Source organism: Phyllostomus discolor, chromosome 4 (assembly GCF_004126475.2).
Source record: "Phyllostomus discolor isolate MPI-MPIP mPhyDis1 chromosome 4, mPhyDis1.pri.v3, whole genome shotgun sequence".
NCBI classification, from domain to species: Eukaryota; Metazoa; Chordata; class Mammalia; order Chiroptera; family Phyllostomidae; genus Phyllostomus; species Phyllostomus discolor.
The window spans coordinates 114558136-114695150 of record NC_040906.2 but is presented as its reverse complement, the minus strand read 5'-3'; the positions used below and the strand labels follow the sequence as shown (position 1 = coordinate 114695150).

At 54.2% G+C, this 137015-nt stretch overlaps 1 protein-coding gene across 6 annotated transcripts; it reads right to left on the bottom strand.

Moving 5' to 3' along the window:
* Positions 1–17883: 17883 nt before the first annotated feature.
* On the bottom strand, positions 17884–69745 carry FOXP4 (forkhead box P4). 6 transcript variants are annotated; one of them, XM_036024089.1, is made up of 18 exons: positions 69265–69745; positions 51865–52096; positions 38828–38923; positions 32475–32597; positions 31839–31925; positions 30098–30245; positions 29742–29952; positions 29373–29477; positions 28561–28648; positions 27453–27536; positions 27153–27360; positions 26997–27073; positions 26182–26283; positions 22530–22651; positions 21881–21979; positions 20973–21039; positions 20235–20404; positions 17884–19798 (listed from the first exon to the last, which is right to left on the bottom strand). In XM_036024089.1, the coding sequence occupies exons 2-18, from the start codon at positions 52078–52080 to the stop codon at positions 19651–19653; spliced, it is 2151 nt and encodes a 716-aa protein (XP_035879982.1). In that variant the 5' UTR covers positions 52081–52096; positions 69265–69745; the 3' UTR covers positions 17884–19650. The 6 variants fall into 6 exon arrangements, with proteins under 6 accessions (XP_035879982.1, XP_028364172.1, XP_035879983.1 ...); XM_028508371.2 differs by having other exon boundaries at positions 29742–29955; positions 69265–69744; XM_036024090.1 differs by having other exon boundaries at positions 27153–27324; positions 29742–29955; positions 69265–69743.
* Positions 69746–137015: the final 67270 nt, after the last annotated feature.

Sequence of the window (137015 nt, the reverse complement as noted above, 5' to 3'; positions counted from 1 at the left end):
CAAGCCAGACTTGTGCCATTCTCCAGGTACAGCTGATCTAATGCCATATGCTGGGTGTGCTGTTTCCAGCGACAGCCTCCGACAGTCTCTCGAATCCTTGGGCCAAGATGCTTCTCCCACCAGGGGGCAAAGGTCATTTCCCCCGCCCTTGCTCTGCGCTGGTCTTGGGACTTGATCTGACCGGAGAATGCACAGACGGATGTTGTGCCAGTCCTGTAGGAGGGTGCAGACAAAGGGTCCCCAAAAGAAGGATTTGTAATGGAGTTCAGAACTCAAGGTGTCCAGGAAATATTAGAAAAATATATAGAATGTCCTCACCCTCCACCCCAGGGGAAGGGACAAATGAAGCAGGGCCATTGAGAGCTATTTTGCATAGCAACAGCCTTGCAGCTACCCTCTGGCATGGTCATTTGGCATATCTATAACCTTTAACTGTTTGCATGGATATGTTAAATAGCTGTGATCATCTCTGAGCCAGGGGAATGGAAGTAACTTCCCCACCCAGATGTAACTGGGGGGCAGGTCCCCTGAGTTACAGCGCCTGCATGGGAGCTCAGAGAAGATTGGCTCCATGACATGGGGCCACACCTGCCCAGACTCATGATGGCAGTCCAGTAAAGCTGGAAGGATATGAGTTCTGGCATGTGAAGCCCAGTGTTGGAGGAGTCAGAAATGGTGCTGTAGAGGAAGATTGGCCACGGGGATTTAAAACCCAAACTTGGTGGCCATTGAGAAGAGAACCATGCAGCTGTGGCAGTGCAGGGAGGACAGCAGCCACTGAGGAAAGAACCATGCGGCTTTAGCAGAGTGGGGACTCCCACAGCCGCGTAGACACCGTCCGCGATGCAGCCTCCTGCGGCTCCTCTACCGCCTGGCTCCGAGCCCCAGCCAGCTCTATAGCCGAGGCCGAGAGAAGGGGCCACTAGTAAGTGACTCAGGAGCATCGGGTCACTGCCCGGCCGCCGGAGCCACCGCCAGGCCTCCGCATGCTGCGCCTGCGCTCTCACCGCTCGGGCTCAGCCAACCTTGCAGCCAACTGCTCTGGCCAGGACACGATGAGCTCCGCACTAGCCCCCTCGGCGCTGCTGCCGCCGCTGCCGTCGCTCTCCCAGAAAGGCGGATTCCCCCCCACCCCCACCCCGCCGCCCTGAGAAGAATCACCATGCAGCTTTAGCTGGAGATCCTGGCAACACAACCAATGGTGCTGGGAACTAAGGAAGGCCTGCCAGCTGAGCACAAATTACTAGGAAATACTGAGAGCTGCCTAAGCCATGGACTTCTATTTCTTTTCCTGAGATACGGTACCCCAGACTGGGCAAAAGGGGGAAGGAAGGACTATGTGTGTTTCAAGGGACTTTGGGATTTTAATAAAGTCATTAAGTCATTACTTTTAGCCTGTATAACTTGAATAAATAACTCTTTTCTTTTTCACCAATCTCTAGCATGGAAAGCTATAATTCTCTGGCTTAGGGAAAGGTGAACCTAGTACAGGGGGACCCCAGGAGAAACGGGGATTAATTCCGTAGCATTGTGGGACCCTCTTCCCTGGTGGCCAATCGGGGAGGATCATGGGAAACCACATGCACAGTAGCTTTAAAGTAATGCAACTACTTGTATATACTCAGTAAAAGCCCACCAAAACTAGCCAGGAAGAATCTGCCCTATAAGAATAGAGTCCCTCCAGCCCATAAGATCAATCTCTGCTTGGAGTTGGCCTTCTTCCATGTTCTCTTCTATGAACTCTGGGTGTTCGGTTCAATTCTTTGTCCAGATCACTAAGAACCTGGTTACCTGTGCCCACCTGTGACAGTCCCAGTCTGGGCGCTAACAGATGCGTCTGCCTGGACTGCCTCTGAGCCCCGGGCTACCTTGCAAGAAGCCTGCCCTGCTGGAGACGGAGGTCCAGCGGGTGCTCACCCACTCCTGCCACCCCAGGTGAACTGCCTGGTGAATGCAGCCAAATGAGTGACCCCGGCCACCACCTCAAGGAACAGAGGATGCTCAGCTGAGCCCCCAGAATTGGGAGACATGCTAAGTAACTATTGTTTTAAATTAGTAAGTTTTGGAGTGGTTTTTTATACAGCCATAGACAATTGAGACATGTGCCAAGCACTGCTAGGAGCCTTATACCTGTTTTTCATTTAATCCTCACAGCATCCCTGGGAGGAGGTTACTCTTAGCTCCATTTTATAGGTGAGAAAACCCAAGCTCAAGGGTGACATCGACTTGCCTGCAGTCTCACAGCTAGAAAGTGGTGGAGCCTGGACTTAGACCCAAGTCCGTCTGACTCTGAGAAGGGCAGGACAAGGGGATAGCTAGGGGATCAGGGTCGGGCTGTGCTCTCGTGACAAGAGGGAGGGGGGTGCTGCCCACCTCCTGCCCCCAGAGGACCATCCTTGTGCCACAGCAGGAGCCAGGCAGGCCGAGCAGGGCAAGTGCAAGATGGACCAGGAGACCAGGTCCTGCACTGAGGGGAAACACTGGGAGGAAAGGCCTTCATGACCTCGAGCTCTTTGACCCAGGGAGACCCTAGCCCCGCACCCAGCCCGGACACCACCAGACTTCATATGGTCCTACCTAGATATTATATCCAGAAAGATCTCCTGGCTGCTCCACCTCACCAACTTGGGGACCCACGTGGCCAGCCTCCGGATGCTCATGGCCACATGGTGGTGGCCCCCGGGCTGCCACACTGGGCATTTCCCTGGCACAGAGCTAGAGTCCGTGAGCTGAGGGCTCACGGCAGACTCCCTTGGGGAGAACATCGCCTGTTTTCTTTCTTGTGGACTCACGGCTCCCTCCTGCATCTCCGTATCAGGCTCTCACATCCTGCTGGACACTCTGCTCGAGTCCAGGCTCAGCCAGAAATCCACCTCCTTCTTGGATGCTGGGTGCTTTCCCTGATGGATGGGAGCCCTGGCCAGGCAGCTCAGTTGGTTGGAGCGTCGTCCCGATCCTCCAGCCCCCGTCAGGGCACATGCAGGAATCGGCCAGCGAGGATGGCAGGGGAAGGGCAAGGTAGCTCGTATTTCCTCAGGCATGTGGAGCAGGGTGTCCTCACCAAGCCCACACTGGGACTCGGGGGCCTAAAGGTACCGACCTGGGCAGGGCCCCCCTAGCCATCTGTCAGCATGAGTTTGCTGATTCTCATGCGGGCATTCCTTCGGAGGCCTGGGAAGAGAAGGGACGATTCTGGCGCTGTGGGTTGCTTGGGACAGAGGGAGGATGAGAACGATGACGTGAAGGTAGAGAAGTGTGTGGAGTGTCGCCTCCACCTCTGGTCCACCTTTCTTCTCTGGAGACCTGTGAGAGTCGGAAGCCATATTCCTCAAAACTCACTGGCAATAGGGACCCAGGTGCAAATTAGTTTCCTCTGAAGGTCGATATCTCCACGGCTGGTATTTGGAAGGCAACAGTGGGTGCCTGTTCTGGCTGCTCTGCTCACAGTAAGGTGGTGGAGGTGTGCCGTGTTCTGGTAGCAGCGTCCCAGGGGTCGCTCTGCAGGCCCTGGCTGTGGAGAGGCTGGTGTGGTGGTGGCAGCTGCTTCCTGGCCCCCAGGTGGCAGCCATAGGGCGTGTTCTTGAACTCTGAGCTCCAGTGGGGCCACAGAGTAACCCCCTGGCAGGTCCCATGGGGCCACCACCTCTCCTGGGAGACCCTATTGTCTCTGCGTGGAGCGTGTCACACAGTTCTAGTAGGAGCCACACCTACCTCTCCAACACCTTCTTCTACTGAATGGCCTGCCTTGCCTCTTCTTCTTCCTTCGGCTCCATTTTTAAATCCTCTCCCCAAGAGAGCTGCTCAGCTCCCGCAACTGTCACTTCTGTGCGGATAAGAAGGCGGCCCCTGGTGCTGTGGGAGCAACGGACAGAGAATCCCGAGGTTGACGGCATGGCCCCAGGGCTGCCACTCACCATCCAAGCATGGGGAACATGTTCCTTCTTCTCTGTGGCTTCAGTTTTCTAACTCCCAAAATGATAGTGTTGGAGTGGAAGTTCCCTCCCAGCTTAAAGCTAGAGTGATTCATTCCACAAACACGTCGTAACTGAGTGCCTGTAGCCTGACAGGCTGAGCTAGGTGCTGGGGCCGCAAGGGGAGTGAGGCCCAGGCCCTGTCCTAGGCAGACAGGCAGGTGGGTAAGCACAGACTTATGACACAGAGGGCTACCTCCTGTAGTCGAAAGAATCAAGAATCGATGCGTCCCACCAGCCTTGTTGAGGAGAGCAGCAGTCTCCTGGCCTCCTGGCTGGGCTTCCCGTCCCCCCGGCACAAGCCACTCATGATTCTTTTAGACGTTCCTTCCAATTTTAGCACCACATCTGCAGACAAGAGACTTGCCTCACTACTGGTTTTGGTTTTTCAGCTTTATGTGCCACCAACTAAGTTCTCGCCCTGTAAGATGTAGGCTAAATTCTCTTTCACCTGCCCTCCCATCACCACTCGCCCCAGCAGCACCCTCCCACCTCCCCAGGCCCCCAATGGCATCACACCGCCCCCTTAGTCAGATGGGAATTCAGTGGGGATTCCATTATCAGGACTAAGTGTTACTTATAGCTAAACCATGTCATATATTATTATTATTACCTTTCTTTCAATATTTTGTTCTTTCTGGAGTTAATTTTTATTTGCTTAGTTTTCTGTTTACCCATTAGTGATTCAAGCCCAAATCTTCCACAGCGGCTTAGATATCACTGCAACATGTTCAAATCGTAGGCATCTATGCATTCCATCTTCTTGAAGAAACCTCTCTCAGGGCCCTCGACTCCTTCCGGCAGACCCGGTTGCTGTGCCTGGGGCAGTTTCCTAGCCTCTCCCTCAGGTCCATCTGCTTCCTTTTTCTTACTTTGGGGAAACACATCTTCACTGTGCAAAATGGTAAATGTGGCAGTTTTCAGAAAATTTCCATGTCTTGACATGTTTTCATCCTACATGTAATTCATAGTTTGGCAGGGTATGAGATTTTAGGTTGGAAATGATTGTCTCATAGAATTTCAAAGGCAATGCACCATCATCGCCTGTGACAGTGCTGTTGAACAAACAAGGCTGTTCTGAATTATGATTTTTGAGTATATTTTATTGATTATGCTGTTACAGTTGTCCAATTTCCCCCTTCACTTCCCTCCACCCTGCACACCCCCTCCCACCCACATTCCCCCCTTTAGTTCATGTCCATGTGTCATAAGTTCTTTAGCTTCTTCATTTCCCATATTGTTCTTGCCCTCCCCCTGTCTATTTTCTACCTACAATCTATGCTACTTATTCTCTGTACCTTTTCCCCCTCTCTCCTCCTCCCACTCACCTGTTGATAACCCTCCACGTGATCTCCATTTCTGTGATTCTGTTCCTGTTCTAGTTGTTTGCTTAGTTTCTTTTTGTTTTAGGTGTGGTTGTTAATAATTGTGATTTTGCTGTCATTTTACTATACATGTTTTTTTATCTTCTTCTTTAGATAAGTCCCTTTAACGTTTCATATAATAAGGGCTTAGTGATGATGAACTCCTTTAACTTGACTTTATCTGGGAAGTACTTTATCTTCCCTTCCATTCTAAATGAAAGCTTTGCTGGATAGAGCAATCTTGGATATAGATCCTTGCTTTTCATGACTTGGAATACTTCTTCCCAGCCCTTTCTTGCCTGCAAGGTCTCTTTTGAGAAATCAGCTGACATCCTAATGGGAACTCCTTTGTAGGTGGCCCCTTATCTCTTGCTGCTGCTAGAATTCTCTCCTTCATTTTTACCTTGGGTAATGTAATTATGATGTGCCTTGGCATGTTCCTCCTTGGGTCCAACTCCTTTGGGAATCTCTGAGCTTCCTGGAAGTCTATTTCCTTTGCCAGATTGGGGAAGTTCTCCTTTATTATTTGTTCAAATAACTTTTCTACTTGTAACTCTTCCTGTGCTTCTGGTACCCCTATAATTCAGATGTTGGAACATTTAAAGATGTCCTGGAGGTACCTAGGCCTCTCCTAATTTTTTTGAATTCTTATTTCTTTATTCTTTTCTGATTGGATGTCTGTTTCTTCTTTCTGGTCCACACCGTTGATCTGAGTCCCAGTTTCCTTCCCATCACTATTGGTTCCCTGTACATTTTCCTTTATTTCACCTAGCATAGCCTTCAGTTTTTCATCTAATCTGTGACCAAATTCAACCAATTCTGTGAGCATCCTGATTACCAGTGTTTTGAACTGTGCATCTGATAGGTTGGCTAACTCTTCACTGCTTAGTTATTTTTTTTCTGGAGCTTTGATCTGTTCTTTTGTTTCAGCCATTTTTTTGGTCTTGTTCCTGTTATGTAGTGAGGGGTGGAGCCTCAAGTGTTCACACGGGAGGGGTAACCCATGTTGCTGTAGTTGTGACCCTGAATGTGGGTGAGGGGTCCTAGAGGGAACAATGGCGCTTGCTCAGCTCTCTGCCAGGTTTCAGTCACTTCCCCTGCTTCTCACAAGCAAATTGGGCCCTTCTGGTGCTGATTCCTGGGTGGGTGGGTTTGTGTATCTTCTAGGATCCTATGGGTCTCTCCAACACACTCTCCTGTGAGGCTGAGAGTTTCTCCTGGCCCCTCAGCCCCACAGGTGTTTTCAATCAGTGGTTTGAGGCCTTATTTCCCCGCGTTGGGACCCTGGGTTGCGAGGTCTGTCTTGGTCCCCAGTTGTTCCTCCTGGTTTATCTGCACATGAATGTGGGACTGCCCAGTCCGCCAACCACTGCCACAGTCTTGCTGACCAGCTGCCACCTTGCCTGCCCCCATCCTCCACCGCTGCTTTGCTGTGAGTCCTCTCTGTCCCGCTCCCCAACTCCGCCCCTCCTACTGGTCTGGATGAATGTTTCTTCTTTAACTCCTTGGTTGTCGGACTTCCATACAGTTCAACTTTCTGTCAGTTCTGGTTGTTTTTTGTTTTTGAATTGTTGTCCTTCTTTTGGTTGTGCGAGGAGGGACAGTGAGTCTACCTATTCCTTCCCTGTTGGCCGGAAGTCAAAAGTGCCTGAGTTATGATCTTTTAATGTGACTTGTTTTTCTCTCCAGAGATTTGTAGGATTTTCCCTTTGTCTCTGGTGCTCTAAAATTTCAGGATGGTGTGTTTTGGTGAAGGTACATTTTCATACACTCTTGGGCCCTATTCAGGTTGGAAACTCATGTCCATCAGTCCTGGAAAATGCTCTTGATTTATGTTTTTAGGAGTTTTTTCCTCTGTTTTTTCTGTTTCTTTCTATGTCTCCTGTTATTTAGACGTTAGTCCTCCTAAACTGCTCCTCTAGTTTCATTGTCTTCTCTGTTTTTCTTTATTGTTGTTTTGTTTGCTGTTATTTTGGGAAGATATGTTTAACTTCCAGGCTTTTTGTTTAATTTTTCATTTCTGCTGTATTTTTCCTAAGACCTTATTTTGTTCTCTGAATATTCACTTTTGTAGCATCTTATTCTTATTTCATGGATGCAATAGCATATTTGTGAATAAATGATTTTTTAAAGATTTTATTTATTTATTTTTAGACAGAGGGGAATTCAGGGAGAAAGAGAGGGAGAGAAACATCAATGTGTGGTTGCCTCTTATGCACCCACCACTGGGGACCTGGCCTGCAACCCAGGCATGTGTCCTGACTGATTTTTTAAAAAATTTTCATCACCCTAGCCAGGTGGCTCAGTTGGTTGGAGCATTGCTCCATACACCAAAAGGTTGCAGGTTCAATCCCCAGTCAGGTCACATACCTAGGTTGTGGGTTCGATCCCCGGTTGGAGCGCATGTCAGAGGCAACCAATTACTGTTTCTCTCTAACGTCGATGTCACTGTGTCTCTCTCTCTCCCCTTTTCTCTTCCTCTAAAATCAATTTAGGGAAAACATATCTTTGGGTGAGGATTAAAATAAGTAAGTTTTCTTTATCTGCGTGGCAGTGTCTTTCTCCAAGTTGCTCTTTCCATTTGTTTTGCTCTGTTTTTCACGTCGGACGCTTTCTGCACGTGTCTGTTGATCCCTGGGTTTCTGGGGAGGAGTGGGACTCCGAGAGCTCTGCACCTGTGGCAGGCCGTTGCTGCCCTGGCCTCTAGACGAAGTCTCTCACTTGATCCCCCTGTCCTGCCCTCGCCTCAGCTATGCCAGTGTTCCCCAGCCCTAAAGGGACTGCCTGCGCAGAGTGGGGAGGGGATCTGCAGGGTCCCGCCCTAAACTGACATTTAGCGGGTTCATTTTTTTTAAATTTTTATTTATTTATTTATTTATTTTAGAGAGGGAAGGGAGGGAGAAAGAGAGAGAGAGAGAAACATCAATGTGCAGTTGCTGGGGGTCATGGCCTGCAACCCAGGCATGTACCCCAACTGGGAATCGAACCTGCGACACTTTGGTTTGCAGCCCGCGCTCAATCCAATAAGCTACTCCAACCAGGGCTCGGTTCATTTTTTTAAAAGGTTTTATTTATTTATTTTTAGAGAGAGGAGAAGAGAAGGAGAAAGAGAGGGAGAAAAATGTCAATGTGTGGTTGCCTCTTTTGTGCCCCCTACTGGGGACCTGGCCTGCAGCCCAGGCATGTACTCTGATTGGGAATCAAACCAGTGACTCTTTGGTTCACAGGCCAGGACTCAGTCCACTGAATCACACCAGCCAGGGCTGGTTCATTTTTTTTTAAAGGCTTTATTTTACTGAGAGCAGTTTTAGGTTCACAGCAAAATTGAGCAGAAAGTACAGAGTTTTCATATGCCCCCTGCCCCCAACCTAAAGCTTCTCCCGCTGACAACATCCCCCACAAGAATGGCACCTTTGTTGCGATCAGTGAACGTGCATTGACACATCATTGTCACCCAAAGTCCGTAGTTTACATTAAGGTTCACCCTGGGTGTTGTATATTCTATAGGTTTGGACAGAAGTATAAAGATAATGTATCTACCATTGTGACATCATACAGGTAGTTTCACTGCCCTAAAACCTCTCCAGGCTCAGTCTATTCTTCCCTCCCTCACCCCAGCCCCTGGCAAACACTTACTTTTTTTTTTTTTTTTTAAAGATTTTATTTATTTATTTTTAGAGAGGGAAGGGGGGGAGAGAGAGAGAGAGAGAGAGAGAGAAACATCAATGTGCGGTTGCTGGGGGTTATGGCCTGCAACCCAGGAATGTACCATGGCTGGGAATCGAACCTGGGACACTTTGGTTCCCAGCCCGCACTCAATCCACTGAGCTACGCCAGCCAGGGCTTACTTTTTATTTTTAAAAATTTACCCTTACCCCCACTTCTAGAGGTAACCCAGCCAGCCAGCCCCTGATCCCTGCGCCTGGGGTGGGGCTGTCCGCCATGTAGGCTGGGTTGCCTCTCAGCTTTCCTCATTGCTGGCTCAGGACTCAGATTTCTCTGCCCATCCTCTCTCCAGCTTCCGAAACTTGTTGCTGTTGCCTTCTGCTTTGCTCTGTTTCTATGAGTTGATACCTTAAAAAAAAAAAAAGTCCCTCTTCTGTGGGTTAGCAGAGCTTCAGAAGGACATTATGAAAAATGCGCGATCTCAACCCACCATCTTTAATTAGAAGTCTCTCCAGTTGGATTTTCTGTTACCTCAGATTCACCCTGACCCAGACCAATTCCCTCCTCTTCCATGACAAAACAAGCTCCTTCTCTGTAAGTACTGACTTCTGCCTGGGGCCCTGGTACTCTGTTAAAACCTTCTGTTAAGGGTTAAAACCATGGGGTCCCCTTTGCACCTTTACTTCCTTTGCCTCCTGTTTGTGGAACCTGTCTTTTTCTTTCTTTCTTTCTCCCTTCCTTCCTTCCTTCCTTCCTTCCTTCCTTCCTTCCTTCCTTCCTTCCTTCCTTCCTTCCTTTTCCTCTTTCTTTCTTTCTTTCTTTCTTTCTTTCTTTCTTTCTTTCTTTCTCTCTCTCTTTCTCTCTCTCTCGTCCTTCCTTCCTTTCTTTTCTTTCTTCCTATCTTTTCTTCCTTCCTGCTTCCCTCCCTGCCCCTCCCTCCCTCCCTCCCTCCATCCCTTCCTTCTTTCCTTCCTTCCCTCCCTCCCTCCCTCCATTCTTTCTTTAGTTCTTTCTTCCGTTCTTTCTTTCATTCTTCCTGGCATTTCTCCCATTTCCCTTTCTCTCTCTTCACAGCCACCACCCAGATCCCTTCTCAGACCCAGGCCTGAATGAGTGACCTGTTAGGCATTCTCAAGCTTTCCCTTTCACGTCTAACCTGCCAATGTCTTATAAAAAAGAAAAAAAAAAAAACAGTCATGGTTGTGTCATTCACTGCTGAAAAATATTTTGTCTAGAGTAAAATGTCCAAAATTATGAATTGTCAGGCAAGTTTCCAGAGTGTGACCCCAGTCCAGCTCTCCGGGCCACACACTCCTGTCACAGCTCCTGGCCATGGTCCCTGCGGACACACTGGGCCCCGCCTGTCCATTCCCTCCGCCTCCACACCCTCTTCTAGGCTCCCAACCATTGATCGAATGTCGTGCTATCATGTTCCTGCTTACATACCTGTCTCTCGTGGGGTTCTTGGAGGGGAGGGACTGTGTCTTATCCACTCCTACCTTCAGGGCTGAGCTTGGTGACTTGTATGTAGTAAGTTCTCAATAAATGTTGGGTGTATGAATGACTGACTTTACAGTTATATACTTGACCCTTGAACAATGTCAGCTTGAGCTGTCTGGGTCTGGACTTTTAAAAAAATTATGCAGTCGGACCTCCATATCCTCAGGTTTACATTCACAGATTCAACCAACTGCAGATGCAAAGGGCCAACTGTATACATTGTTTTATGTCATTTTATATAAGGAAGGGACCTCAACATGTTTGGATTTTGTATTTGCAAGGGGTCCTGGAACCCAACCCCCCAAAGATACAGAAGGATGACTGTAGTTAGGTTTTGGGGGGAGTCAGGTTCATATGCAGATTTTCAACTGCTTAGGAGGGTGGCGTCCCTAACCCCTGCATTGTTAAAGGGTCGACTGTACTTCATTCTTTGTGGATGTCCATTCCTTTCTACGCAGCTATCTTCCTTGTCACTATATGAACAACTGTAATAGGAAGATGGTTTTAACAATTAGAAGTCCTTGGAAGTGTCATAAGAAGGACCTTGTCTACATCAAGGATTGTTTACAGCAAAAGGAAGAGGAGCATGTTCTTTTGCATGTTGCCTTATCTTGATTCATTGGTTATTTTACTTTTTTACACATCAGTGTTCTTTCCCCAAGTGTCCCGTACGCCCCCTGGAGGCAGGGCTTGTGCCTAGCAGTTACTTTCAGCATTCCCCACAGCACCCGGCACTAGCCTGGGTGTACAGTTAGGTGCTTAATAAAGATTTGTAGCTTCACCACATACACTCTGGGTCAGGGGGAGGTAAATGGGCTAGTTTGGGTGATTCTCTGGGATGGAAGCAAAATCAGGAACCCCAGCTGGGCCCGGGGTCAGGCCTGGGTGATGGTATTGAAGGTGTGACAGCGAGGACCAGGGGGCTGTGGCAGAGGGCATCCAGGACGGCCAATCACAGGCAAGCATTCATCAAGAAGAGGGAAGCAGGAAACCCTAGCTGGCGTAGCTCAGTGGATTAAGTGCCGGCTGCGAACCAAAATATCCACCAAAGTGTCGCAGATTCGATTCCCAGTCAGGGTACATGCCTGGGTTGCTGGACATGACCCCCAGCAAGCACACATTGATGTTTCTCTCTCTCTCTTTCTCCCTCCCTTCCCTCTCTAAAAATAAATAAAATCTTAAAAAAAAAAAAAAAAAAGAAGAGGGAAGCAGGAAGCAGGAGGAGCATGAGAAAGGAGTTAGATTGGGGGAGAAAGTCATGTGTGTGAACTGGAGTGGCCACTGGGAGGGGGTGGCAAGTGCCATGGGTTAGGGGTGAAGGTGGGGGCAGGTCCTGCAGGGCGAAGGCCTTAGGGCCACTTCTGTACTCTGCGGGATGACCAGCCCTATCCTCCCTCCCACTTCTCCTGCCCCCTCTTCGCCTCATGTTCTTCGTAGTGGTGCCCGTGTCAGAACCACCTGCCTGCATTTTGTGAGTCTTGCCTCCTGCTCTCTGAAGCCCTCTGCTCCTGGATGGGATTCCCACCCCTTCTTTCCTCTCCCCACTCCACCAGATGTGAGTTCCATGACTGCTGCCAGGCTCCCCCTCCCAGAGGGGTTCCTGACCCCTCTCCCTGAACAGCCAAGGACTGAGTCCTGGGGTTGATAATGAGGAAGAAGAGGGTGTCAGGAATGCCTAGTCTGATGGAGGAAGGGCATGCTCACACACATACCTAGGGGTCTGTAGCTTGAGCCTCTTCAGCCCTTTCCCCACCCCCTCCAAATACACTAAAAATACACAAAATCATCCTAGCTGAGAAAATTAATAATTAAACCTTCCCTTGACATTCTGTGGCTATCTCCCTATGCCCCTCCATTTCTGGGGTCCTTTCTCTCCCTTTGCTACTAAATCATACCTGTGCTCCCACCTCCACCTCACACACTGGCTCCCCGACTCACCCCTCTTGTGCTCTCACTCTCCCCGGAAACTGCCCCGTCCCAGGGCGCCAGTGCTCTCCTGTGTCAAGTCCACGCAGGCGGTGGTTGCGGTAGAGTCTGCCAGGCCTTGAATTCCATAAACGTTGCAGCCCCTCTCACTGAAGACCCCCAGCCTCGGCCTCAAGACCACCCCGTCTCCTGGTTCTCCTTTCTCCTTGCCCACCGACCGTCTCCGCCTTCCTTCACGACCATGCCTCTCGCCCCGCCTGGGCCCTCCACAGCCAAGCTGCTGCCTTGCCAGCGTCACCTCCCAGAGCTGTGGCCTCTCTGGCCCTCCTGGCCGTCCTCCTGACGTCCTGCCCAGCCCCACCCTGCCCCTTTCGGCTGCGGCCCCACTGGCCAGGCTCTCCCACTTAGTCTTATCTTCCTTGCAAGGCTTCGCACCCAGGGGTGTCCAGCCTTTCAGCGTCTCTGGGCCACACTAGAGGAAGAAGTCTCTTGGGTCACACATTAAATACACAAACACTAATGAAAACTGATGAACAAAAAAGCGCTTTTAAGTGAATTCACGATTTTGTGCTGGGCCGCATTCATAATTGTCCAGGGCCACAGGCGGCCCACGGCCATGGGGTAGACACCCCTGCCGGTGAGCCTGACCTTCTCTAAGACACCTGCTGGGGACACTTCTGAAGGCCACAGCATGTGGTGTTGAACCACTGACTGGCCCATGCCAGCCTCTATGTAACAAGACTGTCCCCCTCTACGTGTACACTCTCAAGGACTTAGGCCACACCTTCTAATCTTCACCAGCATCACCACTCAGTGGCTACCCCCAGGTCAGGTGCTCCCTTCATGCTTCATAACCATTGCTGCTCCCTGTCATCTGAGTAGGCAGGGGTTCTCATCACCGCTTATGCACAAGCAAGGAAACTGCACCACACCACACTTGCCCAGGGCGTGGCCGGGTGCCAGAGGGTGTGAGTGTGGGCTGGTGATGATGGGGGGCAGGCTTCTGCAGCCCATCCGCCTCCCCGCCCTGCCTCCCCCACCTCCATTCAGTCCTTGTGTTGTGCCACACCGACCTCCTCCAAGCTCCACCTCAGCCCCTCCACGGGCCTAGAACATCTCCCCTGCCCCCTCCCCCCACCCAGGTTTCCCCGCCCCAGCTCCCCTAGCCTGTCTTCCCGGGGGCCTCCAAGTGCACCAGGGTCCCCTTCACTGCTCTGGTAATTGACATCCAAGATCACATTTTATTAACAGCTATTATGTGCTGGGGGCTTAAGATGTGCCAGACACTTTTTTATATTATTAATTTTCTTAACAAGGCAGTGACAATCACCCCACTCTAACCTACGGACAGGGAAACCCAGGCCCAGAGAAGTCAAGAAGCTTTCCCAAGGCCACAGAGCCAGCAAGTAGCAGTGGCGGGATTTGAACCCTCATTGGCTGAGTGAGTCCTGTGGGGCCTGAGTTGACTCCCTGCAGCACTGGGCACTCAGCAGGACTCCATCTGGTTCGCAGCCAGGGAACCAGCTCTCTGAGATCATAGTCTCTGGGGCCTACCCACCCTGCACTCGGCCCACTCCTGAGCCCCGGAAGCGGATCTGAAGTCCAGATCTGGGAGCAAGAGGGGCACTGAGCCCTAGCGGGGAAGAAGCCTTCTCGTCCGGATCAGGAGCTCCAGGGGACTCGTGCCCAGCACACCTCTGCACTATCCTGTTAATCTGGCCCGTTTTACAAAGATGGCCAGCCAGCCCCTCCTGCCTAGGACAAGAAGGCCTTTCAGCCTTGGCTTCCACCATGACCACCTTCTCAGGAGGGGCTGTTTTTCTAAACTTTTGATCCTGAGGTAGAGACAGACTGCAGGTGTGGAGGGAACCTGGGCCTGTGACGGGATGTCACTGTGACCACCACGTGCTGCATGTCCCTGTCCTTGGTGGTCCTCTGGGCATAAGCATGTCTGTGTAGTGGCCTGTGTGCACCCTAGTGTGTCTGCTCACACTCAGGTGTGCTTGAGTGTACGCACACACTCGTGTGCAGTGGCTGTGAATTCCCCGCCTCACACAAGGGCTGCTTTGTCTTCACTGCTCTGACTCCCTTTTCCATCAGAAGGCCCCTGTTTGGTTATTTTTATGGGGTGTTTCAGCCTTTTTCTCCGGTCTGTCTGTCCCTCAGTGACTATTCCAAGCCCCAACTTACCTCACTCTGCCCAGACAAGAAGGCAGCTGTGGAATGCTGAAGCCAGTGCCTCATTCCTGGCTCTGAGGCCCTCTGTCCCTCAGTTTCCCCATAAAGAGTCTCCAAATAAAGATGGGGGGTGAGGTGGAAAACCAAAGTACGCCTTGGCTGGTGTGACTCCGTGGATCAAGCACCAGCCTGCAGACCAAAACATTGTCCCGGTTTGATTCTTGGCCAGGGCACATGCCTGGGTGCGGGCCAAGTACCCAGTTTGAGGGTGGGAGAGAGACGATTGATGTTTCTCTCCCTCTCTTTCTTCCTCCTTTCCCCTCCCTCTAAAAAGAAATAAAATCTTTTTTTTTAAAGACCAAAGTAAATAGTATAACTAAAAAGCTAAGCCACCAAAGCCTCCCTTTTTTCTTTCTCCACTGGAAACCCAGGGTTTCTCATTCTTAATGCTTCATCTGTCGGCTTCTTTGATTCCCCGTCTCTACTTCCTCTTCTGTAAAATGGGATAATAATAGTATCTAAGTCAGAGTTGTGAGAATTATATCAACTATGAAGCTTCTAGTCCGGTGTTTGGTACCTCATAAAAGCTCGTTAAATTTGTTTCCCTTACAAATCTTTATGGCGCCCTTTGTTGTGCCCGGCGTGCTCCAGAGCTGCCTTCCCTCCAGATCCTGTCTCATGTTCCTCCCCATCTCCTGGTTCTGTTTAGGGTGTGTAACAGGTCACTACAAGTTGGAGGGGCCTGGGAAGCAACCCCCCTCATCCCCACGATAGAAAAGACTGTTTCTGCCCTGGGATAGAGGCTGCTCTCTGGGATATGGGGTTGCAGGAATGCTGTTCTCAGGGGAAGTTGAGCCCCTCTTCCCACCCCTCCCTACCCCTATCCACCCCACGGGCAAGTTTGCCCGAGGAGCAGCATAAGGTCTGCTTTGTCTAAAGCGCCCTCTGCTGGCCATTAGCAAAAGGCCTTGGGAAGGGGTGGCCACCAGTTAATGGTAGGAGGAAGAGGTTTCAGAAAGTGAGGGGAAGGGGGAATTCTGCCCAATGCAGAGCCCAGAGTGCTAACTCCTTGCCCTAAAAATGTCTGGCTTGGAGCACCTCTCATTTTTTTTTTCCAAACTGAAAACAAGTTCTGAAGATAGCTTTTCTCTCCCTATCCAGGCAGAAATGCTAAGAGCAGGACAAGCTGCCAGCCACAGCTAATGACCTGTCCCAATAGCTGCGGATAACAGCAGGCAGGAGAGGCTAGACAACATGCAGAACTTCCTGGCAGCAAAGCATATTTTCGGGAGTTAGGGAGGGAAAGTTCTTATTTAGAAGGTAATAAGGTGGTGTGGGGGAAGGGTATCCCTCATAGCATCTATCAGATAAGAAAATTAATTGTCTGTAAGCCCAATACACTCAGAAGGTGGTGGTCCACAGCAGTGCCATTTCTTATATTGCAAGACCCTCTCCTTTGCCAAAGCCCCAAATAGATCTTCACTTCATGTCCAAATACACTGACCAGGCATTTGCCATGTCTCTGTGGGTAGAATAAAATAAAAATCAAAACAAAAAGTCTAGTTGAAGCAGAAGAAACTGCAGTTAGATGGCTGGGAGAATTGTCCCAAATGAGGCTGAGACTGGTCTCCTCCCTGCAGCAGTGTCCAACCCTTGGCACATGGGCCGCCTGTGGCCCAGGATGGCTATGAATGTGGCCCAACACAAAACCAGAAATTTACTTAAAACATTGAGGCTTTTTTTGTGATTACATGTCACAATGTATTTAACGTGTGGCCCAAGACAGTTCTTCCAGTGTGGCCCAGAGACACTGAAAGGTTGGACTCCCTGCTTAGTCTCTGGGGGCAGCCTGCAGAACAGACCTTTCTCTTCCAGGGTGGGTAAGGGAGCCGGGAGCCTGACCGCCAATACTTCTGGGTGCTTGGGAGCTTTCTAGGGGGCTGGTGGGTCCTGGTGGGAAGTGGTGGCAGTGAAATCGTAATTTTTATTGAATTGTAGAGTGCCACTGTCCAGGTTACATGCAACTAAGTTGTATGTCCAGGGCCTGGAAGCCTCCACGGAGGGCAGGGAGGGGCAGAGAGGGTGGAGTGAGACGGAGAAGACGGGAGTGTGAGAGGGACCGAAGGGAACAGTTGGTGGTGGGAAGGGCAAGGCAGGTCTGGGACAGAGAAGTCGAAGACCCAAGGTTCCAGATCCCACCTCTGCTTGCAAGGCCCACTTCGCCCCAAATTTGGCTTTTGGAAAGCTCCAGCAGTTGGGTGATTCGTGGGAAGGGCAAACGCTTCCATTTATGCTTCCTCGGCACCCTTCCCTCTCCCTCCCCACTTCCCCCAAGCACAGCTGACCCTTGAGGTATACAAGTTTGAACTCCCCTTACACGTGGTTGTTTTTCAACATTCAGTTGGCCCTCATGCACTTGAATTCGACCAAACTCATATGCAGAGGGCCGACTGTATGCACTGTGGTATTGTCCTACATCACTACATACGAGGGACTCGAGCATCTGTGGGCTGGGAAGCCCCCTGGAACTGATGGGGCCTTTGAGGGATGATGGAAGTTTGGGGGGAGTCAAAAGTTGTCTGTTTAACGGCACAGAGGTCAGAGCCACTAACCCCATGTCTTTTGAGGGTTAACTGCAACACTCCTCCCTGAGCCCTAAGGCCTGGGGTCCCTGCCCTAAGAGGGACTCCACCTCTGGTTTCAATAGCTCAGATTCTTCCTTTTCTTCTCTCCCCCAGCCGTCCAGGTCCCCTGTACAAGGCCGGGAATCCGACGCCGAGCCCGCCAGTACTGACACTGCACACGTGGGCATCACCAACAGCCCCACCCCAGCAGCTTGATGCCCCCCCTCAGCCCGCACTCACGCCCCTATGCAGGTAGCCCCCATGAAGACACAGGTGACGGGCCCAGGTAATAGTGTCCTGCAGCTGGACTCCTGGCTGCCAACACCCTGACAGGAGGTGGTATGTCAAACCTGGGAACTGGGGCAAGTGGTGACTTCAGGAGAAAGAAACGATGAGCCATCTGGCTTGAGAAGAAACACCCCAGAATTCCCAGAGGACACGTGGCAGCGGGGACAGCAGAAGCAGGGGAGTGGAGTGTCGGCTGGAAGCCTGGGGCTGACCGGTGCCTGGCGCACAAGCCCACTCACCCACTCGCAGAAAGCGCTCCGACAGGAGCCCCCACTGTCCAGCTGGTGCCTCCTGCCCCCAGCTCCCCAGAGCAGAGAAGCTTCCCACTTGACTGCTCTCCCCCCTCACCTGGTGACACACACAGGGCCCGGTGTATAGAGGACGTTTAATATTTCTGTGCTGGTCAAACAAAACACAGGTGGGGAGTACACAGGGGAGGGGGCGAGGGCCCCCTGCCTCTTGGGAGGGGTGGCTTGTGAAGGGATGTATGTGGGGGTTTCTTGGGAAATAGTCCAAGGAGTCTTCTCGGCAAAGGGGCCTAGCCCAGGGTGTCACAAGCGTCCAACACACCCAGTCCGTGGCCTCAAGTCGGGATCCCCCATAGGGGGTCTGTGGAGAGTGTCACTTTTTTCCAGCTCCTTTGCTGGAAACCACACTCCCAGCGTGATGGGGGACTTGGTCCTAGAGAGGGGTCTGGAGAACCCCAGGAAGCAGCCCAGGGTTGGGACTAGGGCTCATATGCCCGCTGCCCATGGGGTGGAGGGGCTGAGGGCGGCCCACCCCCGTCCCCTGCCCTCTTCCCTTCTCCCCGCTGGGCAAGAGCAGAGGGGAGGTGAGCAGGGTCCCCAGCCCCGACTGAGTCCCAGGGTCCTCAGGGTTGGGTGGAGAAGGGGTGAAGGGCGAGGGTCTTGGCCACCAACAGACACTGTAAACTTTGGTTTAAAACAATAACTTAAGTGGAGGGAAGGCTTCCAGCCTGGGGCCAGGGTCGGGAGCGAAAGGACCAGGGCGTGTAGGAGGCGACAAAGGAAAAAGCGAACAAAAAGTTTTGGTTTTTGCTTCCGGCATAAGAAAGGTCTTTGGTCATCTGTTTAACTGGGGGGACAGGAAAGGGGTGCTGAGGGTGGGTGAGGGAGGACTGTAATAGGGGACCTACCTATAGGCTGGGGGCGGGAGTGACCTGGTGGGTCACAGCAGCCACCAAATTAATCCCACCGGCCCCTCAAGCCTGGTGTTAGCCTGGCCTTTCCCCAAGACAGAGGCAGGATGCTTCCGGCAGCCCAGGCACTGCCTCTGCCCCAACGCTGGCCTCACGGGTGGTGGGGCTCCCCTCAGTGGCCCCACCTCCAGAAGTCTGCCTGGCACGGCCCTCTCGGGAGGAGGCCGCACGGGGCCTCTTCCTCTGCTCCCTGGACTGTGGGGCAGCTGCAGGGGCATCCAGCAAATGGGTAGAGGCCAAGTTCAGCCTGGGTCCCATCTCAGGTGGGGAGAAGGGGCTAGAGCCGGGGGGCCCCCGCTCCCATGGACCCCACACGGCACACTGGTGCCACCCCAGTTGTGGCTTTTGAGGGGGCAGAGCCGAGGGGGGCTGGCTCTTCTGGGGATGGGTGGAAACTTCAGTTCCTCCACCCAGGCCAGGGTGGGAGTAGGAGTTTAAGGGTGGAGAACTTTTTCTTCACAGTATGGAAAAGAAGGTGAGAGGGAGCACAGATTAGGGGAGTGGGGGGCCTCTGGCTAGAAAAAACACCGCCAGAGCCAGGTGCGAGGGGCCCTGGGTCTGAGAGGGGTGGCTTGGCCCCGCCTGCGGGTCTCCACTGCACTGCGGGGGCCCTGTAGGGAGAGCTGGTGGGGGCGGAGGGCCCTGCTGCTGCTGGTGGCGGGGAGGGTTTGAAGAGGGGTCTGGGCCCTCCGTGTCCTCTGCTGGTCCCAGACCAGGGGTTCGGGTTCCCCTTGGGGGCGGGACCGTCCCTGCCCCAAGCGTCTGTCAGTCAGGTCACATTGGGAGTTGCTGGCCAGCCCCCCCCATCTGAGTCCCGGAAGTGCCTTGAGGTTTGGACGGGGCTGTGGAGTGGGGGTAGGTGGGGCCCGGGTTCCAGGAGGGGTCTCACCCCTGCCCTGCTGCCCCTGAGGCCCTTAGGAGAGTTCCTCTCCAGGCAGCTCCTCCTCCAGGTCCCTGTCTTCTGCGGGCCCTGCAGTGCTGGGGTTGGGGGGCCCCAGGGCGGGCCCGGGCCGTCTGTCTTCCTCCGCCTCCGCAGGCTCCTCTTTCACCTGCACCTGGTGGCTGTGACAGAAGGGATCATGTGGGCACCTTGGTGGCCTTCCCCTGCTCCCCTTGAAAACTCATTCAGAGTTCTGGGGCACAGAGGAGTGTCCACAACTCCCCTCCCCAGGACCTTATCATCCCTGAGCCACGGGGGCCTACTGTCTTAGGCCTGATGGACCTCCCCCAGGGCTCCAGTCAGAGGAGAGGGGAGAGGGGAGAGGAGAGAGCAGAGAGCCGAGAGCCGGGAAAGAGGATGTAGAGAGAAGGGGGCGGGTGGATAATGGAAGGAGGAGAGAGGAGTGGAAGGAGAGAAGGACCCACAAGAAAGGAGAGGGGCCCTTGTCCTGGGAGCAGAGGTGTGGTGGGGGGTGGCGAGAGGCAACCCCACCTGCAGCGGGAGAGGCTCCCTCCCTGACATCTGTGGGCACTGGGGCAGGGGTCAGCGCGTGCTCACCTGTACTGGGGCGGGGAGAGGCGAGGTGGGCTGCTGCTGCCATTGCTGGGGAGCGGCTCCCCTGGGGCACCCACGTCGTCGTGGCTGAGGGGCAGGAGGCTGCTGGTGGAGCCGGGGTTCAGCATGCCAGGGCTGTTGAGGATGGGGAAGCTGCTCTCGGCCAGGGCAGCCTGGAGGGCACAGGGCAGGCCCTGTCAGTGGGCTGTACCTAGCCAGGTTTTGCCCCTTCCCCACCCCCACACAGCCTCCCACGCGTCTGTGTGTGTGTGTGTGCACCGGCCCCACCGGGGAATCTATCTGGCAGCTCCCCCAGCCCAGACTCAGCCTTTAGAATACAACACCTCCCACAGCCAGACCTCTGACCCTGACCTACTCCCTTCCAGCTCTCCTGGGAATCTGCACCTCCCTCAGCCCCTCTCCAGGAGACAGAGGACCTTCAGACTGCCAGGCTGGGGAAGGAGACCCGGGGGCCTATGCCACCTCTCTGCTTGCCGCCCTGCTCTGCCAGACCTAGTCTTGAAAGCAGAAGTCCTCCCCCCTGCAGCTGAGGTGGGGCAGAGGGGCAGGGTTCTGGCCACCCAGAGTAATGTTCTCCCTTCTTTTCTTGCCCCTCCCCTCTTCCTAAAGATGGAGAGGGTGGGGGAGGGTCTCTCTCCAGACCAGGGTGTGTTGAAGAAAATCAAGGGGGCAGGAGGGTGCAGGGGAACGGCTGGTAGGCTCTGGGAAGGACCTGATCACCTGGTAGCTGGCATTAAGTGCTCCGTAACTGAGGCTGGAGATCATGTTCTTCACCAGGGTGGGGCTCCTGGAGGAGAGAGAGAAGGCAGCGTGTGGTTCATTCATTCACGTACTACTCGTTCACCTTGACCCTGACTAAGGGCCGGCCTGCTCTGTGCCAGGGACCATCTCCACCCCATTCATTATCCTGGGGCGGGGGTGGTCACAGCAGGGCTGGCCACTGACTGCGGCGCCTGTGTGCGCCCCACCTGGCTCAGTCCCCACGCTGGCCTGGCACAGCAGGTGCCGGCAGCCTGTGCACAGGTGAGGTGCTGGGCTTCAGTGGCTCTGGAATGTCTCAGAGCCGGACAGTGGGAGCAGGGGCCCCTCCCGTGTCTGTCCTCACATCCCAGTGCCCCAGCACCTCCGCTCCCCAGTGCAGATTTTCCGGTGTCTGGCAAGGTCCAAGCTACAGCCTTGACAGTCCCGTTTTTGTCATATTCACGCCCTCTCAGGCCTACACTTTGGGGCAGCTAGTAAGTCATGCTCAGGCAGTGACCGTGTGGCTCCTCCTCACCAAAGGCTTCTCTGAGCAGGAAGGCAGTTGGGAGCTGGGTCAGGGAAAGCAATAGCTCAGCACTGTGCCTCTTCAGCAGTGATCACCCCCAGTTTATAGGGGGTCTCAGAGGTCACACAGCTGGTGAGGAGGAATCTGAACCCAGATCTCCTGATTCTAAGTTGGTAGGGGACATGAAGACACCAGCTGTGACGGGCACGCGGGGGCACTCGGAAGAGGATGGCTTTCTTTCCTCTCCCAGGCCCCAACCCTGCTCCAGCCCCCACAGCTGCTGGGGGCGGAGAGGCTCTTGCCCGGGGAGAAGGCATCTTTAAGGGGAGCAGGCACCCACAGAGATATCCCTCTGACTTGCCTCAGACCTCTCTCTCCTTCCCCCGGGGCCTCAGGGTCAAGAGCACAGGTAAAGGGTGGCCCGTGTGGGGTGGCTGGAGCAGGGAGAAGGCCTCTGGTGCTGGAAGAGAAGCCCAAAGAGGAGGTTTGGACCCTCCCCCAGGTCCCTCAGTCGCCACTGAAAACACCATGCGGCTGAACAGATGACAGAAGACAGAAGGTCAGAGACTCAGCTCTGCCATTAATCTGCTGTGTGACCTCCCTCCAGCCCCTTGTCCTCTCTGAGCCTCCTCTCTGGTAAAGTGAAGAGTTGGGGCCCAGGGATCTCAGATGCTGGCTCCTCCTGTGATAAGATAAGGGCGAGTGGCTCTGGGGATGGCAGACCAACGGCCACAGTGACTAGCACGTGCCATGGACCCTTGGGGCCTAGCTCCTTCTAGTGAGATAGGCCCCTCGGCTCCTTCGCTCAGTAAGAAGGGCGGGCAGAACAAGACACAAACGTCCTCTTTCTAATCATGTCATTTCCAGATTCCAGCCTCCGCTGAGCCCCTGCACCCCTTTTCTCCCCACCTCACCCCCAAGTGGGGAGCATTTGGTGCACCAGGGAGGCCAGGTGGTGACCAGGCCCACGCCCTGGTGGATACACCCCGCCCAGGTCCTGGTCCACATACCCTGTCATCTTTGGTGGTCTCCGCTTCTGATACTCCCGCTCGTCCACAGTCCACACGGCGCCCTTGACGTTCTCCACACGCACAAAGCACTTGTGCAGGCTGAGGTTGTGCCGCACGGCGTTCTGGGGGTGCAGTGACGAGGGGCAGGTGCTCAGAGGCAGGCTGGGCCCCGCCTCTGCTTAGGTGAGCACAACTCGTTCCACCTTCCCCGGCCCAGGGGCTGGCCGGGAGGGCCAGGCAAGGAGACCTGGCCAAGGGAAGGGGGGAGGGGCGGGGCGGAGGAGGACCTCCTCCCTGCCCTTGAAGTCTGGCGCTCCCAGCCTTTTCACTACCGACAGTCCATTTCATTATCTGCCCCTCTTCTTCCCGCCAAATTCTGGAAAACTCTACCAACTAAACGATAGGTAGTTAGTAACACTTTGTGCATTATCATTCATCAGACATGTAGCAGCTGTTACTCAGGCTTCTGACTGTCAGAAGGTCACACTCAGGCCTTGGCACTGCAATGAGTCTGGGACACCTTATCTCAGGTGCCCAGAGAATTTCCACTAAGCTTCTCAAGTTTGGGGAATAACTCAGGACCTCTCCTGGCAGCCCCTCCCCACGCTGGGAGCAGGGGAGCCGCGGCTTGGAGCTGTGCCGCAGAGCGGAAAGCTCACTGACAGCACGGGGCACACAGAAGACGCCCAAGACAGACTTGCTGAAATAAACCAGAGAACGCGGCGCGTGGGCGCAGCAGCTACACGGCAGGAGGAGGAGAGAGAAGAGGGAAAGTCACCTTGCCGCTCCCACCTCCTTCTGGCAGGGTGTCTTCTGGAATTGAGGTTATCTGGTTTGTAGGACACTCGGGTGAAGGTGGGGGTGCTTGGCCCAATTCCCTGCCCTCCCCCCACACCCTGGGAGCCTAAGCTAGGGCCCCAAGCCACCCACTCCCCCCACTCCCCTCAGCCCCCCACATGTCCCTCAGTCCTGTCCCTACATTCTTCTCAGCTTCATCCCCCCAGCCGTCCCTGTCCCTGTCACCTGTCCTCCGTCACCCTCCCTGGCCCCCATCTTGTCTCCTCTTTACATTTCTAAATGGGGAAGAACGCGGGCAGGGCGGGCAGCCCTTGCCCCTGGAGATCCCCTCTCCCTCTCCTCCTTCCAACTCTTGCCACTTGCAACTGGCCCGATTTCATTACCAATTTTAATTTGCCTCTAATTAAATCCTGTGTATTTTTCCGACTCGCTTGCTAATCCACGAGGGAGGCGGGTGGCTGGAGTGGAATCTCTTGGAGCGATAATTACAAAGGGCCTAATCACGCCGGGGCTCCTGCCTCGGAATAAATTTGCCCGCATTACGGGGCTCCGATCCTCCGCTTTGCAAATGAGAATGACCCCAATTTCCGAGGATGGCCTCACCGGGGCTTTTTTCCCTCATTTCGAAGCCTGATTCGTGATGAGAGACTAATTCGTTACGCTGAAACATTAACGGCAATTTCAGGGGTCTGGCGGGGGCTGCGTAAACAAAAGGACAGGCCCACAACATCGGCCCTGGAAGGGACGGACACAGGGGGAGGGCTGGGGAGGACCATCCGCTTGGCAGATGGCAGCTCTGTCCCGGATGAACGGCAGCTGGCCTGGCCGGCGTTGGCTCCCGACCCCTCTCCCCTGGCCTGAAGTGGACAGCATCTCAGGCTGGGGGCCAGAGGGGCGAACGAAGGAGCAGGGCAGAAAGGAAATGGCAACAGTTAAGAAGAGGGACCTCAAGGAAGATAGATAGGTGGGTGGAAAGTGAAGGTGGGAGAGAAAGAGTTGGGTGTAGACAGGGTGCATTTCCCAGGTAACGTGAAGGAAGGTGAGAAACCCCCGAAGGTCAGTGTGGACCACAAGCTGAGACAGCCCGTGTGCCCCAGTGGCGGAGGCAGCAGCAGGGCACTGCCAGCTGGGAGGGCCACCCGCCCAGCCATTCGGCCAGCTTCCTGTGGGGACTGAGGCAGGGAGGGGAGGGGGAGGGGAGGGGGAGGGGAGGACTCCAAAGCAAGAGACACACCACTGAGGTGATCAAGGCTGGGCAACCAGGTGAAGGTGGTGTGAAAGGCCAAGGGCATCGGGCTATGGGGCTTTGAGACAGTCATCAGGTGTTTAAGGAAGTCGCCTAAATGAGTTTCCCTGATTTCAAGGAGGGAGAGTAAAAATTGCAGTGAAGTGGTACAGTTAAGAGAGAACAGGAAAAGGAGGGTGGGTGGGTGAGTGGTACGCTGCCTGCAAGAACGACATTGTCTGATGGAAGCGAGGCTCTCCACTGTCACCCCTAAAGGCAAAGGATTAACACGCAATGTGTAAAGTAAACATTAGGCAGTAATCGTAATGATTCACGTAGGAACGCTACCATTTACAAAACCTAATTTCCAACTGGCCTGGAGGTTGGAGACTGCACTAGGAGGGCCTAGGGAAGGCCTCGCTGGCTCACAGGGCAGAACTCTGGTTGGCCGGAAATGACATCACTTGCAGCCAATCAGAGTAGCTGTCCCAGCCTCAGAGCTTCTCACCCAAGCTCTGGAAATTAGGCCTGGGGATATGGAAGATCATGGAGCAGTCTCTCCTGCTGTACTTAGCACACTCCCAAAGCACAGAAGGCTGGGCCCTGTACAGACTCTACACAGTCCTGGGCACTGGTGGGGAGGGGGCCCTAAGTGACACTTGTAGAAACCTTGCAGGATGGGGGGAGGGGAGGGAGTAGTCTGACTGCAGTTTCTGCACTGGCCAGCAGGGGGACCCAAGAACCAGGGATCCAAGTGCAGTTCTGAGGTAGGGACTCCTCAGGTGTCTGAACTTCCCCATAGTGCCCAACACTTCCCTCTCCTTACCGCACCCCCCACCCCTCCCAATTTAGATATGACTTTCCCACTCTGCTGCAAAGACCCTAATCTTCTCACCCATCGGACACACGCACACAGGCGTACAGACACACAGACCATCTTGGCTGTAGAGAAACAAATGGCTTAGCAGCTCAGCCCACATCTCAGTGTCCTATTTTTCTAGGGTCCCTCCCTTGCTTGCCTCTGGTCCCTCAGGAAAACTCTTATGGGCTGAAGGTGTTGAAATGACTAATTGGATGGAGACAATTATCTTCCTGCAGCCGACGGCAGATTGGGGAGAGCGTGTGAGTGCCTGTATTTGAGCCCCAGTGTATCTAGTCCGTGGGTCTCCGCACCTCCTGAGGCCTGCACCCCCATGCCCACTCCATCCTCAGCTTCGGAGCACGTGCCTTCAAAGCAAGGCAGCCAGGTCTTGCAGGTCTCCTGTGAGTGCAACCCAGGCCTCCCTGCCAGGCTCAGGCACTGCCGACTCCTGAGGGCCCTACTCCACAGGGCTGGACTCTTTGGGGCCCATGGGGAAGCTCTCTCCAGAGAACAGGAGGATTTCTTCCCAGAAAGAAGGCAACACAAGGCTAGAAGGGAGGGAGTCTTTAAGAGGCAGTTAAAGAACATTCCATGGCCCCTGAAGAGGTAGGGGTGGAGGAGCACATTCCCCGCCCGAGCTCTGGTGGGACCATTTTGGTAAGATCGTCTCGTGGAGGGGACGGTTCAGTGTGCTCAGTTTCAAAGAGATGTGCTTGCTGTCCAAGGGTGACTGGGGCCCTGGGCGGGGCGAGAGGGGCACGCCTCACCTTCCAGGTGGCAGTGTTTCTCCGGAAATAGGCGAACATCCTGGTGAACCAGTTATAAATCTCATTCAGGGTCAGCTGCCTGTCGGGGGTTTCCAGAATGGCCTGTGGGCAAGGAAGAAGCAAAGGGACCCTCAGTCTGGGCCTCAAAGGGTCCCAGGCTTGTGTACTCTCCCCCAGGGTCCCTCTCTTCTGCCTGGCCACTAACTCGCCCTGAGGGCAGAGGAGACTGACTGCAGAAACCTGGGGGTAAGGACTGGTGATACTCAGGGGTCCGACCGGGGCAGGCTGGCTGCAGCCCAGCCACAAGGGCGCACAAGCCTCAGGGGCTATGCACCTGTGCGAGGGGCACACGAACTTCTCTGGAGGGAAAAGGGCTCCGAGGGAGTGGGAACAAAAGCGGGATTCTTGGGAGAGATATCTAGGGGGTGGGGGCTGTCTGGAATTTATCCCGATTTTGGCAAAGGGCACCTCCTGAGATGGGTGTGTGTATGTGGGGGCGGGGGGGGGGGAATTGAGTAAGAGTGACCGTAAGTCTATCAGAAAACAGTCTCATGGGAGTGTGTGCACACAGAAATGAGAGAATGAATACAGTGGGTATGAGTAACAAAAAAAAGTGTGTGCTCCCAGAGAAAGGGTCACATGACCAGCAGAAGCTGAGACCTACATCTGAGACCTGCAGCTGAGAAGGGTGAGCAGGAGGGGACAGCCCTGAGAAGGGAGGCTGCGTCCCCTGGCCCAGGATCCTCCTGGGGGCTGGAACCCTGAGGCGGCCTGTGTGCCATTTCCCACCCACGCCGGCTGCCTTCCATGCTCACCTGGCGGATGAGGGAGGCATAGGTGAAGGGGGGCCTGACATCGGCGTTCTTGTAGAACTCGTGATTCTGGGCCAGCTCTGGGGGAGACAGGCAGAGGGTAATGTAGCCACTGGGGAGGCCCAGCTTGGGGGAAAATGCCCCTCCTACAGCCCTTACCTGAGGAGATGGGGGAGCAGAACTTGTCGCTGCTCCGCCGCCGGGCGGGGCCCCCGCTATGCAGGGAGGCAGAACCCAGGCCTGGAGGCCTTAGGGGGGTGACAGGAGCAGCAGCTGAGGTGGGGGGGTGCACGAGGCCATCTGGGAAGGAGTCTGCTGCAGAGACCGTCACCTTGGAGAATGAGGAGGAGCCGGGGGCCGGGTTCAGCTGTGAGCAATGGGGAAGGTGCTGAGACCGGCCAGGGAGCTGTGGGGGGGGGGGGGGGCTGTGGGGGGACTGCAGGGAAGGGGGACACGCACCGGCTGGCTGAAGGGCTTGGGCTCGGAGGGCCGCATGTGCAGATGGGCCATCATGGCTTGCAGCCGCTCGCTCTCCTTGGCAAGCTGTGGAGAGGTGGAGAGGCTGGGGGTGAGCAGGCGCTCTGCCCGCAGGCAGACACATCCTTCTCCTCTGCATCCACCAGACTTCCCAGGAAACCCCTACTCCCATCACCACTCGCCTCCAAGCCTCAGCATCCCGGCTCCCTCTGGCCCCTGCCCCTCTGGCCCCTCACACCCGCAAGGCCCCAGACAGGGGCCGCCTGCTCCACGAAGCCTTCCTCGCTTCTCTTCCAGACTGCGTGTCCCAGACTCCAGTTCATCAACAGTCGGGGGCCCTCTTCCTAACAGCACACGCCTTTCCTCCCTAACAAGGGCAGAGGCTGTGGCTGAACAACACCCAAGTCCAGTGGCACTTGTGTGTGAGAGGGTCCTCATGCACTGAATGGAGACACAGGAATGGATGAATGATTCATTCACCCCCATTCATAAATTCAATAGATCTTTTACAACTAGCATCCCACGGCAGGGGCCTCTGCTAGGTGCCAGAGGGAAATGGGTAAATATTGATTGGCTGCCTGACCGTCTGTCCTGAGCAGCCCCGAGTGCCCTTGTGTTACAGAACTCAGACTCTGGAGCCAGACTGCCTAGGTTCTCCTCCCGGCTGTGCCACCTGCCAGCCGGGCGATCAGAGGCAAATTACTTCACCCCTCTCTCTTCCTGTTTTCTGTAACGTGGGGGTAATAACAGTAACCACCACACAAAGTTGTTTAGAGGATTCCCTGAGCTACATAGGTAAAGTATTCAGGACAGGACAAAAGAAGTTAGTGTGTCAGCTATAAATATTACTTTTGTTTCTATTAGCGTGAGTCTCTTTTCTGGACCTCCTGGCAGAAACAGCCCTGACCCTGGTTTACCTTCCAGAGTTCAGCTAACCATGGTAATGAGGACTTGGGAAATAAAAGATGCTGGCTCTGACCCTATGACCCTTCCATAAGACTCCCCCAAACCCCCTCCTGGAAAGTCAGTGCTGTGGGTGGGGCAGGGGCTGGTGCCCCCTGTCCGTGTCCCTCTGCAGCTTCGGCCACACCTGGATCTCCAGCTGCTGCACCACCTGCATCTGCACCCGGCACTGGGCCGTGCTCCGGTCGTCCAGGGCGTGCTCTGTGTTGAGGTGTCTTCAGGGGGAAGTGGGGGCGGAGAAGAAAAAGTTGGCCCTGGGTTTCCTTCCATCACCACCCTCCCGCCCACCCTCTAAGCCGGCCCACAGCCTGGAAAGCAGGCAGACCGAGTGATACAAAGAAGGGGAAGGGATGGGGAAAATGGGGCAAAGGAGGAAGCTGCCTTCTCCTCACCCTCCTTTGATGTCTTTGCTAAAATCCCAGCTACAGAGAGATCTAATTGCAAATGAACTAATTAAGTAAACCTCTGACGAAGCGTGAAAACAATTTGTTTGACCCTGATGCTGCAAGGGTCTGGGAGACAGCGGAGTTAATCAGTCAGTGACAGAGCCTGGCACGGCTGTGGCAGCTGGTCGCCTGCTGCCAGCCGCCTGTCTGCCTCCCACCCTGCCTGTCCACCGGCCAGGCCTGTCACTAGGCCATCACTCATGGGGCTTGTGGCTGGGGGGAGGACAGGAGTGGGAGTCCTCTCCTTGTCCTCAACACTCCGACCCTGGGCTGTGCAGCCTGGGGATGGGGCAGGGAGGTGGGCAGAGGTGATGGGAGATAATCAGGGCAGAGAAGGAACTAGGGCCCCTGGAGGAGCACAGCTAGTAGCTAAAGGCCTGAGAAGGGACAAGCTAGGTGACAGGCAGGGGGAGGGTGGTGAGGGACCCTGTGGAAAGGCTTCTCCGGGTAGGGGGGTAGCCGGGGGCAAAAGGAGAGACGGGGTGACACCTACTTGATAAACTGGCCCAGGTCTTCACACAGGGTCTCACAGCCAGGCCACTTGCACTCTCCGTGTCCATAGAGGGGGTGGGAGCTGGGGGTCTCCTCATGGGAGGAGCTAGGAAAAGGGACAGAGGTGGTGGTCAGGGACCCTGAAGACACCAGCAGCCCAGCCCCAGTTCCCCTGCTGGTGACGTTTCTGTCCCTAACACAGGTTTCCCAGAGACCTGGCACAATTCTGTGTGCCCAGGAGAGAGAGATACATGTCCAGGTCCCTGAACTCCACCCCCCGCCCAGCCCCCACTGTGGATTCCACCCACAGGGGCCCAAGCAGGCCCCCAGGCAGGTCTGCAGCACCCCCTTCTCAGCCTGGGCCCCGTACCTGTCTCTCCGAGGTGTGAGCACAGTGGGCTGTCCATTGGGCAAAGTGTGGTGGGAGAGCGGGGGTGAGACTTTGGGGGGGGCAGCAAACGAGGTAGCGGTGGTGGCCGTGCCAGTGAGGTCCAGCCCCTCCTGCTTGACACTGTCCTCGGCGGGCTGCCCAGGGGCACCCTCGCCCTTCCATAGCTGGGGCAGGTCTGTGGGGCACACAGCTGCTGTGGGAGAGAGAGGGGAGAGGCTGGCAGGGCTCCAGGAACACAGGGACCTTCCCATCTCACCCCTGAGAGCAGGGAGTACCAGCCCTTGGATGCAGTGAGGGCTGTGGGGCTGGGCTTAGGGGGTGGGTAAGTCACTCACCTTGCGGGAGCGTCTGGAGGGGCCCTGAAGCTTGGTTGGGCTGCAGGCTGACCAGCCCCTGTCTCTGCAGGTTGAGCAGGTGCTGTTGCTGCAGCTGTTGCATTTGCAGGAGCTGCTGCTGGAAGGCCAGCTGCTTGTTCCCCAGTGCCTGGTGGGAAGCCCGAGGGGGTGGGCAGAGAGGGGTGCCATCAGCCTCAGGTGCACCATCTGGTGCCCACCCTGCGGCCACCCCCTCCCAGGGCCTCTCAGCCCCCGGAGCTGTGGGTGCAGTGTCCGAAGCCGCAGCTTCTCTGCTCCCGGCCCAGCTTCCATAGGGCTGCATGCCTCCTCGCAGTAAACACACGCACACACGCACTCACGCACGCACGCGCGCGCGCGCAAACACACAGCCAGACCCAGACGCGCAGCACGACGCCTCCCTGCTCCTGCCTCCCTCCTCCTGCCGCTTAGCGCCTGCTCCAGCTCCCCGAACCGCAGCTGTGCACGCCGGGTGGGGGGGGGCGCTCTCATCACAATGATCGATGAGCCTGTCAGACTCCAGGGGCCACTCCTGCCTGGAGGCACCCTTCCCACATGCCCGGGGTGCCCCCCTTCTGCCTGAGGAGGGGGCCTTCTCCCCTCCAGCTCCTCTCTTGCTTCTTAGATACAGAGAATCACAAAGTCTGATGGGACTTTGAAAGATCAGCATCAGCTGGTCATTAGGACCCAGGATTCCTACTGCTGGGGGGCACTCTCACACACACACTTGTTCACACCCTCACCCTAGCTTGCTCTAGCTTTCCCGCTCTCTAGGTCTGCCTGGCAACACCCCCCGCGCCCCCCCCACACCCCCCCACCCAAGATTCAGCTCTTCACACAGGCACTGACAAGCCAGCAGGCTGCAAGTCTTTTCCCGGCCTGTGCTGGGTGCTTGGAGGCAGGGATGTCTCTGCCTGCCTGCCTGCCTGCCTGCCAGCCTGCCCGCCCGCCTGCCCGCCCTGGGGCTGGGGGCTGGCTAGCCAGTAGAGACAGCCTAGAGATAATGCAGAGAAGGCAGCAATTACTAGACCTTGAGGGGGAGGCTGAAGCCTTGGGGAATGACTGGGTGTCAGCAGGGCAGCCTTCCGGGTGGAGGCAACTCAGAAGCTGGTTGTGGTTTGCACAGCAGGAGGGAGGCACATGTCTGGGATGGGGGTGGGGGAGTGGGGGGAACAGCAGGGCCTGGTACGGAAGCTCAGGAGGCACTGTTGCCCAGATGGGGCAGCAGATGTAGGCTGGGAGTTAGGTCTCTGGAGAGGGCGGGGCTGGATATTATAAGAAGGGACAGAAGTTGGGGCTGGGCTAGAGGGTGGGGGCAAGTGGTTTGCTGAGTAACTGAAAGATTCTCAAGACCAGAGGGGAGGACTGAAGTGCGGGCTCACTAAAAGACAAGTGGGCAGGAAGAGGGCATGACAGTGAGGCAGGTGGTCATGAGTGTGGGCCATGTGACACCATGCACACGTGTCTATACGCATGTGCAGAGGCAACACAGAGCTGTCTTCCTGCTCTTGTTAACCCAACAACATAAGGCAAGGAGAGGACTGACTGCGGATGAGGGGAGATAGAGAAATGTGAGCCCCTTACCCCATCTCACCCACGCTCCCGATCCCTCTCCCAGGCTTTCCCACTATGCCCACCAAGCAGTTCTCTGGACTCCCAGCCTCCCACCAGGAGAGGGCTGGGACGGCGGGTGAAGGTGCAGGGCCCTGCCTGGGCCCCTTACCTCTTTGGGTGGCTGCTTCCCAGCCTGCTGTTGGGTGAGGAGCTGCAAGTGGAGCTGCTCTTGCTGCTTCTTGTAATATTCCTGCAGCTGCAGGGGGGAGGGGGAGGGAAGGGTGGGAGTGGGTCACCACGGACAGAGGGCCATTGACCCCAGAGCAACCCCAGCTCTGCGGTGACCCAGCTCCTAGAGGCAGGAGTGGGGAGCCTCACTGGGGCAGAGGGACACACAGCCGGGCAGGGAGATTTCTGCTGAGAGAGGCTCAGTGAGTGGAGCGGAAAAGGCAAGCTTCATCCCACACCGCCCTGCCATCCCTGACTCCTGGGTGGGTCCCCTGAACAGGTCAAGGTGCTAGGAGTCAGGATGTTCCGGTACTTTGCCCTTCCCTGGGGTTCCGGAGACAGAGGTGGGCCTAGCACCAGAAAGGGAATGCAGAGGGGAGGGGGTGCTGCCGGGGCTGTGGGAGAGGCCTAACTTCTGCCGTCCCCCCACTGCCCTGGAGGAATGCAGATCAGTCTGGCCTGAGCAGTCTCTCCGGTTTCTGCCACTCAGTGGTGTTGGTAGTAAGCAGGGTGGAGGTGGGAGGCCAGTGCCCATCCCCCACCCCCCACTTCTCAGCTGCCCTGAGGCCAGACTCACCTGCTGGAGCATGAGTGCTTGCTGCTGCTGGAGCAAGGCCTGCAGCTGCGGGGGTGACAGGATCTGTTGCATCTGTTGAGGGGTAAGCATCTGTGGCGACATCATGGCCACCGACACGGGCACCTGTGGGATTGGACCCTGTTAGCCTGCTCACCTCGACCCCACCCAAGGGTGGGTGTGCACCCAAGGCCCCTCCACAGGAGGGCAGAGGGGCTCCACAGTGAGTCTGCCTGGGTTCCAATCTGGCTCTGCCACCAACCAGCTGGGTATCTTTGGACAAGTGATTTGCTCCCTGTTTTCTTGTTTTTGAAATGAAAGCAGAAAGGGCACCTACCTTTTGGTAGGTTTTCAAGAGGACTAACGAGTTGATACCCAGAATAAAGCATGGCACACAGCAAGTGCTCATGAAGGCTGCCTAGATTTGGGACAGGTGACCTCAGGTGCAGGAGGATTAGACTCTGGTGACACTGGTTGGTAGAACCCATGTGATGGGAGGGCAGCCGCCAGCCATTCCCAACTCTTGCTCTGTCTCTTTTGGGACATACGAGGCGGGCCTGACCCAAAGGGCAGCCTGCGGCCACGGGGGTGGGGGTGAGGTGGATTCGACCGGTGGCCCACACGGCAGGAGCCCTGGACTCTGGCTCTGCTCACAGACACGTTGTGTGCTCCCACACAGCTGTCTAGAGGACGCAGAGCCAGACATCCATGGGTGGGGGGGTGGGGGGGGTGGGTGTAGTTATGTCTTCAGCAGCATGGGAAGAACCCCGGGCAAGGAGTTGGGAGGCAGGCTTCTACTCCTAGTTTTGCACTGAACCTGCTGTGTGACAGTCACTTGCCCTCTCTGGGGTGTCAGTTTTCTCAAATGTCAGACAGGGATTGGACGATAACAGATGACTCCTTCCAGCTGGAACATGCAGCTTTCTTAAAGTAGAGCAGCTTACTGTCCCTGCCCGGGGTCAGGCCTCTCCAGGAGGCCCAGAGAATCTAGCTACAGGCAAAGGGTGCAGGCAAAAGCAGTAACAGCATTCTTTTCCCAGCCCTACCTCTCCCGGAAACCCTGAGGCCTGTGAAGTCACAGCCAGGGAGGGCCAAATTGCAACACTGTCTTGATGCCATTTTAGCAGGACCAGTGGCCTAATGGGGCTATCTGCCACCCCCATCGCGCTGAAAGTGCGCAAGACTCTTCTCTAATCTCTTCACTCCCAGGCCCTAGCAGAGTGCCCAGCATACAGCAGGCACTAAATGTTTGCTCCCCTGGGCTGAAATACCTTCCCCAGCAGATGCAGGCCCCTCTGCCAGCCCCAGGGTGGGGAGGGAGGGGTACAGGGTGGCCCAGTCAGGGAAGAGTGTCCTGCAGGGACTTGTCTTGAGCAACTTGTTTCAGGTTAGGTCCCCAGGGGACTCATGGCCCCTCTCACCTCCCCCCAGTCCCATGGGTGGGGCAAAGGAGGAGGAGTTGGTTCCTTCTGGGATCCCAGGCAGAGGCGGGACTCAGCCTCAGGCCACCAATTAGGGAATCCCCAAGCAGTGGAGGAGCCAGGCAGGTGAATCCTCCAGGGACATGGAAGTTCCACTGCCCCCAGCTCCTCTTGCTCCTTGACTAGTGGCTGAGCCTGCCCCTGGGCTTTCCCCCAGCCTCTCTGCACACTCCCCTGGAGGGGCACCACCTGGCTCTTCAGCCCCGGACACCCCATGGGAAGGAAGGCTCCCAGGGGGGCAGTCAGTGGCAGGGTCGTGATTCAAGCCCAGGTCTGTGTACTTCATGGCTCCTGGTGTTTCCACATCCCATGCTGCCTGCCCCACCCTGGAGCAGGTCTTGAGAAGCATTACGGAAAGTGTGTATAGAGAAACTGAACCATCCAGGGAGCTTGAGGGAGGGAGATCCCAAAGGCCAATCTCCATCTTTACACTGCAGCACAGGAGATTCCGGAAAGCCAGCCTGCAGGGGTGTGCTGGTCCACACTCTCAAAGGGGCCTAGGGGAGGGGGCAGAGGGTGGCCCAGACCCGCCCCCCTTGCAGAGTCAGCCCGTGTAACCCCTGGGGCAGCTGGGCTGCTCACCCCACCTTCCCTCCTTCCATGGGGCACCCAGCACGGTACCACTGAGCTCAGAGCCCTAGATTTCAGAGTCAGGTGACTTAGGTTCTTGTCTCTGACACTGACTATTCCTTGAAATCACCAAGCCTCACTTTCTGTGTCCTCTAATTGGGATCTGGAACACCTGCCAGCCCTGCCTCACAGGACTACACGAGAGCCTGTGGTTGGCTGCGGATTACGCGCCAGGCACTTGGCTAAGCCCTTAATGAGCATGATTTCCCTGAGTCTTCGTTGCAACCCCAGGAGGAGGGTGTCATCATCGTTACCATTTTACAGGTGAGAAAACGGAGGCCTAGAAGTTAAACCGCCTGCCCTGCCTGAAAGGCACAAGGGGAGAAGGGGTAAGTGAAAGTGACTTCTATGGTATTAAATGCTGGACAACTGTAAAGACACCTACTTTTTAAAAACATTCTGAATGTTTGTCCCCCCCCCCCCTTTTCTTGTCTCTGCCTTTCCCTCTCTCTTCTCTGCTATTGCACCTTAGGTACTCAAGGGCCCGAGAGGGCACTGGGGGGCAAGGTCGCTTAGGACAAGAGCAATGGGCCTCCCGTTCTCGTCACAGCAAGAGCTGCACCAGGGATGGGCTCGGCCCACAGCAGGGGAGACTGAGACCAGCCAACGGGCTCTTTCCAGGCACTAGGAGTGAGTCACTGTGAGTGGCATGCAAGAAAGGATGTGGCATTTCCTTCCTTGGGGCTTTCCTGCACGAGGCAGGGCAATGGAAGAGATGACCTTGGAACGGCCAGCCTCAGCCGTTCCTGCCACGTGGCAGAGCTGCTGGCTGGACAGGCGGCTGCAGGAAAGATGGAGACAGATTATCTTCCGTGTTCTTGTCTCTGAGGTGGTCCAGAGGGGTCAAGAAAGGTCAGCAAGGTGGCTGCCACATACTGATCCCCTGGGGTGGCTGACCCATCCACCTCTTCTCATGCCCCTTGGGGTCCTGAGCACTGAGTTGGAGCTCCCCTGGTGTCCCCACTGACCACTCCCCAGGCCAGGATGTGTCAGGATGGGCACTGTGGGTGAGCCGGCTCAGCAGAGCTGGTGAGTCACCCCCTGGAGAGTGGCCAGGGCAGCGACATGCTTACTGAAGCTCTGGCAGAGTGCGCTCTGGGCTCACCACTGACAGCGGCCTGCAGCTCCCCCGCCCCAAGCCCCCACTCAGGCCCGGATCCCTCCATCCACCATGGTCGCAGTGCGCTAGGCTGGGTGGCATGGCGGGGAGGCAGCTTATTTGGGAGCTGAGGGTTGGGACGGATACAATTTGGTGCCAATCAAGGACCCAAACTCAACCTCTGGAGTATGGGGCCAGGGGTCCCGGGGTGACTCTGGGGACTAGGCCAGAGCTTAGTTTAGGCTCAGTCCCCCTGTGTATCACCAGAAGGAAGTCTTCAGACTAATTCTGGGCTGAGCCTGCAATGAGAAAAGATTGTGGTGGGACGCTAAGAAGAACTTCTAGAAATGCCAGAAGGATAAGCCCCAGGGGGCTGCAAAGAGGAGGCAGGCAGGCAGAGCTAAGGGCCTGGCCTCAGACGAGCCTCTGCCCAGACTCCCAGCGAGTGACCTGTGCTGCTTCCCTGCCCAGCGTCCAGGCCTGGGCACGACCCTGGCAATCTCGTTAAAGCTGGGGACCTAATGAGGTTTTAGAAGCTCATCTGAAGCTGGCTCCAGGAGAGGGCTAGTGACCGTGGCTGGGAGGAAACTGTGGGCAGGAAACCCGCCTCGAGCTGGGGGTGGGCAGTGTCCTGTGGGGCCACTGGGCAAGGGCTGCTACCAGCCTCCCTTCACTCCCCCTTTCCCTCAGACGCCGCATCAACAAAATGCACCTTCCTACTCGCTCTCCCCTATTGCCCCACCAGACGGGAGCTCATCTCCTGGGGTAGTGAAAGCTATTTCTAGGTCCTGTACCCCTGTTCCTGGTGGAACAGAAGCCCCATCTCCTTAGAGACTGTGAACTTGAAAGGTAAGGAAGGCATCAAGGTTGGAGGAGAAGAAGGACCAACAGTCAGGGCTCCAGGCTCCCGGGGAAGCTCAGACATGGGCCCCGAAACTGCCACCTCCAGAGAATCACCCAGCAAGGGCTCTGTCCCCACGGACTGTTAGTGTTTGCCATATGTCACAGGACAGGCAGTGAAATGTGAGTTCTGGGGCTAGCTTTTTGGGTTCAAATCCTGGCTCTGCCACTTATTAGCTATGTGACTTTGGACAAGTTACTTAATCTCTCTGGGCCTCAGTTTCCTCATCTGTAAGATGAGGCCAATAACAGCATCTACCTCATAGGACTGAGGGTAAATAAGATGATACTTATAAAGCACTCAGTGTCTGCCCTCAGGTGAGCACTCTGTAAATGTCAGCGGTCAGTCTAGGAAGTACTGAGTAAGTAATTGTTGAGTGAACGGATGAATGAATCACTAGGAGTGAGGGGACAAGATGAGAGGAGGCCTGAGAATCATTTTATCTGTCCCTCTGACCAAAACCTCTGCCTCTCATTCAAGGTCACCCAGGGGCTTCTCTCAATCTAGAGAAGGGGTCTCCCAAGGAAAATTCCAAAGCCTCCCTTCCTTTCTCATTACTCAGCTCTCCTACCCCTCACACCGGCTACAAGGCACTTCCTGTGCCTGACCCTCAGTCCCCCCAACTCCCATCAAACTCCTCTTTCTCACCTTGGGTCGGCTGGCCCTTTCTGGCTTGGGGAATATTCCTGTTCCCCAGCCCGCCTCTCCCTGTTCTTAGATGGGGTACTAGGCTGGGCCCAGGGTGGGGCGAATTAAGAACAGTAGCCTGGCCCTGGCCGGGTAGCTCAGTTGGTTAGAAAGTCATCAGGATATGCTGAGGTTGTGAGTTCAATTCCCAGTCAGGGCACATACAAGAAGCGACCAATGAATGCACAAATAAGCGGAAAACAAATCTATGTTTTTCTCTCTCAAATCAATAAACTGAAAAGAACAGTAGCCTGAAGGACACTTTTGACACAGGGAGTTTGTATGTGTGTGGTTGGGGGGGGGGGGGTCCCCTAACTCAGAGACCTAGTCCTGACACCACAAAGGGAGAACTTTCTCTTCTTCCCAATATTGGCTTTCCAGATCATGTCCTCCCCTCCCCAACCCAGGCCGGCACCCCTCTTTGCCCAACTCCTCCTCTCCCTTAAGGGCTGTCTCATTAGATTCAAGACTCAGAACAGGGCCGCAGCTAAGGCGCCACAAGTGTTGGGCACCTTGAACTTGTTCAAAGCACTTTCTGAACATAAGCTTGTTCCACATAAAACTCAGTCCTGGGTCCTTCTCCGGGCACCCTGGCCCCCATCCCCCATCCTGCCTGCCTCCCTACTTCCCCCTTCCCTCAGCACCCCGCCCCCCAGACTCCAGAGCTCCGTGCTCAGGATCGTGTTCAGCGCTCCTCCCTTAGATAAACTTCCTTTCAAAGCCCCGCTTAATCCTCTCCCCAATTCCAAGCCTCCCACCGCTCCCACCGCAGCAACTGCTGCTGCTGCTGCTGCTGCTGCTGCTGCTGCTGCGGCGAGGGGAAGGGGCAGGGGGTGAGGAAGCCTGGCTGGCGCTGTGGGGGAGGAGACTGGGCTGCCCCAGTTGTGACCCACCCCGACTCAGACGGCGATTCTCCCAAGTTCTTTGTGACACAAAAGGTAAACAGAAGGCCTGGCTCACCCCGGCCCACCCCCCACAGATCTCCCTTCCCCCAGCCAGCCAGATGGGCTGGCAGGCTGGGGGAAGGGAGGGGAAAAAAGGGCAGATTGTGCAAAGGAAAACAAAAGAGACACAGAGACATCAAGAGACAGGAAACACGGGGAGACAGAGAGAACTGGTGGGTGACAGAAGAGGGGGGAGATACGGCGACCTCGGCAACTGAGAGAGCCTGGGAAGGGAGCCCAGAGGGACAGGCTGAGTGACCACCCCAGGATGGAGAAACAGAAACCTGACAAGTAGCCCTGAGGCCAAGGGAGAGGAAGCCTGTGGAGAGGGACAGGGACCAAGACACCCGAGTGCAGGTTCAAACGCAGAGACAGAGGCCAAGCCGAGGAAGGCCTGGGGGAGCGGGGGGGCGGGGGGACTGAGAAAGTGCAAGTGTCTTCACCCTGCCCCAGCATTTCACTCTGGATGGTGGCTGGACAGAGCAGTTCTCCAACTGGCCCTTCCTCTCCTTTGTTTTGCCAAGCCCGCCCTCTGACCCGGCCCCAGCCCAGCCCAGCCCAGCCCAGCCCAGCCGGTCCAGCCCAGCCCGGAGGGGTGGTGCCCTCCTCCTCACCTGGACTGCAGAGGCCGCCTGCTTGCTGTCATTGTTCCCGGGGGAGCTCAGGCCCGAGGCCTGCTGTAGCAGGAACTGCCGGGCTACCTGGAGAGCCTGCAAGACAGGGTGAGTCAGAGTGCCTGCCCCGGCTGCTGGGGGCTGCGAGTCAGTGCAGCCGGTGCGGTGGGTGCGGAGCCGGGGTTCAGGCAGAGTTTGGGAACGTAAAGGGGGGAGGTCTTGGGGGTGAGTGAAAGGCTCGTGGGGTTCACTTGGGCCTGGGGTAAATATAAAGACAGGAGTCACTGAGGAATCAGAGCCTATAGGGGCTCACTCTGGGAGCTGGTGAGGTAGGTTTGCTGCCCTCGTGAGGGCAGCAAATGGAAGGGTCCCTGGCCCAACAAGGGGGCGGACTCAGGGCATTAAACATAGGAGCTATTGTTGAGCATCTACTATGTGTCAGGCACTTTATAGGTGTCTGGGAGGAAAAACTATTCTCTTTCCTTCAAGTGCTTCTGGCTGGATTAACAATCTGATAAAGTAACACAAGGCAGGTTAGCAGGAGAAAAACATTAAACTTTAGTGACACACACTCCCTATATACACGGGAGATACCCAGGAGCAGAGTAACTGGCCATCACCTTAAAGACTCCCTTCATCTAGAGACAAAAGATGCCACGTGGGGTGCAGGGGGCGGAGTCAGTTCTGAGAGGTCACCAGGAAAAGCACAGTGAACAGCGGAAGGGAAGTTGCTGTGCCTGCTCCCCCAACAGCCAGCCAGGCCTGGTGGCCAGGGAGACACACTTACAGAGGGAGGGGTCCCTCGAAAATGTAAACGTCCTTTCCAAAGGGTACCTTCTACTTGGTTCTCAGAGCTTCTCCCAGGTCTGCTGTTTCTTAAAATTAACCAGCCTAAAATAATCGACATCCCAAAGTCACATATTTTGGAGTGGCAAACTCTGCTCCCCTTCACAGGCAGGATCTCATCTAATTCTCTCCCGTGAGGCAGGTATTAGGAGCCCTATAATGAAGATGAGGAAACAGTCTCCAGGTTAAGCACTTTCCAAGATCATGCAGCTGGGGCGTGTCAGAGCCGGGCTGGAGCCTGGAGAGCATGGCTGCACGGCCCACTGCCTGGGGGTCCGGGGCTGTGGGGGCAGCACTCACTCGGAGTCAGAGCACATGGCGGGGGGGGCGGGGGGGGGGGTGGATGGAGGCTCAAGTCTGGGCACAGAGGAGCTTTCTGAGTCCAGGGAGTCGAGGTACAGGGCCCCACGTGGCACTGGGGGAAGTCAGTCAGGTCCTGACAGGGGCGTGTGAGGTACCCGTGAGTTACACTGACTGTGGTGGTCGGCGGTCGGCTCTTGGAGGCCATGGTGGTGGGAATGGACTCAGGTCAGCAGACACTCAGGAGTGGGAAGTGTACGGCATTTGCAGGAGCAGCAGCTCAGGCCAGACAGTGGGCCTAGGACGAGGGTGGACGCACTGGAGAGGTCAGCTAGGAGAGCGAGGGGTCAGGGAGGCTGGAAGTTCTTCATAAGGTCAGCTAGGCCCTGCATCCCCCACTCCTGGGTCAGTGGGGACCTGTCCCAAATCCACAGTCTGGGAGCATACAACCTGTCCGCCTCCAGGTTTCTCCGAGACCCGGAGTGCCAGAGCAGCTGTGCCCAGGCCTCACACTTGGGGCCCTGGCAGCAGGCAGGCCTGGGTTTGAATCCCAGTGCGACTGCCGGTGGTATGACCTTGGACAAGTTGTTCCATTTCTGTTTCGGTCTCCTGATCTTCAAAACTGGGACACTACCCATCTGCAAAATACTAGGGGAATTAAAGGACCGATGCTTTCACTTTGTTGGCACTGGCAAAGCGTCTGTTCCTTCTTGTGAATCTCCCTCAGTTCTCTCCTTCACCTCCTTCGGCCTCTCCCAACACAGCACGGTGCCCGGGGTACCTACTCAATGGCACGCGACCACCTCTGTCCACACACACTCCTGTTCATCCTCATGTGGACTTCTATTCTCCGACCCCACCACCAGCACCGTCAGACAAGACCCTGCAATGCAGAATCCGGACGCTCTCACCCACACTGGCCTCTCAGCAAGCACCTCCGGAGCACCTGCTGTGTGCCGCGAGCGTGTGTGTACACGACCCCTTCAAGGAGCTGCACCTCCCGAGGCTGAAATCCAGTTTACCTCAGGACGGCATCTAAATATGCATTGGTGTGTCTATGGGAATGTATCTCCCAGCAAAGCTGGGGTTCAGACAGGCGTGCTCCTTAGCCATCCCCCCCCCCCACCTCTTCCCTTGGACCTCACGCCAGGATGACTGGTCTGGGGTTTCTTTTCAAGATTCCCTTCAGAAAGTGTAAGCCTGACCTTCCTCGGTCAAAAGGTTCTTGGAGACTGGGAAACGGGGTGCAGGCAGGGTGGGGAGAGACAGGGCAGTAGCCAGGGGGTCACCAGGAAGGAGCCCCTGCTTCTGTCTGCCTTGCTAATTTTAGTGACCCCTCCAGGTCTAATGATGCAGGCTGGACAAACGCTCTTTGTCCTCCAAAGGTGGAGGAGGGTACAGGGGTCAGGAGACAAAGGGGGGGGAGAATGGCTCCGAGGAGCTGCTCAGTGCAGGCAAGCAGGAGGGGACACCAGTCAGTGCGGGGACAGGAAGCACCCACCCCCTGGTAGGGAGAGGTGGGCAGCAGGGAGGTTCCCAGGGGCATTTTCGGGGAGCCCCACACAGTCTCTTGGTGGGGGGAGTGGCTGGGGAGTTGGATTTACTCCCCGATAACTCGCTTACTTTGTGGTCTCCCAGAGCATGGAATTACAAGACTCGCAGGAAAAAAATGACCTGGGCTTGCAGTCTCATTCCTGGGAGACATCTCTGTGACAGGTCACTCACTCCCATTCCTGCCCACGCCGCCGCCCGCCCCCCACCCCGCCGGGCCTCCCCTTCATGCCAATCAAACAGCCAGCTACAACCTAGGCCTGGCCAAGGCCGTCCACTTCCCTGACTTCTCACTTATCCCCACTCAGTCTCTCCTCACACTGACTGAGCGCCTGCTGTGTGCCAGGGACCGTGCTAAATGCTGAGGACACGGAAAAACAGCACATACCCTGCCCTGCCCTGGGCTCACCACATGGGTTCTATGACAGCTGCCCGTCAGAGGCTGGAGCGGAGGTGGGCACCGGGTACAGAGCCCAGCGTGGGGCCCCCTCTGCCTGGGAAGTCTGGGAAGGCCTCCAGAGGAGTGGCGGCACTAACTGGGCCCCGGAGGGTGTTCCAGGCAGGGACCTGCACACCCCAGAGGAGACAAAGGGCCCGGCGGGTTGGGGGACCTGGCCGTTCCAGGGCAGAAAGGAGAGTTGTGCTGGGAGCAGCGGTGGGAGAGGCTGACGGGCCCTCAGGCCCGCAGGGTCCACACCCCAGGCACTTCACTCATACGTCCTTCCCTTCCTTCGCTCCCACGTGTTCCTGACCGCCCACAACGCACAGGCCCTGTGCGTGGAGATGGCGAGGTGATGATGAACTGCACAGGTAATTTTGTGTGATTTGCCCTGACCCAATTTAGGGTGCTTTGAGTACCACCTAAAAATCACCCTGAAGGGGCCAGGGGCGGGGTGCCCTGAGCTCAGGACCCAAGCTGCCCTCCTTGGATGGCCTAGACACATCTCCTGCGGCTCACTGCTGCTCCACTCTCCGCTCCTGCCACTGCCCTCACTGCACACCCCAGCCCTGCCCGGGAGGCCCTCCCCAGATGGTCACCCAGCAAATCACACAGGACTGCGATTTCGCCAAGCCTCACCAAGTCAGGTCCACCACTCCGGTGCCCCGAGTCTGTGTCCGCCTCCACTGGCTACCAGCACTGGGTCGGATAGCTCACTGCACGCCCCGCCTCCCAGCGGTGAGGGAGATGAAGCCCCACCCCCACCCCCGCCTGGCAGATCCAGACCCACTTTCTCCGATGATGCCAACTGGGTTGCACCTTCCTTGAAACACAGATGTCAAATGTGTCTGTGACCCCCAGCTACTGGCACACAGCAGACACTGGAGAAGTCACTCAGTCCCGGCTGAGCGTGGGAGGCAGGCACAGGCTGACACAGTTTAGGAGCTAGCATCTGGAGCCGGCCTGGTGGTTTTCAAAGCACTTCTACGAACATTTATTTAGCTGAAGCTTCATAACCCTGAGCAAGGCAGGGCAGGTATCATTGTCTCCATTGCACAGGTAAGGAAAATGAAACCAAAGGTCCCACGGCCAGGAGGTAGAACCCACACACTTCTGGCTGCCCAGTGTCCCTCACCCCGGAGGGGCCGCTGTGATGCTGTGGGCAGTCTGGTGAGGCCTGGGGCTCTGGCCCTTCCTCCAGCCAGCCTAGTGTTTTGGCCGTCTGGGTGTGAAGGGGAGGTGAAGCTGCTTGAAATGGGGAGAGAAGACCAAGAAAGGAATCTCTAGGAGAAAGGTGGGCTCCATTTCTCTTCCCTGGGGGCCACAGACACCCAAACACAGTCTTGGGTGGGGCAAAAGCATTTAGAACCCCACACAAGGGAGAGGCCATCACGGAAAACCTGGGAAGGAGGAAGAGGGGGCTCGGGGCAGAAACTGGGAGCCATATGGCTTCTTAAACCTCATTCTCTTCCTCCCTCCACCCCACTGGTGTGGAGGCAAAATGCCTGCCTCTGTGGTTTTGAAAGTAAGGACTAGTTTTCCTCTAAGGGAAGCAGGCTGGGTCTGTTCAGTGGATGGACCCTGGTCAACAAGACGTGGATCCAAATCCTGGCTCTACCATATACTGTGTGGCCTCGGGTAAGTCACTTGACCTCTCTGAGCCCTAGTTTCTTCCTCTGCAAAATAGAAATAACCCTGTAGTTAGCTCCGCCGAGTTGCTGTGAAGAGTATATGAGACAATGTACATGGAATACTTAGCACAGTGCCTGGCACCAAGAGGGTCCTAATGGACATTAACTACTGTCACTTAATTTAGGTTTTGCCTTCCCAGGCAGCTCCTGGTCATTTGTCCTGTAGCATCCAGAAGGACTTGCTAACCCAACCCTCTCCCAGCCTACACCCACCCTCCAGTCCCTCTCAAGCCTAAGAACTTGGTCTCGGTCTCTTGCTAATGAAGCTGAACTCTCCTCCCCCCACCATCGCACATTCAGAAGTCATTAGCAGGATCTCCACAATTAGGAACAAATGGCTTATGACGGATGGCATCCTGGGAGGGCCGCTGGGATGGAGGGGAATCGAGCTAGAGCTCTGAGGGCAACAGGGAGCTGCCGTGAAAACAAAAACAAGTCTTGAGACGGGAGGGTCCGTCATCTCCAGCAGGAGACCACCCCCCTCATTTCTGCCTCTGAGGGTTCAGGGGGAAGGGCAGGTGTCCTCTCCATGGACGCCAGGTGCAGGGCTGTTTAGTGGGCTGCATGAGTCCAGCTCCGTCCTAGGGTCCTTGTCTTACTCTGTGTGTGCCCAGGAGGGCAGGGACACGGTTGGTGCTCATGGAGACCAGCCTGGAGGACTGAGCTCTGAGAATGGAGAAGCAAAATCACACAGCCCATGGCCGGGTGAGCCGAAGTGTTAGGGGGAATCCAGTGTCACGTGTTCCCAATTGCTGGTCATGACCTAACGGTGGGTCATGGTGTCAATTTAGTGGGTCAAAAAATAGGAACACACACACACACACACACACACACACGAGTGACTAGGTGAGTGTAAGGACTGTTTCACATCATTGTGTGTGCCAGAACTCCCAGTAAAATGCATCTCTCACTGTGGTTCTCCAGCAAAAAGGTTTACAAAGCCCTGATGCAGTTCACCTTACAGACGAGGCCCTGGGTGTCCAGAGGGGCAGTGACATGCCCAAAGTCACACGGTGGCAGAAACAGACCCTGAGTCCCCTGGGTCTGACATGGGACCCTTCAGCCAGGAGTCCACTAAAAAGGATGGAGGATCCCTTAGCAAATTCTGGTTTAATTTGGATTGTGGTGACGGGAAGCCAAAATAGACAAACTCCAAACTCCTTTTGTCTGCACCTAGCTAACTTTGGCAAAATTGGAATCTAAATTGTCAAGCTCTGGCTGGTGTTGCTCAGTGGATTGAGTGCCAGACTGTGAAACTAAAGGTCACAGGTTCGATTCCCAGTCAGGGCACGTGCCTGGGTTGTGGGCCAGGTCCCCGGTTAGGGGCGTGGGTTGGGGATATGCAAGAGGCAACCATATCTCTCTCACAAATTGATGTTTCTTTCCCTTTCTCTCCCCCCTTAAACAAACAAATAAGTAAATAAATCTAACTTGGTAACTTCAACTGGGTGCTCGCTAGATTTAGGGGCAGGAGCACCAGGAAGGTACTTGGAGGTACCGTCCCATTCCAAACCTGAAGAGCACGCCCAGGAAAGCCCATTGCCCGTCCTCCCTGGGCCACAGTATGACTTTCTCTTCATTTATCAGTAACTCAGCAAGCACTTCTGAGGCCACACAGGGCACTGGCATGGTTCTAGACACCACCCACTCAGCATATTTGCTGTAATGAGGCTCACGCTCTCATGGGGTGAGACAGACACTAAAACAGAGGCAAGCAAGCTTGTAAGACAGTAAGTGTTACACAGAGGCTAGCTGGTTGGCTACGTGGGGTGTCCGGCCAGCGAAGGCCTCTCTGAGAGAAAGAGGAGGCAACTCCTGCAGGAGAGAGTGCACAGAGGAGGAAAGAGCTGGTGCAAGAGCCCTGGGGTGGAATGCGCTTGAGGTGCCTCCTGCACGGTCAGTGTGGCCAGGCTGAGCGGCCTGAGAAAGTCCCACAGGTGAGCAGGGGCCAGATTATTCAGGGACAATGGTTTTTTATTTCATTCTACACTTGAGGGAAAACTTCTGCAGGATTTTAAGCAAGTGGATATAAGGAGTTAAGGAAGTGGTAGAATTTCCTAACCTGCAGACGGTAAACAGAAAGTGCCTAATAATCACTTGTTGGTTTGAATCACACGAGAAAACCTCTCTCCATCCACCGGGGAAGAGAGAGTAGAGGGAAGGGACAAGGGGGAAAGGTCAGAAGTCAGCAGTCCCAACCACGAAGGGTACTGACCGTGGGAGATCCAGGTGCTCCACCTGCCAGGCTTTGTCCTCCAGCAGAGACATAAAGATGAAATTACACAGAGGAGGGGCCGACAGGGTGGGGAGTGGAGACCATAAAACCCCTGAAGTGATTCTACACCTTTTTCCCGTGGGGAAAAAAAGCTTTTTGGAAAAGGCTGTAAATTTTTTTTACACCAACCTCATAAAAATGACATCGGTGCATTCTCAAATTAGACCCATTAAAATGAAAACCAGCAACGCACAGACACAGACGGGCCCACGTGGTGGGAGACACTCGGCCCGGGTGCGCCCCCAGATCTCGGGGCCCCTCCCCGCCGGGGCCTCCTCTCTGCAAGCAGCAGCCTTCGCCTGCTTCAGGGCGAGAAGAGACCGGCGACTTTCAGCCACGTGCCACGGCACACCGGTGCGCCACAAGAACTTAGTCGGGGGCACTGATCTCCTTTCCCTCAGACTGTCAAATAAATAAATGACAACAGCCAACACAACAACAGCCATCTGGTGTGAACAAAATTATACCTATTTTTTGTTAGATTGGCAAAGAATTTAATATATTTCTTGGTGTACTGCAGAATTTTAGTAATTAGATTATGTGTGCCACAAGCTGAAAAAGGCTGAAAATCGCTGGAATGGACCAATGAGCCCAACAACACTGAGAAGGGACGGGTGTACCTCAGAGAGGCCCCCAGTGGCCACGGCTCTCGGACCCCGTGGGCTCAGCACCCAGGGTGGCCAGTGCAGCCCCCTGGGGCCAAGACCAGCTGGGTGTGGGAGGGGGTGCTGGGAGAGGCCAGGCCTGTGAGTTTGGGGTGTCCAGAGGCACTGAGTTGGGTGTCAGAAGACGCTGGAACATTGAGGGCAATGGTGGTGGGGTGCATCCCTGCATGCCCCTGCGTCGCCCCCGCTGGCTGCTCGCTACCTCCCAGGCGGCTGCCCCTATCTGTGGGCTCACAGGAAGTGGGTCTTGAGGAAATCTGGGTGCAGCACCACTGTGAGCCCAGCCACCGCCCTCACACCAGCCACTTCCACAGGGGCAGGATTTAGAGGGGGGCCTGCGGGGGCAGGCGGGTCTCTTCTCAGAATAAAGGTGCTCCTCTAGGAGACCCACTAACTCACCCCCGAGGGTTGGCCCTGGGGTGCAGCCCTCCCCACTTCAATCCCTCTCCCTCAGAAGAGGAAGCATTCAACGCTCCCTTTCCCCAATCCCCAAACTCCTGATCAGTAAGGACAAAACCTCTGGCATAAAAGGGGGCTTAGAGAGGAGAGAAAACTCAGAGGTCTTAAAATTTCACATCGAAAGGGAAGGCTGGTGGTAGAGTGGGCTGACCACTTTCTGGTCCCCCCAAAAACGGAGGCCTGGGGACCCCTTTCCCAGCCTTGGGCCCTCTCTTCTACCTTCCCCTGCCCTCTTCCTGGAGCCCCCTCCTGGGGAAACTTCCCTTTTCCTTGGACTGGGAGGCAGAGTAAACCAGGCTGGGTACAAGAAGGCGGAGCTAAGGCCCTCCCTCCCGCTGGTCCTCGCACAGCTCAGCACCCTCTTTCACCTGACCCCCACGCCCAGGCCCAGCAGGAAGGAACGCTTTCTCAGCCTCCCCCTGCAGTTGTGGGGAGGGGCTGCCTGGCCGAGTCTGCCCTCTGAGGAGCCTGGCCCCGCATCCCCGCCAGGCCCCCAGCACCTCCTGGGGAAGGGGTGCATTCTGTGGGAATGAAAGAAAAGGAGAGAAGGTGTGGGACCACATGTGGAAGAGCAGAATCTGGGGCATGAGGGTGGGAGTCCCACAGACTGAAAACGTGGGCCCCAGACCTAAAACTAAAGACAACTGTAGATAGTGTGTGTGAGGTGGGGGGGTGCTAATTCACCCCTGAGGCCTCCCCTTCCATCCCATCCCCCTAAATAGTTTGGGCAGAGGAGAGCCAGATGGAGGAGGAAAACGAAAATCTTTCCATTCTTCTTCCCCCCCCTCACCCCTTTCCCTAAACCACCCCCATCATCTCTTTGGGGGGGGGGGGTGAGTTAAAAGCCCATTAAAGTGCAGACCCCCCCCATCACTCCCCACCCCAACCCTTTTGAATCTCCTCACAGGATGTGCACAGGGTGGGATTTGGCCCCGGTTGCCACAGCAACTGCAGTGGGAGTTCCCAGAGGCTAGGCAACCCCCCTGTGACCCTCGCTGACCTGTCACCCGCATAACCTGAGGACAATAGGAGTGCGGCTCTGGAGGCCCAGGACCCCTTTCAGCGCAGCAGCCCCGCCGGCAGCTCTGCCGTCCCCACTGGGCCTACTCAGCCCTCCCGGCCCCAAGTCCAGCTCTCCGTGGCCAGAGCACCCAGTTGGCACACACTTCTCCCAGCTCTCACTGCCCCTAATAGAGAGCCCATAGGGTCCTTGTGCAATCCCTGAGGAAACCCCCAAACACTGGGAACATTTTCATACAGGTGAAATTAGATTAAAATAAAAGCCAAGGGCAACCTTCAGAGAAAAAAAGCCATCAGAGGGGAACTATGGGGGGAAGGCAAGGAGGAAGGGCTTTGCCCTGGTGAAGAAAGGAGATTGCTGGGCAGCTGGTGTGACTGCGGGGCTTGGGGTACTTACTCTTTAACAGCAGCTGGAGAAGCCCCAAGTCCAGCAGGCCAACAGGGCCCCTGGCGCAAACTAAGCTTGGATGCGCGTCTGCTGAATGAACGAGTGCACCAAGGCCTACCACCCTCCCCACGCGTTTTTCACAGGGTATTCTCCGTGAGAGGGTGGGGTCTGAGACTCTGTGAAAGGCCTGGGAGAGTGGATGTGGCGTGGCTGGGAGGCAGAGTAAACCAGGGGGGTTATAGAAAGGGGGGGGCTGAGGCCCTCCCTCCTGCTGGTCCTCTCACAACTCAGCCCCAATAAGGGTGTGGGGAGGGGGGAGCAGGAAGCTAGGGCGTTGATTGTCCCAACAAGGCAGCCAGCTAGGGACCCTTTCTCCACCAGAGGGGCCTGGCAGCCAGGCGATGTGCGCCCCCAACCCCGCCCCCACCCCCGCCCCAGCCTCTGTTTAAACAGGCTCCGGCCTGCTGTCGCATGGAAACAAGCGCCTGCTTCTGTTCCAAAGTGACGTGGCTGCCCTCTTCAGCACTGTTTGTTTCGGCCTAAAGTCCTGTCACCAGTCTGACTTCTGACTTGCCCTGTTTATCTCTCCCTCTCCCCTCTGTCAACTCATTACTCCCACAGGCCAAGCTTGCATTTCCAGGGCTTGTTTACCCAAAGCAGAGGGACAGGGACCGAAAGACAGAAGGACAGAGGGGGAGGACCGGTGTGCCGCCACAGACCCCACCCCCCCAACCTCCTTCCCCTGCAGTGGCTACTCAGGGCCATCGACAGTGTTGCTGCTGTTTGTCTGTCTTCCGAGCCCTTTTAGATTGGGAATGGTGTGCTTACATTCACGCATCGGCAGACATTCATATAGCACCTACTATGTTGCAGGCCCTGCTCCCTCCATTTCCTAAAGGGGCTGTGTGAGTGGCAGGAGCAAAAAGGAGGCTGTGCTGAGAGCCCTGAACTAGGATCTGAGGTCTAGCTGCAGCCTTTGCCATGTCACCTGGACTAGTCCAAGCCACCCCTGGCTACCCCCTCATCCGTGAAATGGGAACACTGAAACTCCTGGACAATTAAATAATGCAACGTGAGTGAAAGACCCAAAGCATCCAATGGGCACAAGGTGTTTGTTTGTTTGTCCTTGAAGGACTTCCTGGTTGGGGCTGAGAGGGAGGAGTAACCCATCAGACCAGGCTCTGTTTCCTACGGTTGGGTTAGATCGGGTTAGATCGCAAACAGTCAGGAACATTTGCTGGGGCCGTGGGGGGGGGGTGGGGGGGGAGGAAGTGTTACCCCGGAAGCCTCCCCAAAACCTCACTCGTATATTGGGGGGGTGGGAGGATGGCCTCCAGACTGATTTCATTTTAATTGAAAATTTTGTATTTTTAATTTTGCAGGGCTCTTTTCATAGTTTGGAGCCAACAAAACCTTTTTTAAGTCTCAAATATTTTCCTTGGCCCCGGGCACTACGCCCATAGTGAGCCCGAATGGATAAAACAGCCCTCTGCCTGCCTCCACATCTCCACCCCAGTTTATTTGTGAAACAGATACAGGATTTTCCAGGACTTTGGGATAGTCCCCAAAACAAACAGGAGTAACTGGGACGTGGAATACAGACAGTAAAACATGGCATGTGTGCAGCGCAGCACGGAGAAACCTGATCGGCACAGACAGTTCCGTCCCTCCCCACCCACCCCGCGCATCCCCCCAGTTATCCAGATATCTGCTCGCCCTTCGCTTCAGTTTTTTAAAGACATTTCCAGTTTCATGTTTTTCCCGCCCACCCCCCACTCGAAACTTTTCATTGCCCTGTCTGCACAGAAGTGTGGGAGGGGAAGCTGGCCATACAAAATGGGTGGCCTTGGAGCCTTCTGGCGGGGTGTGGTTTGTTATTATTTTGATAAGGGGCAGGATTTTGCCCTTTGACCTTCTGTCCCCAGTAGATGGCACAGGCGCTGTGCGTCTCTCCCCCAGAGATCCTGCTCAGGAAGGCTTGAGAGATGCCAGAAAACTCCCGAGGACCATCTTCCTGAGGAAAAGAGATGGGCCCTTTCTGTTCGGGCCTCCACTGCTTGGGAGAGGAAGTGATTTTGAAAGCCCTTAGCTCTGTTCATATCCACAGCCCACGCGTATACGGGTTTCACACCCAAACTGCACCTGATCCTAACAACCCGGTACTTGAGGCAACAAGAAGGACGAGGCTTAGGGAGGCCCAGTACTCGGCCAAGGTCACACTAAGGGGCAGGCCAGGACTCAACCCGGGGTTGTTCCATTCCTGTGTTAGTGCTGGCTGGCCTGCTCAGCGCAGGGTGCCCAGCTTCCGACCACGCTGCTTGCAGTCTGACCTCAGGCTCCAAGGAATGTGGTAAGAAAGGGCCCCCAGGGGCTATGGTGTGGGGGGAGGAGCCCCAGCGTGACCCTGGGAGACGACCGGAGGGCTTAGTACACACATCTCTGCGCTCGAGGCAGGGGTGGGGGCACGGATGGCAGGGGCAGGCAGGACCTGAGTTTTCCTCATTTCTGGCAGAGCCCCCAAGGGCCAGTGCTACCAGCAGTGACTCGAGGAGCAGGGAGTCAAATAAAAGAAGCAGACGCTCAAGGCCAGGCTGGCTGGGCCGGTTCCCCTGAACTCGTCAAGCACGATTCTCGCTGTCTCCGGGGTGGGGCTGGGACCTGGGGCCCCTGTTCTGTCATCGACCAACCAGGCTCCCCACCCTAGGGCCTCTTGATCTGCAGAAAGGTTGGTTTTGAACTCCTGAACTCTGCAATTCAGGATGGGAACGATGCAGGGGAAGAGAGAAAGTGGATTCAGACAGGGGTTCCCAGTCTGAGCCCTAAAAATGGAGGCCTGGCTTTGCCTCTGATCCTTGGCCTTTTCCCAGCTGCATTGGCCCCTGGTAGCTGGAAATTTAATCTCTGCACAGCTTGGGTCAGGGGCCCAGGCAGAGGTGGGGTTGGGGATGGGGATGTTTTACAATACAAATAACGTGGAGATATCCCCTATGTGCACATCTCACCCCCTTTCCCCAGTGAACACACTCTTAAAATGAGGACCTTTCCCCACCCGGTTCACTTAGCCAGTGTGCAGGAGGAGCGCCCAGGTGCCCGCCCTTCCACATGCACACCCTCAGGACTGCTTCCCCAGTCTGTCTGGGCTGGTGGGCAATTTCTGAGGCTGTTCTAAGCTCTATGATCTCAGGACCCAGAGTCCCACTTCTGTCTCTTGAAAGTGCAGCTCTACCCCTGAGTTAAGGGGGCCACCAGAATGGGAGGGCTCAGAGGGAGTCCCTGGAGGCTGGACCTTCCCAAGACTGTTCAGATGAAGCTGCTTGGCCCTGAGCAGTGGCTCCAGGAGGCCAGAACCGAGTGGGAAGAGGCCCGGTGTGCCCCTCCCCCAAAGAGGGGCGCCAGCTCCTACCTGTTGCTGCTGGAAGTGCAGCAGATCCGCAGGGCTCATCTCGCCGTTGCTGTCTGCTCCCGCCGCTGCGTCCCTGCCCGCACCGCCTCCAGCAGTGCCCGCAGCCCCGGCCCCGCTGCCGCTGCCACTGCCATCGGCCTGCCCGGAGAGGCTGCCCACACCGTTCTGACCAGACGGAGCTGACCTGATTGTCTCCGAGGCGGATTCCACCATCATGTCGCTCTAGCGGGACCTGGAGGGGGAGGAGAGACATGGGGGGAGGGGCTGAGGCTCCAAAATAGAAGGGTAGGGCACGTTCTACCCACGATAGCAACTGATGCCCCTCAACAAACCCTACCCAACACCACTGCCTAACGTCCCCACCCCGGTCCCGGGGCATGCCCTCCTCCTCTTCAACTTCCTGGGGGCTACTTCTGGGACTCCTCCTGGGGTGCAGCCTCTCCCAGTGTCATGCTCCCCTAGGCCCCAGTAAGAGGCAGCTACAGACTGAAGGTGCACCCCCAACCCTGGACTTTTCCTTGACTGGACTTCCAGAAGACCTCTGCAGAGCAAGGGGGGAAGCAATTCCTATGCCCCCCCCCCCAATCTGTTTTGGCCTCTCCATCCAGGCCAGGGCTTGAGAGCCCAGGGGAGGAGAGGGGCAGGGGTGCTGCAAGGACTTAAAAGCAGTCAGGCTATTCAGTGCAACTCACTACATAGCTGTGCGCCCCCTCCCCCTTGGCACGAACAGCTGTAATGGCCTTCGAGTTTGTTCTCCTAGGTGGGGAGTTCCCTCAGGGCAGGGGTGTCCTTATAGAGTCTCTTTCCCCAAAGCATAGCTGCCCCAATGTTTGTTCCATAGCAAGAATGGCTGCCATTTGTCCAGCAGCTACTGGGAGCCAGACTCAGCGTGGCGGAGCTGTGCAGTGAAGGCTGCTGCGGTCCCCCTCCTCTGACCGTCCATTCTAAGGCTGCAGGCTAGGGTCTGGCCCAAAGCAGACACTCACTCAGTACTATTTTGTCTCTACGGGTCCATGATTCCTAATCACAGGAACTGTGAGAGTTATCATCCTGACTTGACAGATGGGGAAGCTGAGGGTCCAGAGTCTGGGGATTTATGGAGGCAAGGAGTCAAGGCCTGAATCCTATACCCTCTTCCCCCAACCCCAACTGCCCCCCAAGAAGTGGTAGAAACATCCCCAGAAAGAGAGAGGATATGTTTGGGAGTATCAAGGATAACAGGGAGGAAAGGAGGCCTGAGCTTCATTCTGCAGCTTATGGAGGTCTCACGGTTTCAGGGGCCTGTACACACGGTGTGTGATGGGGGAGGGGGCTTTAGCTCGCAGAGCAGCTCTCAAATTCTGGGGTGTCTCCAACTATCCCCCAAAGCTCCTTGAGAGGCACATGGATTTCAGTGAAACAGGACACAGCTGGTAACCACCACTGATCTTCAGCGCATGTCTTAAACTCCCTAAAACTCAGTTTCCTTGTCTGTGGAAGCAAATAAATCCCAGCCTCCTCGAGTCCTGTAAGGAGTAAGTAAAACAACATATGCAAACCACATAGCAGAGGAAGCTCCAATCAACCCCTTTTTCACGTGCTCTATTTTTAAGAGTAAAGACCCTGAGACTCAGAGAGGTCAAAGACTTGGCCCAGTTCACACAGAGATCAAGGGCAGAAGCCACACGAGCAGCTACCTGGGGTCTGTGGAAACCAGCCAGTGTTCTTCCCTCCCTTCTGGATTCCCTTTTAAAGCAGACCCCACAACCACGGGGTCTCTCTGACCCAAAAGGCACCAGACAGCCTTGCAAGTAGCAGATGAGAGAAAGTGCTGGAAGAGACTGGATTATCTCCCTACTTCCTCCCCAGAGTGGCAGCTCCCAAGAGCACTCCTACCTCCAAATTCTCTCCTTGCACCTCAGGGAGAACTCTTTCCCCCTCACTCTACTGGGTCTGTTTTCTCCCTGCTGGGAGCACAACCAGTTGAAGTGAGAGTATCGGGGGATGGGACAGACAGCTGCTAAGGGTCCATGGGGAGCCCACCAGTTCATAGGTGTGCCACATCATTGCTTGACGGTCCCTCTGTGACTCTAGGTCTCTCTGTCCCCGTGGATCTGTGTGGCTTGCTCTGTGAACCTGTGCTGCGGGAATGTCCCACATTTGTATATTTCTCTGTGTGATCCTGAGGAACATTTCTCTTGTGCCCCACTCCAGCCCCCCAGCCAAATGCCATTCCCACTATTGGGTTCCGAGGAGCTGGGCCAGGGGCGAGGGCGAGGGTGAGGTTGGGGGCGATGGTTCGGAAGAGATTGAGCGCTCAGTCTCAGGCCTTAATGGCCATGTCAGCCAGAGGGCCAGTGGCTGCCAAATGATGGATGGGGTGGGCGCCATCCTCCACCCACCAGAGCACAGGGCTCCGGCCCTGGCCCCCCTCCCCCCAACCACCCACCCTGATCCCTCCCAGCAGCTTACATAGCACCTTCCCCCACTCCAGCCTGGGCCCCAGCTACATGAGGGGGATGGGGAGGCAGCGGGAGCCCACTCTGCTCTCCCTCTCCCCCAACACTGGCCCTGCTGGGGGTGGAGAGCAGCTGCCTGCCCTGATTCCAAGTCTAGCTTCTCTGAGATCTGAGAACTCCTGGGCCCCAGGGGACAAAGACCAAAGCCTCAGGGGTGTGTGTGCACAGGAGAAAGGAAGGAGAATCCAGCAGTTACTTTCCTGGGGTAAGAATGAGGGTCCCCCCCCCCAACTCTCTCTCTCTCTCTCTCTCTCACACACACACACACACACACACACACAACATAAAATTGTAGATCAGACAGCAAGTTTGGAAAAAAGAGAGAAAAAGGAGGATGCAAACAGAGGTGTCCCTTTTTTTTTATTGGGGGGTACATAGCGACACCCATTGAACAACATAATTGCCGAGATGTGGCGTGTAATAATAGCTATTCAAGGGCTGATCATTCATATTAAACAGGGTGAAGCAAGCCTCTCATTTGCATGCTTGAGATTATATGCATTTGAAAAGTCATTTCCGCAGGGTGTATGAATGGCATTAATTCCCCAGTGGCACACTCTGCCCCCTCCTGGGAACCTCACCTCCTTCCATGCTCCTCCTGCAGGCCCACCCCATACCCACTGAAATCTTCAGGGCTGGTGTTCCCAGGGGATCTCTGAACCCTCACCTCTGGCCTGGGACACGTGCCCTCTGAGGATGAGCACACCAGCGGCCTCATGTTTCCTGCTCACCTCTCCACAGGGTGTTGGCAAGAGCACTGGGGTGTTCCCTGCACTGTGGGTAAGCAACCTCTGGGTGCCTGGGGCCAAGCCAGCTAGGGTTGGGGTGGGGTGGGGTGCTGGATGTAGGCCTTGATATCAGTGCCCTGTAACGGCAAGGGTGTGGGGTGTGGCAGAGGAAGCCGGTGTCCGTGAGAACCTGGACCCTGGCTAGAAGAGAAGGCAGAGTCCTGGCTGTCAGGCAGCCTGAACCCAGCCACAACCAGCTGTGAATATTTTGCCTTCCTCCTTCTCTGGGCCTCAACTTCCCCATCTCTACATCCAGAGGTGGTCTTGAGAAGTGTCTTCTGACTTAGAAGCTCCAGGAATAAAAGTCCCTGGTCCAACACGTAGATATGAAGCCACTGTGTTCTAGTAGCTGGAAGACTCCAGTGAGGGTCCATTTGAGTCACAGCTGTGGTCTCTTTCCCAAAGGGCTCCATCCAATGTAGACTTGAGCTCCCTGCTTAGGCACTGGTGGGCAGCAGGCCCAGCACCCTCCCAGAACTCCCCCCTCCCTTCACTCCGCCCTCCACCTCACTCCATCTGCTCCTCCCCCAGTCACCCGTTTCCTCAGCAGAGAGCAGCTGAACACCCACAGAAGAAGAGAGAAAATCCGGGAGTCAGACCGCAATGCTTCAAGGGCCAGCTGTGGGACCTTGGGCAAATCACTGCCCTTTGCCCAAGTTACTGGGCAGTTCTATTTTTTTGCAGCACATATTGGGGTGGGGGGTTAGAAAGTCTTTTTAGGATTCGATAAATTCAGGCCCTCACCCCCCACCTCAGCCTTCCCAAATCCCTCTTCTACCACGTTTTGGGGTGGGGGGAGCAACTGCCGGAAAGTTATTTTAGGTGATCTAGGATTTCTGTCTGGGGCTCTGATCCTGCTCCTAGGCAGGTCCTAGTCTCCCATCTCTCAGGGTTTCCCCCCTTAGGGAGCCAGGGCATCTCAGAGCCTTGGGCCAGGCAGGCACCCCCGCCTTCAGAAGGAAGGAAGGAAGCTGGGTCAAAGCCGCAGCCGCCTCTTCCGCTCTGGGGGAGTCTGTGGGCCGCTGGGGGCTCCCACTTCCCCAGAGGCTCCTGGCCCTTCTAAGAACCCCGGCGGGCAGGCGCACAGTTAAGGGACTCCTCAGAACTCGTCTGGGTCCGCCTCGTCTCTGCCTGGCCGGAAATGACGAGTTCTACTTACCTTGGGACCAAAGGGAGGACCCAAAGGCTTGGGTGCTTCTGGAGGAGGGGAAAAAGGATGGGGAGCCCTACCCGTGGAGAAACCTTTGTGCCTTTTCCGCGGGCCCATATGGTGTAAGAGAGTATTAATTACCGTAGCTTTTTAATTAAAAATCGCTTAATCTGAGCCGTAACATTTGCCACGACACCCTGCGCCTCGCCGCGAACCCGCACCGCCCGCCCTGCCAACTCATCAATTAATTTTTATTGACGTTTTCTTCCCCAAACAGGCACAATACCAGGGTTTTCCAATTAACACCTCCGCGATCTCTAATTAGTGCAATTAACAGACTGATGGATGCCCGGAGTTTACCCGCGAGCGAGCGAGGGAGGGAAGGAAGGGGCGGGGCAACCCCCAGCGTGCTCTCTGGGCGCCAGTCTAGAGGGCGCACGTGCAGGCGCGCAGCTGGAGGGGGCGCACTCCCAGCTCTTTAGGAAGCATGGAGGGTGAGGGTGTGACTACGGGTAACCTGTATCTGGTAATGGTGGTGGTTTGAGTTGAACTAAGGAGACACTGTTTCCAGCCCCCAGAAATCTATACTCTAGCTGTGAAACTAGTTGAAAGCCTGAGACTAAAAGTTGGAAAATCTGGCACCTAGCCCTAGCTTTATCACCAACTTGCTGTGTGACTTGGACCAAAGTAACCGCCCCCCCACATTTTTCTCCTGTGGATATTGGGGAAAATTGGACTAGATGTAGCTATTTATAATGTATACCCCTGTCAACTTCCAAAAAAGATTGTGCAGCAGACTGCCATAAAAGACAGATTAAGATTCTTAAAATATCATGGGGTGGTAGGAAGGGAGAATAAATGGACCAAAACCTTAAGCTAGAAGATGTCAAACTTGAACGCACAGAATCCCGTTGGAAGGCTTGTTAAAACACAGACTGCTGGGCCCCGGGCCTGAGAACTGTCATTTCTAAAACATTCCCAGGTGATGCTGATGTTGCCTGTCCAATGCAGAAAGGGGTGGGGCCCCAATGATGAGCACTGACTTGAGTTATGAGCTTCCTGGTGGCCAAAACCAGGGGATCCACCTCCAAGACCCTCAGTGAACATGGACTGAGTGCCTGATTATGCCAAGCCCTGAGGGTCTATCTGCAGGAAATGGAAATGTGACCCCTGCCCTGTGCCGGCTTACAAAAGTCAAAGAAGCCAGTGCGGTGGTGTCCTAAATGCTTTGAGGGCAACTGGTAATGATGGAAGTCCTATTCCCACTCCCCTTTATTTTTGCTGAGTAAATCTGGCATTTGTCTTCTTGAAAGTTTTGCCACTAACAGAGTTTGGGCCATGAACAAAGTCATTCTTCTCTCTCCTCCAGTGTCTGGCCAGGAGCACATTTCACCAGCAACGACCCTTCATTCATTCATTGGTTCAACAATTAAGCACCTCCAGTGTGCCAGGCTCTTATATGCAGACCTGAACAGAACACAGGCTCTGCTCTCCTGAGCTTGTGTTCCCATGGGGGTGGGGGGCAGGTGATAAGTAAGCTCAAATAAGATAAATTCTATCAAATGTGATTACAGAGAATAAACAGGGCTCTCTAACTTAAATGGAAGGGAGCAGGCCAGGCTTCCTTTTTGAAGGAAGAACATTCATGCGTAGAAACGAAGGGTAAGAAGGTACTGGCAAAGTGTCTGTTGAATGCAGGGGAAACAGCACATGTAAACTCCTTTCTTACGAGAGGTCACCGGTTTCAGAGTTTTCCAGTGCATACATGTGGGCACCACACAGAACAGAGCACGAATCCACTATATACTTTCTTTCTCTTTTCCTTCCCTTCCAGCTATCCTGACATCAGATCTTTCTTGTGTCAAGGGATATAAAGCAGAGGTCTTTTCAGACTAATAAGCACTGATGTTACAAGTAACTGAAGGATGCTTCCCAATCTGTCATCCAAAGGCCCGGGGACCCTCCCCCCACCACCAACCCCCCAGTTCAGCTCAGGGGCCAAAGCCCACTGGCTTCATGCTGCCAGGTAAGAGGACGGCTCGGGCAGCAGCCTCTCTTAGCCTTGGCCTTCCCTAGCCAGCCACTCATTTGCCATTCTACCTGCTGACCCTTCTCTGGTCTCTTACGACCTCTGTAGTGAGAACACTGAGCAGTAAGGTCACCCGTCCGAGCCTTCGGTTCCTTATTTGTCACATGGGGCTAATACCAATAAACCTCCCTTTCAGGGGTGCTGTGCTATCAAAGAAAATACACTGTGTGAAGGTGTTCCAAAAAGGGTAGTAACTATGATTATGGGGGCACAGAAGATCCTGCTACAACCCAACTCTGAGTGGGCTGTGGTTTAAAAACGGATCCCAGCCCTCGGTTCAGCACGTGAGGAAAGTAAAGCAGGGCCCGAGGGTTCGAATGTCCCTGCAGCTCAAAGTGGGGCCCCGACCTAGAGCGGGGTCGTGGGCCACGTGACTACTTAGCTCTCTGAGTGGGCCAGTAGTGTCTCTTTCCCAGCAGATGGGGCTCCCTGAGTTCCAGAAGCTTAGTCCCTTGTGTGGGTAGGAGGCTAGCAGCCCAGGTTTCTCTCTGCTCCCACTTCTGCCTGACAGTCTCACTAAACGACACCCTGGGAGTTACCTGCCGCGTCTCCAGGAACCATCTAAGGCCTCTTCTTACCAAAAAACATCAGGCCTGAAATGCTCAGTGGACGTGGCAGGGTGAAGACAGCCTCTCTGAAAGGCTGCAGCAAGCCGGATTTGGAAGGTGGGCCCCCATCCTGCGCTGTCTGTTCCAGGTTCTCTCCCAAGTTGCAAATAACTATTTTCTAATCATAAAAATAAAAACCATCTTGGTAGAAATTTTTGAAGAAAAAAAAAACAAAGAAAAATAATTAGTACCCATAATTCTACCACCCAGGGAGCTAGCCCTGAGGACCCGCCCCTTCCAGTCAGCCCACTTTCACTCTCTTGGCATATAAACATTTAAAAAGTGAAACTGGGGTCATAATCTGTACATGGTTTGAATTTTCCTATTTTTCCACTCACCACTTACTATCATAACCATTTCCACATGACATCAAATATTTTAAGCAACAGTTTTTAGTGGCCACATAGTTGCTCAAATGGGCTGCATGTTCCAGGACTTATTCAGCCAGTCCCCTAGAGCTGGACATCCTGACTGTTACCTACTTTTTTAGTATGTCTCTGCAATAAACACCCTTGTGCGAACAGAAGACACTACACATTTCTGACTATTTACTTAGCACATGTATTTGAAAGGCAGAATTGCATATTTTAAGGCTCTTGATACATTTATTCCCTAATTGATGTCATAAAACGTGTAACAATTTTGCCCTCTCTTCAGTAATGTGCTACATCTGAACCACTCAGCTTTTTAGAGATTTACCTCCATTCCCTTCTCCTTCTCCAGAAGATTCTCAGATCCTGCATAAGGCATTCAAAATCCAACACTACAGACCCTGTCTGATGCGGATGAGTTTACAAGGCACACAGCTGGGTGGCGGGCCTTTGCCTGCAACTGATAGGGGAGTCCTGGGGCCGGGGGCATCTAAAGGTGAATAAAATACAGCCCTTGCCTTGAGGGGACTTACAGTTTGGTGAAGACAGAGACACACTGGCAAACACGGCATTAACAAAAATACCCATACCTAGGTTCTACCCTGGGTCATTTAAATTGGACACTTTGGGGAGTAGGACTCAGGAGTGGATAATTTAAAAAGCTTTTCCAAGTATTCTAAACTTCAAGTGCAGCCAAGGTTGAGAACCTCTGCCCTACAGAACATACAAACTTTACAAATGTTATGTTAAGTAGACACTGGGGGCACTGGGTGCCTGGAGGAAATGAGAGTGCTCTGGGGAAGGCTTCCTGTAGGAGGTGACTTCTGAATTGAGTCATAAGGAAGTAAAGCCTGGGCATACAATTTGTGAATACATTTTATTCCTAACAATAACCATTCCACTCACAGAGTGCCTGATAGTCCTTTCCCATACCCTGTTCCCTCCTCTCTTCTCCACACAACCTGGCACTCACTTTGACAGATGAAGAAGAAACCACATTTTGAAGATGTCTTGACAAGGCCACCTGGCTGCTAAGAGGCTGAGCCAAACTGAAACCCAGGCTCTTCTGACTCCCAAACCAGTACTCTCCTCCCAACCCCACCCCCCCACCCCCTGCACTCAGATCCGGCACAGCCCTGAGGGTGGTCACTCTGGCATTTCCCTGGAATCTGAACGGCCACCACCACCATCCCTCAGTTCACTTATCCCTGGCTCCAGCGACAAAATGTTCCCAGCAGGCCCTAGCAAGGTGGCCTCCCTCAATACTCCTTCCTAGTACAATGACCAAAAGGAAAAATTAACAATAAGAAAAAAAAAAGAACCAAAGATCCCACTCCATCTCATTAAGAAAGTAAACATAAGAGCCATCTAAGTGTCTAATTAAGCTTCTAATTAGTCCCTGCTTGTTACTAATGCAAATTAGATTACTCCGCTTAACTACAGCATGTCCACAACACCCTTGTTAATTGCGGCCTTTTGAAATTAAATTACTCCCTAATTAGCATATCAAAGCCATTGATTCGGAGCTGGGAAAGATGAGGGCAAGAGGAGCGAATGCCAAGTTTGGTTAATCTGAGATGGCTAATTAAATAGTGACGTCTTTTTTGGGGGGAGGGGGGGCTGCTGGTTAAGGGATGGGGGTTACTCACCGATGGCTTGAGTGGCCATCTGGAGCCTGGTTCTGCTAGAGCCGTTGGCACCAGGGGGCTCCTGTGGGCAGAGGAGGGGCTCCAGCCAGCCTGGGCCACATCACTGGGACTGGCCCTCTCTGGGACCCTGGCTGCTGTGCCCAGCCTGGACATGCCCTGGCCCTTCCCTTTGTCTCTGAAATGATATCTAGGCGTGGCTCTCACAGGGATCTTGGGTACCAACTTAGGGGAATCCAAAACACATCCACATTTGAATCTGCAAGCTTCAGTACCCTTCCACATACCTCTCTCCCTGTTCCAAGATGAGTTCTGGAAGCATTACTTCTACCTCATTCTTCCCTCGTCCCAACTTGCCATTCTAAGAAGACATTCTCCTCCATCCCCAACAAAATGTATATAAGTTTGGGGGCAGGCTAGAGGGACTCCCCTGGGCAGGGGTGAGCTAGTTTCAGCTTGGAACAGGCCCCTCGAGACACAAGATCCCATAATTCTCTCCCTGGTAGAAAGGAGGAAAAACAACTAGAGACCACCATCAGTTCTTAAGAAGCTATGTGAGAATTAGATTGGGTCAGGAGATGTCCTTAAAGGTCATCTCTGAGCTCTTGTACAAACCCCACACGTGACAGGTAAAATCTCCATGACAGAGTTGTAACCAAAATGCCCCCAGGGCCAGGCTAGTCACCCAGGGAGCCAAGAGAGAAGTGAGTGGCACTCGATCCCAGTCTATCCTTAACCACAAAGAAATGTAGGCTCAGTGCTGACAGCATGAGGGTTTTTAAAAAGGAACCAAGGGGGGATATCTGTGTGACATTTACCATGTAATAAACTTTGTGTGGGCCAACAAATCTTGTAAGGGGTGAAGTCGGTCAGTTTGTGACCTCAGTGCTTCTGTCAAGCATTCCAGAGGGGCAGGTTCCAGTTAGCTGTGTGACCCTGGACAAGTCACATCACCTCTTTGGGCCTGGGTCCCTCACCTGTTAAATGGTAGTAATAAAAGTTATTTTTGGAACAAGGAAGTATATGAACTGGCAAAGCCCAGTTCCTCATTCAGGGTCTGGTGACCACCTAGTTCTACTCTATACCTGCCACAATCTCCTCCCAGATTGGAAAGTCTTCTAGAACCTTCCTCCTTCATGAAGGAGGCAGAGTCCGGGCTTCCAAGTGTCCCTGAAAATACTGAGGGTTTGATCTGCAGATGCCTGACCTGGCTGGTAGGTAGCCAGGAGGTAGGTTCCACACACCCGCACTGCCCTCCCCCCACTTAGATATGCAACACATTTAACAGATTAGCCCAGGCAGGGGCAACAGCTCCTCAATGCCTCTTCTAAAAATGGTAAAGCTTTCACAAAACTCCTGATGGCTGACAGGCCCCTAGCCTGGTCCTTCAATGTCCCCTTTCCCCAACTAGGGTGTGTGTGTGAAGGGGGGAGGCTCTTTGGAGTGTGTCCCCAGACCAGCAGCCCCCAGTTCTGCTCTCCAAGTTCCTCACCAGCAGCTCCTGCAGCACACAGGGTCAGGGTCAGGGCCAAATTCCCAAAGGGTGAGGTTTTGTTGACTTACGGCAGGATCAAACAAGGGCCCAGGGGAGAGGAAGGGGGCCCTCCACAGCTTAGAAAGGGTGAGTGGAAGGCAGTACCCAGCCCACGGGTCTCCATCCACGCCAACTGAGCAAAGGGGCCCAGAGCAGTGGTTTTGTTAGAAAATACGTGAAATTAAAAGCAAGGCAGAAAAGGAGAAATGGGGAGGGCTGAGGGTGTCCCGGTGTGAGGGGGAGGGCAGAGCAGCAACACACAAGGGCCCCGCTGAAGCTGCCTGGCTGAGCTCTCTCCCCCGACGAGATTCAATTAATTGATAACGAGAGGCATCAAATTAATTTCTGGAGGATGTGAGATTCTGATGAAGGGAAATCTCTTCGATGGGGATCGGACGGGAGGGGTCAGATTGTACCCCTTTAATCAGGATGCACTGCCTAATTGGGAAGGAGGGGACTCGCCAGGGCCGTGGAGTCGTCCACCCGGCGCCTCTTTCGGGATGGACAGGAGGCTGAGGGCTCAGGACGCGGTGGGATGCAGTGAAACAAAGGGGAAGTGCGCCGGAGACCTTCAGCTCTCTTCTCGCCAGAAGCCCAACCCTCGGCTGCGGGCAGGGGAGGCCGGGGAGGGGACTTGCGGCGGCTCCCTCACCAATTGTACAGTTAGGAAAAATGAGGCCCAGAGAAGAGACTGTCATGCTTAAGGTGGCAGAGGGGCTGAGAAAGTTGATACAGCGCGCATACTGTGCCCCTCACCAGTGAGCCCCAGACCAGAAACCCGGACCCTGGAAGTCATCCCCGAGCGCGAGGAGGGCAGCATACGGCGTGGAAGACCCTCCATGTGGCTAAAAAGCAGAGGCCAGGCAGTCTGCGCCTCCTCGCTCCCCTCCTCCTCCTCCTCCGGCGATCCCTGGAGCCCCAGGCACTGGGCAGAGTCGGTCCTCACCCGGCATTCTATGGTGGGGGGCAGTGGGCTCAGGTGTGGGAGACCGTAGGAGCGTGTTGCCAACCGCAAGGACGCGCTCACAGAGGCGCAGGGAAACGCTGGCAGGGCTAGCAACCCAGAGTGAGTGCGCCCAGCCGGGGGAGAGCCGGTAGCCCTGGCTCTTCCGGAAGCTTCCTAAAGGGATTCTTCCGCGTGGACCGACTCTGCAGCACCCACCGCCCCCGCCAACCCCGACACAGCCGACCAATCTCCTGACTCCCATCTAGAGATGCGCAAGCCTCCGGAAGCTAGGAAGGTCTCCACGCTTAGCACTCGCTCTCCAAGCACTCCGGCAGCCGCCACTCTCTCCATCTCCTGTAAATCCCGACATTCTCATCTCTCCCAAAATTTCTTCCCAGCCTCAATCGCCCTTTCCTTCCAGGGTGCAGACGCACCTTTTGCCCAGGGAACCCCTGAAGGAAAGGAAATACATCACTACCCTTTCTTGGACTAACTTCTTTAGGCCTGTGTCTCCAGGAAGTGCGGGCTCAGCTGAGGAACCTTCTGACTCAGGAAACAAGGACAGAAGCCCCCTCACCTGTCCCCCTGCCAGTCTCTTCACACAGCCCAGACTTCCTGAGGGATCTCCAGGGGCCAGTGTAGGCATCCTGTCGCCGCTGGGGAGTATCAGGAGCAGAACAGGCCTCCAGTCTCCAAAAGATTTGTGCTGGGGCACTGGCTCCATTTCCAATTCTCCAAGTTGCAAGCCAAGCTACCCCTTGGTAAACCTCTTCACCCAAACCCTCTAGTACACACTAAGCTCCACAGTGTTTGTGGAATGACGAGGAGGGGTCTCTGTCTCCATTCTGGGTGGCCATCACTTGTCCCCCCTTCACTGTGGTGGGAATTCTGGGTAACTTTCACCAGTTCACCCTGCCTATTCTGAACAAATGCCAAAGGGTCACTATTCTACACGCTCCACTTTGTTTTTGTTGGAGGAAAACCCACCATCTCACACCCTCCCACCCCCACCTGCCTTTGCAGGGCAGCACAGGTGCCATCAGAAATTCCAAGTGGGAGAGAAAATAGGTACCCGTGTTCTGCAGAACCCATGGTCCCACTCACCCTCAGGTGCCAGCCCAGGAGGCGTCAGTTGGACAGAGGATGGGGCACAGGGAGAGGGGCAGAGCTGCTGGGATGGGGACACAGGCCGTGTGGTAGGACCAGGGCTGGTGAGAGGAAAGATGCAAGGCTGCACCGGGCAAGGGGCAGCCCAGGGAAGGCACAGACCACACCGAGGGGAGGGAGGGCACCATCGGCCAGGCCCCACGCCCTGTGGCCTATCCAAATGTGCGCCTTTCGTGTGGAGAGCTCTTGATTTCTAGCTCAGGTGTGCCCTGAGTCCAGGCGCCAGGTGGGGCCCAGGCCACGCTGTCCACTCATCAGCACCGCATGGCAGGCCACAAGGCTGGGAGTGAAGTTTCCCCGCTGGGATTCCAGCTTGCAGGGACTGGCAGCAGGGAAGGTGTGTGTTTTCCTTTACGTAGGGAACCTGGGAAGGCCATGCTGAAAGAGCCAGCGACTTCAGGCTCAGGGGAAGTTTCTTTTTGCTCTTTCGAGATGATCCATCCAGGGTAGGTACCAAATTGATCCAAGACGGACTGCCACGCTTGTATTCCAGGAGGCTGTGAAGTTTGGTTTTCAAACCACAGAAGTCTCTCTCTTTGGAGAGGTGGTGCTGCCAGCCGTTTTTCCTCCTCTGGGTTCTGGGGAACTATCCCTCCCGTTTTTGTCTCCAGGAGGACCTTAGGAGGGCCGGGAGACAGGGGGACAGCTGCACATTCCAGGGTCATGGGCAGAGGGGTGGCCCACACCTGAGCTTGTGGGTCTGTGGGAGGGGGGGTTAGTAGGTCCCCCATACCCTAGTCTCTGCCCCCCCCCACACACCCAGCAGAGGCTCAAGCCCTACTGGTTGCACTGGAACTTAGAGGCACCACTGTTTCAGTCCCTGCCCTGTGCAACTGCAGTCAAGCTGCTCCTCCTCTCTGGGGTCCGTTTTCTCACTCTATAAAATGGAGGACAATGCTCGAGCCTTGCCAGCATCCAGGCCATCGTGCCGGGACTGATAATAAAAGCCACTCGTTGGTCAGCACTACCAGGCGCCAGGCACTGTGCTAGGTTCTTTACATCTGCTCTCCCATTCGACTCCCAAACAGGCTCTAAACAGGTATTATTGCCCTACTTCACACACACAGAAAACTGAGGTTACAGGAGCTTAATTAAGTTGCCCAGAGTCCCATCACTACCGGCAAGTTCCTAAGCTTTTCCCACTCTGGCCCATGTTCTGCCCTGGGGAGGCCCAAGTTCTTTGCCCTGGGTTCCAGAGTTCTGGAACCAAGTGGGAGGAAGGCATTCCATCCCATGGAGCCTTGGAACCCTGTCACGAACGGTCCCTGCCTTTCCTTGGTCTGGGAAGCCAGGGGAGTCGTAAGATCCTGAAGGAAAACTATGCCGAGTTCCTTGGATGGAAGGAATGATTATTTTGCAGTTCAGGCTATTAGAAAAGTAAAGACATTGTGCCTGCTTGGGATAGGAGTGGAAGGGCTTGCATTTCAGCAGAGAGACAGGAAAACCACCAAGGCCGTGGGCCGGAGATGGGTCGGGAGGTAAGTGAGGAGGGTGCAGCTCTAGGTGCGGCAGAGCAGGGAAGGCTTCTCAGGGAGATGACCCTTCCCTCCCCCAGCACCTCGCACCTCTCTCCTAAAACAGACCTCCTACTCCCACCGTCCTCTCCCTGCGTGGTGTCTCATGTGTCTCTCCTACCCTGACACGTGGGGTCCAGAGAGCAGACCTCAGCCTCCACTGCTTGGGCACTCCAGTGCCCAGCCTGGTACCTGCCCAGACAGAGTAGGGACTCAGCAAACATTTGGGGAATTACTGGATCAAAGAAAGCACCCCCCAGCCCCCCTGCTTTCCTCCCCACTAAGGAAGAGGTGTGTTTGGAGTAGGGGCCCAGCAGGATATGCACATTCCTGGCAAGAACGGACCTACCTGCCGGCAGCCAGAAAGGAAGTTTCTGGCCAAAGGCAGAGAAAAGGGGGTGGGGTAGGGGTGTGTAGGTGTAAGGAGGGCACCTACACAGGGGGAAAAATAAAAGGAAGACAGAAAGAAAACAGGGGCAGGTTCTTTTGCAAGTTGGGCCCAACCTGCCCCTGCACCAGCATTCCCCAGCACTGTTGTAAGGCCTTTCTCTCCCCGGGGCTCAGGGGTTCCCCAACTCTGTAACTCCTGGGAAACCTGCCCAGGACTGCAAGGACAGAAAACCCCACCCAGGGGCCCGGTGCTTAGTGCCAGGAGAGAAGGTTACCATGGTCTCCCACAACTTAGTGTCAAGGTGGGGGCCAGGGTAAGGCCGTGATCGAAGGGTCCAGCAGAAGAGGTTCGGGTTCAGACCTTGGTGAGATCCAGGGTGTGTGCAGGAGATAGGGCACCCACAGTGCCACTTCCTGTCCATGACACCTTGCCCCACTGACAAGGGTGGGAGTGACACCAGAGGGGGAGCCCCCCAAGGCACAGCCCTGCTTTTCTGAGGCTTAGATCTGCGGTGCGGAACAAGCAAGCTCCCCAGGTGCTCCCAGTTCTCAGCCCTCCCTCCAGCCTGCCAGGTGACAAAGAGCCCCAGAACCCGGACATGACAAAGTTTCTCAAGTTTAAAACAAAACAAAACAAAACAAAAAACAAACAAACAAAAAAACCCCAAGCCTGCAGACTTCCCCTTCCTGGCAGTGGTTGGGGTTGGGCAGGGTTTGTCTGGGGCAGGGGCTGTTTGAGGCAAGGGGTTCCCCTTCCCCCAGAGTGGGTGGGACAGCTCAGCCTTCTGTCCTTTGGGGCCCCTACACCCACCCACTGGCTCACCAGGAACACCAAGGGCTTGGAATGCCCAGCACCCACAAGGTTCAGTCCTCATTCTCCGAGGAAAATGAGCTCCTGGGTTCAAATTCTCAGTGTGGTGGTCTCCATGATCGTGTTCAGTGGGACTATGTATACCCTCCCCAGGCTGCAGGCCGTACTGCCCACCCTGCTGCTCCTTCTTTCTGTGCGGGAGAAGGGGGCACCGGGCCCAGCCTCAGGCTCCACTCCCAGCTGCCCCTCAAGCTTCATTCCCCTGGTCCTCAGTTCCAGACCCAGCGCAGTTCGAAGGGGACAATCCAGGCGGGGGGTTTAAAACAACATATGAAGGCGCAGAAGTCCAAGTAAAAACCCGCGTTGGCCAAAATGCTCCTGGGCTTTCTTAGGGACCGCGAGGAAGGCAGCTTCAGACTTGCTCCTCTGCCCGCCCCCACCCCCACCCCCACCCCCTAAACCCTGCTCCAGGCTCCGAGGACAACCGGCAGCGGATCCCTGCGCTGGGGTGCCAGACACGCGGTGATCTCCAGACACCTTAAACCCCAGGCGCCCAGCGAAGGAGGAAATCGGCCAAGCCTGGGTTAGGAGCGAGACGGGGTGCAGAAGGAACAGCCGGGTGCTCCAGCGCTCAGGGTCTCCGCAACCCCATCCCCTCTCCCCCAAGCCTAGAGAGTCCGAGTGGGGCGCCCGCGTGTTCGCAAGGTCGCTCCAGCTGGAGCGGCGGGATCTGCAGCCCTTGGGGCCGCTGCCCCAGAATCCGCGTCCCGCGAAATCACACGGTCCTTCGACGGGGAGGCGAGGACCCCAAGTCGCCCCACCTTCTGGTGCCACGGGTTTTGTCCAGGCTCAGCCCAAGTCAGTTTGGCGTTGATCGGGAGTGTGGGCAGCAGTGCCGCGAGGTGACCGCGGGTCCAAGAGAGAGGTCTGTCGGGGCTCGTCCGCAGGAGACACTGAGTCCTCAGTCTCCCTCCTCAGGGTCCCGCTCGGTCACTCCGGGGCACTTTCCGGCGGGGCCCTGAACCTGCGCCCCCCCCCCCCCCCCGCCCCGTGCAGGGTGAGGCAGGGGGTTCTCCTTGAACCGGGCGAGAGACGGTCTCGGCCAGGTCAGTGCCCCCCTCTCCAGCATCAGCGCACAAAATCACAGGGGCGGGTTCCAGACGCTCCCAAGTCCCCAAAGAAGTTTTTCCGCTCGATATCCGAGCTGACCGAGGGATGGGCGAAGAGACTGGCCCCGGAGCCTTCCAGGTGCGATCTCGACAAAATGAGCCCCCCTCCGCACCCGAGGCGACGCGGCTGTCGCGACCGCGACTCCCCCATCTGCCTCGGCTAGTCTTGGGGAGTCCTGGACAGACTAGGGCTGGAAGAACTCACTTCCCCATTTCCCTCCCCAGCTCAGGAAAGTCCGCGTCGGGAAGTACTCTTTGTCTGACTCGGGGCGGGCGGGGGTGTCGCGCCCCCTTACACCCCGTTCCCAGCGGTCGGACCCGGAGGGGGCGGGGCCCGGATTCTTGGGGAAGGGCGGGCCGCGGTAGCCTTTCCAGCCCCCACCCCGGCCGACCTCCGGCTGCCCCCACCCCAGCCCCCCGCCGCCGCCGCCGCCGCCTCCGCCGCCGCGCCGGAGCCCCCACCTGTTCCCAACGCAGCTTGGGGCCGCGAGGGCCCGGCCCCGGGTGTCGCGCCTGCGCCGGGTCAGGGCGCAGCAGCCGGCCCTGGCTGGAACAAAGTGTGCCGGCCTGGGCCCGGCTCCTCCCGGCGTGGCTCCGGCGGGCAGTTTGCAAACACAAAGTAAGCCAGCGAGCGGGCGAGTAGGAGCGCGAGCTCGGGAGTTGGTCTGGTCGCCGGCCCAGCCCCCACCCCGCGGCCACGGGCTCGGCCCGCCACCTACCTGTCCGGCCCGGCCGCTCCGTGCGGGCTCCGGCCCGTCAGCCCGCGCGGGGCATGGGGCTCGCTCGGGGCGCAGCCCGGGCCCGCCGCCGCCCGCAGGGGCTGCCCCTCCGCGCCGCGCAGCTCCGGGGCGTCCTCCCTCCGCGCCGCGCCGGCCGCCGAGCGCCCTAGCCCCGCCGGGGCATCGCACTTTGTGGGCAGCTCGGCTAGCTCCGGCTGTTCTCCTCCTTCCCGGTCCTCCCGCGACGCTGGTTCGCTCGCTCCGGCGCCGGGCTCCGGGACCCCGGCGTCCCCGCCCCCGGCCCAGCCCTGGTTCCGGCCCGGGCTCCTCCCCGCCGCGCCGCCGCCGCCTGCGCCGCGCCCTCCTCGCAGGATGGGGGCTCCGTCCCGGCCGCCGGTCTCACAGTCCGGTCCGCAGGGGCGACCGACTCCGGACTCCGAGGGGCTGCGACTGAGCCGGGGCTGCGAGCGCCTGCGAGCGGGCGGTGCGCAGGCGGGGCGGGCGGGGGCGGGGAGGCGGGTGGAGGGGGAAGGAGGGAGCGCGCCGCGAGCCTGGGCGGAGGGAGGGAGCGAGTGAGCGGGCGGCGGAGGGAGGGAGGGAGGGAGGGAGGGAGGGGAGACCAACTTCTAGCGCTACCATAATTCGCCTAAAGCAGGTGCAGCAACTTTCACCTAGCGAGGCAGCCGGCCGGGAGCGAGAGAAGACCACGTGGATCAAACTTCAGGGGAAGAAAAGTGGGGACACCGGGAAAAGACGTGGGGCTGCAGACCTGAAAAGGGGGGGGGGTGGAGAGACCCCAGGAATTCACCCTGGCCTCGCGAATCCTGTGGCGTGCTTTGCAAACCCCAGCCCTTCTCCGGAGTCTGGAGTTTTGGCCAAGCCCCGGTCCCACACGGTTCACGAGCTCCCGGCGGGCTGCGCTGGACGCGGGGAGTGGCCGGGGGCCCTGAGCCGTTGGCGGGTCCGTGCCCTTCCTTGCCTCGCTCCTGTTTCCCACAGAGTGGGGTTTGGGGGTGAGTTTTTCAGCGAGGGTAGGGGAGGCTCCTTCTGGGCTTTGTGCACTGCCACCCCCGGTGATCGCTGACTCCCTCTCCGGAAGGGGGATTTCCCCTTAAGTGCTCTGTGAACCAGTAAGAAAGGGGCCCAAAGCCGGATCTACGCGACCCGGAGAAAGGCAAAGTAGAGTCAGCTATCCGAACAAATTAGACTGTAAACAAAACTCAACGTCTTTTGCCCCGGAAAACTGAGGGTATTTGGTGGTGGCAGTGGTGAATGTTTGGGGTGGGAAGGGAAGTCCGGGGAAGGAAAGGCCCAAGATCCCAGGGGGAGAGCTGTGCTGGCAGCAGATGCCCGGCTCCGAGGCCTGTGGCAATCTAAGTCCTCCCTCCCACCCTCCACCTTCCAAATATCTCCCATCTGGCCCTGTGTGTTGGGGTAGGGAGAGGTGATGGATGCCTTGGGGATCATGGAGGAGTATCCAGGACCAAGTAAGAACCCTACTGTGGAATGGGGCAAGGAGGCAGTGGCGCTTGAAGGCTCACCTGGCCCAGATCACCTGAGGCAGGTGGGGATGGGCACACGCTTGTTGCTTCTGTGGAATGTGAGGGGGGGTGCTTCAGGGACTGGTGCTTAGAGTACCTCAGTGCTGTGGCCTGGGGAGAGAGGATTTCTTGTTCCAGAAGCCTTTCCAATGGGGCTTGGAAGAAAAGGTCTTGGGAGACGAGGTTCCCTCCTGGGTTGTTCACCATCACTAATTCTATTACTTTTTTGTGGGTGCAAATAACCAGAAGTAGTTGCAATGTTAGTGATACCTGTCCAGGCCCAGATCCTATATATTTGCACTCTTGGGTAGGTGTCACAGACATTCTTGGGTCCTGCTGGAGCCTTTCAGATACTAGGTGTGAACCTGTTGGGGGGAGAACTCTGAGTGCCACTTACTTGGATACTATTATCGGAAAGTGTCTTCCAGTGTAGCAGTAACAGTAGCAATCCGAACAAAATAACACAGCTAAAGTTGGAGTCATATAGCACACGCCAGGCATAGGGCTCATTTCACCTGCACAATAACCCTGTGAGGTAGATAGTGCCATTATCTGCATTTACAGAGGTGGAAACTGAGGTACAGGAAGATGAAGTCACTTTCCCAGACTTACACAGGTGGTAAGTGATAAAGCCAGAGCCACTTCAGTGAGGACAGAGGAGAGCTTGGGGAGATCTTGAAAGCAGTACAGCCTGCTTGTGGGTTACCCAAGGAGTACAGTTTGGGGGAAAGAAAGCTCTTGGTTGTGTGCTGGTTTATCTTCAATGGAGAGCCAGCTCCAGTGGGAGTCAGGGTGTATGGACAGGCCTGGGCCAGGCCTGGAGTTGGCAGGTCCTTGCATAAGCCCAGCTGGGCCATGACCTCCTTCCCATCCTCTCTGCAGAGGACTGGAGTGGGTTTCTGCAGGGGGGAGGTGGAGTCAGGTGAGTTCCAACCGGCTTCTCCAGCTCTTTTCTGGCTGTGTTCGCCACCGAGCCCTCTTCCACCTCCTGCAGCAGCCCTCCTTGCCTCACACAGAGGCCTACTTGCCCAAAGGGATTTCCTGGGAACTTTTGGCTCTCTGTTCAGTTTACCCCTCATCTCCAGGCCAGCTCACTTCCCAGCACCCTGTGAGTCACAGTGGGTGGGGGTGGGGGGAGCTCAAGGGAGGCAAAAGACCCTGTCTTGTCTTCACCTAAAGGGCATTTTAGTGAGAAAGCAAGGCTCACCAAAGAAAGGTATGGAACAAACACCCCAAAATCAAAGAAGCCAGTCCAAAGTTCCTTCTGGTGCAGGGGCTCTGTGTGAAGTTTCAAAAGAATAGCCCTTGGCTCCCCAGACAGAGTGGGGACTGGCAGGAGGGTCCCCTCACTGTCTTTCCCCCTTCAGAGGGTCCAGGGAGGGCCTGAGGCTTTGGCTGTGACAGAATGAGGGCCCTATTAGGAGGCTGTGGTTCAGAGCCCAGGAGCTAGGGTGAGGCAGCCTGGGGCTGAACGTCAGCCTCTGCCCCTCACTAGCCGTGTGACTTGGACAAATCTGAGCCTCACTTTCCTCGTTCACCAAAGTTAGGAGGATGCTTCCTAGGTGGTTGGGAGATAATATGAGAAAGTACAAGCAGAGTCTAGCTCCACGACCTGTTCATCGAGTGCTTTCCATAAACATTTTTCTTCCCTTTTGTGAGCCCCAGTTTCCTCACCTAAAAACGAGGACTGCAGACCTCACAGAACTGCAAATCATGCATCCAGCTGCAGTTAATGCTTACGAAATGCCTGTTGTGTGCCAGGCACTTGATTCCTGGGCTGTTCTGCACGGCTCTTCTCTTCTCATTTTATAGGTGAGGAACTCACCCCCCCACCCCATCACACAACAGGAGGGGATCCAGCAAAGACTCCTTCCCAGGCCTTCTCACTCTGCAGCTGCAGCGGATGCCCTTTCCCCAGGCCAGCTGCCTCCCTGCTGTGGGGATGCAGTGGGCTAGTGTGTGAGCTTGTTCCAAGGACCAGGCCTGGCACTGGGGGCTGTGTATAGTCAGAAACGCTGGTCTCCTTATTCTCACAGTCCCCACACATCTATGCCCAGATATTTTGTTTCCATTCATCTGACTGCTTGACTCTTACCTCCCCTGGAAAGCAACCTTCTTGTTTAGTTATTAAGGAATAAAATTTTACCAGGATAACATAACAGCAGCACCACTCCTAAGTATTTACCAACAGAAATGCATTCTCACATGTGTTCACCAAAAAACATACACTACAAGGTTCTTAGCAGTGTTATTCCTAGTAGCCCTCACCAGTGCATCGGGTGACTAAATCACGGGACTCGCATGCATTCGCTAGCACTTGGCAGTGAGAAGGAATGAACTGTTGCCACACACAGCAACGTGGGGAAATCTTACAACCAGAATGTTGAGCGTAAAAGCCAGACACCTGAGAAAACACACAGTATGATTCCATTTATCTGAAATTCAAAAATCAGTCCAACTAATGAACGGTGTTACTGCTCAGGAGAGTGGCTACTCTGGGTGGAGGAGGGACTGAGAAGGGCGTGAAGGGTTTCCTGGGCTTCTGGGAATATTCTGTGTTTTGTTGTTTTTTTTTTAATTTGGTTGCTTGGGTGTGTTCACTTTGTGAAAATTAATTGGGCTGTATGTACATTTATGATTTGTGCATCTTTCTTTATGGCTAAAAATAAAAGCCTTAAAAATGACTGCTGATCATGTTGAGGTCCCTTCATATCCCTCCCTCTCTTTCTCCACCTTTCCCTTGCAGAGGGGTAGGGGTAGCCAGTTTCCTGAAGTTGGTAGGTAGCCTTCCCAGATAAGTTTTGTACTCTTATTCATTTAGTATTGCTTGGGCATCTTGAAATTTTAGACAAAAGGTATCCTTCTGCTCCTTGCTTTTACTTTTTGTTCTTGTTGTTTCACTCAACTTTATGTTGCTGAGATTAACTCAGGATTGCTACATGTATCTCTAGGTCATTAATTGAAAAGGCTCTGGAGAGCCTTCCACCCTATCAGTGTGCCCTGGTTTCTTTACCCAGCCTCCCCGTGATGGACAGTTGGGTTGTTTCCGATGTTTGGCCATTGTGGTCACGCTGCAGTGGGTTTCCTTTCCGGGGCAATAGGCGGGGGGGGGGGGGGGGGGGGGTAGGGCTTCCAGGGCTTTCTGTTTCACTCTCTATTGCCAACTGCTCAGTAAAGTTGACCCCCTTTTCCCTGTAGTTCTCCCACTCTGGAATCTTCTCCCTTCCCCATATCTCCCAGCTGTTCCTCCCCAGCCTGCTTCTCAATCTTTCTGACACAGAAAGACCCAGGGTCTGTGTTGGGTAGGGGTGGGGAGGGGTAGAAGGGGGCAGCCTTTTCCTTGGCCACAAAGGCCCCTGCTCCCCAAGATAAATGATGATTTAGACAAAGAAATATTTCATTAGGGGTTGATATCTTAATGAACTGTGCCGGGAAGCTTCAAGGCACTCTCCAGACTCCCCCCTTTTAAGGGAGGTCTCCTACTCCTGGGGGGCAGGCTTATCAGCTTACCACATTGCTGAGAGTAGAGGACTGAGCAGTGTGGGGGCGGTGCGGGAGCAGTGGACAGGAGGACACCAGGACGGGGCAGGGGGAGGGGAGGGCTTACCATTCTGGGTGTCCTAGCCCTGAGAGATGTTTTCAGTCCCCCACCCCCATAGTCACTTTTAGGGACTCAGACGCCCAGGCCTTGTCCTCAGGGTGTGGGCACGGGACTCTGGGCTGATTGGTGGAAAATCAGTCATTAAGGATCAGGAAATGAACAATAACCTGACAAGCTGTGGACAATTTCCCATGAATTAGAACGCAGTGTCTTTGGGTCACTGGAGACCCCCTCCATGGAGGGGCTTCTGTGCAGGGAGAGAGCAGGACAGCAGCAGCAGCCCTGGACCCTTCCCTGGCCCCATGCAGGTTGCCCAACCTTTCACCGAGGAAGGGGCTGCGGGCGCCTGGGCCCAGGAAAGGCCAAGGAGTGAGCAGGCCTGGAGAAAAGAACCTCTTCTGCCTTCATGGCGTTCTTCATCCTTCCAGATGTACCGCCTGTCTTCCTCCCTTGTGAAGATGCTTGGATTTAAATCCCAGTTCTGCTACTCTCCAGCCTGAAATCCGGAAGCAAGGGGCTTAGTCTCAGCTTCTTCAAAGGCAGGATTGGCAGAAAAATGAGGGTCTGGCACAGAGTAGGTGAGGAAGAGTACGACTCATGTGGCGTTCTTCCCGGTAGAAGCATTGGGTAGAGCTACTGTCGTTATTTCTTTCCTTCTTTCTTTCTAAAAAGAGTTTATTTATTTATTTGTAGTGAGAGGGGAAAGGAGGGGGAGAAACATTGATCAGTTGCCTCTCATGGACCCCCAGCAGGGGACCTGGCCCACAATCCAGGCACATGCCCAGACTGGGAATCGAACCAGTGACTCTTTGGTTCACAGGCCGGCCGGCACTCAATCCATGAGCCATACCAGCAGGGCTGTCATTGTTTCTTGATCACGCCAGCCCACTCCCACCTCTTTTCCTCTCCTCTTGAGCACACCTGTTGGCATTACAATGTTTTGTTAGCTGCCTTTTACTTAATAAGCACCTTATAACTTTAAATACATTATGTTTTTTGCTAACTGTGTACCCATTTGTGCTTCATCTCACCAACTAGATAATAAGCTGAGATGGGGGCCCCCAGCTTCAGTCAGCTGAGGACTTCCTCTTGCATCCAGCATCACGGGTCTTGCATAGTAGGTGCACAGTAAAGGCCTGTGGATTTGATTTGATTGTGACTTGATAATTGAGAGCAAAGTTTTTTTTAAAAAGCCTGAAGGTATCAGCTGGGGGTCGTAGGACTCACATAATAACTCTGTCTTGGACGATTGGAAGGAAAGACTTGGAAGTCAAGGTGGGGGCAACTTGGGTAGAAAGTGGGGCAAGACAGCACCTCTCTCCCCACCGCCCTCCCCTCCTCCCAGAGAGCTGTGCTCCACCCTCTTCCCATCACTCTCCCCTGCTGCCTTTCTGCTTGTCCGGTGGGGATGCCTTTAGGACTTTTTATTTATTTACTTACTTATTTTATTGATTTTAGAGAGAGAGATCAATTTGTTGTTCCATTTATTTATGCATTCATTGGCTCATTCTTGTATGTGCCCTGACTGAGGATAAACTGGCAGCCTTGGCCTATTAGGAAGACACGCAGGCCCACTGAACTACCCAGCCAGGGCTAGGACTCTGTTTTAAGCAAGAGAAATATTCCTTCCCCAGGGAGGCTTGAGGGCCTAGCTGGGGTCTGGGGTCTCAGCCACTGGCACTGGGAGGTGAGATGCAATGTGCAGGAGGAAAGTCAAAGTCAAGGTAGCCTCACAGGTAATAGCCACCACCCACGAAGCATCTACTGTATGTACACTGGACACTTTTCATGTGTCTCTCTGATTCCCACAGTGGCCCCGGTGTTTTGGTGTTTTAATGTTGTTTTTAAGAGAAGGCAGTGTCCCAGGTGGCAGAGGCAATGGACCTACTGTGGCCACATGGAGAGAGAAGAGAGCATCTTCATATATTTTCTATTGTGTGTGGCATCTGGCTGGGCCACGGAGTGGGGCTCACACTTTTCTCTGGGGCTTCCACACACTGGTCTGAGTCACATTCCACGCCTGGCCTGGGCCCCAGGGCTTACCTTCTTTCCAGTTCTCCTGCACCCCCTCTTCTTTCTGGCCTCCTCTTCTCTAGTCCCCTCTGCTCTTGACTCTTCCAGCCCCCAAGGCCTACTTCATAATTGTTAGGCAGCAGGAGGTCCCTAAGCCGGGCCACTGAAGGCTGGAGGGAGGTCAGGCCTGGATTGGAGAAGAACCCTGTGCGTTAGGCATGGTGTTAACCACTCTTCATGCGTGACCTCATTTCACTCCTAACAGCCCTCTGAGATGGTGCGCCCAGTGCTGCTGGCACCCTCTGTTCCGTGCACCCGCGCCCTGACCACTTCCACCCTCAAGACTTCCACTCACAGCGCCTGCCTGGCCTTGCCTGAGGGCAGCCTCTGGGCACTGGAACCCACTCCGCCACCGCCACCGCCGCCGTGTGGGAGGCCAGAGTGTCAGGGAATTCGTGTGTAAGTGCCCCACGCCCTCACCCCTCCGTGGGGTGACTCTGGGGTGCACATGCCCCCTGGGCTCCCAGGGGTTCCCCAGCAAGGCGGCCCACCCTAGTAGCTGGCTGCACAGCACACTTCACTGCCTTCTTTCCCTTCCTTATCTCAGTCCCCTACTTCTCTCGTGGGGTTTCCTAAATCAGCCATGTGGACCGGGCTGCTTCTGGGGGAACCCAGCCTAAGTCAGGTGGGTACTGTTATTATCTTCATTTTACAAATGACAAGACCGAAGCTGCGAAACGTTGCGACTCCCCCCCAGTTTCACATTACATAAGAGAAGCGCCGGCGTTCACAGCTGACACGCCGCTCTAGGTCATCGCTGTACCACCTGGCTCCTTGAGGGCACTCCCCCCTGCCCTGGAAGTCTGGTTCAAGTCCATTCCCCTTGGTTTCTTGCCTTGAGAGGTTAGAGGTGAGGAACAGGGTGGGTCAGGCATCACAGACTGAAATGTCTCCAGGCCACCCAGCCCTCCCTGCTTCCCTGTGAGTCACCAGGCAGACAGAGCCAGCCCCTGGGTCCTGGACATAAAGAATGGTGATGAATGCCTACAGGGCTGGATATAAAACAAACGGAAAGAAGCGAAAGCCCCTTGAAGTGCTGGAAAAGGAGGGAACTAAGCCCGGGGTAGGAAGAAAGGGCGGCTTGGAGCTGAGGAATCTTTCCAAGCCTTTGTGTTGTTATTCAAGGGACCCTGATCAGACTTCCCTGGATATAGCAGCCCCAGCAAAAGCAGGAGGAACTAAGGTGAGAAATAGGAAAGGATTTCTTGATAGTGAGGTCTGCTCAGCCTGGAAATGTGGAAAGTCCCGTGCTGAGAATCTCAAGGCCGGGGGAGAAAGTGTCCTTCCTCTTTTACGAGTGTGGAGGTGGGCACGGCGCGTGGACAGGGTGGCGTGATTCCCCACAGACAGAAGTGACATGGAGAGGACTTCCTGTAATTTTCTACTTGTTTGGTTTTCACGACGCCTTTGTCTTAGTTTAGGTCCTCCCAGAAGCAGGCTCTGAGACAAGGCCTCCAGTGCAAGCAGTTCACTGGGGAAGCGGTCCCAGGAAATACCAGTAGGAAGCGGGAAAGTGAGAAGGAAGGGCAGGGAGCCAGTGCAGGGAGTGTCGTCAGCAGGTCACGCTACCGCCTGAGCGAGAGAGGCACAGTCCTGCTGGGGAACTCCGGAAGATGCATGAGACATGCCTCGAGTCCTCCACACCACGGGCAAGGAAGCTGGGGTATTTATCCACCAAGTCCCTCTTGGTCATTGGTTGAGGGCTGTTTCCAGGCACATTAACTCTCCAGCACTTCCGGCTTGCCCTGATCTGGCGCCAACAGTGTTTCCACGGCCAGGAAAAAACCCTCAGGCAAAGAGCATGTGTTGGCAGTGAGCAACCTTCTCTGTCTAGAGGTTAAGTGCTGAGAGACACTGGCAGGGCGCCAGCACCGGCCACACTCTGCCCTTCTCTTCTCCTCCTTGACTTTCCCTTTCCAAGTGCCTTTGTGTGTTCATGTCATCTCCCACTGTCCCCTCTTAAATGCTTGGTGTTCTCAGAGCTTCAGCCTTGACCCACTGCTCCCACAAGCTGCACGTCCTCATGGACAATCCTGTCTCCTCTCATGGTTTTAACTACCACCTGGCAGTTGTTGACTCCAAGTACTATTCCTGACTTGGACCTCGCTTCCACCTCCGTGTCTGTGAACCCCCAATGATGGCATAATCAACATCCCCCAGACGAAAATCATCGTCTGCATCCAAAATCGTGCCCTGCCCCTGCAAGTTCTCCCCAGTGGTATCATTGTGGCCCACCAGTCACTCTAGAAACTAGGAATCACCCTTTGATTCTCCCTGTTTCTTCTCGTTGCCTCTGATCAGTCATCAAGTTCTATGGATGTGAATTCCAGAATATTTCTTTTTTTTTTCCTTTTTAAAAAGATTTTGTTTATTTATTCCTAGAGAAAAGGGAAGGGAGGGAGAAAGAATGGGAGAGATACATCGATCAGTTGCCTCTCACATCCCCAGGCATGTGCCCTGACTGAGAATGGAACTGGCAACTATCAGTTCCCAGACCGGTGCTCGACCCACTGAGCCACACCAGCCAGGGCAGATTCCAGAATATATTTTAGAGTTATTTCCTCCTCTCCACCCCCAGTCCCACTGCTGTTGGTCTACACCCTCATCACCCCTGCTTGGATATTCCCACAGCCTCCTACCTGCTGTCCTTCTTCCAACCTAATCTCCTCCTTGCACCTCCCTCCAGTCCGTCTTCCCTTGGTCAAATGTTCTGTCTAAAGTGCCAGACTTGGGACTTGCAAACTGGTGCAGCCACTATGGAAAAGCATAGGGAATTTCCTCCCAAAAATTAAAAATCGAACTACCTGATGACCCAGCAATTCTACTTCTGCATATTCATACAAAGAAACCCAAAACACTAATTCAAAAGAATATATGCACCCCTGTGTTCATTGCAGCATTATTTACAATAGCAAGATGTAGAAACAACCCAACTGCCCTTTAATAGATGAATGGATAAGAAAAAGCTATGTTACACATACATAATGGAATATTACTCGGCAATAAAAATGAATGCAATCTTAGCATTTGCAACAGCATGGATGAACCTAAACAATATTATGCTAAGTGGAATTAAGTGAGACAGAGGAAGACAAATACCATATGATTTCACTTATATGTGAATCTAAAAAACAAAATAAAGGAACAAACAAAACAGAAACAGACTCATAGATACAGAGAACAAACTGATGGTTGCCAGATGCGGGGGGACTGGAGGGCTGGGTGAGAAAAGGTAAAGAGATGAAGAATTGGCAGTTACAAAATAGTCTCGGGGATATGAAGTGCAGCGTGGGGAATGGAGGCAATGATGTGCAACAACTACGTGCGGTATGGGGTGGGGGGCACTGGACTTATCAAGGGGACCACTCTGTAAGTTTATAAATATCTAACCAAGTATGTTGTGCACCTGAAACTAATATAATATTGAATGTCAAGTATAATTGACAAATAAATATTTTTAATTAAAAAAATAAGTTGCCATTCTGAACTTTTCATGCGTTGCTCAAGATCCATCCCCCCAGGGCCAAAGTCAAGCACCTTGGCCTGGTGTTCTGGGCACAAGCTGTCCTTCCTTCAACCTCTGCTCCCATCATGGCTACTCCCAGGTCTTCCACTTGAAACTAGTAGCAGGTGCTGTGCTTTTTCCTCCTGTCATTTGCTTGGAATATCTTTCCGTCCACTTACTTTCAGGGCTACCTCTAAGTCCCAGCTTAGATGACAACTCCTCTTGGAAATTTTCCTTGAATGTCCTGAGCTGGGTTGGGCACTCATCTTTTGTGCTTTTGTTTCTGTGCAAGTATCAGAAAATTCACTCTAAGTGGCTTAAGTAACAATGGGAATTGACTGACTTGTGTGACTGAATAATCAAGGGGTAGGCCTAGCTGCAGGTCATGTGTGATCCAGGGGCTTAAACTGATGTTGTTGGGTTCTCTCCATTGCTAACTCTGTCTTTCCCTGCGGTTGGGGGCCGTGGGGGAGGCGCTTCATTCCCGGAGTCTTTGGAGGGAGTCCCATCAGCTTCAGACTCACATCCTGCCTAGTTCAGCCCAGTGAGCTGATCAAGCAAATGCTGGCTTGTTGGGACCTGATGGGAGATTTATTTGCCCTTCCCCAAACCAACCCAAATGGCCAAGGGCTTCGAGTGTTCTATTTCTGGCGTTGGCAAACTATGGCCAACATGTTTCTGTAATGGCAACACTCTGGTGGGGGCAGACACCAGCAAACGTTTCCTGTAACGGGACAGGCAGTGAACATTTTAGGCTCTGTAAGCCAAGGCAAGATTGAGGATGCTATTATATGTAGGGATTTACATAACGAGAGAGAAAACAAATTTCCCCTCAATTTTTATTGATGGGATTACAGTTACAGTAATAATGGAGTACAACATAGTTTTTTTTTTTTTAATACAGGTCTACTAATTAGAAGAATAGGATGGGGGAGGGGGATATATTTTTTAATTGGGGTTCAAAGTTAATGCTCCCTATCATCAAGTACTCATCTATAAAAATTATTCTTAGTTCACAGACCGTGCAAGAACAGGCAGGATGTGGCCGAGGCGCCACAGGTTTCAGACGCCTTCCAGAGCTCAGGGGAGAGATGTGGGAAGCTGGACGAGGGGCAGCAGACCGCTCTGATGGTGGCGGCGATGTCAGTACTGCAGGTCTTGGGAGGCGGGGCTGCCTTTGCGGTGCTCCTTTCACAGAGTCCAGCTGTGCCGGCCTTTTATGAGGCAATTCTTTGTAAGACAAGTTCATGTCCATTAGCCTCCCCCCACCCCCAATCCTGACACCATTCCTACAAAGTAGGCAAGGCAAGGGTGGCTGTGCCCTTTTCCCAACAGGCTCAGAGAGACGTGGCTGTCTGGGGTTTCACAGCAAGGGCTCTCTGGGACACCTTTGCAGTTTCTAAGCAAGGGCCTTGTGACCTGTGCTTCATAATTGAACTGTGGTGTCCCCTGGCTTGGGCGGCAGAGGCTGGGCCAGAAGGAGGACAGGCTGGCCCAGGGGCTAAGCTCCAGGGGGCTCTGTGACACCCAGTGGTCGACTGGGATGGGCCCAGTCCTCACTGCTTCAAGAATCTCTAGGTTTAAGCCTGTCCTTCTTATAATTCCCCATGCAGGAATTATAACTAGTCCCAAACTAGAGGAGAATCAGGCTTCAGGCAAGCATGCCCAGGACCACAAAAAAGGAATCTGACCCTTCATCTTCCTCCAGCTTCTGGGCCTGACCTTACTGGGGTCCCCGATGAGGACTCTGGGCCCTGCGGGCCAGAGTTGGTTTAAAGTTGGGATCACCCTTGATGTTGGGGGGATCCTAGGGCAGGGCAGGCAGTGGGCAGCCCTCAGCAGGATGGTCTCAGCCCTTCTCCAGGCAGGCAGGACTGCCGCCCAAGGGCAGGACAGGGTCTGGGGCACTGACAGCCAGAGGGAAAGGAGAGCTACTGGGTTCCTCTCTCAGATGATGATACTTAGAAACCAAGGTTGTGTGTATGCCAGTACGTACAAACACACACATTCACACATTCTCTGGTCTTACACATGTATGTACACACTCCCACAGTCAGTAGTCACACCCATAACCATCTTTACTACCAGGATCTTGCACACATGCACACACATTCCTATGGTTTCCCTCACCGATTCACACACTCCGAGCTCACACCGCGTGTTTATACACCTCCGTGTCAGTTTCCTAGGACTGCCATCGCAAAGTGCCACTCACTGGTGGCTGAAAACAAGAGAACTTCATTGTCTCACACGTTGGGAGGAGTCCCAAATCCAGATGCTTTCTCAGACTTGTAGGGGAGGATCCTTCCTTGCCACCGGCCAGCTTCTTGCAAGCGTCTGCTAGTCCCGGGTGTTCTTGGCTTCCAGACGCATCACTCCAAGCTCTGCTTCCATCTCCACAGGAACATCTTTATCAGGACACTAGTCCCATCGCATTGGGGGCCACCCTATGTCAGTATGACCTCAACTTAAGTGATTACATCTGTTATGACCCCCTATTTCCAAATAAGGTCACATTCTGAGGTGCTGGGGGTTAGGACTCCAGCGTATCTTTTTTGGCAGACACAATTCAACCCAAAATAACACCTTTTGGCCATAAAATGTCACATGTACTTAGCACACGCTCAGAGTCACACACAGCTGTCCTCACTATTGAAATCACACAGACATGCACACTCGAACGTTCATGCCTTCCCGTAGTCACAGAATCACACATAGCCATAGGCTTGGCCAGGACCGCACGCACACAGCACACACACACACACACACACACACACACTCACATACTCTGTCCCCTGGCCTCCCAGCCTCATATCCAGTCCCCCACGTGCCTTACAGTCACCTTCCTTCACAAGTCCTCCCGCCCCTGCCCCGTCCCACACATCCCGCTGGCCACACTCAGGGGACACCCCCTGGGGGTCATGCTCTGAGACCTGGCACATTTGCAGCCTCGCACTTGGCTCATACCTCTCACATCCTCTCCCACCCACACAGTCTCTCCTCTTCTGACTCCTTCTCCAGCCAGCCCACCCCAGCCCCAAACAGCCCTCAGCCTGGGGATGCTCGGCTGGCCGCCTCGCCCCGGCCCAACCGGGGCACCAGGTGGACAGCCACTTGCTGTCCGGGACCAGGGGCCCCCACAGCCTGCGCCATCGCAGACTCCCAGTCTTCCCTCTCAGGAGCAGACAGACAGACAGACAGACACACGCGCACACTCTCACCCCCGCGCCGCCCCGCCCCACAGCAGCAGCCTGTTCCTCATTATGGGCCAATGCGCCTGTTTACTCACCCAGCTGGAGATGGTTAGAGAGTGATAAATAATGAAAGAGAAAACAGGCTTTTCCCCTCTGCGGCTTCTATTTATGTAACATGTGTCACAGCTCACTCACAGACTTTGTTTCGGAGCTGGTTGCAGGAAATAGTTTATTTTTTCCGGACGGTGGCTTGGGGGGGCGGGGTGGGGGGCTTGGGGTTCAAGTTTCTGGTCTCGCACTCAGGGGAGTTTTGGGATCCAGCACCCAAAGTCCCCTCCTGGTCCTTACCCTCTGCACCTCCCCAACACCCTGAGGCAAACGTCACAGCTCAAGGCTGCCTTAGACCCCGGTTCTCTGACTTCACTGAAGTGGAAGGAGTTGGGTGGGTGAGGTCTCTTTTTGGCTGCTTCTGAAACCCCTCCAACAGATGAGCCTGTGTGAGGAGCCAGACGGCTGGAGGCTAGGGCTCCCTGAGAGCAGCCAGTGGTCAAGGGGCTTCCTAGGTAGCCCGCACCTGTTAGGGGGAGGGTCCGAAAGGACTCCTCCTGTGACGATCCACTTAGCACTCTAATGTCTGCGGTCCTCCCCCGCCACCACAAGGCCTCAGTTCTCAGCTGCTGCTTCCCTGGTGAGGTCACTGAGGGGCGAGGACCCAGAGGGCCTTGCCATGATCTGCTCAACTGGCCCTGAAGAGCCAGGACTTCAAACTCCCACATCCCACTGCCCCCTTCCCCCAGGGGCACCTCCCTTGGGAGAATTCTGCTCAGGCAGGTGGGAGTAGTTACAAGGGTGTGGGGGGCTGGAATGTGGGGGATCATGAGATGTCAGAGATCTGAGACGTGCCCGCCCAGTGTCTCCCCAAAACACTACAGCAGACCATCTTTCAGGAGATTCTCCAGAGAGGGGAGAAGCAGCAGGAAGCTGCTCCCCCAACCCTAGTGCAGGAAGTTCAAAGGCCACCTGCCAGTCTGAGCCTGTCTCCGTGCATGCCGGGCCAGGGAGCCTGTGCTGAGCCTGACAGGAAGCCCCGGTGGTATCCCAGGCTGCCTACTGGGGAAACACAGCGGTCCTGACCCCGGGAATGAAGAGTCCACTGTGGAAGAAGGACCAGGAAGCCCTGCCGCTGAAGTCCGGAGGAGAGGAGTGTGTGCAGGCACCACGGGGTCAGTCCCATCTGGCCACCTCAGGGGCTCTCCCAGGACTGTCCTGTGCATCTCTGGCTGATGGGAAGTAGTCACATTTCCAGGACAAGACCTTTACAGCCCAGCACCTGGGGTCTTGGGTATTACCTTCTAATTTAGTCCTGGGATTTCTCGTGGCTCTGCAGGGGTCCCAGGAGAGAGGGCCCATGTGAGGGGCCTCGAAAGATGGCCCTTCCTGTGTTTCCAGGAGCCTCCTGCATCCCTGTTCCTCTGCAGGGCAGCAGTGTGAGGGAGGGAGGGCTAACCAGAGCCCGCAGCCCTGGAGGTTTGTCCAGGCTGTGGCGTGGAGACCCCACAGCAGTTTGGCGGGGGCCCTGCCCAGGGCAGCCCCACATCCCCCACAGACACTTGCCTGCATGCACACACGCATGCACGCACGCACGCACGCACACATGCACACACTCTCAGGGCGCTCCCCTGCAGGCCGAGCCCCTGTCCCGCCAGCCCAGAGCTCTGGACTCCAATGTGTCCTGTGGAGGGTGACATGAATAGGAGCTCGGCACACTTGCCCCTAAACTTCCCACTGATCCTGCAAGGGAGCTTTCATTCTAACCCCCCACCTGGGAGATGAGAAAAATGGGGCTCAGAAAAGCAGAGCTGGGGTTGGGGTCCGGACCATGCCAATGCCAAGTTCACACTTCATTCGTTTCACGGGCTGCCTTTCCTACTTCTTTCCCAACACCCAGCACCCAGTAGGTGTTCAGAAAGTCACCTGGTTCACAAGTCCGTATGTACATATGGGTGTTCTTTCATACGCACTGCATGCAGGCCCCAGCTACCCTTCTGCTAACCTACACTGAGATGTGATTTCCCGACAGATTCAGAAAGTCAAAGACACCTCTGCTTTCTCCACAGCTAGAACCAGTGCCTGCCTGGATTCCCTGGGCTCCAGCCTCGGCTTGCCCCGTCTCTCAGGCCCAGACACCTGAGCAGGGCTTCCCCTGCTTCGAGGAGGCCAGCAGCATCGGCCAGCCTCCTGCCCCAGGTCTGACCCTCACTCTGGAAGCCTCTGGGGTCCAGCCACCTCTGTCCACACCTCTTCCTCTGAAATGTCAGGCCTGCCACTGCCCCCCTGTAGCCCCCGCTCCCTGTGGCCCCCCGGGAGTCCAGGCTTTGCTTGAGGGCAGCGAGTGAAGCCGGCTGTAACAGAGAAACCTCGGGCTCTTCTTCAGAAGTCCCGGAGGAGGCAGATCTGAGGAAAGGCTGCCGAGAAGGCGCCTGCAGCAATGTCAGCTTGAGAACAACTGGGCTGACAGGCTGCTGAGCAGGGATTAAGGTCGGGATCAGGGAAGCTGGGGAAATGAAGGCAAGTTCCCTGCTCCCCTCACTGCCACCACTGCTGATGCCGCTGCCGCTGCCGCCACTGCTGCTGGGTTTCTCTTGTTTGCTCTCGCTCTGGGAAGGTGGCCGGGGAGGGTTGTGGGCAGGGGTGAGGCAGGGAGGTGGGGGGAAGGGCAGTGGAGAGGAGAGGGTGCCAGGCCTCTGGTTCTCAGGGCTCACCCAGTGCAGGCAGCCTCTATGCAGACCCTCGCCTGGGACCCTTCCCTGGTGACTGTCCCTAGTCAACCCCAGGCCGCTAGCCCCTGTCCTGTCACCCTCCACGAGCGGGATGCACAGCCTGTCCTGGCTGTGCTGGGGTCTGCCCACCCCAACAGGACTAGTGGGGCAGAGCTGATCAGGCCCACATAGCCCTCCCCCAGAAAGTGGACGAACCTGTTTCCACCTGCCTTCCAATGCAAGATGCCCTGTTCCAGGGAAAGGTCACCACTGAGACCTTTCTCATCACTGAAAGGTCACCAGAGCCCAGCCAAAGGGGCTACAGGGTTCCAGATGACCCGTGCAACAAAATTCTAGCAAAACCTCAGTCCCTGGCTTTGTCACTGGTGTGGTGGCTAGGAGCGTAGCCTCTGGTCTCAGGCAGCCTGGGTTCAAGTTTTGACTCTGCCACTGATCTGCAGTGTGACTTTGACCTCTATGCCTCAGTGGGAGAAAATAGTAGCACCTCCTTATAAGGTTGTTGAGAGGATTAAGGGAGTGAACACAGGAGAATTTCTTGGAGTAGAGCCTGCCGCGGAGGACGTGTGCAATGAGGGTGGTCTTACTTATTATCGAGGGCAGAGTGAGGGAGTAATGGTGGCAATGTGAAGTTAATCACCGGAAAGCTTCCTGGAGGAAGGGATTTCGGAGGCTGAGGCTTGGCAGGGGTGAAGGAGTAAATTGGGGGTGAGAAGCACACTCCCATGTGCCAGGTGAGTGTGGGGTCTGAGGGGGGGGATTTGAGGGTGTGTCTGGTGAGAGGTGGAAAGGATGCACTTCCCGGGAGTCCCATCCCAACCGGTCTTTCTCCCCAGTTTCTGCTCTAACTAGGGGTAACATGATCACTCTCTTCCAGTCCTGCCAAGGGCGAGCCAAGGGTGCAAAGACCATGAAAGATACTGTTTATCATGGTGACCTTCCCAGAATGGGGCTTATTCCAGAACTTCAAGCAATTCACAGAGGCTTCCAGAGCCCCTGGGTTCTGTAGACCTGGTGAGGAACAAGGCAGCAGAGAAAGGTGCAGGACTATAAACCTGGCAGCAGACAGCCCCTGGGGTGAAGTTCCAGCTCAGCCACGGACCAGCTGTGTGACTTGGAGCAAGTCAATTAGCATCCCTGGCCTTCAATTGCCTGGTCTGTGAAATGGGGTGAAGATGACACGGGAACCAAGAGGCGGGGGCGGTTCCCGGCCTCCAGGACTGCCCGCAGTGGGGCCTGCTTACCCTGGCTCAGCCTGCAGCTCCTCCTGGGGTCCTCCGCTCTTCACCCTATCACTGGACACCCTGGCCACAGGCTGGGGGTGGGGAGAGGGCCTGGGTGGGTGTGAGAGCAAGAGATGGGGTGCTGGTCCCTGAGGAAGGGCCTGCCGAGAGGTCTCTGGGGAGAGCGCCTGGGCCGGGGGCCTGGTCTCAGATGTTCGTGGGAGCTCCTGCCCGCGGGTTTACATCTAGGGGACTGGCTTCCAGAAAAGGTAGTCTCAAAATTGTCTTTTTTACCCCCCATCAATAAAAATTATGTATATTTATTACAGAAAATTTGTAAAACACATAAAAACAAAAAAGGAGATAAAGTACATATAAAGATAATACCACCAACTCACAGATAACCACCGTAAGATTTTGCTGTATCTTTTAGTTTTTTAAAATACATGTACACATTCATAACAGTCACAGGGATGTAAATCACAGCATAGGGAATAAGGATGGTATTCTCGTGATAACTATGTATGGTGCCAGGTACTTGAAATATTGGGGGGACCACTTTGTAAACTATATGATTATCTAACCACTATGCTGTATACCTGAAACTAATACAAAATACTATAGAATATAAACTGTCATTGAAGAAAAAGAAATATTTTCCAAAAGCAAATGATATATATATATATATATATATATATGCACATATACATATATACACACACTTGTGAGCATTCACACACCTATTCACAGTGCTCACACACATATTCACAAACATACACATATAGGTGACCTTTTATTACAGCATAACATGCCTAATGTACATATATGTCAAAACATTTAGAAGTGGGATCCTAAAATCTTAAATGTGTTACCATTTTTAAACTGATTTTTTTCATTAAACAGAATATCGAGCACCTTTTCCCCAGGTTATTCAATATTCTTCTCCACCGACATTTGAAGTGACTGTGGAGCCCCCCACCCTTTGGGTGTGTTGGAAGGCGTACAATGTTATCAGTTCTCAGGGTGTTTGCTGTGGTAAATAACACTGTGACAGACATCCTCGTAGAGGAATCTTGGAGGGGCAGCTAGCTCTGCCTCGTTTGTTCATCTGTCCGTCTGCGTCCCGTCCCCAGTGAGGCTGTCCAGTGCGAACTCTCTGTCTGACGCACTGGTTTGGCGCCCAGCCCCTTGGGACAACCATCCATGGCTGAACTGCGTTGCGTTTCCGGAGCCTGCACTCTGGGCTGAGGACCTGAGGGGGTGGGCCGGTCAGAAAGGAGCCCACTTTCCCTGTTAGAACACCCAGGGGTCCCCACCGATTCTCTGTTGGGTCTCCCAACTCCTCTTAGGAAGAAACATTCCCAGGCCCAGAGCCATTGGCTATGCCGGAGTCACAGGGAACTGCCTCCCTTTACTTATCTCTTATCTCCCTGGGCAAACCCATTGGCACCTCCCTCTGCCAGGACCCTCCCCCTCTACACCCCCCAGCTCTGACTCATTTGACTTCTTTTGATATGCCTTCTCGCTGAAGGCCCAGCCGACAGAGCCCTTTTACCTGCTCATTAGTGCGGGAGCAGTGTTGTGGCAGCTCCTGGGCTCCCTACGAGGCAGCCCCCTCCGGGTCCCATCGCTGACAGCACAGCCCACTGCGCCCGCCCGGGGGAGTGCCCACACGCACACCTCAGCCCTGCGCTGCTCTGCCTGCCGCCTCCCACGGCACCAAGGAGCCTTTGTCCCTTCCTCCTCAGACAGGTCTGTAGACTCTTGGGTTTGGAGCTGAGACCCCAACTCCCAGTTTTTCAATGGGTCAGAGAGAGAAGGGTGAGAGAGAGTTGAGAAATAAAAATCGAGAGATAAAACTTGCTAATTTAATTTCTCTTCTCAAGCATCCATGCTCCCAACCTCCTGCAAATTTTCTGTTGTTAAAATTTTTATTCTTTTTCTCCTCCCTTCTCTCTTCTCTCTTTCAGCTCCCACACACTCTCCCATCCTCCTGTCCTCATTTCCCCTCCTCTCCCCTTCTATTTTAAGTTTTTTTGCTTTTAACTTTCAAGGTCATTCCGGACTCTTGAAGCCGCCAGTCCCTCAGTGAGACGTGAGCGCCACTGGCGTCCGTGGCCTCTGTTTCCGTGGCAACCCAGTAACCATTAATTTTCAATTAAAGGAGACAAAAAGCTCGATGACAGCTCTAGGTCTGCTGAAGATGTCAAGAATCTGTATTAATATACAGCAAGAGAGCATAATTGTGTGTCCATCTTCCAGAGCAGCGAAAAATGGAGGGATAATTACCAGCTCGAAAGCCACTCTGTAATTTAGTTCTTACTGTCACCACAGCCCTACACATTAGCATAAATTAAAAGCAGAGTTTATTGTTATCAAAGTGCATTGATATCGCCAGACCCGCTTTCTTTCTTTTAACTGTTTGTCGTGGGTGAGTGACTCCCCAACTCTCGCCGGGGTCTCCCCAGGGTGGGGGGACGTGTGCGTGCAGGGCTGCTGGGTGCTGGGGTGTTAGGTCTGGAAGCTCTTGGCCATTTCTGCCATCTTCCCTTGGCACGGATGGCGCAAGGGTCAGGGCATTGCCCCTCTGAAGGGGTCTGGGGTGGAGGGGGGCTATGATACTAATTCACTTCTCCCATGCAAGTGCTTTGTTTTGCTGGAGCCTTCCAGCTCTTTCCAGAGGGGCTGCTGTCCATCTCAGCGCCCCCCCCCAGCCCCCATCAGTGTCTAGCTCAGTGCAGGGCTGGGGATGGGAGCTCAATGCCAACCTGTTAAAGGATGAGTGAATGCCCCATGGGTCTGCTCTCATGGGGTGGATGTCAGCAGGGGGCCTTCCTGCTTTCCCAAGCGGGGTCATGGCCAGCTCTGAATGGAGATACTCCTGACTCTGGCCTAGTTCCTGCTGGGGGCGGAGGCGAGGGCAGCTCCCAGTGAGGCCCCTCTGGATTCCCCCTCCCATTGCTGCTGGACCATCTCCCACCACCACCTCCCCTCTCCCCCATCTGGGTCCTCCCATCCTGCAAACTCACCTCTGAGCAGAGCAGTTAGAGCTCCTCAAGTGTCTCGCTGCCAGGGTGCCAGTGACAACGACAGAAATCATAAATTTCCGTGAATGGGGAATGCGGGGTTTTCTTGCATTCTATCCAGAGAGAGCTGTCCTTCAGAAGGGAATTTAGTGTAATTACCCTAAGGGAGCGATCCTTAAACAGTCAGTCACAACACTGACCTCCTGGTTGAGATCTGACAGCAAAATTACAGGCTGTGTACTCAACAGAAGGGGCATCCTCCTTTTGGTGGGGCGGGTGGGGGGAGGAATGAGGAGGAGGGAAAGGAGATGCGGAGGCTTTGAAAAGAAAAGTGTGGGCTTCCAGCTGCCAGGCCCGCGGGTTCTTCTTGGCAAGGCCCTCGTGGGGCAGAGAGAATGTGCCCAGGGGTCCCTTGGTACTTCAGCTGGTTCGTGAGGAAGAGCTGAGCCAGGCAGTCAGGCTCCACAAACCTCCGAGCTGTGGTCTGTGATCTTAGCTAAGTTTAACCTTATTGAAGGTAGGGTCTGGGGGGTGCTAGGAACTATCTGGGAAACTACTCAGGCATGTTTCTCCAGACGGATCTGTCTCTCGGTCTCTCTCACACGGGCTGAAATTTCACCAGTTCTTGTACTTTTGAGTTAACATATCCCAGGCCCCATTAAACTGCCCCTGGGTTACCAAGCATGACTGACACACTCACTCGTGACCACTCCAAGCCCAGTGTGGACTCATCTGTCAGATGTGCTGGCCTGTTGCGTGGCGGAGTTTCACAAGGCAATAGAGAAAGTCTAGTTTGTGGACAGGTGTCAGTAGACTGTAGAGCCTGGGACGGAATGGAACCCAACCCCCAAATCTCACAGCTGGAAGGGACCCCAAAACCAGCGGGTCAGACTCCTCCCAGAGCAGGGTTCTCCTCTGCTCAGCCTCTATCCAAACCCAGCACCTCTGCTCGCAAGACCATCAGCAGGAGCTCACAACTGGAAAGAGGTCCATCTCACCACTGATTACTGAAAAATTCCTCCTGCATGGAGGAAAAACTGTTTCCCTGAAATTCCTACCTTCCCTTTGGAGCTCAGGAACAAGTCTAAACTTTCTCTAGTGGGACTACGTCTCGGCTATTCGAAAACAAAGCTCAGCGGTCCAACATCTCCTTCAATTCTGGACAAGGTGGCCCATTGCCACTCACTCACCCTCCCACAGAAGAACCAGAAGGGAGTCTGAGATGACGAGGGAGGGCCCAGAATACAATCCAACATTTATTGAGCATCTACTATGCTCCAGGCACAAACACTCCCCACTACTTCTGTCCTCCCAGCTATCCAGTGAGGGGTGGATATAGTATTCCCATTTTACTGTGGAGGGAAGAACAACCCAGGAAGCTGCAAGGCGCTTGCCCCAATGAAGTGTGTTGGGAAAGGGGCAGAGCCGGGATTAGAGCCCAGACCCCGGATCCCAGCTGAGGCTTTTCCTTGGGAGCCCAGCTGCCTTTGCCCCCAGCCCCCTCAGGCCCCAGGAGCTCTGCCATCAGTCTGCCTGTATCCCAGCCTTCAAGGTGCTTTGCTCCACAGATGTCATCTCTCCCTCACTTGTTGGGGGAAGGAATTCCAGGGGAAACCCAGCTCAAGTCTTGCTTCCTCCCTAAAAGCCCGCCAGCCCTCAATAACTGCTTCAACAACAACAAGACACCAGCAAAGTCAGCTATGATTTCTGACCACAAGACCACGCTCCAGGGCTCTTACTTGGTGCATGATACAGGACATTTCATTCAATCCTCCAGGCCCTTTGAGAGCTCTGCCTGGACCCCTCTACCCTCAGAGGTCTGTGTCCACTTCAGAGACCACCTGCCCTGCAGGGCCGAACCTCACCATCTTTTCCCAATTCTTTCTACCCTGTTCTATTTCTTTCCGTAGCTCCTCTCACCTTCTAACTTATAATTTGCCCATTATTATGTTCATTGTCTATTTCCCTCCATTTTAGGCTCCCAAAGGGCAGAGACTTCGTCTATTTTGTTTTCTGTCATACCCCAAGCACTTCGAACAGCAGCTGGTGTATAGCAGGTACTTGATGCCTTTTTGTCGAAATGGAAGGAAAAGTACTTAAAACCCTCTGAGGCAGGTACAATAGATACAGACCATTCTCACAACAGAACAGAACTACAGTTCTAGCTATGGGCTAGGAGACTTGTCCAAGTTCACAGAGCTGGCAATACCTGGATTCAAAGTCCTCATTCATTTTGGGCTGCTGAATATGGAGCAGTTTGAGGGGCCTTGAGCCAGGCCCTTGTGAAATTTTTTTTGAGTTGGGGGTATGAGGAAGCTGGCTTCTTGGGGGATTTCTCACCTGCAGGCTGCCCTTCTGGGACCTCCCTCCTAACAGGGCCAGGAAGGTGCCTTCCCCTCCCAGCAGCAACTTTCAGCACCCCCTCTTTCCACCCCAGAGTGGGCAGGGCCTGCAGGTGTAGTGCAGCTCCCTCCCCTCCCCCCTGAGGACTGGGTTCCTGCTTAGGCTGGAGTCCACACCCAGAGCCCCAGGAGCCCCAGGGAGGCCCGGACCCTGGACTCTGAGAGGCTCTTCTCCCTTAGATGTGAATCCGGGCCCCAGAGTGCCCACACAGAACATACATCTTAAACAAACACTTCTCCTTGCTGTTTATCTCCCTGGCCTTTAAACAAACTCTTTCAAAGGTTTCTGCTGATAGGAGAGATTTACTGAAAACCATTCCTTGCTTAAAAGCCCTGGGTTTATGCTGCCGGGGTGGGGGCAGCCAGGGGACTTAAAGCCTGGGGTTTCTCTGCCTCCGGACCACATGTTTATCCTCTAGGCCTTGATAGAGGAGCAACACAGACTAATCTTTATGGAAAAGAAAATAAGAAAGCAGAAAAAGGGAGGGGCGGAGGCTGGGGGAGAAGTTTGGTTCTCGTCATTGACTCCATGAGGTCTTGGCAGGGCCATTACAAGGCAGGCGGCAGTGCCCACCGAAGGCAGGCGGCGCCCTGGGGGGGAGGGGCGGGACGCTGGGGAAGGGTGGGGCTTCCTTGAACTTTGGACCTGAGGCTCTTGGGGAGGTGAGCCTCTTCTCCGGCCCCCCACCCTGGACAGAGAGTGGCCCGAGAGGGCCTCTCCCAGATGGGGCCTCTGAGCTGAAGGGAGAGCGGGGTGGAAGGGAGAGCCCGCAGCAGTCCTGCGACAATGTGTCTATTCCTGCGTTTGACCAACGTTTAGGAAGCACCTAGTATGTGCTAGGGCCTGGGGCAGAGAGTTGAGTAATCATTAACATTTATTTCAGCATTTCTTTGGGCCTGGCACAGTTCTAAATCCCTTACATGAATCAGCTCGTCTAATACAACAACAGCCCCAGAGGGAGATTCTAGAATCATCCCAGTTTTGCAGATGGGGAAACCAAGGCAGAGGTTGATTTCGGGGTTTGCCCTCCCCCCCCAGAGGTTTTGGTCTGATCTGGGCATCAGATTCTGAAATGCATGCTGAGTGGACAACGACTTCTATGGAGACTGACACTCTTGTTACGCCCTCCTAGTCCTCCCGATAATGTAGTGTCGCATCAACCTAAGGTGCGCACATCTCGAAATCCGAGCTATGTCTCACAATCCATTCTTAGTGTGCCATAGAGTGCTGGTGCATCTTATATAATCTGAGGTTCGAGGAGCTATAGTAGTCCTCCCTCATCCGAGGACGGTGTATTGCAAGACACACCTCCAGGTGGATGCTTGAAATGGCAGGGAGTCCTATCTAAACCTATGATAAAGTTTAATTTATAAATTGGGTGCACACTCTAAGAGATGAGCTACTATAAGTAGCAATATAACAATACACTGTAATAGAAGCTGCGTGAATGTGGTCTCTGTCTCTGATAGCGAGACAGCCACCGAGTGACTAATGCGCGGGCAGTGTGTACAGTGCGAATGTGCCAGACCCGGGGATGAATCACATCCCGGGGGGACGGAGTGGGGCATCTCGAGATTTCATCACATCACTGAGAACGGCGCCAAATTTAAAACTTATGAATTATTTCTGGAATTTTCCATTGAATATGTTCAGGCCTCCTTTGGCCATGGGTAACCAAAACTGTGGAGAGTAAAGTGGCAGATGGGGGGCGCTGTGTAGTGGAGAGAGCTAACCTCTGCCACCGGTGGGGCGTGGGCCACAGGGTTTGCGCACATCATCTCATTTAATCCACCTCCCAGAGCTTTGGGGTAGGTCACACGGGCACCTCCGGTGAGAAACTGAGGCCCTGACCACCCAGCTAGTGGGAGGTTGAGGCAGGGTTTGAACCCACATTAACTGGCCTACTATTTATTCCTGACCCTTGAAGGCCGCTTTACACTTTTCAAGCTGTCTTCACACTTATGTCCATTGAGGAAGACACTGAAATCCAGAAAGGTTAAGTGATCTGTTCTAGGGGACATGCCTGACTTCATGCGAAAGGCCCATGAGAGGTTTTATTTTTGTTTTTTTTCTAAACTTACCTGGACGTTTGTAGATAGAAAAAGCTGCCCCTAAAAGGAGAATGGGGCCGGGGCAGTGGGCCAGGGCAGAGGCCACAGAGGGTGTGGGCCATCCTGGGGTCCAGGCACCGAAGGCTGGGGTGGAGGCCAGTGCTGGGATCTCCTGCGGGCAGAGGCCCTGGGCCAGGACGGTGCCATTGCAGAGGCCCCACTGACTGCAGTCTGTGCTGGTGGTTGTGAGGTGGAAGGGCTGTGGCGGCAGGTGGGGAAGGGAGCAGAAGGCAGGTAGGAATTCCTTCTCCTTCCTGCCCAGAGCTGAGGCCGGAAGCCACTGCCCCTCCTCCGTGTTTACACTCAGCGACTCAGCCTGCCACCACCCTCAGATGGCACAGACTAACACCCCTCCCTCTCCTCTGTCCCCTCCCCTCCCCCTTTCGCTGGGCCAGATACTTTTCCCCTCACCCTGAAAGCGCCTTTCAGCACCTGGGCTCTGAGTTGGGCCCAGCTTCCAGGGAAGAAAAGGGGAGAGTGTGAGGGGGAGGCGAGGGGTGAGGGTGGGGTGGGGTGAGGTGGCAGGGGTGAGGTGAGGTGGGGAGGTGGGAGTCAGTCCAGCTAGGACAGAGTTATGTGAGTGATCGTTTTGCACTCATCACCTTTCTTTTTTCTGTTATTTTTTATGACACCCAGTTTTAAAAACCTCCGCTTCCTCCCTAGCAACGCTGCTCTAAGATACTTAATTCACACCAAGGTAAACACAACTGATAACAGCTTCTAAAGTGACCCTTCCAAGAGAGAAGTGCATTTTGGCAATGGCCTCTTTGTTTGTCCATTCATTCTTTGATTTACTCAACAATTTCCTTTGGCATTCCTGGGGACCCTCCGTCCCCTCGAGAAGCCTCAGCCAGGACATCCATATGCTGTTTGGTGGCTGCCGTCCAAGCTTTGGCCTTTGCCGGTAATGACACCTCCACCCTCTTACACAACTTGTAGATACAGGGCAGCAATCCAAACTCTCTTTTTCACAATTCAGTGAAAGGAAAGGTAATTTATCCTCTTGAAAAAAGTTGGGGGACTTTGCCTTAAACGAAAAGGGAGGTGCTCTAACGGTGAATTTTCAGGTACCAACTGATCGGGTCGCTCTAGTCTGACCATTGGGCTGAGCTCCTCGGGGCCGATGGGCAGCAGCCCATGGGCCTTGGGTGGAATTTCCGAAGAGGGCCATGGGCAGTGCGGTTCTGGATTTGTTTCTCCCTCTGTCCTCGGCAGGGAAGGGCTCGCTGAGAGCTATTAGGGGAAGTCTCTGAGCTCAGAGCTGGAAGCGACCCAGGGAATCACCTACTCCAGTAATTTACAAAGGGTGGAGTGGCTTAAAAGCAGTACAGCCTTTTAATAAACTTCATTTACACTAAAACGCAAAATAGAAAACAGCTATGAGTCACAGCTCTGGCTGAAGTGGGGAGGGCAGCTGGACCCTACATACTCCACCCCCACCCCCTAAAATGGTCCAAAGGTCTCCTCTGGAACTCCAAAGCTAGTTCAGGGGTCCATCTGACAGGTAAGGAAACAGACTCAGAACACGGTGGGGAGGATGGTGGTCCTTAGGGTCCTCTACCCTCCCATGATCTGCTTTTGGTTCATGTTCATTCCCTGGACTCATGAGGAACTTGACCTGCAAAATCCTACTCACCCTTCAGGGTCAGCTCAAATGCCACCTCCTCCATGGACCCTTTACCAATTCTCTTACCGAGCTTTGGTCCCAGCCCCACCCCCTCTGTCCCCAGAGCTCCCTGCTTTTGCACCTCTCTTAGGATCAACTTCCCTTGCATTTCTGTTCTTCTAAAACAGGTCTCTTCTCTCTCTCTGGACAGCTGGGCTCTTTGAGGTTGGGTGTGCAATCGCAGGAAGCTGTTGACATGTATTTTGGGGTGTAGGTGAGATGCTTTGCCAATGGCGAGGGGGGTTCTAACTGTTGGACAACCCTAATCCTCAGCAATTTAGCTGAGAAGGCACTGAGTTTGAATAGCAGGTATTTGGAGACCTGAAGTAGGGTGGGGGAGGGGACACAGCCTTTAGAGCCTTGGGGGAGGGGCCCTTCTGCCCTGAACCGGCACCCCACCACCCCCAACCCTGAGAGGACGGATGGCAGAACTGCTGTGGGTAGGGGAAGAAAAGCCAGAGCTTTTACACCTCCCACATCACTATTTCCCCTCTTCTCAGGCATTTTAAGAGCTCAGACTCAAACTCTTCAAGGGCTTTCGAAACAATTAGATTTGCAAGTGCCCAGCGCTCAGTCTAATTGCTTAAAAGCCACTTCAGGCTCCAACTGACCCAGAGTAAAGCCTGTTGAGGGGGACGGGGAGGAGGGGAGACCCGAGACACTGTGTCGCCCCTTTCCCCAGGCTTTTCTTGGTGACTAAGGCCCGGGCCAGAGGTGATGCTAGAAAGACGCCTTCGATTGTCCTCAGCTGGCAGAGCCGCTGTCATCTCCCTGTCCCTTCCCCAGCCCTTGCCCCTAGGGAATCCCTGACATATAAACCTTCTCATGTAATTCCCAGCATACTCAGGACCAATTGTCAGAGTTAGAAAGTGATTAACCCAAAATAAGCAGGTCTGGAAGTGTCAGAAGGCAAACCTTGAGGTGTCTGACTCAAAGGTGATGCTCTTCCCCTGGGATCCTCTGCGACTGGGCGTGAGGGACTTCTGCGACCTCAGAGCCCGTTCCATCTCTCTGTGCCTTCCTGATCACTCTTTCCTCAAATTCCGATTTCTGTATAAGATTTTCTCTGGCCCAAGACCTTGTAATGCTCCATATCAGATAGAGTCAACTCTTCCCTGCAGCCTCCCAGCCCCTCCATAATTTAAGGCACCTCCATGCCTTTTCGTGTGCTGTGCATTTGCCCTCTGCTCTTCACCAGCCAAATTAAGACCCCTGTTTCCGTTCCCAGCACTAGGCTAAGCAGGGGTGGCACCGGGGTGAGTGAGCCACGGATCCTGCTCTCAGAGTGGCACGCTTTCATTGGAACATAGAAACATAAACAGATTTGTTCATTTCTTTGCCAAATATTTGTTGAGTACCTACTACGTGTCAGATGCTCTTTCAGGCCCTAGAGACATTGAAGTAAACAAGACAGATAAAGTCCCCACTCCATGCAGCTTACTTACATGGTTGAAGGAAAAATAGGTAGTGATGCCTCAGCAAAGTGGTGTATAATCTACCTGGTGGAGGTGAGGAGTGAAGGGGAAACACAGCGGGGGGAAGAAGAGGGTCTTAGAGGTGGAACATTTTAGCAGAGACCTGAGTGAAGGAAGGGAATAGCTTGTACAAAGGTCCTGAGGCAGAGATGCCTATATGTTCAAGGAGGCACAAGAAGGCCAGTGTGACCGGAGAAGAGTGAGTGAAACAAAGGGATGAGAAGATGAGCCAGAGGTGCCAGGGGCCACGTGATGGCGGGTGCTGCAGTCTGAGCCCTGTCTTTGGATGGTAGAGGGAGATGGGAGCCATTGGGGCTATTGAGCAGGAGTGACACAAGCAGAGGTGTTTTAAAAGGCTCACTTTGGCTACAGGTGGAGGACAGTCTGGAATGGGGGCAGGGGTAGAAGCATGGAGCTCTGTTAGGAGGTCATTGCACTGATCCAGGCAGAATTGCTTATGGTTTGGGTTGGGGGCGAGTTTGGGGTGTTGGGAAGAGATAATGATGATACAGAGCAGGTGCTCTATTATGAGAGCACAAGGTAGGGACCCCTGATGGACCTGGAGATGGAGTTGGGCTGTTGACAAGGAAGGGTTGCTGGAGGTTTGATCACAGACTTGATCTTAAATGAGGAAGAATTGGTCCAGACGGGAAATGGGAGATGGGCCAGAGGGTATGGCAAGAGCACGTGAGGTGGCTGCTTCACACGATGAAGGGGACGGGGATCGGGGTGGACAACCTGGGCTGTCCTTTAGAGATAGGGTGTGGTGTGGGCTGGGGCTAGAGAGCCTGGGGGCCAGACACCAAAAGCCAGGAGCCAAGGTGAAGAGTTTGGGCAGCAGCAGGGAGACACAGAGGGTGTCAAGCTTGCCCCCATATAATCCAATTTGTGCCAGAGAAAGATAGTTTTGGCTGTGGAGAAGGGGGTGGGGCAGGACTGAGGGCTGTTGGGGGGACCCCATGGCAGATGGGGTGGCCTGAACCACAGGAGCTGTGATGGGGCTCAGAGATGTGTTTAGAAAGGGAAGTCACCAAATTGTTCAGACTTTGGCTGATTGGATAAAAGGCAGCAGAAAACAGGGCTGAAGAGTGACCTACATTAAGCTCCAGTGCCTCTGGACTAGGTATGATGGGCCCCTAACTTAGGGTCCTCCTCTGGACCTCCTCACAGGGTAAGGAGTCTGTAGAGCCTGCTGGGAGCCACCTTCCTTCCAGATCCTTCTTCAGATACCCAGGGCCCTGGGATTCTCGAGTGCGGATCCAGTGTGGGCCGCCTCCCTGGGCCCAGCCTCCAGGGTGAAGCACGCCTGCACTTCTTCATCCCGAGCTGAGTGCAGGTGGTGTGCAAAGAGCTCGCGTGTGCAGACTGGGGTTTCCACACGCATGCTCCTGAGGGTCTTCATGGCCGAAGGTGCAGTTGGGGATGGGGAGGGAAGGGGCCCCGTGTTTCCCAGTGACGGGGGGAGCACACAGGCAGTTCCCCCTGCACTGCCCTGCGCAGGACTCCAGGAAGCATAAGAAATCTAAATTTGAACCTGGCCTTCTAGATCTTTAGAAGGTATATGTGTCAACGTGGAAGAATAGAACATATTTTATTTAACAGTTTGTTAACTTGATTTATAACTTTTAAATATTTAGACATATGGAATGTGGGCCTCCATTTGTACTTTTGCCCGATGCAGGAGGCGTGAGTGGAAAACACCCCAGGGCCAGGATTATGTCTTATTTGCCCAGTTCACTCTCCCTCCCTGTGTCCCCACACCCACACCCCTGGGCCCCAGGCCTTGGCGGTTTCCACCAAATGGGAAAGAGAATCAGACTCCAACCTGATAGTGAGGAGTGTGGAGTTCATGTGGCCCCAGGGGACAAGTTGGTCAGGCTACTGCAGAGGGTTTGGATGGTGTGGATTGCACAGGGGCTGGGAGGAAGCAGACTTCACCCAGGGGGCTAGGGGCTGGGACCCCAGTTTCTATTGGATTGAGTGGTCTGGGCTGGTTACTTACTCCTCAGAGCTTCAGCCTCTTTCTTGCAGAACTGGGTAATGATGATACCCCGAATCACCCCTGCCTCACAGGGTGCTGGGGGAAGGCGAAGCGAGGGTCTGGCATGTAGCAAGTGCCATAAACCATTTGTCATTACTGTCATATAAAACGGCCCCTTGAGGGAATTCTAAGCCAAGCTAAGGGACAGCTCCTGGCAAATAAAGGATGAAGTCCCAGCTGGTTTTGGTGCCAGACTGTTCCCTTCCCACTCTCAGAAAACCCCACTCAGTGTCCCTCCCTGCTAGGCACCGTCCAGATCCCCCACCCCCACCCAAGGGCTGTCTGATGTTTTGGGTAACTCCCCTGTTCTCTGTCTCTTTCAGCTCCACCTTCAACATCCTCTCATTCCTTGGAAGCTTTGTCAAGCAATTCACTTGCATATTCTTGAGGCCCCTGCTCAAAGGAAAATAGGGATGGGTGAGGATGAACCCTCAACACATGATCTCATTCAATCCTTTCAATCCTGGGGATAACCCCAGGAGCCCTGTTCCAGGTGCTATGATCCCTATTTTGCACGTGAAGACACTGGAGCAGAGAGAGGTGGTGTCACCTGCCCAGAACATCTCAGTGGGCAAGCTACTGGGCTAGGACTAGGACCCAAGAATGTGTGGCTGGAGTCCATTCAGGGCTCCCGTGACACTCCTGCCCGATGGGGTTGAGACCTGCTAGAGACAAGGCCCTGTCCCGAAGGGTCCCTTCCGTGGGGACACTGCAGACACTCAGCAGGATGATGATGGGTTGATGCTCTGGCTCGTGGGGGGTAGGAAGTTCTTTTGGTTTCTTTTAGATTATAGCTGAGGACCTTCCTTACAAAAATAAACTAACCAACCAAACAACCATCTCTGTTCAAGGGGCATGGGCTACGAGTGGGTCTGGAAAGGAAAGTGTTTTGTGTGCTGGAGAGTCTGAGGCAGGGCTTTTTTGGCAGAGTGGGTTCCAGTTAGAGGGGATTCTATCGCGATAAGCAGCTGCTCCTTCCCTGCCCCAGCCCTGTCACAGCCCTACAGCCTGCCTCTACCAGGGACCACAGACGTAATGGCATGTGGTGGGCTCCATGGAAAGCCGCCCCACTTAGGGAGCAAAAGCCCATGAAATGATACTCAGTCATTGTTTGTTGAGTGGAGACATTTGATTCTGGCCCCCAACCCCCAGAGCTTACAACGTCATGGCAAGATGGACACACACCAGGGGAACATCACGTGGGACGAGCAGGGGCTCAGCCTGCCTCTCAGCCCTGTGCTGAGCTCACTGTGTGACGTGGGCAAGCAAGTCTCCCACCCTCTCTGATCTCGGCTTCCCGTCCATCAAATGAGGAAGTTAGCATCAGTAACTAGACTAAATCTTGTTTTTCCTCTTAAAATGGGATCCGCACTTCCAGTGAAATCCAAACCAGGATTTTTGGCCACAGAAAGTAGGGCTGCTCTGCTTCTGAGACCTGGGGAGCCCATGTGCTCTGTCTTCCTCTTCTTTTCAGATCCTTTCTAAGGGCAGCTCTCGGTGCCTTGATTGTAAGGCCTGAACCACACTGAAAGAGCTCAGGACCGGCCTCATGGACTTGAAGGCCAGACAGATTCTGACCACATGGGGAGCGCACAGCAGGCAGGGTGTGAGGAGGGACACAGAGACCGGCACGGGCAAAGTCTGTGTTGGCACAGGGCCAGCCTGGCTGGACTGGCGAGTCCTGTCTGAGAGGAGGTGGAAAGGACCTAAGAAGGGGGTCCTCAGGAGCATCTAGGGGTAAAGATGATTTCTGCAACAACTAGGAACACAAGTCCAGGCTCCTTCCTACAGGAAGGTAACGGGCAGCCTGCTGTGAGAGGAGGGGAAGGAACCCATGGCAAGGAAATGGTAATAATCACAGTGTCCACGTCGGAGGAGAGTTGTGTTTGGGGTGGAAGGAGGGAATATATAGAAAGCCCAGAACAGTGTCTGGAATATGAGGATTGCTGTATATATAGCCTTTGTTCAGACTGGAGTGGACCCTGCGGTTGCCAAAGCTGTGCTTCCCTCCTGGCTCCTGTCCTAGCATGGGTGGTGATGGTGTAGAATGTCACAGCCTCTGCGCTCAACAGTTAGGGTGATTATGAGCTGTGTATGTGCGCGTGTGGGGAGTGTTGTTGCAGGTGTCTCTCGGCCACTCCCTAACACATGCGTGCGCACACAGACTTCCCTCCCTCGGCCCTCTCTCCGTTCTCTGTTGCCGGTTCATTCCTGGCCATCCCACCCCCTAGAGCCCCTGATTTCCTTCCCTACCCCCTTCTCCAAGCCGACACCTCGCTCTCAGCCTCCTCCCTCCCCTTTGCCTGAGCCCCCGCCCTCCCACTCACCATAAATCTGTAACTCTGGAGTGTGTGTGGGGGTGGGGGTGGGGGGGCTGTGGTGGAAAAGCAGCAAACCGAACCAACCCCAGCTAATTTAAACGGCGATAAATCTCTGTCTATCAGGTTTGTTGTGAGCACAAACATTGCCAAACAAGGGCCCAGATGGCCTGCAGGCCCTCCTCCCCTCGGTCTGCAGAGCTTTAAATGGAAATGGTTGCTTTACACATCTATTTACCACATGGAAATGGGGAAGCTTGAGTCCAGGGTTGCTTGGCCAGGAAACAGGACATGCCAGGTGGGAACCCTTTGCGGCCCATACCTGAGCAGGACTTTCCTGGCCGGTCCCTAACCTCCCCCTTCCCTGGTCCTGGAGACAGCTCCAGGTGAGCCCTTTCTGACACAGGCTGGCTGGGGGAGGGGAAGGGAAGAGGCCACCCTCCTGGGCAGATATTCAGGCCTCAACCTGCTCCAGTTCCCAGACACATGCCCCTGGGCAGCCAGACCCAGCTCCTCCCTGTTGTTTTCAAAGTTCTTCACCCTCTGCCCAGAACTTTCCCTTCTTCCCATCTGGCCAGTTAAAGCCTACCCTGTCCTTCCAGCCCAAGCCAAGCCCCACCTCCTCCAGGAAATCTCCCCACCCCTAGTCCTCATGGACCTCTCTGGGCTCCATTCCTACAACACTGGCCCTGGAAACTCAGTGTGGTCATTATGACACAGCTGCTTCGGAGGCAGACAGGTCTGGGCGCACAGCCTGGCTTTACTACAGACTGAGGGACCTGGGGCAGGTTAATCTGTCAGCCTCAGTTTCTTCCTCTGTAAGGTAGGTATCGTTATGGAATCTTTGTGACGTTTAACAAAGTGAGTGCAGAATGTGCTCAGCAAAGTGAGGGGCACTGTCTCAGAGCTCTGTGTGTGTCAGCTTTTATTATTGGTGCCACCCAGACACGACCGGGCAGCACACTTCTCTATGCCCTGTCTTTTCATAGAGACGTGTGTGTGTGTTGGGGACATGTGGTGGGAGAGGACTGGTCCTAGTTTACGTCCCCTGAAAACAGATTTTGAGAGAAGGACTTGCGTGCAGGTAGTTTATTTGGAAGGTGGTCCCTGGCAGCTGGAGGGAGGGCAGGAGAACAGACAATGAGGGCGTTACACTCTGGGCAATGGGGACTTGCTGGAGAACTGTAAGGGTACATCATAGACTATCCCACCCACTGAAGCAGCCAGGGCATTTATCCACCCACTCTTAGCCCTCATTAGGTGAGGGCTGTCCCTGGGACCGTAAGTCCCTGGCATTTCTGAGATGCCCTGTGGGCTGAGTAAAGCTCCCTCAGCACTGGAGAAACTATGTAGGTGAGAAGCAGAAAGGTTTCTTGGGGGGGACAACCCCAGGCTTACTGTCCCCTTTCCATCACAGCAGCAGATGAACTAAGAGGCTGACCTAGGGGACATGAGGTGAGGAGCCTGTAGCATCCTCTGCGGAGTTCTTCACTTGTCCAACCCTCCAGCCTCCAGCCCAGAGTTCTTCCCACAGAAGGCGTACCATCATTATTTGTGGACTGCAGGAGGTTTGGGCTTAGAGCTGGGAAAACCTGGATTCTTCCCAGTGCTCAGTTTTGAACTCATTGTGTGATGCTGAGCAAGACACGTGACCTCTCTGGGCCTGAACTGCTCTTTCTGTAAAATTGGGACCTTGCCACCTTCTCTGCTTCTCTCATAGGCCTGCTGTGATAATTTGGAGCAGCCCTTTGAGGGGTGCTTGGAGCCGGTAAGATTGGCTTGTGATAGGGGTTGGGGGAGGCTCCCCTCTCCGGTGTCATCTGAGCGGGAGGTGCCCAGTGGCACCCTAGTTACACACATTCTGTGGTCAGAACACACAAGTGTGTGCCCCTGGCCCTACTGGGACGCCTCCCAACTCCTCCTGCCCCGTGACCACTCCAAAGGGAAAGAAAGCATCAAGAAAGAAAAAGAACCAAAGGGCTTCAAATTGCTGACTCCTCAGTGGGAAAAATCCAAAAGGGATCCAGGGGAGTGCACTGTGGTTCCTTATTTCTATGTCAGCAGTGGGGTTTTCGAGAGCTGGTGAGTGTACAAACCACTTAGGACAGAAATTCTTAACCTGGGGGTCTTGGAATCCCTAGCATGCCCATGGATAAGCTTTAGGAGTCCCTAAACTTCTTGAAAATATACGTAAAATTGAGTATGTGAGTATATGTGTGCATGTAAACTGTTCTAAGGTGGTGATCTGGAGCTTCTGGAAAATTCTCAGAAGTCTGTGACCCAAGAAAAGGAGATTGGCTCTGCCCCAAATCTCCCATCTCACAGGGAGGATACTGAGGCCAAGAGAGGGCACGATGTAGTCACTATTCCCTGGGGGTGAGGGTGGGTGCTGAGGTCTGTTTCCATGGAAAACAAAATGAGAAAAAAGATCAGAACAAAACTGGAAAGAAAAGGAACTCCCTGATCCAGAATAGCTTGGGGGCATTGGTGGGCCTGAGTTTTCAGATGCGGAAGTGGAAATGATCACAATGCTTACTTACATCTCAAAAGTATGGTGAAGGTTAAAGGTGACCAAGCAAGTGGAAACGACTTACAAAAAGGAAAGCTGTACACGAATGCTAGTGCTAATCATTACAGCAGAGGCCTGGGGACTCCCTGTGTTGCTGCTGGGAGGATACTGCCTATCACTTGGATGCCAGTTACCCAATTCTGAACAACTATGAAGTTCTCCTTCAGGTCCTCATACCCGTCTGTCAGAGTAAGAGATCTGGTTTTGGAGTCAAAGCTAAATCTGCTGCTCAGCTCCACAACCTGCGAATGGATGTGTGTGAACTTGGACCAAACATTTAACTTCTCTGGGCCTCCTGTTGTCCATCTGCAAAGTGGGGACACACCTACTTGATGGGGACATTATGGTGATTTGATGAGTTAATACAAATGAAAATACCTCAAGGCGACCTGCTTATAATAAGTGCTCAATAAACATTAACTATTTTGTTCCTGTTCTTTGACAGTCGGTAACTTTGGATAGTTTATTTGTTCACTGCGAAGTCTCTGTTTCTCCCACATCTGTTTTCTCCACTCAAATATAAGTTCTGCCGCATAAGGACATGACTGTCTTGCTTGCAGTTGCATTTCCCAAGCCTGGCACACGGTGTACAACAGATATTTGTTACATGAATGAATGGAAAGGCAAAAGCATGTTTTTAAGGATGGGGAGGAACTCGGACAATGTGAGAACACTCATGGGTCTGGACCAGTCCCAAGAGGGACCCAGAGCTGCGCCAAGAACCCTATTAGGGGTCAAGAGAGGCTAACTAAGCTCTGGTCCCAGCTCTGCCACTTAACTGCTGAGCCACCTCCACCACTTCATCGGCCCTCTCTGGGCTTCTGTGGCTCCTCTAAAGAGTAGGAGCCCTGAGATTCTCTAAGGACCTCTGACCAGGGAGGAGTGTGGGATTTCGGGATAATTCGCCCACTTAATTAATGAAGAGGAAGGAGAAATGGGAGAAGATAAAGCCGGGGGAGGGAAGCAATTTGGAAGAAAAGTCAACACTTTCCTTGGCGTTCAGCAGCTGCGGGTGGCGGGGGTGGGGACTTTTAGGGAAAGCCACGCTGGGCCAGCTCGTTTAGCGGCTGTGAGCGCCCCGGGAGCGTGTCTCCTCCGCAGCTTGTGCGCCAGGGCCTCGGCCTGCCCCTCCCTTCCTGGTGCGCCTCGCCAGTTCCCGCCGCCACTGACTTTCTGACTTCTTAACTTGTCAGCAAATCCCAGAGTTAAAAATGCACACGCACCCCGGCCAGCCGCCAGCAGGGCCGTCTGGCCGCGGCTCCAGATGTGGGGCCACCGAGCAGGCCGCCCTCCCCGCCGCGCAGACTAAACAATCGGCCTTGGCCGTGAGCGCAGCGCAATTCCAGATGCCGCGTCCCTCGCGCCGCGCGCTCATTGGGCCGCAGGCGCGAGGCTCTGTCAGCGCGGGCCAGGCCCTGCCGGGCGGCCTTGGCCCCGGGTCGGCCCTCTGAACTACTTGGGGCGGGGTCGGGGTGGGAAAACCCAGGAGAGCGGGGAGAGGGAAAGGAGGAGAGAGACGGAGACTCGGAGAGACACTCGAAGGGAGGCAGAATGAAAGGGGCAGAGACTTTTTTCCGAAAGAGACATCTCCAGAGACAAAGGGAAAACCAGAAACACTGGACTTTATTCAGGTTTAGAAAGAGATAGAGATAGAAGAGAGGGACGCGCGCGGGCGCGCACACACACACACACACACACACACACACACACACGGAGAGACAGAGAAACAGAAAAACAGGCCGGGCTGAGTGCCGCGGTCGCAAGTTCGAGACAGGCACAGACTAGGAGCTGAGAGGCGAGGGAGAACCGGCCCTCGAGATCCACGTGTTCACCGCCGGGTCACCGCTGCGTTACGGGTGTCCATCTCTCTGGTTTCACCGCACCTCCTTCTCCCATTCTCACTTTTTATAGTTCGTCCTGGACCCCGGCGGAGCTGGGGACTGGGCCCGCCCGCGCGGCGGCCCTAGTGCTGGCCGCGAGGGGCCTGGGTGACTGTGCGGAGGAAGAGCCTTCGCCCCAAAGCAACCCAAGCCGTTGAGAGCTCGCCCCAAACCTGGCCTGGAAACTTGGACGCTGCGGGCGGGTGCGGGATGGGGGGGGCGCCTTGCGAGGGTTTGCCTCGAGGCAGGCGGATACCCCGAAAGACTCCCGCGGGGACCTGAGGCTCTCCTCTACCTCTCAGCCACCCCAGCGGCACCCTCCTTTCCCTGGCGCCTCGGGGCCTCTTCATCTCCAGAGTCAGGGGGATGGCAGGTTAGCCGCGGCCCGGCGCAGGGAAGGCCACCGGGGACCACCCGGGGGAGCCTCCCCCCCCCCCCCCGCCCCCCCCGCCCCAGCCTCGGATTCCGCCCCCGCCTGGAGATCCTGGGCGCCCTGGGGGTGAGTGCGGAGGGCAGTGCGGCGGCCCGGCGGCTCTTGGCGGCCCCTCTCTGACAATCTTTCCTTTGTTTGTTTTCTTAAATCTGGGAGGCCCGAATTCCTGCCGGATTCCGTAGGTTTCACTCAGGAAGGAGGCGCCCCCACCCCGCCCCCTCTCACGTCGGGCCCGGCTGCAGGGGGAATGGCAGGTTCTTCCCGGAGGCCCGCGGCCCGCAGCCCGGCGGCCCGGGCAGGGAGAGCGGGCGTCGGGCACGACGGAGAGTCCCGGGCTCCCTGCCTGCGCGCCACCCCGCAGCCCTGCCAGAGGGCCACCGGCAGCCTCTGAGGAGAAAATTAAAAAAAAAAAAAACAACCCAGCAAAGTTTTAAAAGGCACAAAGAGCAGCCCTCCCCCTACACCAGCCTTATTCCACACCTCTCCACCTCTCACACTCCTTTTAAAAAATATACGTGCGTGTGTGTGTGTGTGTGTGTGTGTATGTGTATATATATATATATATATATATATATATATATATATATATATATAAACTTGGGCCTCATTAATTTCCAAAAAAAATTTCCCCCAATAAAAGGCAAACATGGAAAGAAAAACAAACTATTAGAAAATAGAGGAGGGAGGAAATGTTATTTAAAAGGTTAGCAGACCGCATCATTTTCCAATGATATTATATACTCCCAGCAGTATCCAAAATATATATGGGCCCTGGGCCAAGAATGTAAAAAAAAAAAAGACTTGAAAAAAACCCCTCACTTAGACACAACATCTGGACCTGGGAGCGAACAAACCCCCCATTTATCACACTTAATCCTCCAATGAAGCAATCGACAGTTGACTTCTGTTTTGCTAATTTAGCTGCTTTCAAGCGCCGGCCCAGTCCAGACCAGGAATGAAGTGTCACTTGCGGAGGACCTGCCCTGCCCCCACCGGTCTCCGCTCTCGCCTGCCGGGGCCCTCAGATAGGGAAAAAGGACCATTAAAGAAGAAAGAAACTTTTATGAATTCCCTTTACGCCCGCCCACTGGGGTCAGTGAGAACCTCGACTCTGACCTTCCTCTGCTCCCTCGCCCAGCACCCTGACACCCACTTCCTTGGTGACGCGCCCTCCGCCCGCCAGCTGCCTCTCCCTTGGACTCGAGGAGGAATGGCATCAGCCGGCGCAACCGCCAGCGTCTCCCGGCCGTCAGCCTGCTCACCGGCAGCTCCTCGGGCCGATCAGGTACTGCCAGCCTCTGCCTGGCACTGCCCCGCCGCCTGGCAGCTTGACCCTCGGGCAAGGAGAGCAAAGCTGAGGGAGGGTCCTGGTGCTTGGTCGGGAACTTCTATTACCTCCTGACGCAGACGGCAGGCGAGGCCCTGGGCCAGTGGTTTCCAGAAACAATGGGATCTTGTGAGGACAGCAAGCGGGTGAGAGAATAATCAGGGAGAGTGTGTCATTTGAGGATCAGTCAATACATCCCTGGGACCCTGGCCCAGTGGGGCTGGTGCCAGAGGCCTGGCTGGCCCAGCGGGCAGACTTCCTTCCTCAGCAACCTTCCTTCTCCCCCCTGAGGCCTCGAGGACCTCTCTCTCCTCACCTCTCTCAGTCCATCTCTTAAGTCTCCATGGCTGCTCTCCTAGACTTTGAAGCCTAAAGGGCAGCCGTCTGTCCCCCTGTTGTCGAGGACAGTTGTATAGCGAACACTGAAAGTTGCAGGCTGGAGTGCTGTCCTCAGGCACCAACTCCAGCCTGTTTGCACCTCACCCACCCCCGGCCCCCTGCTCTGAATACTGGCACGGTCCCTAGGAACAAACTGCGCCTCAGAGAGGTCCCCAGCACCCTGAGTCCCAGTCCCCTGTGGCCTCTCACGGAGGCCTGGCTGGGCCTCAGACTTCTTGGGGAGAGACCCTTGGTTCTGGCCCCAATCCAGATGCAGTCTCACACGTCCTGACCCCACCTTCCAGGTCCCACAGAAGCCTCCCATCGGGACCACCCTCTACACGGACTGTACTCATTGCAATAGGCATTTATGAACACCTACTGCGTGCCAGGCTGTGTGCTAGCGTCAGGAGGCAGAGATAGATGAGGCTTCTTGCCCCAGGGGGCCTAAGCCTCTCCCGGGCCTTATTTTCTGCTCATACGAGATGTCATATTACCCAGCTATGCTGCTTCAAAAAGCAATTATTGAGCGGCCGTCATGTGTCCGGCACTGTGCTAGGCGCTGGGGATTCAGAGATGATGAAAAACTATTTCTGTCCTTAAACTTGCCAGGGAGATGGACATGCCAACAATTACTCAAAGACAAGGCAGAAAATAAGGCCCAAGTAAGGTATTTTTAAAAGCTTCAGGGTGTGCCCAGAAGAGGGACTGACTCACCCTGGCTGGGGTGGGAGGAGAGGTGTGATGAACCCCAGGGTGCTGGTGGTGGGCCTTACTGCTGCAGCTCTTGAAGCTCATCTGGAGGCAGTACAGCCTAGTGGTTAAGAGCAAGGGCTCTAAAGCCAGAGGGTGTGGTTCGACTTCCTGTTCTGCCACATCAGCTGTGGGATCGCAGGCTTCCTAGCCTCTTTGAACCTCAATTTCATCATCTGAAAAGTGGGACTAATAATAGTAAATGCTCTGTGAGGGTTCATTGGGATGACACCGGGCAAGCAGCTGGCATATGGTGAGCTCTGAATGAATGGTTCCTTTAATTATCTTTCTTTAAAAGGATTGGGACAGACCACCTTGCAGCCTCCCTGGCACCCTCCCCTGTTCTCCCTTCCCAACCTGAGGACCCGGCGCAGTGCTGAGCACAGAGAATAATGGTGGACTAAAGGGATGTGTAAAATAGAAAACCTATCAGACCTTGGGTCAAGTGACTCTAGTAGACAAGGCTGCGTGCAGCGGGTGCGGGCCTGGATGAGGCATGTCCTCCCTCTGATACCTGACCCCTGGCTGGGAGAGCTCTGATGGCTGCTCTGGCAGAGTAGGAGGGCTCTCTGAAGCCCCCTTTCCTTGCTCAGCAGAAAGTCAAGAAATGTCTTCTGGACTGGAGCCCCTATTCTGTGACTCTGGTTTGGGTTGAGTCCTGACTTGCTATGTGTCCTTAAGCAAGACCTGTCCCCTCTCGGGGCCTTGGGCTCCCATAGGTAAAATGAGTGGGTTGGACTGGATGCTTTCCAAGCTCCGCTTCAATCTTTGTGGTTTATGTCTGCTTCTCCTTCGAGCTGAGGGAACCTCGTCTCCCTTTCTGGAGCCTGCTTATATGAGAGCGTGGTTTTCTGCTCTCCCAATTCTCACCTGCCTCTTGGCTTTTTTCTGTGGCATCCCCTCTTTCTCCCTTTTTGCTTCCCTTGGCTATCTTCTTCTCTCTCTTCCTCTGCCAAAGTCCCAGGACCTGGAGACTGCATGAGTGAACTCATGCTTTCCTCCTTCCCCAGGCCCCCCTCCCACCTCTACCTGGCTTCTTGACCCTCAAACAGAATCTGGGCCCAAGGAGCCAGGCCTCTCCATCTGTCCTCTTGATTGGGATTCTGTCCCTAAAAGCCTTGGTTGTGCCCTGACCCTTGACCTCTGACTTCTGAGAGAGTGGGAGAATGGCATCCCAGCTGGACCAAGAGAACGCCTAATATGGGTCATATGTCCCCAGAGACTGGCAGTTTCTGTATTCCCACGCTGCCCCCTCCCCCTCAATCCCAGGCTCAGGGAAAAGGGGCAGGAAAGGAAGACTTTTCTAAGTCTAGCTGACAGCCCCCCATCCACCTCCTTCTCCACGCCGTCTCCCACTTCAGTGGCAAGGAGAAGCCCTTCCTTCACAGAGGCCCATGTGCCTGAAGGCTATTATTGTCACCAAGGAACCACTTATCATTGTCAGGAACCACTTCTAGAGAGCCTACTATGTGTCAGCTCTGAGCCAAGAGGAGGTGTCCTGTTGGGCTAGAAGGGAGTGGGTTAAGACAAAGGCTGGGCGAGTCCTCAGGGAGGGGCCCTGCTGCCAAGCCCTGGCCTGTGGGCAGAGGGTTTGGCAGTGCCGTGTGTGAGCCCAGTTGAAGTGGCACCTGAGATGGAGCCAGGTCCCGGAGGCAGGTAAACAGGACGCAGTGTGCTGGGCGTGGTAGAAGAGGAAGGGGACATGGGGTTGGGGGTGGGGGTGAGCACAATGGGCCATTGTGTGCCCTGGAGTCACTGTCACTCCTGGACTCTGGCCATTCCCTTCCTCTCCGTCACCCAGATAAATGGAAGATGACTTCAGTCACCTGCTGCTGGCCCCCTCTGCTCTTGCCTAGATTACAGAGGACTGAGGGGTGTGGTGGACGCTGCGTGGCCCAGGCCTTGTTCTTTCCCCTGAGCCAGGAGGGAACAAGGAGGGAGCATGTGGTCACTGGGGTATGTTGACAGAGGTCTAACCAAGTGTGGTGACCAGGCTTTGGCGTCAACGAGCCACTAGCTAGCTGTGTCTGTCCTTGGGAAAGTCACATAACTGTCCTAAATGCCAGTTTACTCATCTGTGAAATGGCCTAAGGGTGACCCTTGCTCTGTCTGCACCAGTGTTGTATGGTGCTGTAACAAAGCCTTGGACGCCGTCAAGGACTGTACACAGGGCAGAGCTGACTGCTTGTGCTTTCAGTGCTCCTCTGCTCAGGACCTCTGCCTGACAGAGCTGCCCTCTGGGGGCAAGAGCAAGAGAAGGGAGAATTGATGACTGCCCAGGTGGGACTACTGAGAGACCTAAGGACAGGAATCAGGGTTCAAATTCTCAAAGTATTTGGCCAACCAATCTCCATTAATTCACTGCTCATTCAGTCACTGTTTTTGGAGCTTTCTCTCTATGCTAAGTACTTTGTGACCCTGGACCTTCAAAGATGTACAAGGTCTGTCTCCTGCCCTCAGGGTACTGTTAGTCAGATTGGGGAGGCTAAAAACACAGACACAGATAGACACACAGGCACGCACAGCCAGCAGTAATGTAATAATGATAGCTAATATTTATTGAGTGCTTACTATGTGCCAGGAATGGGATAAGCACTTTACATGTATGGATTCATATGATCATTCTCATTTTGAAGCTGAGGAAACTGAAGCCCAGAGAAGGTAAGCAACTTGCCTGAAGTCACACAGCTAGTAAGTAACAAAGCCGGGATTTGATTGTGGAGAGTCTGTTTAGAGCCTGAGCTCTTAGCCAGTCCATAACCCATACTGCATAAATGCACCTACACAAACAAGGGCAAAATAAGAATGAAGAGAAGGTTAGATGGAGCCTCTGAAGGAGGAGAAATGGAAAGGAAAGTCAGATTATTGTCTGCCTTCCACAGGGGCAGGACAAGGTGAGAGAGTCCTGACTTGCTGCTGGGCAGACTGGAAATGTCTCAGAGAAAGATGTTCCTGGGATGTGTTCCCAAGGCAGGAGGCTGAGGAGCCCCCTGATTGGGAGGGAGTCCCTTTCATCCCTTTGCTTGTGTCCTTTTCAACTCCCAAATCTGTCAGCGTGAGCCCTCGGCAGGCTCCTAGTAGGAGCAGTGTGACACCAATGCCACATACACATTGAGCTTCTGCAATTCCAAGGCCTCTTGGGCCCCTGCTCCTTCGCTTGCATGCAGGTGCTGGTGAGCTGGGAGGAATACACGACTGAGTGTTCCAGGAGCTATTGCTTAGGGAACGAGTGATAGAAACCCACCTCCGATATGTCAAGCAAAAGGAAGGTACCGTTTGACTCCAATAAGCAGGAAGGACAGGACTGTGTGTGTGTGTGTGTGTGTGTGCGCGCGCGCGCGTGTGTGTGTGTGCACGTGCACACACACATGGGAGTGGGGGGGCACAGTGTAGAGAGTGCTGTGCCTCAAAAGTTGCCATCAGCTTTCTCTCTTGCGTTCTGTTTTTTAAAAACAAATATTGGTTTATTTTTTTTAAATAGATTTTAGAGGGAGAAGAAGAGGGCAAGAGACAGAGACACTGACTTGCCATCACATCTGCTCATGCATTCATTGGTTGATTCTTGTGTGTGCCCAGTCGGGGGTCAAACCTGCACTGCAACCTTGACCTACCAGGATGGCACTCTCACTGCCTGAGCTACACGGCTGGGGCTCTTGCATTTTTTCTCTTGATCTTGTCCATCTCCTTTCTCTCTCTCTCTCTCTCTCTCTCTCTCTCTCTCTCTCTCTCTTTGATGTGCCATGGCCTCATTCTCCACACCCTTCCCCGCACTGGGACTGGGGAGAGAAAGGGAGGTCAGGGCTTCCTATCTGCTGGAGGACAGGGAGAAGTGGGTAGAAGAGCATAACAACAGACGAGTTTGTGCTCCTATGTTGGAGGAAAGAGCATCTGCCACTTTCAACACCCTCTTCTATAAAATCCTAGGGGAGAACTCCTATTGGTCTACCTTAAGTCGTGCGCCCACTTCTTTGATGAATCAAGTGGCTAGGAAGATGTTGTGCAGTGATTGGCTGGGCCTGGCTCCTGTGCCTACCCTGAGGCCAGAGAGGTGGGGAATTGTGATTGGTAGCCCTGTGTATAGAATCTCATGGAATGGCAGAGCAGCCATTCTACCAGGGAAAAGGGCGCACTCACCAAAAGTGGACAAGGCTACTGGGCAGGCACGAACAACAAATGCTCCCAACACCTTGGAGCTTCACAGTTTAGTAAAAGATTTTGGGGGGAAAGCTTTTAATGATATTTTAAAACATTGTTTTTATTTATAACACCCATAGCTATATTATGGAGAAAAACTTGAAATTTATGTAGATTTTAAAGTAAAACAGAAGAGATTAGAAAAGTTTGGGGCTTGCAGGAGGCTGTTTTCCTTATCCAATCCCCTCCAACCTCTTGTCTATTTTTTCAAGCTTCCCTGGTGTTAAGGATGGAGATGGGATGAAGACGGGGGTGAAAATTTGAGATGCACTAGGAATGGAAACAACATGGATTTTGGAGTCAGAGAGATGGGGCCTAAGAGCTTGCTCTGCCGTTGTCTAGCAGTGGGCCCTTCGAAAAGTCGCATCCTCTCTCTGAGCCAGTTTGTTCTCCTGTGAAATGGGTACGATGATGCCTGCCTGGGAGAGGGGTGGTGATAGGGAGTAAGTTCTCTAACACTGAAACAGCCAGCCCAGTGTCTGGCTCCAAGGAAGACACTTTGTAAATGTCAGCTCTCACGTTTGTCTTTCCATGCCTGCAGGCTGCTTAAGCCAGCTCTAGTCCAGGGCCCTGGGTGCAGAGAAGGAGAGCCCCCACAGCAGCTAAACCTCTGCTGCTCTTGACAGAAGCCTTATGACTGGGGAGCTATAACCACAGGCACGGATATGGTGATAACTGGCTTGCCACCTTGTAGATACTGAATAGGCAATAATCCTTTGCTAGTGTAGACACAACATCACCCACCGAGGGGGAGTTTATTGTCCCGTGTTCCCAAAGCCCTTTGCACTAACTTTCTGTGGTTCATATTACCGAGCACTGTGCTGATGTGGTTGCTTGTTTTTATGTCTCTTGCTGCCACCAATCTGTGACTTTTTAGAGGCAGGAATTGTTTTCTCCGTCCCTGTATCTCCAGTGCTCAACACGAATTCAGCGTGGAGGAGGGCCCAGTGATTGTCTGGTGCCTCAGTGAAGGGGTGAACGGGCAGACCTGCTGCCTGGAGTCACCTTCTGTTCAAGTAACAACAGTTATCACCACTGTTTATTGAGCCATTAAAGTGTATCAAGGATGTATTATGAGCTCTTTCATTTGTTCTTTCTTTTTTAAAAATATTTTATTTATTTATTTTTAGACAGAGGGGAAGGGAGGGAGAAAGAGAGGGAGAAACATCAATGTGTGGTTGCTTCTCATGCACACCCTATGGGGGACCTGGTCTGCAACCCAGGCATGTGCCCTGACTGGGAATCAAACCAGTGACCCTTTGGTTCGCTGGCTGGTGCTCAATCCACTGAGCCACACCAGCCAGGGCTCATTTGTTCTTTCATATAATCCTTAAAACAATCCCCTGTCATAGGGATTATAACTTGTGCCCATTTTAGAGATGAGAAACTGAGGTTCAGAGGGTTACAGAACTTGCCCCTGGTTACCCAGCCTGAAAGTGGTGGCATTGGAATGTGAATTTCATTCTGGCAGGTGTCAAAGTCTAGGGAATAAACTTCTGCCCACTTCTGTCTTTCCTCCCAGGTTACAGGGAGGTGTGCAGACAAGAGGGCAGCGAACGGTACAGAGAAACCCCCAGAAATAACGCTGAAATAGGGGGTCTGCTCGAGAGAAAGGGCTGGTGATCAAGGAGGTTGTTGGGTACGGTGGGGGAGGGGGTGGAGAAGGAGAGCTCTTGCAGGCTGTAGGTCACGGGAAAGTTCAAGGGGACTGGGGTCTCCAGGAGGTCTCGGGAGACTGAGCAGTGGTCAAGTATAGTGGGAGGAGGTGTCAGGGCAGGGTCTCCCCTTTGGAACTGGCTGGGGCAGGGAGTCAGCCCCTTTAGGTTGTTTTCCAGCTGGATTGGGGGGTGTTTAATATTAATAGTAATGACTGTGGCGGGAAGATAATAGGCCTCCGTCAGATTAGAAGGGGGTAAGCGCTTATCTCTGGCTGCTGAAGACACACGTCTTTCACCTGCTCCTTTAATATCCCCCCTCTTTCATTCCACCGCCCACCCCCTCCCACCAGCCTAGAACAAAAGGGGTATTATGGGCCGGGGTGTTTTCAGGCTGCAGCCAAGGAGACCTCCCCTTCCCCCTCTACTCCCCCCACCCCAGCTTGAATGAGGCTTTTTCCTCCCATAAGAGATTAGCTCCATTTGACAAGGCAGTGAACTTTGGGAGGGGTGAGTGGGGGTCTCCTCCGGGAGCCTCCAAAGTGCAGCCCTAACAAACGCTGCTGGAGAGAGACTGGAGAGACATCTCTGAAGACAGACACACAGCGTCAGCAGCAGATAGATGGAGAGACACACAGGCAAAAACACAGACACAGAGCAGGAAAGGCACTGAGGTGGATGGAGTTAGACTCTGAGGTGTGAGGAGCCACACACACACACACAGACACCAACACACGTGCACACACACACACACACCACCCACTTCAGGATGTTGGGGAGAGAGAGGAGATACAGGGAGAGAGGCAGGCACATAGACATCCGCAAAGAACAAAGAGGGAGAAACACATACATACACACTTGTCACCAGACAGACTGACCTGGTGAGAGAGAAAAAATAGAGAGAGAGATGGAGGGACAGAAGACAAAAACATGAGACACTAAAGACAAACAAGGGTGAGGAGAAGAGAGGAAATGGAGGGAGAAAATGGAAGCTGAAATCCGTAAGAAGTAGAAAGAAAAAGAAGAGACTTAAAACAAAGATTGCAGGAAGGCTGCTGACCCTTGACCTCCTGGGGCTGGCTCTGCTGACCCTGGCCTTGGGCCTCTTGTGGAGTCAGGTAGTTCCTAAGCTGTTGTTTTCATAGCTTGGGAGGCCCAGTGGTGGAGATAGGGCATGGGTGGGGGAAGACAGGGACCAGAGACGGAGAGAGAGAGACAGACTGGGGAACTGTCCCAGAGACAAAGGCAGTAAGTTGGAAAAGAGGGAAATGTGAATTTCCTTGATAAGACAGTTCCCAGCCTGTGGAGGGATTGTCGATGGACATGAGCCACTGTGGAGGTGGTGGGTGGGGGACAGGGCTCTGAGGAGCTCCTTGAAGTCATCCAGGAAAAGGATCCATCACTGCTGGTGGCAAGATGGGGGATACAGAAAAACCAAGGGCCACTGCTACCATGATACAATTCCCACCTCACTTCTGTGTTGGATAATCCGCCGGCACAGTAGTGAGAGAGCCAGGTTGTTCCACCAGGACAGTCCTGAGTTCAGATCCCTGAGGTGACTTCAGGCAAAGTCACAGGATGGGAAAAACAACAGTATCTCCCTCAAGGGTGGCTGTAAGGTTCCAACTAGGACAAGGTATTTAGCACCACAGAGACCCCGAGTAGGGACTAGCATCTATTGGTTTCTTACAGTTTGCAGGCTTGGTTCTGAAGCACCTTTCTAATATTATTGGAATCTCAGAACAAGCCCTCCGAGATCTAACTGAAGAACACTGTATATCGCCATTCAGCAGTGGAGCCATGACTGCAGCCTGGGCATTTGAGGCGCATTCACACTGGGCGCTGTCCTTATTAATAAGAGACACACAGTCCCAATCTCCACCATCAGGAGGAAAAGTTGATTTTTATGTATCTGAAACGGCTTGTGGTTCTTGCTGGCGGAAGAGCATGTGAGGCAGAGGTATGCTGGTAAATGTTCAACAGCTGGCTCTCCAGGAGGAAAAAAAAGTGCTCGCCAATTTCCAGGGTGTGATACTTTCACCACGGTGGCCCCCACCCTACCAAGGCGACCTTCACTGAGGGAACTCAAGAAGAGATACCTGCAGTCTGCTCCCGCAAGCTGTGTGAACGGGCTGCCGCGTGGCACGGACTGAGTGCGGCCCAAGCTGCCTGCGCAGAGAGAAGACGACTTGGCTGTACCCTCTCTCCTGGGAGCTCGGGAGAGAAGGGGCACCTGGTACCCACACTCGGTGCCGGTGCCAGTGGTCGTACAGCTGCTTCCAAACCAAGGGCACATGTATGGAGTTCGTGGAGTTCAGAAGTGGGAAGGGAGTGCAGGGGGCTGATTGGGGGCATCTGTTTTGTGTCTCCCTCTGTCCTCTGCAGCTGGGAACACGTTGAGAACAGAGACCACTCTTCTCCTCCCCTCGTCCTCGCTCAGTCCCTGCCACCCTGGCCCTCCCAAGTGCCCAGAACACCCATGGAGGTGCTGTGAACTCCTGGTGTGTGGTAACAACAGTGCTGGGGAAGGGGTGGACCCCGAGGGCTGTGGGCCCTCTTCTTTGGGGCACCCAAGTGCCTTCTGTGAAACCAAATGCTTCCCCCGATTGCCCACCTGGACACCTGACTCCCTCCTGGGGCCCACTCAGGGTGCAAGCCGTTTCCTGTCTGGGTCTTGGTAACCCCCTGAAATCCCGGCCTCCCTCCCCAATCCCTTCCAAATGCTTATTAAGCCGTTTGCAAATCCAGGGCTGAACCGAGCGGCGTGAGTTTAATAAAGCAGAAGACAGATGCCATCCATCACTGGGGCCGGGTGGGGCGCAGTGAGCTGATGGACTCACACCCTTCTGGCTGCTTCTAGGTCAGCCAGCCACGCATCTGCACAGACTCCTTTCCTGCCCACCCTGGCCACCACGTTCCCTGTTCGGGACCACCTCCTGGCTGCATGTGGCTACCCTTTAGGTTACATTCCTGCTACTGATCTGGGGTATGGGGGGAACCACTGGCTCACTGTGGACAGAGAGGGTCTGGGAATCAGGAGAGTTAGCCCAACCCCCGCATTCCATGTGGATGTCTGTAACGGGCAGGGCTGAGACTAGGGTACAAAATGTATGTGGGAGCCTAAAACCTCAGTAATTGACATAAATAATATTTTGGCTTAATATTTTAAAAAATAAAAATTAATGCCAAAAAATCCATGGTGAAGAACAAACTGTCTCCATCTTAAGCATATACAGAATCAGTCTTACTGATCGCCTTTTTGCCCCAGTCTCCAATGTGACTCATGGAGGCGCTGAGAGCGGCCACCGCAGATTGGAGGGGTCCAGAAGCCAGTTTCCGATCTGCCCCCAAACCTGCTCCTTCTGCAGTCTTCTCGCCTCGGGAACGGCGGCCCTATCCACCCGGTGCTCAGGCCAAAAATGGGGCCCTCCTTGACCACACCACACACCCAACTCAGGAAATCACAATGGCTCTAATTTCAGAATCGATCCAGAATCTGACCACTTCTCATCACCCGGGCTGCGGCCCTCTGGTCCCCATGTCACCCTCTGCTCAGAGTCCCCCGTGGCTGCTCCTGCTGGGGGAGTAGCGGCCGGCCCTTACAGTCACCGTGGGGCTCTGTGTGATCCACTCGCTTCCTGTCTCTGACTTGCTATCATTCTCTCCCTTGTCCCCTGTACTCTGGATGCATTAGCCAACTAGGCACAGCCCTGCTTCCGGGCCTTTACACTTGCTGTCCCTCTGTGTGGACACTCTTACCCCAGGTGTCCACGGGGCTGCTGCAGGGGTCTGCTCAAATATCACCGAGTTACTCTATCTGAAACAGCACACCCCACCCACTATGGTGCTCCCTATCCACTTGCTCTGTTTTCTTTTTCTTTTCTTCTTTCTTTTTGAGGGCAGTTTGTCTCTAAGGCCCCTTTGTGACCCGAGTGCCGGGCAGTGGAGACACCCGCAGTGAATGCTGTCTGCCAGCCCCACCACTGAGCAGAATACTTTCCGCTGGCAGTGCTGCCTCCTGCCTGCCTGCCAGTCTCTGAGCCCCGTCTCGTTCCAAGTCCCACAAAAGGCACCTCTTCCAGGAAGCCTGGCTCATGCCAGGGGTGTGTGGCCCGAGTCAGAGCTTTGGTGCTGTATGGGGGGCACTGAAGAGGAACCGAAAGCCCGGGAGGGACACAGCCCTGCGGCGGGCCCAGCTCCGTGTGTGCTTGCGCAAGTCACTTCTCTTCTCCGAGCCTCTGTTCCTCCTTCAGAAGGTGGTGTGGACCAGGTTCTGACCAGCCCTGATGTTCTAAGATTTCAAAGCATTTCCTGAGAGCCTAATGCGGTCTCTGGAGTTGGACTCTCTGGGCTCCAGTCTTGATACCAACACTTTCTAGAGAGGCCAGTTAGAGGCCCTAGGCCTCTTTTGTTGCATCTGTAAAATGGGGACAATCATGGTTCCTTGAAGGGTTGTTGTGACAGTTAAATGGGAGGATGGCTAGATTCACGTACTCAGAAAGCACCTAAAATTCTCCATAAATGTTAACTGGTTTCATTACTGTTAGTAGAATAATTGTGGAGGATCTAGAGTGTTATGACTGGCTTTTTGTCTTTTAACAGATACATATATTTATAAACAACAGGAGCAGCAAATCTTTTACCCCCGGGAAATAAAATGGCTGGCAAGGGCCACGGGAGGCCTCCTTTCAGGGTCTGGTCTCTGGACTGTCCTGGCTTCCGTCTTCCCAGCCAACCTGTCGGTGGCCAGCACCTTCCTCCGAGGGGCTCCTACACCCTTATCCTCTGCACCCCAGCCTTCTCCTTCCTGCAGTCCCCGGACCCGGCCCTCCCCACCCGGGGCTCCTGATCCCACCAAGACCTCGGCCTGGGCTGTAGCTCGCCTTTCACACCCAGATGCTGTGGCGGGCGCGGGAGTCCTGCCTGGGGCTGGGCTGGCGGCCAGCTCGACATCTGGCACCGATTACCAACAGTGGCTGTGGAGTGGACTCCTCTGCCTGCCACTCACCTATCTGCCGGGGTGACAGAGGAGATGGGAAAGAGGTTTTCACAGCTGGAATAAATTGAGGGGAAGTGGAGGGGGAGGGTCAAAAAGAGACAAAAAACAACATTGAACTCAAGATGGAAGAAAGACAGTATTAGAGGAGGTAATGAAGAAAATATGTGTGCACGCCTGTGTGTGTGCGCATGTGTGTCTGGGAGAAGCATGAGCATGTGTGTCTGTTGGCAAGTCAGCCAGGGTATTTATTTAGTGTTATTTAGTATTTTCTTTATTTGTGTGTGGGGGGAGCCACCCCCTCCCACTGAAGTCTGGGCAGAAGCCCTATCTGTGGTGTCTCCGTAGTAAGAGAGAAGGGGCGTCGAGAAGGGAGAGCAGGGAGGAAGAGAAGGAGGACAGCAGGGCAGGACTGACACGGAAGCACATGCTGAATAGGCAAGAAAGGGAGAATGGAGGAGGAAGGGAATAACAGAAAAACACGGCGCTTGGAAGACAAGAAGAAAAAAGCAGAGTGGCCCAGGACACACTGTGGCCTCACCCCTGGCCCACTGTCTCCGCCCCTGGATCTGGGCCCCAGAAGCCCTTTTCCTCTGCTGGTGACAGCTGGTGCCAGGCCGCCCTCCTTCCCCTCCCCCACCTGCTGACCCCACACAGGTCCCCCACCCTACCCTCCCTCCCACCACCCATACCTCTGAGGCCAGGCCTCAGGAATTCTCCTCCTTCCCCATCTGCTCCCCATTGACATGAGGGAGCTTTCAATTGCCCACTCATTAGTCACCAAGATATTTCCCCTGCACCCCCCCACACACTGGTCTAGCTTCAATCGAGCCAGGGCCAGAGGGGTCCCAACCTCCCACCAGGTCCCTGTTTGTAGCGAACTGTTCTGTAATAACCTGTTAGAAGGCTGAGGGGCTGACTGGCTGCGGGACTTGGTGTGAGAGCTGGTGGCCCTCTCAGTGGAGGGGGCCCTTCGGAGGCTGCCTGAAGCGTGTGAGGGGCTGGGGACCAGTGGCCCACTGTGAGCAGCCCACTTTAGGCAGCTAACACCCCTTCATAATATTATCCCTGTTGAGTCCATAAAAGCCCCCTCTAGCGTTACAGCATTTGAGAGACTATTAAGTTTTAAGGCCTTGGACCTCCGGGGAGGAGGCATGTTGACAGGGGAGTTTTGTGGACTCTGGGTTTATGTGGCAGTCGGGAGGGAGGGCGACTGGTGCTGAGGATGAGGGCCTTGGACAGTGGCAGTCAGGGCCAGGGCAGAGGGTTGAGGGCCAGCACATGGCCCAGGATCATTTTCTCTTTCTCTCTCTCTGTCTCTTCCGGTCAGTGGCTCTCGAACTGTTGAAGGCCGTCACACTAGCGGGGCTGGGGGAGCAGGGAGGAGAAAGGCGCTTTCCCCCATGAGACTAGGAAGGTTGAGGGGCTCTGGGCCTTAAGGAATGACATTGTCCCCCATAATCCCCTGGGTTGCCCACTCTCTGACCTCCTTGTTTGGCATCCACTGTGGGAGGATGTGGCAGCTGCACTCCCCCAAACTTTGCTGCCCCCTCCAGGGGCTGGGGCTTTGGCACCCTCCCCGCCTGTCCTGGTCCCCTCCACTTCCTCAGGCCAGCTCTGTGAGAGCAGTCGGAGCCCCCATTGGAGGCACTGTGGGCAGGCGGAGAAGCCCTGCCAGGGCACACAGAATCTGTGTTTGTATCCAAGCCCCGCTACTTGTGGATCATGTGCCCTCGGTTCTGTACTGTGGCTTTCGCTTTTCTCACCCGTTACCGGAGGAGGTTGGGCTAGGTGACTCCTAAACGTGCACCAGTGGTCTGACCCTAACTTCATTCCTTTGTGGGAGAAGGAGTAAATATTCAATCCAAGTGAGAACTTACCACATTTGCAACAATGGCTAACGTTTTTGAGTGCTCACTAGATACTGGGCATTTTACATGTGTTCTCTCCTCACAGTGTTCCTCTGCTGTAACAATCATTCATCCTACTTTGCCAGTGAGGGGGCCGAGGTGGTAGGAGATGAAGGGCCCCGCTTGGGGCTGACCACCAGCTCTAGAGCCTGTCACTCCACACTCTTCAGTCCACTGCAAGGTCCTGACCACCTGTTAACCTGTCTCGGGCTCACCTTGTGCAGGAGGCCTTGGGTATATATGGCGGCAAAAGTACAGGCCTGGTCCTCTAGTGGCTCTCAATACCCACACGCATTCTCAGACAACCCGGTGAGCCTCACGTTTCTTCTCTGTGCATTGGGAACATTCAGGTTCTGATGGTCACCCCTCACTGGCTGCTTGGGGAGGAGACACGGACAACAGGCATGCAGAGCGCTCAGCCCAGGGCAGCTCATACAGAGGGCTCCTTGCGTGTTAGCTACTACTGTCATTGTCACTGCCATCCTCATGGGTTGTGAGATCCCCGCTTCAGCCAGCTCAGGAGGAAAACCACCCAGGAAGTGTCCGTGCAGGGGAGCCAGCGCAGTGCAGCTTGGAGGTGAATGGAGGCTAACTAACTCTCTCGCCAACTCTCCAGCCGCCTCTTTTCCTAAGGCCTGCAATTTGGAGATAATAGTAATAATAACGCCTCACGTTTGTAGAGCACTCTGTTTAGCATTTTAATTCGACTCTGCAAATATTTACTGTGTGCTGACCGTGTGAGGAAACTTCACATCGATTGCCCTCCCTGTGGCCCTGGCACACACACGTATGCACACACAAACCCACGCCTGCATATGCACATGCACACTTGAACACAAACATGAGCACAGGCACATGGGCACACACACAGCTGCTGCTTGCCCCCCCTCACTTCCCTCAGCCTTCATCTAAGTTTTGCTGTTAATTCAATGAGCTCACCTTCAACCCTACAACTCTAGCAGGCCGCGACCCTGACCTCCAAGTCACCCTGCTGAGGTCTGTCCATGAGGGTGTTCGATGGGTCGCAGACAGGCAGTGGGCTGGCTAACGGGCTGGGGAGGCAGCTAGCCTCAGCTCCAATCCCTCCCTGCTCCTCACTTAGTAGTGTTGTGTCTCTGGGTCAGTTGTTTAATCTGTTTGTGCCTCAGCTTTGTTGCCTGTAAAATGGGGATGATGATAGTAGTAACCGCATACAGTCATTGTGAGGATTAAACAGGACAACACACTTGGCACAGTGCTGGGCACACACTGACGGTGGAGGTGATGACGCAATGGCAGATGCGTAGAATGGTCTCACGCAGACATAATCTCCCATATGATAATGTCGGTGCATCCCTGTGAGGGGTCCCAGCTAAAATATGCGTATATTTTCCTCAGCAGTCCATGGTCAATGTCACTATCAGTCCTTTGGGCTAAGGTATTTCTCATCTATGCAACTATCCCTGGAATTCAATAGCTTAGTGTCTTCATGTGAACGAGTGTAGCAGATCCCCTAGAGTTTGACTCTAGTCAGGAGAAGACTCCTCCCTCTCTTTTTTCAGGAAATAGTTATTGTTCACTTCTTATGCGCTGGGTACCAAAGACACAAAGGTGAACAAGATGCAGAACCTGCTCCCAAGAAGCTCCCTCTCTGGAGGGGGAGGCACACCCTGGCAGTCAGCCGTGATGGCGTTAAGTGAAGGAGCAGAGGGGAGCTTCCAGAGATGGAGAGCAATGAGTCTGGGAGGAAATGAGTGCTCAGGCTCACTGAGGGAGGTGGGAGGGGGGCATTCTGGGTTAAAGGGCAGGGGGTAGCTGGATTTTGCAAACAGGACAATGCCAGTGGTGGTGGTGGTGGGGACAAGGAGGATGAACATGGCACTGAGGGCATGACCTTGGGAGGGACAGACTGCACCTACTCTGAGGTTTTCCAGAGGCCTCTCTGCTGCCCTGCATCCTGGAATAGATTGCTGTATCTGCTGCTAGGATCAGAAAGGCTGATTCTACCCCACAACCCAGCAATTCTACTCCTAGGGCTATACCCGGATGGAAATGAGAACCTTGTCCACAAGAAGATTTGTCCTAGAATGTCCAGAGCAGCACTGTTAGTAATAGCCAAAACACTAGAAACAACTCAAAATGTCCACCAACAGGAAAATGGATTAAATTGTGGTAAATTCATACAGTGGGATATGTATTACAATAAAAATAAACTACTGCAGCATGCAGCAACGTGGATGAATCTCCAAGACATTATGCTGAGTGAGACAAACCAGACCCAAAAGAGAACAAATGTGTGATTCCATTTATATAAAGTACAGAGACAGGCAAGACTAATCTATAGTGATAAGGGGTACAAAATATGTTTGCCTGGAGGAAGGAGGATTGACTGGGAAGGGGCACCCAGAAAACTTGCTGGGATTATGGGAATGTTCTCTACTTTGACTTGGTGTTGATAACACAGTTACATTTGACACAGATCATCAGTTGTATACTTAAGGTCTGTGCCTTTTTACTCAATGAAAATTATACCTCAATAGAGAAAGAAAATAATGCAAAAATAAACCATAAAATCTTAAACCTTGGTCTCCCCTCCTCTGCCAGCAGCCTTGCTGGTGCCCTCCTCACCGGGCTGGAACCACGGCCTCATCCCTCAGCTCTCAGCACCTGCAGCCTCTCATCCTGCAGGCTCTCTCCATCCTGCACACAGCCACCAGTCTAGCTTTCTAGATCAACCGTGGACAGCAAGGAGCTCCAGGCTGAGAGCTCAAGGATTCCCTGTTTAAATCTACCTCCATCTCCTTCCGACTGTGTCATTTGGTTGAGCCACATAGCTTTTCTGAGTCTCCTTTCATCATCTGAAAAACAGGATCACCCCACCTCCTTCAGTGGATTGAAGGTGGAAGTGGGAAGATGTCTGTGGGAGAGCTTCAGAAACTGAGGGATTCAGCCACCATAGGGTGTTGCTCATACCACTCAACCACTTAGGAAATTTCAGTGGCTTTTGTATAGCAGCTGAGGTGAAGGGGATCACTGGTTCCAGTTCTTCATGCCTGTAGTAGGATTCTACACTCACACCCTTTGCTGTGTGACTCTCCCTTCCCACCACACTGCCGATGGGCTCGGTCACGTGACTAGCTTCGTCCAATGGTATGTCAGTGAATGTGACTAGAGCATAAGATTAAAAAGGTTTGTGCTGTTTGGCTTGGTCTCTTGAGCTCCTGTGATTGCAATGCTGGTTCAAGGAGAATGTGGAGTAGCCTTGAGCCCAACCCACAGTCTGTGAGAAAAACAAAGGCTTGTTGTTGTAAACCATGGAGTGTTTATGTGATTTGCTAGGCAGCATTACTGCGGTAATGGCTGACTAATATTGCCTCAAGGTCATCTCCAAGCAAATCTCCATTCACCTACCTCTCCAGTCCCATTCCCAACAACTCGCTCCAGCCAGACCAGTCCCTTCAACATCCTGTGAAACTTAGCATTCCCTCTCACTCCCACTTGCCTAACTGAATGCACTGTTTTCCATCCTGTTCTTTCTCTTTTTCTGAATGCCTAAGTTTTTCCCTTTTCACTCTACCAGTCTGTACCAGCTATACCTATCCTGGCAGGGACAGTTAAAGCACCACCTCCTTTTGGAAGCTTTCCTTTGCTGCCCATCCCCACCCCACCCCAGGGCAACCTCCATCCCCTGAGCTCCTGCCCCTGCCCGTCTGTGTCCTTCACAGATGCTGAGAACTCTTTAACCAGCATCACCATTGACTCAATCTTTCCAAATGAATGTCCATGTCCTTCATCTGTCTGTGGCTTAGGAGTTTTCTGTTAAGCATGGAATTGTGGTTGGGAAATACCTGTTAAATTATTGAAGAAATCAATCAACAATAGTCTCTGTGTAACTTGCCACAGAACAGCCACTCTCCTTGAAATTGTGATTTGCAAGTCTAACTTTAGGCCCAAGCTGGAAGTTAACAACCGTCATGGAGAAAAAGGCAATGAGCTTCAGCCACCCAACAAGAGAGGGATAGTACATATCTGTCTCATGGGGTAATGGGAAGAGAAAGGTGATAGCGTAACCCTACTCTTATCCCTTCCCTGTCCTTGTCCGATCCCTTTTCTGATCTTTGTCTGTCTCACTGAATGGCTAAATGGTAGTAGTTTCTAGACTGTAAACCGCCAGCCACACAGCTGGAATCTAAATTGTCATACTTATCTTGATTTTCATCTTTGTGTGGGTGCCCAGTGCTTTGTGTTTGTTGCTCAATAAATATTTCATGTCTGAAAGAATGAATGACATGCTTTTAAAAACTTTGGAAAGTTATTGTATTTGACAGTTTTGGGACCCATCTCCCTGAGTTCAGAAACATTTAAAAACTCTGACACCAACTATTTTGGGGTTGGGGTGATGATGGCAGAGTTAAGGGGCCAACTGACAGACCTCTGTTGTTTGAAGGGGCCTTCTGAGGCAAGGGGCCATCCATTAGAAAGCCCCGCTTTAGAAACTTCCCCTACCCTGACACATCTACCTAGTGACAAAATCTTTGGTTTAAAAAGCCCCTCTTTTATTTTGTTAAAACATTTTATTTATTTATTTTTAGTGAGAGGGGAAGGGAGGGAGAAAAAGAGGGAGAGAAACATCAATCAATCCATAGGTTGCCCCCCATATGCCCCCAACTGGGGACCTGGCCCCCTACACACAAATGTGCCCTGACTGGGAATCATCAAACCTGTGACCTTCCAGTTCATAGGCTGGTGCTCAATCCACTGTGCCACAGCAGCCAGGGCAAAAAAAAAAAAGCCCCTCTTTTAAAACTCAGACCCGCCTTTGAGGAGATGGATCACTCAACTGAATGCTCAATACCTTGGTTGGGGGAGAGGCAGAGGAGAAGACTTTGCTCCAGGCCAAGCTCCCAGATCTGAGCTGGTAATAGAGTCAGAGCTCCAATCCAGGGCCAAGGAGTGGAACTTGAAAGGTTGGTTTCAAGACAACTGTTCCTCATTCTGCACTTTATCTAAGAACCTGGGGCACTGAGAGGCCCAGATATGGAGGGGCGGGTTATAATGAGCTTCCCTGTGATTCCTGCGTCCATACCCCTCTTGGGAGTGGAAAAGAGTAGGTGTTGGTTTGCTCTTAGGTGGGAGAGATCTGCTTCCTTGGCTGTGAATGCCTTGCAGGGTGGGGATGGGGAAGGAGGGAGTCTAGAGAAAGAGAGTCTCTGCATCACTGTGCTTCCAGCCCATTCTGCAGGGAAGGCCCAGTCCCCCAGGTCACAGAGGCAGGGGCCAGGACTAAGCCTTGTGTGTGGGATGCAACTGGGCAGGGATAAAAGGAGGGAGGAAGCAAGTGTTGAATTAAGGAGTCATAAGTCCCAGGAAGTGACCCTGTGCTCTGTGGGGCCCACCTGAGCCCTGCATCTTCAGGATTTATGCAGTTGCTATGCCTCCTTGGGGCCCTGCCTCTTAGCTCAAGTCATGGGAGTATTTATTCCTGCTCTTGTCAGCTGAGAGTATTGAAATTGACTCCAGCTCACTCGCCATACAAGGGGGCAACCGGAGACCAGGCAATAGCGCATGCCCATGTGTAGACAGACAGGCCAGGATGGCCCATGACCCCACCCCCTCAGCCACAATACAAGCCTGCAAACTCCACACTAGAGCCAAGCACCCAGTCCTGGCAGCGTCTAGGGAATTGTGGAGGTTATTTTAAGGTTGTTTCCATGCCCTTATCTGTCCCGCCCCCATCCAACAAACAGTCAGACAGAAAAACAAACAGGCCAGTGGCCTGGGCTGTTCTCACGGAGAGGCAGACCCTCCCTTCACCCACCCCTAGAGTCTTTCTAACCAAATTCCTCCAGACAGGGCCCCTGCACTTCTGTTCATTTTATCCCAAGGGGATAATACTGCTGTCTATTCTGAAAAGCTGTTTCTCCCATTGCTTTTTCCTTCTCCATTTCCCAGAAATGTACTGGAAGGGCCCTAAATAGGATGGGATGGGGCACTTGCTGGCCAGGTGAGTCCCAGCCCTTCCTTGGCTGAGCTCTCCATCCTGGCCGGTTGGGTGAAAGATCCCAAGGTTGACTTTTATTTTGCTGCAGGGTAATTTGTTGCCTCCCTAGGAGACCCTCCCAGAAACATTGGAATCTGGTCTCTGCAGAGAAGGAAGCATTCCAAAGAGAACTAACTCATGAGATAAGAGGTCTGTAAGGGGAGGGAGAGGCCTTCTAGGTGTGCCAGGCCCAGCTGGGGAGTAGGGGGCTTGCAGAAACAGAATCGTAAGACTGATTTAGTCAACAAATGCTTACTTGGCGGTTACTGTGGGCCAGGCACCATTCTAGACACTGAAGAATAACAAGTGAACCTGCCAGCCCTGGTCTGGCCCTCAGGGAGCTTAAATGCTAGTTGGAGGGGAGAGAGAAGGAGGGAGGTGAGGCTGGAGCAGAGTAAGGAGGGAACAGGGAGATGAGGCTGAAATGGAGAGGTAGAGCCCAGGGCACAGTGGGCCTTGTAGGCTCTTACCAATTCGGATTTTATCCAGAACAAAATGGGAAGGACAGGAGAAGGGGTCCCTGGAGTCCACAGTCTTTTAGTGGAAGGAAAGTCTCTTAGGATTTGGGGGTCTGTGGGGAAGGCAGTGTTCCACTTAGTGAATGGGGGACAGGGGCTTCAAAGGAGCCAGAAGGCCTGGTCCAGGCACCCCCCTCTCCCCAGAGCTCCTCCCCTCTTCTCTTGTCTGTTTACTAACACCCCCTCCTCCCTTCCTGCCTTTCTAGTTCCCACCTTCTCTCCACACTCCCCATCTGGTCTTCCAGGTGCTAGGCAGCCTCTGCCTCCCCATCTGACTCAGGTCAGGGCCTCAGGAGTTCCAGATCTAGGATTTCAGGCCCTTTGGTTAGTCACACAACACAGGCAGCCCCAGCACAGCGAAGATGTGACCAAAAGCCTCATGGGTCAGTGGAGGCCTGGTCTGAGGAGAGGAGCCCTCCATCCCTTTCCAGTCCCTTTGTCCCCAAAGCAGGCTGGACATTCTCAGAGCAAAGTACTGAGCTGTAAGAGACCAAAACCCCATTAGACAATCAATCAATCAATCAATCAACCAATCAAGTCATCATTTACTTAACTAGAGGGGCAGGGACAAAGTTCCAACAGAGAGTTTCACTAATTTGGAGAATTTGTGGATGTTTAATCAAGCTGGAAACTCTGCCTTGATCTGGGAGTAAGAATGTCCTACAGGAGACCATTTGGTGGCTTTTGTGTTTTCCGTAGAGAAGGGGCAGGAGGCAGGGTCTTGCAGCTTGATTATTTGGGGTGGGGGCTAGTAAATGAGTGGGAAGGTGGGGGGCACCTCTGTCTTCTTCCTCATGTTTAACTCTGCTTCCAACTCAAATGGCTTGTTTAGGGAGAAGCGCACTCCACCGGCCAGACCTTAAGAGTTGGCAGCCCCGGTTCAGCCCAGTCCCTGGAGGAGGGTATAGGAAGTCCCACCCTGCCCCACCTCCTCAGCCCCATCTCTTGGTCTCTCTCCCTCTCTCCAGGCTCCCTTCAGCAATGTCCTCTCCAGCTGGCTCCTGAAGGACTAGAGAGAGAGGGGACAGTGAGGTCATTGCCGTCCCCTTGGGTCCAGAAAACCCCAACAGTGACCAGCGTCTGATGACAGAGCCAGGACCCAGATGTCCTGGGGGGCCACCCGGAGCCTTTCTTTGACCCACTCGGGGGTCGACCACTCCCACAGTCCTGAACAAAGCTGGTGGCATGACACCTCTATAAAAGTCCCGCGGGCTTTCTATGTCGTCCCTGCCCCCCGGGTCCACCACGCAGCTCATTCATCCCTGCCTAGGCCTAGTCGCCTGTACCTCCTCTCCTCCCCTCCCCCAGCGCGGAAGCACTCTGTTCGCGTTTTCCAGGCAGTCCGGCTCCTGCCGCCCAGTGACTAATGCTGCAGGTTGAGCAACTCGCCAGCTTTGGCGCCCCAGAGACTGCGGGTCATTACCCCTCCGTTTCGCTCTGGGCTGTGGCCTTGAACTTCCCGGGACCACGCCGACCCGGCTCGCTCACCCAGTCCGGCCGTCGGGGCTTTGCACCCCGTGTGCGCGCGCCCCACGCCTGTACACCCGCCCGAGGACGCGTGGCCGGGCCTTGTTTGTCCCCTAGGACGTGGGTACCGCGTGGCACTCGGGAACCCGCAGACAGTCGGGTTAGAAAGGGAGGGCGACTCGTCGCGCCCAAACTCTAGTAGAGAGATTGTAGGGAGAGAGGCGCCCGCGGAGGCGAAGACTGGGTGAAATGCTTGGCCCCATCCACCTTCTGAGCTCAGTGTCTGCAAATTCTCGAAGGTCGGTGTCTTTGTGGATGCTGTTTGCTTCTCTGTTGGAGTTGAGCGTGCTCCGAGGCAGCTATCCGCGCGCGCGCGCAGGCACACGCTCCTCCAGGCCTTTGCTAACTCTCGGCGATCTCACGTTTCTCTCCCTCACGTGACTCCTAATGTCGCCTCTCTTTGCGGTGCTTTCTCGCGTATCCTTCCCGCTTCGGACCTCCCTCGCTGTCAGTGCCTACAGCTTTCTTTGTCTGTCCGTCTGTCTCTCTGTCACCATCTCTCTCCCTCACTTGGGGTGTTTATTTAATTGTTTTCCTGAGCTCCGCAGCAGGCTCTCCTGCCGTCAAACTCTGCTATCCCCACTCTGCCTGTGTAATTTAAAGCTATAGTTAAATTATGACTTCTCCGGACCTGTTGTGGCACCTACGCCTAAGCCTAATTAAATGATCACATCCATTCTGAAGGCAGCTCTCTTCTCCCCTCCAACGTTAATTACAACATAAGAGGCTTTAATGGCCCGCCTCACCTCCAGCTCCTGGAAAGAAAGGTCAGGCGATTAATTTTCGTCATTAATCTTTTCCCAATGTGGACACTGTGCTGTCACCGGAGCCTATTAAACCCCCTTTGTCCCCCCTTCCAGTCTCTGTCGCCCCTCACCCCCTCCTCCCTGAGTGACTGCAGAGAAGGAAAATATTTAAGAATCACTTTGTCTCTCTGGCTTTTTTTTTTTTTTCCTTTTTCTGGAGACAGCTTCTCCTTGGGGGTCTTGGGGGTGGGATAAGGGGGAGGCACCAAGTACCCAGTTCATTTCCCTGTGGCTTCAGACTGTGCCTCTGAAGACTGTTCCTGTCTAAAGTGTTAGGAATTCAGGAGTCAGGCTGAGGAGCAGAGAGGCTGAGTCTGTGGCATTCCATCACTTCTGGGAGGGTGGAGGGACGGATGAGGGCAGGGCTGCCACTTGTCCATTCTCCACTCGGATCCTCATAATAAAAATTAAGAATGGTTGACACAGGGCTTTATGGCCCAGTACAGACAATTTTTTCTGGGGTGTTCTAGATTCCATCCTCGTGGCAGCCCACTGTCCCTTTCCTCCTTCCTCCCTCACCCTGCAACTTCAGCCCCTTTCAGGGGGTGATCATCTAGATCTCCAGACTCCCGCAGTCACAGGGGGCAACTTCCTCTGGGGAAGCTGATTCCAGACCACCCCCCTCAGGGACTGGGTGTCCTCCAGGGCTGCTGGTGGTGGCCCTGGGCTCAGAGGGAGCAGGAGTGAGGGGAGGGGCAGCAGAGAGGGCAGCAGACAGGGAAGGGCTGACTGAAAGGCTGAGGGGCACGTGGGGGGGCAAGGGGACTGAGCAGGCCCTGAGGGTGTGCTTTCCCAGGCCCTGGATTCCAGCAGCAGGCCAAAAGGAGGGGGATGGAGGAGTGTGAATTGGCCCTCTGCAGACAGCTTTTCTTCCAATCCCAGAATTTATTTGATTTAAAATTCTAATCCAGAAGAGAGTCCGCAGGAAGTGGAGGGGGTGAGGCTTGGCCAGGAGAAGCTGAGAACTGGCAGGAACATGAGGGGTGCAGGTGTGAGAGGTGCCAAAGACACATGAGCAGCTCACAGCCTGGCCCTGGCCCTGCTCTCTGTCCCGCGGGGGAGGGCACCAGGGGCCAGGCACACGGGGTGATGGTGATGATTAAAAAGTGACGAAACTGGAGGGGTGGGTTTACACGGGGGAGTGAGAGCCCAGGCACCCGAACTCATGACCCCAGAGAGGCAATGGTCCTCACCCCTTCACAGTAGGTGCCGGGAACACACGTGCCATACCCTACTGTGCCCCCTGGCACTTGCACTCTTTCTGTCCAAGGAGACCAGCCGCACACTCTCTCCCTGTCTAAGGAGAGTCAAGGATCCCCTGGGGTGTCCTGGAACACAAACCTCCATGGGAGCTGAATTAGTCATAGTTGTCCCTCAAAGCCCAGAAACCCAGGGCTGCTGTGATTTCTAGAGCTTCTGGCCCTAGGAAGAAAGATGTTAAGTAGGGAAGGTGGGGGGGTGTCATTGAAACCCAAGACTGACTCTCCAGCCAGGAGGAAAGGGCAGCCTGGCCCAGTGTTCACTGACCCTGAATGCCTGATGATGGGAGTCCAGCCAAAGTTGTGCTCCGCCTTCCTGCTCTGGACGGCAGCGGGGCGGGGGGGTGGGGAATCCAATTTGCAAAAGGGACTTGGAAGACCCCACCAGTGACCAGAGTTGCTTTGTGTCCAGCAAGGCTGGTTGTGCCCAAGTCACCGACTTTTCAAAAAAAGAAACTTCTAGGAAACTCCAGAAAGGCTGGCCAGGACCCAGGAGGCTGAGATCCCTCCCACAGAGGCCTTCTTTCTAGGAAGTGTCCCCTCTGCCCTCCACCTCCCCAAACCCGACTCCTCCTGCCATCTGTATCTTCCCGTGGCCCAGGATCAACCCTCCCAGTCCCGAGTCAGCCTGATGCCCTCCCTCCCCTAACTCCACCCCAAGGACATTGGGGACATCACGTCCACAGAGCCCTGTGCAGCAGATAATAATAATTAATAACCATTAGGAACAATAAGGAGAATACCAGTGCCCAGTCAGCCCAATGTGCAGCCTCGGCTTTTTTCTTTCTTTCCTTTTTTTTTTTTCCTCTGATGAAAACAATGATTTGACTTTGAAGAAAGTGACTTTTTTAAGGTGAAAGCTGGATTGAGTTCCTCATCTCCCCCCCCCAACCGTCCCCCTTCCCTTCTGAGCTCCTCCTCCCATGTTGCCCCCCATTTTTCTCTCTCCCTTGTTTCTTTTTCTTTTAATACTCTGCGTTCTATCATGCAAATCCCCTTTCAAATTATGAGAGTATTAGAGCCATCAACGGTAATGTCACCGCCACAAAATGAGAGTGGGGACTTAAGCACCTAACGAACAATGAAATGTGCGAGCCCTGGGACAGGACAATTAAGAACTGGGCTTAGCCAGCCAGGGAAATTTATTGCTATCAAATCCATATTTCTATTTTCCCCCTGAACAGTAACCTATTTGAATATGATTAAAGGGTTTCATTACGGCAGAGAGAAAGGCCCGTGTCCTGTGGTTCCTGGTGAGCTCACAAACACGGTCTGGAGCTGGGGTGCCCCTGTGAGGGTACGGGTGGGGGAAGGTGGGGGGCAAGGTCGTGGAGGACCCCAAGGTCCAGTAGGGGGGCTTGCTCCCTGCACAGATGGGTCTGGTGGGGATAGCAGTCGGCTAGAAATGAGGACTGAGAGTCTCAGTTTCTCTCTTCCAAGAAGGTGCTGGAAGTTTCCATTAGCAGGTAGGGAGACTGAGGCGTTGAGAGGAGGAGCAAGTCAATGGAGGCCACTCAAATTAGCGAGAGCGGGAGATCAGGGATTGGCTCCAAAGCGAGTCAGTCTCCGTCCCCTGCTCCCCGTCTCCCTCTTCCTTTCATTTTTTCCTTTCCATATTGCACCCCCCCAACTTCAGTGCTCAACATTGTAAGATACACTAGAAATACGAGAAGCCACCCCAGTTTGTGAAGATTTACAGTCTGGGTGAGGCGGTGAGACGAGACAGAGGAGCAGAGGAGGAGAGGGCAGCTGGAGACAGTGGCCGCTGCTCCTCGGGATGAATGGTGCTGGATCCCAACGCGAGCGAGTCCTGAGGGGCTCAGGATGGGTTCGAGGGAGCGGGGCCCAGCTGAAATAGCTGCAAAGCACTGCTCTAACACAAACAGATGGCAAAGAATTTTTCTCCCCTAGAAGTCTGCACATTATCACCCTGCTCTGTGGCAGAACCTTCCTTAATCAGATCCGGCCGTCGTCCCACCCGCTTTCTCAGCTGCACCTGAACCAGTACCGCCCAGGGGAAGGACACCAGCAGCAGCCACACAGCGCCCGAGTGTTTGAGCCTTTGCTCGCCATTTTAGTTGTGAAGAGCTTGCACATGCCTGTTCTTGTAAACTCCTCAGAACAACCCTACAAGGGGTGGGGGCAGGGCCAATGTGTGCGATTCAGAGAGGTTAAATAACTTGTCCAAAGTCACAAGGGGAATAAACAACAGGGCTTTAATTTGAACCCAGCTCCGTCTGGCTTTGAAATCCATGCTCTCACATGTTTGATTCTGGTCAGGGGGTGCTGCTGCGCACATTTTGGTCCAGCCAGCTGCTCCCCACCCCCCACCTGTGGCAGCTTCCTTCTTGCTAGAAGCTCTGAGGAAAAGAATAGTGGCCTACCAGACAGATCGGCTGTATTAACCTTGGCAGTCAGAGGGTGACAGATGTCGTGCACGATCACGCTCAGCTGCAGTGCACACGCATACCAGCAAATGGACAATCATACACGATGGGAAATAATTCAGTCCTGAGTTGGGTGGTCCTGGGCTGGGAAGAGGCTGAGGTGGGCCTCGACATCGAAGGATCTGGAGGCAAAGCCCTAGCCTTCCACGTGGGCCCTGGCCATGAAGGAGAGGAGAGGCCTGGGAAGGGGCGGCCAGCAGGGTTTGAGGATCTGAGATAGGACACAGGCTGAGGGGTATGACTAGGGCAAAGGGCAGGGTCTGAGGCTCTTCAGCCTTTGGCTCCTTGTCTTACTCCTACGACACGTACCCTTCTTTCCTCTGGGACAACCCCATATTTCATATCTGGTGCTTCCAGAGACTGCAGTCTTTCATCCTGGGAGTCTGGATAAAGTGGCAGTGCTAGCGCTCAGATCTACCCTGTGTCATCTGGGGCTCTTTCTCTGCCAACCTATGCTGGCTTGCTACACTTGAAACTTAGGCACCACCAGGGCAGGCGAGGGTGGCATGGGAAGGCGAGGGTGGCTGAGGATGGGAGGAGCTCTCTTCTGGTATGCAGCAGCACCCTTCTGAGCTCTCCTTCCCTTCCTTCTCTGTCCATCTGCATCTCTCCCCCATTATAGTCCTCAGGGATGGCTTCTTTCATCCACTCCTTCATTGCTTCTGCATCCACCCTTTCAACAAATACGAAGCATGGGCTGGGCTATAAAGATGTTTCTGTAGCATCCTTGTTTCCAAGAAGCTCATCCTCTGTTAGAGAACTGGTCATGCACACAGCGAAGAATAATGACCGGACGAATGAGGGACAGGTTCCAACTGGGCACAGCCACCCTCTAAGGTTGGGAGGGCAGATATTGTCCCCATTTGAGAGGTAAGCAAACTGAGGCTCAGACAGCTCAATTGAATATCCCAAGGTGGTGGCCAGGGTACAAAAACAAAACCCTGATAAGCTATCTGGCGTTTCTGTCCCTCCCTACTTCCTTCCAGTCCTTCCTTCCCTAGGATCACCTAATCTCAATATTCAGTCTTGGCTTCTGTTCATGTGTCCACCCAAGGGTGTTGGTTCAAATGATAAGCTTATTTAATCACCAGTCAGAATGGACGCTGGTCATAGCAATGGAGCAGAGTCCTGAGGCCCCCTGCTGGGCCCAGTGCTAATGTTTAGTTGTTGAATCCTGGGGAGTTCCAGCAAATCACAGGGCAGTGGCTAGGGTGGTGGGGGTGGGGTGAGCGTGCAGCATTTATTAAGGTAGGAGCAACAACTCTTCACTAACCAATACAGAACTTGTAACAACCAGTGCAGTCGTCCTGGTATGTGCCACCCAACTATCAGCATTACATCCACCCATCTGTTGTTCATCTGCCCATCCATCCATCCATGAACCCCATTGATCCATAAACCTGTTCCATCCAACCCCACTCACTAGTATGCTCTGAGCACTGTAGGGGAGTGGCTGTGAAGTACAAGATAAGCTTTGTTTTCTCTAGGAGCTTCCACTTGAGTTGAGGAGTCGGGACAGATCACCCAAATGTCCAATAGCCCAAGAGGTGTCTCAGGGCAGTGTGGACCGGCTGCCTAGCGTCTGGTACATGCCTAAAGGATTCAGAGCAGACCAAGAGCATATGTGTGGCGGAGGCCCAGAGGCTCCCAGAGCACCACAAGCCTTTGCACTGGAGTTTTGAGCAAATGAGGAAAAATCTCCCAACTTCTCCTTGGCCCAGCCTTCTGGGGGCATCACATGCTTCTCCTCTAGCTAGAAGGTCCAGGTCTGAATATTCGTTTGCAGTGGGCCTGCCTGCTACACTCTGTCTGCCTCAGAAACTAGAGAGCATAGACACATAGAAGCTGCTGGCTGCTGGCTCCCACCCTGACCTCTCTCTCTGGCAGAAACTTGCCTCCTGCAAGGAAGGAGCCAGCCTATGGTTGGGTTCCCAGCTCTCCCTCCTCTCCCTTTTCTCCCCCTCTCTTTCCTTCCTGGGGCTGTCAGTTTAATGGACAGGTGTTTAATTCCAGCCTGTCAGGCGCCTGGAAATGCCAGCATCACTGCACATCAGTTTGTGGAGTTTGCTCTTAAAAGAACAGTGAGAAGCTGAACTCTGCTGTCTGCAGCTCAGTCCTCTCTCTCT

Bases quoted from the DNA above. Each gene is read 5' to 3' on its own strand.
- FOXP4 (XM_028508371.2), bottom strand. From the start codon at position 52,080: ATGATGGTGGAATCCGCCTCGGAGACAATCAGGTCAGCTCCGTCTGGT. The intron at 27,537-28,560 runs GTGTGGCCGAAG...ACCTCTCCACAG, and splicing joins TGCAGCAGCTGGAGATCCAG to CTTGCCAAGGAGAGCGAGCG. The intron at 19,799-20,234 runs GTGAGCACGCGC...CTTCTGTCACAG, and splicing joins CTCTCCCCGCCCCAGTACAG to CCACCAGGTGCAGGTGAAAG.